The sequence below is a fragment of the Schistocerca serialis genome, chromosome 2 (genome assembly GCF_023864345.2).
Source record: "Schistocerca serialis cubense isolate TAMUIC-IGC-003099 chromosome 2, iqSchSeri2.2, whole genome shotgun sequence".
NCBI lineage: Eukaryota > Metazoa > Arthropoda > Insecta > Orthoptera > Acrididae > Schistocerca > Schistocerca serialis.
In genome coordinates, this window is record NC_064639.1 from 492,745,389 (window position 1) to 492,889,567 (window position 144,179).

Below are 144,179 nucleotides of genomic sequence, written 5' to 3' on the forward strand. Positions count from 1 at the left end.
TCTAAGTCTTTCCTTTCGTATGTTATTTCCTTCTTCAGAATGTAGTAAATTTAAGATTATTTTTCCTCCCTTTCAAAAACCGTACTTTGCGTTACTCGTGTTATTTTCGTTTTTTTAATTAATAATCTATTTATATAAAAATAGTACTCAAATCTGAAAATTTTCTAATTTGTAGTTGCAAACGACTATCTGTAGCTACCAAGGTGGTGGATCACTCCGTAGTGTTAACAAATAAGTACGCGTCGAAAGCTTTTTCCAGGTCGACAAATCCTACGAACGTTTCTTTATCTTCCTTTAGTCTTATTTCCATTATGAACCACAGCGTCAGAACTTCCTCTCTGGTATCTTTACCTTTCCTGAGGCAAAAATGATCGTCATCTAACACATCTTCAATTTTTTTCCATTTTTCTGTATATTATTCTCGTCAGCAGCTAGGAAGCGTGAGCTGTTGAGCTTGTTGTGGGACAATTCTCGCACTTGTCATCTCTTGATGTCATCGAAATCGTCCGTCCCCGGTAGCTGAGTGGTTAGTGCAGCAGACTGTCTATCCTAAGGGCCCGTGTTCGATTCCCGGCAGGGTCGGAGATTTTCTCCGCTCAGGGACTGGGTGTTGTCCTAATCATAATTATTTCATCCCCACCGACGCGCAAGACGCCGCAGTGGCGTCAAATCGAAAGACTTGCAGCAGTCGAGCGGTCTACCCGACGGGAGGCCTTCGTCACACGACATTATTATTATTATTATTATTATTATCATCGAAATCGTGTGGATGATATGTTTCGGAAGGTTAGATGGTATACCGCCAGACTCATACATTCTGTGCACCAACGAGAATAGTCAGTTTGTTGCCACTACCCTCAAATTATTCTAGAAATTCTGATGGGATGTTAATCATACTTTCTGCCTTACTTTTCTCAAATCTTCCAAAACACTCTTCAATTATGATTCTAATACTGGGTCCCCACCCTCTTCTATATCGACTCCTGTTTCTTCTTCTAACATCAGACAAGTCTTCCCCCTCACCAAGGCTTTCATTGTACTCTTTCCACCTGTCCGCTCTCTCCTCTGCATTTAACAATGGAATTCCCGTTGCACTTTTAATATTACCACCCTTTCTTTATAATTTCACCGAGGATTGTTTTGAATTTTCTGTATACGGAGCCAACCCTACCAACAATCATTTATTTTTCCAATTTTTCACATTTTTGATGCAGCCTTTTTGCCTTAGCTTCCTTGAACTTCCTATTTATTTCATTCTTAAGGGATTTCTATTTTCGTATACCCGAATACCCCTGATCATTTTTGTACTTCCTTGTTTCATCGACGAACTGGAGTAATTCTTCTGTTACCCATGGTTTCTTCGCAGTTACCTAAGTAACATTATGTTGGTCTGTTTTTCTATTCTATAGAAGAATGATTTTACAGGAATTTTTCAGGATGCTACAAAATTTTGGTCTATCAGACAGAGACGTAACAACTATGCTGGCTGAACACGAACGCTGATGGAGGCTGCAGTACTGTACTGACATGGGAAACTCGCCATCGCACTCTCTTAATATTTAGTGGTGAGATGGTCTAATGGATAGCCCGTCAAACACCCAATACAGATCAAGCCTGAATACGGGAAGGTGTACTAAACTGGGAAAAAAGAAGCAAAATTGAAACAGTGAACAGTGTAAGCTAAAAATGTGCAGCATCGAACGAATTTGAACAATGCACGGTGTCAAGATTCTATGGTCACGGTTTTGGACAGCGAATGGGGAGATCCGTGTTCAAATCTCCCTCTTGCCTACTTTTTCTTCACAAAATTATGAACTGTCCGTCCGGTCATTTATTTTTCTGTACGCTGTATTTAAATCTGTGTCTGTGTCGTTGTGTAACGTGCTTTGGCAGCAGTGATTTGTAAGGAATGGACCTCCAGTTCACACCCATTTATTTGTTTTTTTCATTGATTTACTAGCGACGGTAATATATTCTTACCACATGGCTCATGGTCTATAACCAACGTATAGTATGACACCTCCAAAGACTACAGATGGAGAACAGACACATCCACAACCAGACAGAAAATTCATTATTTTGTGGAAAAAATGGGGTACGAGGGAGATTTGAACACGGGCCTCCCGCTTTCCAGCCAACTCCTTACCCACACAATCATGACGCCATAATTCTTGCAGTTCGCTCGATGTTGGACATCTTGAGCTTGGACCGTTCTCTGTTCTTATTTTTCTTCTTCTTCCTCTTTTTTTTTAGCAGTTCATCACAGCTTCTTCTTGTTTCCATGCTTGATCTTTCTTCAGATTTTGACGGGCCATTTTACCACTAAACCTGTAGGTGGTGCAATGGGTAGTTTCCCCTGTGACCAAGGACTGAGTCAGGGCCACAGCTACTAGCTACACTCCCACGTCCTCCGATTATCAAATAAAACCGAAAACTTAATCTAATGGAAGCCCTGGAAATCAACGGACGTCACTTCCACCACCTTTGAAATTATGCAAGTGTCGTACAAAGAAATATGCATAATGTAATACGTAGGAGTGCAGTATCGAAATTAAGAAACATAACTTTTCTGAACACCGAGTCCAGCTACATCGACCGTCTACGGCAAGATTTTGAAAATATCTGTATGGCATCGACTCTTCAAAGCTCTGTAGGCTGTTGTTTTCGTCTACAGCAATAACAGCTTCGCATTTGCAAGCCGTCAAAAGCGCTACCAAGTGTCAGAGATTTCCTTAAGTTGGCTGAACTGTAGGAGTGTCTTCGTAGGCAAAGAATAAATGTATTAAATGGTTCAAATGGCTCTGAGCACTATGGGACTTAACATCTATGGTCATCAGTCCTCTAGAACTCAGAAATACTTAAACCTAACTAACCTAAGGACATCACTGAACACCCAGGCATCACGAGGCAGAGAAAATACCTGACCCCGCAGGGAATCGAACCCGGGAACCCGGGCGCGGGAAGCGAGAACGCTACCGCACGACCACGAGCTGCGGACAATAAATGTATTAAAACTTCATGCATGATGCCCGAATTTTTCACGCATCTCAGTCTTTATAACATCAAATCTCCTGCATTATGTGTTCTCAGTCATGAGTGCTCTAATCGATCTCTATATCCACAATGTGCTTTTATATCATTCTGCTTTCCATAATTACGATGATTTTTGTAAGCCTCAGAAATAGTTATAATGTGTCAACATGTCCCAACGGGACGAATGAGATGTGTGTATCATCATGTCGTTAAACACGATAGAAAAAATTTTATTCTGCACCCTATATTTTTTTTGTAAAGCATTATGTGTTTTATGACATTCTGACCTGTTAAAGCGTGACATATATTGTACATTCACCACTATTTATGTATCTGACTTCTTGGATTCAACATAATATTTTACGTAAATTAAGAACTTGGCACCTCTGAGTTCCCACGCCAGATGGTGGTTAGTGTGGTATAACAAATTCTGTTATATTTGATGTCATGTTATTTGTAATTTTTCTTTTCTACTAGTCCTGTAATCTGACACCTTATAATTTTACCTGTTGATTTTTACTCTTGCATGTTTTTTAAGTGTGCATTTCTTCGTTCCTTTTGCTATGTGTTTTTAATGTAAAATTTTAAAATTTGAACTATTCAATTAATTATTTACAAGTGCACATTTGATATTTTGTGGTAATCTCCTGCCAAATAGAGTAATGTTAAGTCTTCACGTGACACATGTCACGTAGAGGGCGTTCCAAGCCCCTATCACACCGAGGTCTGCTGTATAGGTGAATGTGAACACGGGCTTCAGTTAATGTGATCGTTTCATATCTTCTGTTACTGCTAATAACTGGACACCAGTGCCTACGAGCTTTAATTTGTACGTTAAATGTATGTTCTTACCAACAGTTGGTTTATACTCAGGTGTATTTGTGGACATTTGTTTCTTATTCACTGATAGCTGTGTAAAAAATTTTGACTTCCAACACTAAAGATGATCATTATGTGATCGAAAATCGATTTGACTGTTAATAAATCATCAAAATTACGGCCAAGCTTACCTTCCTTCTAATTTTATTAATCCAATGGTCGTTGTGAACATAGAACTCCATGGAGTCGCCAATCAACTGTTTTGATTTGCTAATTGTGTAGTTATATACCACTGTTTGTATTGTTTATGTCAACTAGTTTGCTTCATCTTTGTGCCTGTATACCAGTAGGTGTCTTTCTATGCCTCAATTTGTGTGGTATATGAGTAGTATTGTTCATTCTTCGCTAGGTATCGTATGATCTGTTACTGTTATGAAGATCAGTGTTTTTGTTATATGTATAGTTGGTCTCTTTATTTACGTTTCTACAAGTAGCAAGATGACGGTATATGACGTAGACCGGTAGCAATAATAAATGAATACTATACGGCTCTGTGTCACGCACTTTTCTAAACATGTTACTGCTGCTGATAAGCGCCTGAAGGAGACGTTTAGACGCTACTTGTTTAAGTTCCGAGAGGACAGGATGCATAAGGCGCGGAGGTGCTCCGAAGGTAGGATATGAGTGCAGTGGTGCAGCAGTGTTCCTGGATTGGTGATTAATACTTGTCGCAATTGGGCTATCCTATTAATCCATGTGTTCCGCTGGTCTCCAAGGAGAGGAAAATGTGTGGGAAATGGATGCATGTTCTGAAAGGTAGGGGGAAGGTGACTCTGAGCTCATGTCTTCTTAGGATTTGAGGGTAAAGAATTTAGGAGAGGCGGAGTTCCATGCAATGTTGGCATATATTAGTATAGAGTGGACGAGTGTATTATAGGTGTGGCTAATGGCTGAAAGATGTACACACGAGATGCGGCGTATTAGAAATTTCAGCAGCTTTAATCGGACACGGGTTTTGTATTGTATTTTATGTTGGTATAAATTCCATGCTACTTATCTGTCAAGTTGTATTCCTAAATGCCTTGATGACTTAGTAAGAAGAATGTTTCGGCTCTAAGTGGAGAGAAGGAAATCTGAATCAAAGAAGGTCGTTTGATTTTTCTGTGGATTTAATTTTCCTTGTATTATACCATTCGAAAGTAAAGGTTAAGTGTGTTACTGGATCGGCGGTGTCACCAGAGTGTTCTAGGAGGAAGAACAGGTTGTGGTGAGTGTATGTTATGAATGTCTGCAATGTACAGGATACGCGTGCTTCTCTTCAAACGATACTGGAACTGGATGTACACTGAAGCGCCAAAGAAACTGGTGTAGGCATGCGTATTCAGATAGAGAGATAAGTAAACAGAAGAATACGGCTGCAGTCGGCAGCGCCTATATAAGGCAGCAAGTGTCTGGCGCAGTTGTTAGAACGCTTACTGCTGCTACAATAGCGCGTCATCAAGATTTATGTGAGTTTCAATGTGGTGCTATAGTCGGCGCACGACCGATGGGACGCAGCATCTCCGAGGTAGCGACGCAATGGGGATTTTCTCTTACGAACATTTCACGAGCGTACCGTGAATGTCAGGAATCCGGTAAAACATCAAATCTCCGACATAGCTGAGGCTGGAAAATGATCCTGCAAGAACGGAACCAACGACGACTTAAGAGAATCGTTCAACTAGACAAAAGTGCAACCCTTCGCAAATTGCTGCAGATTTCCATGCGGGGCCATCAACAAGAGTCAGCGTGCGAACCATTCAACAAAACATCATAGATATGGGCTTTCGGTGCAGAAGGCCCATTCGTGTACCGTTGATGACCGCACGACACAACGCTTTACGCCTCGCCTGGGCCCGTCAACACCGACATTGGACTGTTGATGACTGGGAACAAGTTGCCTGATCTGACGAGTCTCGTTTCGAATTGTATCGAGCGGATGGACGTTCACGGGTATGGAGACAACCTCTTGAACCCATGGACCCTGCATGTCAGCATGGGACATTTCAAGCTGGTGGAGGCTCTTAAATGGTGTGGGGAATGTGCAGTAGTTGGAGTGCTATGGGACCCCTGATACTTCTAGATACGACTCTGATAGGTGACACGTACGGAAGCATCTCGTCTGATCACCCACATCCATTCATTCCCATGGTGCATTGCGAGGAAGTTGGACAATTCCAGCAGGACAATGCGATACCCCTCACATCTATGATGGCTACAGAGTGGCTCCAGGAACGCTCTTGTGAATTTAAAGACTTCCTCCGGCCACCAAACTCCCCAGGCACCAACATTATTGAGAGTATCTTGGATGATTTGCAACGTGGTGTTCAGAAGAGATCTCCACCCCCTCGTTCTCTTACGGTTTCAAGGACAGCCCTGCAGGATTCATGGTGTCAGTTCCCTCCAGCACTACTTCAGACTTTAGTTGACTCCATGACACGTCGTGTTGCGGCAATTCTGCTCTCTCGCGTGGGCCAGACATGATGTTAGGCGGGTGTACCAGTTTCTTTGTCTCTTCAGTGTATGTGGGTTTTGGTGTTGGTGTTTCTTCCAACCGTTCTAAGCCACCTAATTCTTAGCACTTATAACGACATGTGCCACGATGTTGCAGCTGTCGACGACGGGCAGCCCCGCTGTGGACGTGCAGCACTTCCTGTACGGCAGCGCCAGCGAGGAGGTGCACCGGCGGCAGCTGGCCGGCCTGCTGACGTTGTTCCACGGCGAGCTGCAGAGCACGCTGCGCGCCCTCGGTCTGGCCGCCGAAGCGGACGCCTACCCGCTGGACGAGTTTCTCGAGGACATGGAACGAACCGCTCCAGTCGGTCTCTTATACAGCACCTTCAGCGTCGTTTTCCTCTCTTCAGGGCCCCTGGCATCAGAAATCAACAAGTTTTTAAACGATAATAAGTACTCGGGACAACTTTTTGCGAAGGCCTATACAAACCCGTACTCTCTCTCCTTTCTCAAATACCTGACACCCTTGTTCGAAACGAAAGGGTTGCTGTGACGAGAGGCGGAGATTGTTTTTCCCTGTTTTACTATAATGTCAGCTCAGATATAAATTCTCAAACTTCTTTCACATCTCTGTCTAAACTTTAGGTCTGTAGACTTCTTTTCTGTTCTACCTGCCCCTCCCTAGGCGAGATGTTTGAAGCACCCCTGTGCACTGTTGCTCGGCTCAGAATCCTATTTTGAATCCTGGTGATGAAAGCACTTTTCACCAGCAGCAGTATTTTGCCGGCAAGGCGAAGGGAGATGGTGGCGTTAAATTCCTGATCCCCAAATCTATTGCCGACCTCCTCCGTTTGATGCAAGGAGTGAGGACAAGCGACACTGCTGATGGTGATCCATCTGTCAGACAGGTTCGTTAAGCTGCTTGAGACCAGTAGGCTGTGTCCCAGCACGGGGTTTCTTCTTTCTCTTTCTCTCGCCACCGTACAATACGAACACGATACGTCAACAAAGCAAATGAAGGAACTAACATGGGCATGTGCCCATGTGCAGCCACACTTCAGTAGCAACGAGGGTGCATAGGTGTCTCACATCGCAAGCAGGAAGAGTGATCGCTGAAAATGCCTACGTGGGCAGCTGGAGCAGCTTAGAGTTAACGTCACGAAATTTAGTGACGATGAGAAGGAGCAAGAAATGACGTGACGGTACGTACGGGGAAAATATTAAAAGTAGATTGAGTGGCCTGTGTACAAATTACTGCAGGACCGGAAATCCTCACCGGATGAGATTCACTCATCTGCTACGAAGAAGAAGAAGCAAAACGCACACAATAGATATTCTACTGACCATTTGGATGATCGTCTTATGAGGCAGCAATTTCTGAGACATTATGGTCAACATAGTCAGTACCTTATCGGACACAACTGGACTACAGTGCTAACAAAGAATAATTGTTCTTGCTATGGGATTTAGTTTTAAAAGTACCCAGAATAAAATAGTTATCGTCTGCTAACGATACCACACAGATTCAGAAAAGGAAAGAGCTGGTCAATAGATAATTGAGGGGAAGTGCCAAGTATCACATTTACCACGAGAATCGAAATGCAGTGTATTCCACTTCATATGTAAATTATCTGAATCCAAAAAACTGAGAAGCTGTGATACCACAGAACTATGTTGCCCAAATTATCACTCAAAAAAAATTATAGTGACCAATTAGAAACTAAACACTTTATTAAAAACGTCCTAAGGGCCATAGCAGGAAACTGACTGATTATAAGGCCTAATAAAAAAGTTTTGTTTAAAGCACCTTTATATGGAAGCAATTAGTTTTATTTGTGACCATACAAGAGCAGACACAAAGCTTCAATATTTTAACTGACAGTACTGTAGTCAACAAAAACCATTTAAATTTTATTTCAAATTTTTATGAGATCATACCAAAATTAAATTTAAGAAAAATATGTACAGTATTGACATCTCTCTCTTACAGAACTCCATTCCATACAGCTGTAATATTTTAACTATAGTACAGGAGTCAACAAAAAGCATTTCACATTTCTTTTAATTTTTCATAAATCCTAAGAACACTAAATTCAAGAAAAAAGAATCATTCGGTATTGACTCCTATTTCTTAAAGAATTCAGTTCTTGGGATCGGATGTTGCAAAGGTTTACTATAAAACTGGCTCTACTTTTGAGGAAGAAATTGGAACGTTGTCAACAGATAGATATTTATGTTTGGCAAATGACAAACATGGATGCTCTTTCGAATGAAATACGCCATGGTGTGTATCCTCCGTCATCCTTCCTCTTTAGAATACCTTGATATTTTTCCATTCTTCTGTTCAGAATAAGATCTTTTTATGGTTTTGTTGTAATGAATGAGTATGAGAGACTCTGATCATACTGCATGTGGAGAAATACTCAACAATACGGTATATGTATCTCTTGAGGTACAGCGGCCTTGCTTGCATTTCTAAAATTCCCTATAAAGATAAAATCTCTGTCGCTGCTAAAAAAGGCCGTGTCCACTCACTAAAAACCTGTAAGGCTGACTGGAGGACACCTTGACGCATGGTCTTTGGAACTCCATTGGGAATCACTGCTTGCCACAAGGTCGGTGCATCATCTACCAGTGAGTGAAATAGTTTCTCCTGAATTTAAGTTTTGGAACAAGTTTCGGGACGCGCAACAAAGTACTGAGAACACAATTGCACCGAAAACACGTTTTATGAATAAAATAGCTCTTAGGACGTTTTCCATTTCCACTCTTCAATTGTTTTGCCATCTAGAGTATTTTCCTGCAGAACTGTTGTGTGTAAAGCGGTCCACTTGGAACAATGCCTGACGGTATCTTGCTCCGTCCTCGCCTCCATGTTTCTCACGCGTAAACACTACGTTGCTGCCACCACGAACAGGTCTTCAGCTCGCTTTGGTGGGTAATCCACATCCATCACAGTCGCCTCCACTCATCAAAGACTTAAGACACAGCTTGCACATACCGCAAGGGAAGGGAGCAATGTGCATCGGGAAGAAAACTCTTTGCTACTAGGTGGCTCAACATAACCTTCGGCATGGCCAACCGTGTCATAAGACTCTTCCTTCTTCTGTCCCTTGCGTAAATCGTCGTTATCATCATCATCATTTACCTTTTCACATTCGCTGCAACATAAAGGTATCCTCTAGGCTTCCCCACACTTAATGGTCTGGAGGTGTACTTGTAGCTAATTCTGTATATCCTAAGATCGTAAACTCGTCTTCCATTGCGTCCACCTACCAGCTTTTTCTTGTCTTTTAGAATGCAGAGAGAAGCCCCTTCCCCATACTTGCCGTTCATTCGTGTACCATCGATTTAATTTTCTTTGCTTCCTTAATTATGTTTTTCTCTTCAGTCTGTTGCCTCACCACTTTGTTTTCCTATTCCTCTTAATAATACCCAATAGGCATCTAGCCGTTTCTCGTTAAGCAACCATTGGTTTTTCAACTGTTTTAGCATTATAAATCCATGTTTCCCTGTTATATCTCAAAACTGATACTACACACTGCATATTTTCCGTTTTAATTTTGAAAACACTTAACAAAAGAAATTCAGTTCATTTTTACTTCTCGATTTATTTCTTTTCCTGCCAATTCCGTTGGTGCCTTTAACTTGGATAGTTACAAAAACTTGTCAATTACTTTTTTCTTTTAATTCTCTGTTGGACATTTCTCTCTCCCATGTACTCATTGAAGTTTTTTTAATAAAATTCATTGTCAGACCAACTTGTACACTCTCTGCATTAAGTCTTTGCATTCGATTTCAAGTTTCTATGTACTTGATGTAAGAATTACAGTGTTATAAGCAAAACAAAGGTAGGTTAGTTATGTTCGGTTGAACTGTATTACTTACTTGTTCATCCAAGTTAAAGATCTGAAAACTTCGTTTAATATCGCAGAGAACAATTTTGGTGGAATATGTTTCCCTAATCCCAGATTTCAATCTGAATTTCCTATTATTCTGACAGATTCTGATGGAAGCTGTAGTGATGACGTATAAATTCTTCAGCGTGCTAAAATAAATGTATTCAATTCCATATTGCACAGTCTAGCGGTCCTACCCTCTGTGCCCAAGTACCGAAATCTACAAAGCCAACGATCCAAATTCCTGCACATTAAAACAGTGACTATCTTTTTGAGATTTACGTGAATTATAGTCATTCTCTTCAATGTCAAACTAACTTTAATGTTACCCCTCTGTCAATTAAATGATTAGTATTGTGCAATTAGCTAATACTAATTAATCACTCACTAATCAGAATACACGATCACCTTCACAAAGTAGTTTTCAAGGACCACTTTGTTGTAATTATAGACAAGTATTATATTTAATTACTTTGAATTTTAAAAGAATTAATAGATGATAGCTATCTTCTATACACATTATCTGATCAGTCGCTCCTAAATGGTTACAGTGTACCTAGACTGTGATCTAGCCACATACTGGTAATCAGCATCCGAAGACGCAAAGACACAGTATAGATTGGTGGTTAATCATTTCCTACCTGCTTATCCTTGTTCTTCCGAAGTGTAGTTTGTGTCATTACAGTACTCATAGTTAAGACAGAGGCAGGTACTTGCGATTACTATAATTATTTAATTATTACTCTTGGTGTCGAAGCTGATATAGTGAATTGACCAAAGATCATATTTTTGGTTAGTTAATAATGTGCACATTTACCACTGCTTTTACTAGTTTCCACTGGTGCTGTACTGAAATAATGCAAGACCACTGTCTCTGTTATAGAGTCTCACTAAATCATTAATTGGTGTGTCTGTTATCTGAATAAGTGGTTGCATGGAAATATTGCTCCTTACTTAACTAGAAGAGACCAGAGGCATTTTTCTGCTGCTTGGCTGAAGACCTTTAATATCCATATGATTCTGATACAAAGCATGTGAGATTATTTCCTTAACAATGCACACAGTTGCATTAAATCTGCAGCAGTCTTAATAATCACTTATTTTAGAGATAACTAAGCAATCCTTCAAGTTCTTTACATATACAAACAACTAAGAAAAGTAAAAAGATTTTCTGGACGTTTTTTAGTAATTAACGAACATTTTCAGCATGATTTATATTCTTCAGGCTTGCTAAAAGGTATTCTCTCACCTTCTCACATACTATGACCCATATAATTAATGAATCAGACTTGCCTTTTTGTAGCCGTGACCGACGAAACAAATACTCAAATAAGGTGGTCGCTCTTAACAGTGAATTCATATAATAATGACCAGGAAAGAGAAAACAGGTTATCTATCGTCTTGGAGTACCATTACATGCATTTATAATCCTCTCCTGTGTGTGATGTAGACAGTTTATTGCAGCCTTGCAAATAATATTCAGAGCAGAAAATCTCCACGATACCTCAGCTCTAATATTATTCTTGTCTCAGTTGTAGATTAGCCATATTTTTAGGACAATGCAAGCTACAATACATTTCAGCAGAAAAAATTAACTTCAGGCACGAAATAAAATCGTAGAGAACGCCTCAGTCTTTTACTGAGATGATACAACTCAGTACATACCACTTTCGCTGTGCTCAGGCTATTAATGGCTCACAGTTCATTACTTTCCATTACGATCACACTTACTAGATCTTACGTCATTGACAGCATGATGCATACTGTGTCTTTGTCTCTCTATGTTCTCTGGTGCACACGTTACCTTTCGCACATTCCATGTCAGCAGTACTTCGGCACATTAGAGATGCTTAAAAATCGGTATTATTTGGTGTGAGTGTGTACATTAATCTGTACATTATAATTTTCTTTCATTTGTCGGTATACAGTTTTTACTGTTACAGTGCAATACTTAAAGAATTCACATCACACGGTATGTTCCAATTAAAACATTTGTCCAATTTACACAAGAACCACAAAAGGGCGTATCGTTTAACAGTTTTAATGGAAAATTTGTGTATATCCGTCAGAAAATGTTGATACTTGAGATTTCGCCGAAACTGAGTGGAAAGCTTTCTTTCAAAATGTACCAGTTCCAATTAAAAAAGGAATTCACACTCATTGCCCAATACTGCAATTTTGCTCACAACCAGGAAGTTCCCACTGTTGTGTATCCAGTCATAACCTAGCTTGTTTCATTGCTTCATTAAAATCAACTGTTGTTTTTTATGATTGCTAACGATTACAATTTTCTTATTATTTTGTAAATCCTCTCTCGTGAAATAGACTAATTAGAACACTACTCCAAGTTGCTGGAAATGATGTCCTCTATGGATGTCCTGGGAACCGTTTTACACGCGACTTTCGTATTAATTTTACACCAAGTTTAACCATTACTACGGAAACTCTATCATCCTCTGGTGCCTTTCCTGTCTTCATACCTCAAATAACTCTATACTTCTCATCTGGCATTACTTCCAAAACGTTCTCATTACTAACGATTTGTGAACTCTTCGTTCTCTAGACTTTTACTAAAATTTTAAATGAAATTTTGGAATGCTTGAGCAGATATTATTAACTTTCAATAAACATCTGTCTTTTGTAACTTTTTTTTCTTTTTATTCACCTTAAATAGCTGAACCAGGTCCTACCAGTAGCTTCAGTAGGTCCTACAATTAACTGATAAAGAGATTTGCATTTCAGACATTTGTACCAACAGGCTAGTCATACTGATTTGATAGAATGAAGAATGCTTACCACTGCCATTAATGTGTGTGTACTTAGTTTGTACTTAAAAATAAGTTCCATATCATTCAATAATTCAAATTGTAACAAAAGTAGGATGTGTACTCCTCATTCTCTCCTGCACTCTTATTTCCTACATCAACAACCCAACTCACAGTAACAGCATATTTCAGTGATGTCTCTAACTACCTCAGCTACAATGCACGTTTGAATACAGTCCCTGCTAAAGTACAGTTAATTTTTCCCAGTACTTTCATAAGAAACGATATGCAGCTGACAAATATAGTTAATGAGAAAATTATATGAAAGTCGATCCTAGAACGGTCTCCAGATCAAAGGAGTGTCAGTCATCTCCTTTGTAACAAACCGGTATATTGGTTGTAAGAACGATCCTTCTTAGACCTTATTCTGCATTATGGGGGGGGGGGGGGGGGGGGGGAGGGGGGGGGCGGTTTTGTCGTCTGTAGGTGATGCAAGCATGACAGGCTTGTTGTCAAATCATTTGACAATGGTAATTTGCCCAATTGCCTTACACACACTGGTCAATAGCACTATGACCTTTTTCTTACCATTTCAGCATCTGCAAGGGGCCCACTTTTTTGGAACACTGCTTACTTGGATAACATTCATCTACTTGAAGGCCTTCAAGTAACCTTTCCGAAGCAAAAAAAGTCCATGTACACCTTGAATCCTTGAGGCAGTGATATGGTATGTCTCATTATCATTTTCCCACCAATATGGAGGTGATCACAGCCCTCTATGGTGGTGTGATCGTTTCTTACATACACAAAAATGTCGAAAGGCAACCGACACAGAGAGGCAGAAAAGTTCTTGAGACCACATGGGTTTAGTTTACCGACCACATATTGATTTGTTCGTCAGTGTAAACACTTTCTGTCTTTGAATTATGATACAGCCAGCCCTAATTGTCTGCAGCAGAGAACGAATCTTTGAAAATTATCTATGTTTATATCTTCTGCTGCCACAGTTTCATCTACCGTTATTTTTAGTGAGTTCCGTATTGAGGAGAAGCTGTTTCTTGACGTATTTTCGGTAACTTTAGTTGTACTAGTGGCACCCGCCCCGTACTTATGTATTCTGGGATACCCTTAGTATCGCACTGTGTAGTGATTCGAGAATTTCTGCGTAAATTCTAGAACCACTCGGCCTTCTACGGTCTCGAACACACGATATTTTAGATATGAGTGTGAGAAAGTGGAATCCTACCTACTGCGCGTCACATATTTGAGTGTGCAGGTTGTAAATGAGTCTCGAGCAGAATGTAGACATTGCGGTCGAACTGCACCGACAAGTACTTGTCGGTCGATGCATGGAAGTTTAGTGATAGTGGACAGAAGAACCATGGAGTGTTTATGCTACTCTGTTCTAATTGTGTTTGACCATTGTTGTAGTAACGTGAATAGTTGAAAGAGAACCATTAAAAACTTCTGTCTTAGCCTTGGCGAAGGGAAGACAAGTATTCTGTTTCCTGTTGAGAATGGACATGGTTTTTAAGCCAACTTTCTCTCGTATGTAACTTAATTTGTTTCTAATGCTTGGAGACACGGGAGGCTTACACAACAATATTTATTTATGTGAAGTGTGGAATTTGTAAAATGTCAGACGTTCAAATATAAGTCGTTAATTGAAGCGAATGAAACTTGGTATGTCTTCTTATTTTTATAAGTAGAAGGCGTCTTAAGAAATTCCTGTACCTAGCAGCATACTTCAGAGACGAAGTGAAAGACAGTTTGCAGCGGCAGGCCAGCCAACAGGGAAGTTTGGCCAAACATCTCAAGTAAGTCGTCTCGTAAAAGAAGCGGAAATAAGCATACATATTTCAACACTTTAAGTCGACCAACCATTAGAACTGCGATAGACGCACCAAAAGATATTCGCATTTCTTGTGATGCAGTATTTAAAGATTTTCCTTTGCGACCGATTCGAACATGAGCAAATGAGCTCAGACATAGTAAAGGTAATATACGATGGTGTTAGGAAATATTTATGTTGTTCCATTTCTTTCCCTTGCCACACAGAAGCATCAAATTGTAGACTGGACGGAAGAGGCTCAAAAACATCCGTATGATTCCACTTTTCGAACACTTGAATCACTATCCTCTTCAGGTTCACTCGACATTTGTTGTCCAACGCTATTCACAGGTGGAGTAAGCGTCACATCACAGTCATCTTTGCTTGACCAGCCTTCTGCATCGGAGATACCACTGTCAATTCGCCAAGGTTCTTCCAGCTTTTTCAGTATTTCTTCAGTAGCTACTGAAACAAAATTATGAAAATATTACTAAGTCAGAACACAAATTGTTAATGAAAAGTAACTCAAATTGTTACGAGTACTTAAGGAATAAATGCACCCATACAGTCCCATTATCTCATATATGACAAATAATTTCCTGTTAATAAAAAACATGCAAATTTGGTACATACTATTCAAACGCCTTATATAATAAGTCTCCATTATTTTCCAAACATATTTATATGAAATTATAGGCAATATACACTGAAGTGCGAAAGACTCTGGTATAAGAATGCGTTTCCAAATACAGATATACGTAAACAGGCAGAATACGGCGCTGAGGTCGGCAACGCCTGTATATGACGACAAGTGTCTGGCGCAGTTGACAGATCGGTTAGTGCTGCTACAATGGCAGGTTATCAAGATTTACGTGAGTTTGATTTAGACTTATCTACGCCCTCGGACACGGAAAAGGAGACCCATCTCTCGTAATTTTAGCTATGGAGCCCAAGCGATATGTGGCTTACGATGGCTGTGTTGGAAGTTCACATAAGAGGTTCTAACATTGCAATCGGATGTAGCCTGGGAGAGGTGTGAGTAATGTGTGCTCAGATTTATGAATTCTGCTGGAACAGCCAATTAAAAGAGGAGGATGGCGTAAAGTGTAAACGGGAACGCGGGAGCACGGGGGGAGTGATTTCATGACCTTGTGTACTGGTATTTAACTTGAAGTCCACAGCAAATTGTAATAAACAAGGTCTAATAGTGACTACTGTTTTAGTCAGTAGTTTGATGAAACTTCCTATTTCATCAGCTTGTGAGTAACAGCACCCACCTTTCACATATTCTGGTGCCACCCCTGTTCGGTAAATGAAGTATATTAAGTTATTCGTTGTGTGACACCTGTAGTCTGAGGGAAGTAATCTCATTATCGCTCACCATATATTTTTGCATGCTTTTATTATGTCACGTTTTAATATTTTTCTTGTTATGCCTATATGATTTTTTAATTTAATTAGAACTACTTAGTCCTAAGAATACCACGATGTGTAATGATAATCACACACTTAAAACATTTTATACAAGTATATATTGCATAATGGAAATTCAAATATTGAATGCATTTGTTCTTGTCACTTTTTGTATTTTTGTATGCAATTTTCTGTATTTGAGATCAGAGGATTGCTCGTAAATAAAATGAAACCGGAAATCAATAAAGAAAATTTGCGATCTTGGCGTAAGATTTTTATCTACACGTGGCTCACCAGTAAGGTCACCTGATACAGCTCTTAACGACATCCACAGTGATATGTCGATGTCTCGACAGTGACTTCACATCAAATCGACGTGTACCACAGTTTATCTAATTTCTCTAATTCCCTCTGTTTTGTGATTGTAGCATGTTGACCATATTTGCTCAGAAATGCCTAAAGTAAGAAATAGATTACAGCAGAGCCAGCCGCGGGCAAGCGCGGATGTTTTGCCTTGCAAATCACAACACAGCCTTCTCACTTTGCGAATTAAGTCAACCAGGCGAGCAGTGGAAATAAAATAAACGTCATGTGACTAGGGCCTCCCGTCGGGTAGACAGTTCGCCGGGTGCAAGTCTTTCGATTTGACGCCACTTCGGCGACTTGCACGTCGATGGGGATGAAATAATGATCAGGACAACACAACACCCAGTCCCAGAGCAGAGAAAGTCTCCGATGCAAGCGGGAATCGAATCCTGGCCCTTAGGATTGACATTCTATCTCGCTGACCACTCAAAATCACGGAAAATCTAAATCTGGATGGCGTGTTTGAACCGTCGTCCTCCAGAATGCGAGTCCAGAGTGCTAACCACCGCGCCACCTCACTCGGTTTCACAGGTTATGGGAGTAACCATTGGCTAGTACCTGTTGGATGCACCCAGTGTAGCTTAGACAGTCATTCAGCACCAGATACAGAATCATTATCAGCGGTACGTTTCACTTGTAAAGGCTACGGGCAGTTAGCTAAGCAATGCTGCTGCTGGCCGGGAGACCCCATCCGGCGAAGTTCAGCCGCCGAGTGCAAGTCTTATTTCAATCGACGCCACATTGGGGTAACTTGCGTGCCGGTGATGGGGATGAAAATCATGATGAGGACAACACAGCACCCAGTCCACGAGCGGAGAAAATATCGAAGACGACCGGGAATCGAACCAGGGCCCGCTGCATGAGAGGCAAGCACGTTACCACTCAACTAAGTAGGCGGACAAGGTTAATGTTTGGACTTAAGAGTCAGGTTAATATATTTTATTTTGTGTGTCTTAACGATTATTGGTGTTTCAAAGCGAGTTCCGGGAACGACGAGCTTTCTGCAGAGTCAGAGACGCAAGGCGTGTCAGAACTGGAGGCAGTTCGCAAATGTTATCGAAAATATAAGGGGTTAGTCCACAGGTATACGAATGAGAATAGCGTCACATGTTTTGGGGAAGAGTGGGCCATGGTAACGAAGAAGCATGCAGAGTTGGCAGAAGAATTTTGAGACAAAATAAGGTGAGCAATGAGTGTACTTAAGAGTTGTGACAGAACACTGCGATATATGGGATGATCATACGAGAGGCTCAGTAGAGAGTGCTTGACACATTTTAAGAGGATTGCCTACAGAGATGTCAAGAAGAGTATAGACATCGAGCCACACAGCTGTCGGATTAGCTAGATCACGAAGACATTGGCATGACAACTAGATTGCACATAAGACAGATAGTCTTTTCAAGCAATATTAGTTGTTATAAGTGAGGACAAACGGGGCATGTGAGGAGTCTCGGTACAGTGGGAGTAACGGAAGAGGTCACAGTTGATTCAGAGGTAGAGGACCTGGAAAGAACCAGATGTTAAACGTCACAGGGAACCGGAGGTCCACATAGGGTCATTGCCAGTAAGATCAAATGCTACAAAGGGTATGCAGAAGTGGACTTTACAATCAGAAGAATAACAGGAAAGAGGAATTGAAAGGTATGGTTGGACACAGGGATGCATGTGTTGTTTGTCAGTGAGGATCTTGTGGAACATAAGCAATAGAACCCGTCATTTTATATAGAGTGCAAGTGGGAGTGGGAGATAATGGTGTCACGTTGCAGAGATCGGCAAAGCACTCCGTCTTTAGGCCATGAGTGGCCTACTGGTACCATCCGACCGCCGTGTCATTCTCAGAGGAGGATGCGGATAGGAGGGGCGTGGGGTCAGCACACCGCCGGTCGTCATGATGGTATTCTTGACCGAAGCCGCTACTATTCGGTCGAGTAGCTCCTAAATGGGCATCACGAGGCTGAGTGTACCCTGAAAAATGGCAACAGCGCATGGTGGCCTGGATGGTCACCCATCCAAGCGCCGACCACGCACGGCTTAACTTCGGTGATCTGACGGGAACCGGTGTAATCACTGCGGCAAGGCCGTTGCCTGCGGCGATTGGTGCACATGAAATTCTGCCTGGGTATGATTCAATTAAAACAATGTGTAGAGCTTGTGCCATGCATAAGTGAGGACTATGACATGATTCTGGGGATGGATTTCTTGTATCAGCATTGTGTCAAAATAGTTCTCCAACAGCATATGGTGGAGCCTGACTGCAAAACTTTTCAGTTGCGTGGCACGGCTACCGGTGTAGCAATGCCACGGGCCGAGTCTATCACGGATGACAAACCATTTAAGCTGCGAACAATCACGCTAAGGTTCGATTCACATAATTTTATACCTAAAGGTAGCAGGAAATCGCTTTGTGTTATTGCGAGTCCAGCTTACCAGTAGGTATTTTGTGTGTGGCAGAAACTTTGGAAGTAAATCAAGTACTGGATCAGGCAGGTTCCTTAGTGAAGAGAAGTGTAGTACACGTACAAGAGAAATATAATGAAAAAATTGTACGTGTATTTGTGGATAATTTCAGAATCGAGGATTTACAGTTAACGTAGTGGCTGTTGACGTCTAATGTTTATATCCTAGAGGAGGAAGAGTGGAATTTGAGGGGTGTCGGATACAGACATTTCCAAAACGCCATTGAAACTGCATTATGAGGGGAGGTACGTCACCTAAATCGGAGTGATCGGGAATTGATGGAAGAATTACTTTTGGAATTTAGGGATTTGTTCTCCCCAGTGACACATATTACACGGCACTGAATACCAGCAAGTGATGAATGACCGGTTCACCACAAATCATTCAGATTCTGGAAAAATTTATCGATCGGCAGCTGAAGGAAGGTACTATTGCGGAGGATAATAGGTCATGGGGCGCTGGAATTGTTAGTATGCTCATGAAGTTAGCAGATGGATTACAGAAGCATAGGTGTTGCGATTATCAGCATCTGGATGCTAAGACTATAATGGAAGCCAATCCTTTCTTGAGTGTTATGGAAACCATAGAACATTTGGGCCATTGCAAGTATTTTTCAACGATGCAATTAAGCAGAGGCTACCATCAGATAGAAGTCGCTCTGGAATATAGACCCAAAACAGCATCACAGGCTGCGACATGGTAGCGAATAAAACCGTTACCCGAATATAGAATAAATTTCCTTTACTTTACGTGTATGGTCACAAATTTTTTGTCATCAGACCACCGGTTTCGGTCTACAATGACCATCTACAGATCTGTTTTATTAAAACGTGTCCTAATGTACTGGAGTCATAGTGGCATTTGTGGTTCAAAATGTTTCAAATGGCTCTGAGCACTATGGGACTTAACATCTATGGTCACTAGTTCCCTAGAACTTAGAACTACTTAAACCTAACTAACCTAAGGACATCACACAACACCCAGTCATCACGAGGCAGAGAAAATCCCTGACCCCGTCGGGAATCGAACCCGGGAACCCGGGCGCGGGAAGCGAGAACGCTACCGCACGACCACGAGCTGCGGACATGGCATTTGTGACCATAGACGTAAAGTAAAGGAAAGTTAGCCGGTCGCTGTGGCCGAGCGGTTCTAGGCGCTTCAGTCCAGCACCGCGCTGCTACTACTGTCTCAGGTTCGAATCCTGCCTCGGGCATGGGTGTGTGTGATGTCCTTAGGTTAATTAGGTTTAAGTAGTTCTAAGTCTAGGGGACTGATGACATCAGATGTTGAGTCCCGTAGTGCTTAGAAACATTTGAATCATTAAAGGAAATTTATTCCAAATCAGAATCTTTGTCATTTTGGGATCACTATCAACACAGGAGGATTCTTTCGGACTAAAGAATGCACCTCAAATGTTTCAAAAATTGTTAGACGGAGTTCTCAGAGGATTGAAACCATGTAAATACTTGATGTACCCTGATGATATAGTCACCCATGCAAATCATATGGTACCGCACTCGAGGGAAGTGTTCCTGCGAGCGAGTGAAGAAAAGTGTAATTTTGTGCCATAGGAGTTGGCATGCCTTAGTCACATGATTAGTCAGAATGAGGTTAAGACAGACCCTGAGATTGATAAAGCTGTATGTGAATTTTCCATGCCTGGGTGAGAGAAGGAAATACAGTCACTCTTTGGCTTTGCAAATTATTAGTGGATTTATAAAGGGATTTTCATGTCTTGCAAGACTGGCTATGTAGTTACTGAAGAAAGGTTCAAAATGTCTTAGGCCATAAGGTCAGACGGCTGTCGATGTACCTTTGGAAAACTGAAAGAAGCTTTCACGTCAAGTCTGATCTGTTTCCAGATTATAGTAAGGAATTTATTGTCACACGTTGTGTACAATCATTCACTTTTTGTGTGTTGCCACAAGAAATAGAGGTCCTTGAGCACCCAGAAGCCCATGCATCAAGGCAAATGGACCCAGCAGAGTGGAAGTACTCCTCGACGGACAAAGAGACGCTGATCACACTATATTGTATCACCTACTTCACGTGTAATCTATACAGGAAAAAGTTTCGATTGATAACAGGTCACGCAGTGTTGAAATGATAACTGGCGTTGAAGGACCCATTTAGTAGGTTGACACGATGGGCGGCATAACTGACTGAGTTTGGTTTTGAGGTCGTACGTAAACCAGAATAGAAGCTTTGGAAAGCAGACGGCTTAAATAAGAAAGTAGCAGTGTTGCAAGTAGGTGGTAATGACGTTAAGGAACATTAGACAGCGCAGAAGTCGGATGACGAGTGTAGGCAGTGCAGTAAACAACCACAGTATTGTATGCAGTATGGGTTGCTTGGGAGAACCAGTCCTGACAAAACTCTACTATCTGGTGAGCAAGATGTATGAGACAGGCGAAATACCCTCAGACTTCAAGATGAATATAATAATTCCAATCCCAAAGAAAGCAGGTGTTGACAGATGTGAAAATTACCGAACTATCAGTTTAATAAGTCACGGCTGCAAAATACTAACGCCAATTCCTTACAGACGAAATGGAAAAACTGGTAGAAGCCGACCTCGGGGAAGATCAGTTTAGATTCCGCAGAATTGTTGGAACACGTGAGGCAATACTGACCCTACGACTTATCTTAGAAAATAGATTAAGGAAAGGCAAACCTACGTTTCTAGCATTTGTAGACTTAGAGAAAGCTTTCGACAATGTTGACTGGTATACTCTCTTTCAAATTCTAAAGATGTCAGGGGTAAAATACAGGGAACGAAAGGCTATTTACAGTTTGTACAGAAACCAGATGGCAGTTATAAGAGTCGAGGGGCGTGAAAGGGAAGCAGCGGTTGGGAAGGGAGTGAGACAGGGTTGTAGCCTGTCCCCGATGTTATTCAATCTGTATATTGAGCAACAAGTAAGGGAAACAAAAGAAAAATTCGGAGAAGGAATTAAAATCCATGGAGAAGAAATAAAAACGTTGAGGTTCGCCGATGACATTGTAATTCTGTCAGACACAGCAAAGGATTTGGAAGAGCAGTTGAACGGAATGGACAGTGTCTTGAAAGGAGGGTATAAGGTGAACATCAACAAAAGCAAAACATGGATAATGGAATGTAATCGATTTAAGTCGGGTGATGCTGAGGGAATTAGATTAGGAAATAAGACACTTAAAGTGGTAAAGGGGTTTTGCTATTTGGGGAGCAAAATAACTGATGATGGTCGAAGCAGAGAGGATATAAAATGTAGACTGGCAATGGCAAGGAAAGCGTTTCTGAAGAAGAGAAATTTGTTAACATCGAGTATAGATTTAAGTGTCAGGAAGTCGTTTCTGAAGGTATTTGTATGGAGTGTAGCCGTGTATGGAAGTGAAATATGGACGATAACTAGTTTGGACAAGAAGAGAATAGAAGCTTTTGAAATGTGGTGCTACAGAAGAATGCTGAAGATTAGATCGGTAGATCACATAACTAATGCGGAGGTATTGAACAGAATTGGGGGGAAGAGGAGTTTGTGGCACAACTTGACAAGAAGAAGGGACTGGTTGGTAGGACATGTTCTGAGGCATCAAGGGATCACAAATTTAGCATTGGAGGGCAGCGTGGAGGGTAAAAATCGTAGAGGGAGACCAAGAGATGAATACACTAAGCAGATTCAGAAGGATGTAGGTTGCAGTAAGTACTGGGAGATGAAGAAGCTTTCACAGAGTAGCATGGAGAGCTGCATCAAACCAGTCTCAGGTCTGAAGACAACAACAACAACGTGGATTGCTCTGCAGAGAAAACAAGTTGGGACCGCGAGTAGTACCAGCGAAACCGAGGAATAGAGAACAACAGGAGACACATGATCATGTGTTAACAAATCATGCCGAATATAGGGCTACCGAAAAGAGAGTTGAGGAGAAATGTTGGTTTGACCACAGGAAGCTGGACCTGAACCTGTAGGTGCAGAACTGCATACAGTATGTACAGAGAGTGGATTTGTTTCGAACAAGGATACCATTACCAGATTACCTGAAGAATTAGCACCGTCTGAATTTCTTAGGACAACAAAGCACCACCAGGCAATAAGTAGGCACTCATAACTGTAGATCGTTTTTCGAGATATCTGCAAATGGTCGTAATGCCAAACCAGCAGGCAGCGATAGTGGCACAACTGCTAGTATACAATTGGATACTGGTTTTTGACGGACGTGAAAGATAGTAAGGGATCAAGAAACCAACTTTATGTCAGATTTTTTCAGGGAATTGTGTAATGTCTTATTTGTAAAGAAGTTGAGGACGAGTTCTCTACATCCTCAAGCTAATGGGTGAACGGGAAGAGTGCATAGAATTATAAGATAGATGCTAGGACACTATGTGGACGCACACCATACCAACTGTGATATCCGTTTAAGGCATGTGTCTTCAGCGTATAACTTGTAGCAGCACACCAGTACAGTATTGTCACCGTATGAGGTAGAACGTGACCATAAAATGCCGTTGTCGTCCGACGTGTTGAAAACCAAGAAGAGGAAAACAGGAGAAACGTTTAAGGAATTTGCGATGGTGATGAGAGAAATATGGAACATGATGAATAAGGCGTACACACGGACAGTGGTAAAGCAAAAGAGAGCAGATTGCTGCGTAGCAAGAATGCTGCATTAGAGGATAGGCCAATGGGTAACGCTGTCTGCTTCATACATTCCAGAGAGAAAGACGAAGAAATTTTTTTACGAAGCATCAAGGGTCATATCAATTTGTGGAACGTCAAGATTCAGTTGTTGACGACAATTTTGCACAAGGGACGTTTGAAACCTTTCGGAGGTAATCCGGATGTTATCTCAGGAACCGGAGATCCTGAGTGGAAAAGGAAAGTGGAAAATAAGGTGCAGATTAGCGATGGGAAGGTTGTAGGGGAATGAGCGATAGTAAGCCCGTGTGGGTCAAGACCTAAGGGATAGATAAGAACAGATTTATTTCCCTGATTTAGCATAATCTTTAGTAGAGATGAAATGAACTGTTGCGGGGCAGTAGGGGACTTCAGGGGAGCAAAAGATAATAGATATACCAGTGCTCCGGTGAGATACGCCAGGGAACAAGATGATGGAGGTCATAACTGGGCTACTGGTCGTCATTGGAGTGGAAGCATAGAATAATTGTGGGATCACCACCTGGAAGGGAAGTGCTCTTCGCAAAGCAAAAAGATGTGTTGATCACCGGTCATTGCTGTGTGATCTAAGTGGTGTTTAATGCATGGAAGAAGCAGAATGAAGTGGGACGACTAGAGGAAGTGTTCCGTAACTTTCGGAAGGTGCAGAGAAACGCGGAGTACTTAAAAGGTTTTATGGGTTATGTAGGAGAATACGTGGGACTTACGAGAAGTTGTTGCATGAGATGACGCAGGTTCTGGGGACTATATCACATACGAGAAGGAGGAGAGATGGATCGATGTGGAAGGTCAACTTCCAAAAACTATATTTGGGACAGCGGATGAAGAGGACATTAGCAAGGTGAAGGACACAGTGAAAGTAATGAAAAAACAGGTAATAGGAAACAAGCAGCGCGTGGTGGCATACCACGCAAATGGCGAATTTGGAGAAAGGTGTGTTGAACAATAGTCAGTACGCCAGCTGACTGGGTAAGTGATGAGCTATGCAAAAACTGGGGAAGACTAGAGAACCAAATTCAAGTAGAAATGTTGGACGAGGATGTAGTGCTAACAAGGTGGTTACAGTCCTTAGAGAATAGTGTGGGGGAGCACAAAAAGAGGTAGCAGTTGCGGGAAGCTATGCAGCAAGCTGTGCGAGACCAGGTAGGAGTGTACTTGTCAGCTCAACAGTACCTGGAGGGGCTTCAGAAAGCGCAAAAAAGAGTAACCTCCAACTTCTTGGTACCTAATCATAAAAATGTACCGTTTTATGTTAATCTAGCAGTAGTGGAAGTAAGCAGAGATGGGGCAAAAGTGTACGTTTCCAGTATCAGGGAACAGGCACAGTACTAACGTTATGTATCCTGTTAAGTGGGGGGATGCTGAAAAAGTTTTTCGGAGTAAAGGTTGTAATGGTTCTTTATTTACGTGACCATTACGAAACTCCAACCCCAGTTCTCGATACCAGTAATATCGAACAACTTTTCTGCGAAGTAATACACATATTTTTGTGATAATATTCACATTTGGTTTTATTAATGTATAGGTACTCCGATGTATCGATATATTACAGTGATATGGTTCTTGTGTGTATTCATTTCTGTGAGACTGTCATAATCTTTGACATACTTGTAACCGTTTTGGCGTGAATGCGCACAGAGCAGTCTTTGTTTGACTTTGCAGAAGTTATGTTCTTTTCGCTTTGTAAAAGAACAGTCAAGTCTTGTGTTTGGTTAAAGTGGAAATTAAATATATGAAGACTGATACAAAACTGTTTTCTTGATGATGCGACAATTAAGAAGAAGTATATGTGAATTTCCAGGAAGTTTATTAAAATGTGCATCGTGAACACCAAGTCAAAGCTATTTCTACCATGCCATTGTTCTGATCTGGGATTGTTTGATCATTAAGAACTTCCTGAAAAACGCATTTGTTAGGTCTTCAAATATTGCTGAAATACAGACCCGGATCTTCTAGCAGTCAAAGTGGAATCATCCTAAAATCAACAAGATGAGCCATAACGACTTCGACGAAATCTACGTGGGAACCCATTCAAGATAAGTGCCAAATTAATGACTTTCTTACAGTGAACTCATAATTTAGATTCTGACGATACCATCCACAGTCAATAGTTTTGTTGTCTGACCGATAAAGCGAACATATGCTGCATGACCAACATTATTAATCTGATTTCTAATCTACTTTGCAAGTGGTGGTATTGTTAGAAGGTACAATGGTTGTTACTGGTTGTGGAATACGAGAACTGACATACGTAAATGGAAGAAGCGGACTTACAGGAGTTACATGGCAGAGAGAATACGTTTAGTTCACACAGAGCAGTGACAGAAGTTGTATGTAAACAGATATGCCATTGCGTACCGTATTTGTATCATACAACAAGCATCTGTGAGGAGTAAATGTATGGATACGGCCTTTTGGGCAAAGCGCTACGTGTTTTTAAATGTTTAGCAATGACAAACGTTTATAATGTGGGAGTTTTACCCACTTGACATCTTGTGCATGAGGTTCAGCGTAAAAGGAAGATGTTTCAGACCTGAAGATGACAGCTCAGACTGTTGAAACCGGTTGTCTTGAATAAAAAATATCTTGTCCAATCTTGACTTTTGAATGGTTTTTAACAGTTTAAACAGATCATCTTTCAACGCTCCCGTAATGATAAAATACAATCAACTGTATGGGCCAGAGGAACTAACGGAGGTGTTATCGGACTATGTTAAACCAGGTGTTGGGTTCAAATGGCTCTCAGCACTATGGGACTTAACATCTATGGTCATCAGTCCCCTAGAACTTAGAACTACTTAAACCTAACTAACCTAAGGACATCACACACATTCATGCCCGAGGCAGGATCGAACCTGCGACCGTAGCAGTCTCGTGGTTCCGGACTGCGCGCCTAGAACCACTAGACCACCGCGGCCGGCACACACAAATATTGTCACACGCTTGTGCAGCGGGCGCTGATGAGCATTACGACATCCCTTTGTAAATATGTGAGACATTCGCCTCGTATCTTTTGTCATCATTTGTTCTTTGTAACCCTTCTTGCTCGCTTGCTTAACATGCAAGTGGCAATGATTTAGCTTTTAAGAAGCTGAATAATAATAGATAAATCTATACCTTTGTCTATGCTTCATTTTAAGAGTATGGTTGCTAACTCTTGTTACTAACGACAACAATATTTCTATGTTTCAATGTGACTGAAGTTGGAAATTTATGACATGCTCATTTACGCGCTATTAAGTGCAAATTTGCACAAACCAGAAGCGTCGAACCTTTGGAATCTAAATTTATATCACCTAGTCTGACCTATAATATTCCACGTAATACAAAATTATTTGTTGCATCATGTTTAATACACACACGGTCCATAGTCACCAGACTTATCTGCCAGCCAACGATCTTTTGGAATCTGATTAGCAGCACATCTGGTAATGAAACGACAAAATAGATATTTCGCAGTAGAAATTATCAAGTATCTACATAACTTAATTTCACTTTGATTTATGTATCTGATTTCTACAGTGGTCACTATGACTCTTCCCAACTTCCAAATATTTAAGAATTTGGAGAATTATACAACACCTAACTTTTTCGGATTCTGCTCTTTCCTCTTTTTATTCAGATGAAGTTGATGATAAGAATGTGCTGATGCTGATGTCAGAGAAATTGCTGCTCTTACCGACAGTGATCTTCTACTCATATTTGGTCTGTTTCTTGAAATAATCCCCTGTAGCAGCACCACCGCTTAGGATAGGGAAAGTTTGATTTGTGCGATATTCTGAGCAAAAGTTACAGCCAGGTGTGGGCCCGATTGCAGTGAGTTACGCATACCAGGAGTTGCGAAGCAAATAGACGCCACAGGGGCGTAGAATGCCGGAGAAGGCACACACAGCAGTTTGCATGGCGCATGGCGCAGACAGAAGGGGCCCACTGGCCAGGCTAGCGAGTTATGTGTATGTAACATGAAATGGCGCACTTGGCAAAACAGAGGCACACAGCTGAGTATAAATAGGTGCTGTTTTCTAATGAGATTCATTCAAGTGTGGCAGCTACCCTGGACGGCGGGGTGTGTCACACCACTGGGAAACATGCAGCAACAGATGGGGCACCAGCATTCCAGTTCACGGCGGGTCTATGGTTTGATCCCCTAAGGCCAACACGGGGTCCGTAGTCAGCCAGCCAGCAAGCAGCAGGCCACTCCACGGCTCACTACCGTGGGCAGGCACCCTAGCTTCCAACACACGTCGGAGGCATCCCGACGCGAGGGCCGCAGTTTCAGGCGCCGGATTGCGAGCACTCGTTGTTGCTGTGATCCAAGCCACACTGGTGAAAGAACACGGCGCGGACTATCTTGCAGCTGTCAGCGGGTGGCTCGGCGGCAACGAGGGAGGGGACAGCTGTGTCAGCAGTGACGCAGACCGTTGAGCCAACTCCCGGCATCCTGACAACGATGCAACTTCGCTGGTGTACAAGGCTGGCTCGACACAGCATTGCATTACACAGGCTGCTGGGTTGCTTCCTCAGCATTGCGGTGCCCTTTGACACAGACCAAGAGGAACGAGGGCACTGTAGCTAAAAAACAATAAATCATTTGGAAAGTTCTCGCTGAGTTTTAATACAGCACCTTCTGGCACCCATCCACTATGTTTGGTGTCTTCCCACTACATTTGGTCATCCTGATACATTCGATGGCAGAAGTCGCCATTACACCCCCAAGGGAGATGCTTTCGATCTGATTGAGCTGACTCTGCTGTCTATTCTTTGTGGTTAGTGGGTCTGTCTTGCCCACCACCACTTGTGTTCATGGCTTGTGTTCATGGAATCATACCACACACACACACACACACACACACACACACACACACATATATATATATATATATATATATATATATATATATATATATATATATATATATATATATATATTATGAAGACAGCTTTTTGTGACCTGCTATATTCGGACTCTGTTGTACCACACAATGGTGCAAACTGTTGCTTGCATGCTATGATTATATACCGTGTTACACGCTATCCACTGCGTTAATCCTTTTCTTAGCTTGTCCACCTAACTGATACCCCATGTGGTAGACTGTTGTTTTATTTACTGTGTGGCTGTAAGTGTGATTGAATCGCCCAAACTAGTCACTGATCGTTAGTTTTGTCCATTCCCAGTCACACCCTGCATACCTCAGTAAACCAATTATGAGATCAATTATTTTACTACAAATTTGACATTTGTTTGCGTAATGAATGTATTAAATTCGTTCCAGATATTGCCACCAGATCCCCGGCTCTGAGAGAATAAATGTGAATTACAAAATAAATGGAAACCCTGATGGTCATGCAAATGATTTCAGATCACCCAAGCCATTGCTAGTCCTAGGCAAATCATACCCCCCCGGCAGCCCTCCCCCACCCCCCACCACCCCAGACGCTGAGGCGTCCTTACACTTTGAATGTGGAGACTGATACTGGCCAAAGTTCTGACTGAAAATAGGAATGCTATGTGTAGGAAAGCATAAAGCCGTTTATGACGTGTTCCCTGATTACTCTCCTCCATTGCATTATTTGTTGTGCTATTAATTGTGGTCCCACCACATACTGTGCTGACAGATGTGGTACTGTTAAATGTTATGATGTCAACTTCAGTAATTTGATTACTGGGAGCGATCAGTGTAATGTTAAGCCGGTCTATTAATCAGAGAACGTTAAGTGTTCACCCTCACATATGAGCTTACAACCTCCCAAAGGCTGTTTCCTACAAAAGCGAAGTAAAATCGTTGTATCACCCGCACACTACGACTATTTTGTGGCTCTCTGCATAGGATCTTTGTCGGGTACTGCGGCTTTTGTGAAGCAGGCAGATATAGATGATGTAATAATGATGTAATGCTGTTTTCTGCAGGATCACCGTTTCACAACATGAATTCATTTGCCGCCACTCTGCCTGAAGGCGTTATGTAAACTTCATCCCCTCCATGATTCCCTATCACACCCCCCCTCCCTCGCTGCGCAGACCCGCCTAGCAACGTGATGATCTCTACTATAAAAGCAGGTTGACACAAATCTGGTTGTGATTTTCACAGGAGCAAATAATAGAATAAGATCTTATTCTGTTATTTGCTCCTGTGAACCTGAACGCGCTATGCAGGCCTTGGAGTCACTCATGTCCATCTAGAAAGTATTTACTGAGGTTAACGAAGGCGATGTTGGGCTTATGTACTCGACGATGCTCCTTAGCTACACTGTCTAAAGGATAGTCCTAAGAAATACCAAAGTAGGATCAGCCTGAAGATGCCTAAATAAGGTGAAACGCGTAGTTGATAATTAAAAAAACTAAAATTGCAACCAAGACTGTTTTTCAGCTAATAATACTGAACACTGGTTTGTTGATTCATGCCACAGATGGACTGGAAGAATTTCAACATCTGAAAGTTATTGAAATGCATCCAAATGGTCGCTTCGTTTCATACGATTTTCAGGGAAACTGCTGCTGATATGCAACATGTTACGTTTCATTTCAGGATCTAATGAGTAGGCGATTATGTATTACACGTTTAGTTGTTATACAGTGCTAACGTACTAGAATGACAAATATTATAACAGATTTTGATGACCATGTTGTTTGAGAATCGTCTTTCTGAGAAAAAATTGTACCTGTGGTCTTCAGAAAACTGCGGCAGCTGTTCTCGCCATCCGAACGCTTCGCCAATACTAGCTGTGGAGTAACGACGCAACGTCGTCAAGACTTTTACTAACATTTATCTCATGTACAAGGTTGTTCAAAATCGGTGACAATATTTATCCTTCGCTGATATTTGAACACATTGGACAATATAGCGTAGCCAAAGGAAACTGACTGTTTTCTGCAGCATCACCGTTTCACAACATGAATTCATTTTCCGCCGCTCTGCCTCAACGCGTTACGTAAACTTCACCCCTCCATGATCCCCTATCGCTCCCCCCCCCCCCCCCACCCTCGCTGCGCACATCCGCTAGCATCGTGATTACCTCCACTATAAAAGCAGCAGCTCGTTTATCGGGGCATCAGAATAATACTGGCCTGCTCTAGCGCAAGAGACCTCCTGCAAAACGCGAAAAATCTGAAACTCAAATTTGCTGCCGACATTTCTTACTTACATCTAAAGGTTAGTAGTATATGATGAAACACTTCTTAATTATATATTTACTACAACAAAATAGAACGTTTTCTTAGTGCGCTTTGTCTCTTCCTGCACTGATGTGTGAATAGCACGATCGGAAAAACTCCCCTATATGACTCGCGAAGGAATATTTTATCCTTGACAGTTTCGGCGAAAACGCGATAGGGGAAATAATTTTTGTGTCACTAACAATGCGATCATGGCCAGACGCTTTGTGAGAGATTGTGTGGTGGGTAATCGCTTAATAAGCATCTATATTATATCCTACGTGTCGTTTTAGATTCGTTTTACCTTATAAATAATCTGTAACTTATATTAGACACATGACCACCGAATTTGGAAGGTTTTAAGCATATTTAACTAAGATAACAGCCGGCCGGTGTGGCAGAGCGGTTCTAGGCGCTTCAGTCTGGAACCGCGCGACTGCAACGGTCGCAGGTTTTGATGACCATGTTGTTTGAGAATCGTCTTTCTGAGAAAAAATTGTACCTGTGGTCTTCAGAAAACTGCGGCAGCTGTTCTTGCCCTCTGAACGCTTCGCCACCACTAGCTGTGGAGTAACGACGCAACGTCGTCAAGACTTTTACTAACATTTATCTCATGTACAACGGTCGCAGGTTCGAATCCTGCCTCGGGCATGGATTTGTGTGATGTCCTTAGGTTAGTTAGGTTTAAGTAGTTCTAAGTTCTAGTGGCTGATAACCTCAGATGTTAAGTCCCATAGTGCTCAGAGCCATTTGAACCAATTGAACTAAGATAACATATTCCAATGTATGAGAAATAGCTCGTCTAAAATAAAGCGTTTTAGATGCTTTATCAGTCAATGATTTACTCAGAGAGATGCAGGATTTAATTATTGAGCACTGTTCAGATGATACAGCAGCATCTTTTCTGTCAAATTTATACTCTAAAATAGGTCTATAATCGAAACACTACCTGTATAAAGGAAATACTGTAAGTGTTTACTTTTGCAGGAAACATTAGTAAAATGAAGTACTCTGTAATCATTATAATGTTTCACAACGTGGCGACTGTGAAGTTAGATGGAGAGGCATTTGACAACAGTACTTAACTGCTTGCTCGATTGCACATGACATCCAAATTTAAGTGAGGGTATAATGTTTGGCATGGTCATTAGCGAGGGCAGTATCCAGATTTCAATCGTTATTCCAGACAGTGCTGGTAGTTCTCAAGGGCGCACCATGAATGATTTTAGCGATCTGAAAATACATTCATATGTCCGCATAAATGAGACTGTGATATACTTATTACGAGATAATTTGTCAAAGTTAAATTTGGTTACGTCACCCTGGGAAAGATGATTCCAAAGGTGAATAGCAGTAATGGCCAGTAACTTTGGTCAGGGAGCTTTCCACCATCTAAAATTTGAAAATATATTTCGTTTTAAAATCCAGTTTTATACATTTAAAATAACACAGGGCGTTTCAAAGAAAGTCATGTATTCCAACATCAGGTGGTAGGTTACTGCAGTGACATGCCCGGAAGCCAATTCCCGTTGAGAGATAGGTCGTCTTGTGACTAATATTAAGTAATGTTCGGTGGTGCAGGCTCTCTTACTGTTGCAGTTGATTTCACATGTTTGAATAGTTGTGATTTTCAGGACATTGTTAGAGGCGCTGATGTGAGCCAAAACAGTGCAGCAATCTGCTGCATCAGTCAATTGATGTTACACTGCAGATGCGTTACGTTAGCTGAACGACTTTGTTCTGTGCAGTTCGCACATACCGTACTGTAAACAGTTCAGTGGAGCACATTTGTTTTGTAAATAAAAACGTCTTTTCTTGGTGTACCGTAATTTATTTCTCCCAGACGCGTTGCGCCTTTTTTTACTCTAAGACATCTTTATGGGATCGAGAGCGATACAGTTTTGTATTGATGTTGTTATTTTTACATTATCAAACAGTTCCCGTCGCGTTTTTATGTAAATAAGTAATTACTTAAGTTTGTTGGCATTGCGTTTCCTTCCATGTAGTCTGGAGATGGCACTGTGTAGGTGCGTGTCTGTGTGTGTGGGTGAGTGCTGGTTGGCTGGCGTGGGGGAGGGCGGGGGGGAGGATGGGGGGAGGGGGGAAAGGCTGGGTGATTTGAGTTGTAGAGTGTTGAATATGAATATAATAGCTGTTAGAGAGTGTGGTTGAAAGCTTTGGTGGTCAGCTTATTTGAGTTTTGGTTTAAATGTTGTTTGGAGGGGTTTATGGACAAGTGAGTGAAAAGGTGTTGGGCAGTATTATTATTACTATTATGATAACAATCCTTTTTTGGAGTGTTATTCTATTGTTTTATCTGCTTGTGTATACAATGAATTATTTTTCATCTGTGCTTGATCGTTCAGCAAAGAACTGAAGAAGCCTTAGAGTAGAAAAAAGGTGAAATAAATTGAGTGCAGTAACAAAAGGCAGTTCTTTTTACAAAATAAATAATTCTGGGGTTGCTGCGGAGGATGGCTACGCCAACAAACTTGTTAGTTCAGTGGAGGACTTTTATTTCTCGAAGTAAATGGAATAAGGGGTAATCTGATATAGGTTAGCTGATGTCCCTAATCGCGAGGTCCGTGAACTGTATGCCGGATGACTTCTAGAACGCGCCAGGCTATTGGCAGAAATGTACAGCAGGTTATTCCAGAGACTTGCACACAGTGGGTCATTCGCACCATGGACAATGGGCCATGCTAAGCCCCCCAGATTACGGACGCCAGTGACGAAGGAGCAGGTATTTCCGTATGTAGGAGGTAATCCTCGAGCAAGTGTGCGAAGAACGGTAGCTGCTGTACTGACAGCCACACCACTGCATGGTCTGGTCTGCACGAGCATGTGCTTTATCCCTGTCGTATGCACTGCGTCCAATACCTCCGGCCACCTGATCACAGTTTTGGCAGTGCCTTCTACAGCCGATTGCTGAAGATCCACAGTTTAAAGCCTGCATTTTATTTACAGATAAGGACAGTTTCACAAGATATGTTATAGTAATTAGGCAGATACAAAGCCTAGAGCAATCGTAGAGATGAGGTATCACGTTCGATTCAGTATCAATGTACGGGCAGGAATTGTCGGTGACAGGCTGATAGGACCATACAATTTACCAAATGCACTGAGGTGACAAAGACAAGGGACAGCGATTTGCACATATAGCCGGCCGGAGTGGCCGAGTGGTTCTAGGAGCTGCAGTCTGGAACTGCGCGACCGCTACGGTCGCAGGTTCGAATCCTGCCTCGGGCATGGATGCGTGTGGTGTCCTTAAGTTAGTTAGGTTTAACTAGTTCTAAGTTCTACGGGACTGATGACCTCAGAAGTTAAGTCCCATAGTGCTCAGAGCCATTTGAACCATTTGAACAGGACTAAGACTAACTCAGCGCAAGAAAGCTGGTATTGACGAATACACAGTTCAAGAATCACAAGAGGACGAGGTATACTTAGAAAAGACAGGGAGATACGGGAGGATTTCAGTTAGAATACATCTTGGTCACCTAGAGATTCTGAAGTCAGATACTGGATTGTAAGGTGTACCCAGGAGCAGATATAGACTCAGTGATGAAGAGTAGGCTGAAGTTTAAGAAAGTAGGCAGGAAAAATCAGTGCCCAAAGAAGCGGGATATGAAACTAGTGAGGAGTGAGGATATACGCTTGAATTTCTCTAGGTACTGCAATAGGGAATAGCTCAGTAGGCAGTTCAGTTGAAGAGGAATGGATATCTCTATACAGCACAATCACAGGAGCGTAAAAGAAGGTACAAAGAAGGTAACTGAGAAGAAACCATTGGTAAAACAAGGAACACTGCAGCTGATCGATGAAAGAAGGAAGTACAAAAACGAGCAGAGAAATTCAGAAATACAGAATACAGGTCACTTAGGAATGATATAAATAGGAGGTGTGGGAAAGCTAAGGCAAAATGGCTGCAGGAAAAATGTGAAAAGATCCAAAAAGAAATTATTGTCGAAAGCACTGACTCAGCATATCGAAAAATCGAAAGAATCTTCGGTGGAATGAAACGCATTGGTGGTTTCATTAAGAGTGCAATGGAAATTTCACTGTTAGATGCGGAGGAGAGGGAACATAGGTGGAGAGAGTACGCAGAGGGCCTCTAAGAGAGGTGTGACACGTCTGACGTTGCTGTTGATAATGGAGGCAATATTGAAGATAATGAAGGCACTTTTATAGGATTTGTCGGCCTGGAAAAAGCGTTCGATAATTTAAAATGGTGAAAGACGTTCGAAGTTCTGAGAAATATCAGGGTTAACTGTAGGGAAAGGCGGTTAATATATTATATGTACAAAAACCAAATGATAACAGTAAGAGTGGGAGAGGAAGAACGAAGTGCTGGAATTGAACCTATACATCGAAGAAGCAATGACGGAAATAAAGTGTTGAAGAGTGGGACTGAAATTTAGGTGTAGCATTTCAGTGATAAGATTCGGTGAAGACATTGCTATACTCTGTGCAAGTTACGAAGAATTGCAGGTCCTGCTAAATGGAATGAAGAGTTTAATGAGTACAGCATATGCACTGAGAGTAAATCGACGATAGATGGAAGTAATGAAAAGTATCAGAAAAGAGAACAGCGTGAAACCTAACATCAGGATTGGTGATGGCGAAGTAAATGAATTTAAGTAATTCTGCTACCCAAGAAGCAAAACAACTATTGATGGTCGGAGCAAAGAGGACATAAAAAAGAGGCTATCACCGGCAAATAGGGTATTCTTGGCCAAGATAAGTCTAATAGTATCAAACATAGATCTTGATTTGAGGAAGAAGGTTCTGATAATGTACGTTTTGGGCACAGCTTGGTACAGCAGGGAAACATGGACTGTGAGAAAACTAGAAAAGAAGAGAATCGAAGTATCTGTGATGCTGTATTAGAGAAGAATGTTGAAAATTATGAGGACTGATAATGGAAAATACTGACAAGAAAAGGAGACAGGCTGGTAGAACATCCCTTAAAACATTACGGAATAATTTCCATGGTACTAGAGGGAGCTGTAGAGGGTAAAAACTGTAGAAGAAGACAGAGACTGGATACATCAAGTAAATAATTGAGGATGTCGGTTGCAAGTACTACTTTGAGATGAGAGTCTGGTACAGGAGAGGAATTCTTGGCGGCCGCATCAAACAAGTCAGGAGATTGATGTCTCAAGAGAAAAAAATATCTATAATTTACGAAGTTTCAGGTAGTAGTTAAAGTCGAAGGCTTTTCCATCCGTCGACCCCGTGGACATAACATGAGGCACTCGGCGTCCGCGATGGCATGTTCCTATTGTCTGTGAGTGGCCGATGTTGGTTACTGCCTGTCGTACCTAACACCATGTCAAGTACCGACGGGATGCTGCACTCAGTTGCGCCGGTACCTCTTACCACTCCTAACGCTTGTGACGCTTTCAGTGGCAGATGTCGGAGTTCCTCGATAATTATTTCCTCATGTTGCTTGCGGACCATGATGTCTTTTCTTGATTTTCCTTCAACTTTAACAGTTCTTGCACTTCTGCTCTGTCGCAACTCAGTGCAAGGGATGCCTGTCGGGTCCATTCTCCGCAATCTTTTCCTCTTCGCTGACTTTGCGTTCTATCTCATTTATTTTCTGTTTGATTGCTGGAGTTCCTTCATCTGTTTCGCTACTTTCGTAATTGTTGCTCTTTGAGTCTCTAATGCATCTGAAACTTTTCTTATTAAATTCTGTCCCTTTCGTCTGGAAATCCTCGTTGGATTTTTGGGGTTCTTTTATGTCTTTAGTATTCTGATCAACGTGTTTCTGTGTCACCTCAGTAAACGTATGTAACGCCGCCTCTATCCGCCTAGCAAATTCCTCTTATGACATTTGGTGCGTCCTGTTGTGTTGGCAGAAGTGCCAACACCGTGTTATTAGTGGGGGCCGAAATGCACGCGGTTTTGCTCACGCAGGCTGGCGTGAGGAGGGAGGACTATACTGACGTGAGATCTGGAACATGACAAGGAATTAGAATTCAGAAAGCGGACGGAATTAGTTTGATACTTAACTTTAATCCATTAATGATAAACGTCGCTCTTGACGGTACTTGACTCACAATATTATCTCTTCAGAATACATTCGTAGTAACTGAATATGGCGCCTTGCTAGGTCGTAGCAAATGACGTAGCTGAAGGCTATGCTAAACTGTCGTCTCTGCAAATGAGGGCGTATGCAGTCAGTGAACCATCGCCAGCAAAGTCGGCTGTACAACTGGGGCGAGTGCTAGGGAGTCTCTCTAGACTAGACCTGCCGTGTGGCGGCGCTCGGTCTGCAATCACTGATAGTGGCGGCACGCGGGTCCGACGTATACTAACGGACCGCGGCCGATTTAAAGGCTACCACCTAGCAAGTGTGGAGTCTGGCGGTGACACCACACTTGCTATCTCTTTTCTCGTCTCGTTCTTTCTGTAACGTCGTAGTCGGCTGCGATTATCCGTAGTATGCTCACTGTGTTCTCGGCTCCGCATGTTACTCCTCCCACTGGAGAAATCATCACCGTTGGTTGGGGAAAAATGTGTTTCCATGCCCTGTGTGTTTTCTACAATACCGCCTATCTCGTCACTCTCATCATTCATTGTCGCTGCCTGATCCCGCTTGTATGCAACAGGGTACCTTTCACATTACTACTGTATTCCCCTTGAAACTGCTCCCCATTTATAGTCCTACCTGCAGTTTCGCCTGCTTCTTCATGAACCAAAGCTCTGACTGTTCCCATATTTCATGAGTATCTCGTCTGGCTTCTAGTACTCATTCGCTAAAAGATCCGATGCACCTGCCTGCTCGCATACAGTGCAGTGCGCAGGAATACTCAATCGATTTATTACTGACATTGAAGAAGAAATACGAGAGAAGATGTGGACGGCACCCACAAGACGCCAGGAAAAAATTTACACAATAATGAAAAGCGATGCACTATTAACTAATGTAAAATGTACGCCCAAAAATTTAAACATATTCATTAACAATTGCTTGCTCTTGTTCGTAATTCACCTGAGTATTCCATTCATATATTTATTTATTTGTGATTGAGACAAAATTGTATCTGATTGTGAATCGAGGAAAGCAAGGTCCAATCCCGTACCCTGACAGAAAGAAATGGCAGGGACGTCGATTTATGCCAAAAGCCGGGGGAGCTGTGAACACGATCACTTCATCCTGAATCTATTACCCCACGTCATATAAAATGATACGTTACTCACATGAAGGTAATAAGCTGTTTGAAAAAAATTTATTGCCGCACATATCAGCGTCATTCGACAAGTTCCAGGACTTGTCAGGGACCTCTTCCATTGATTGTGGCATTTCAGTACAATAATTTACCTTAATGATTTCTGAATGAGGTAAAATAATATTTATTCAAACCATATGCAAAAATCACTCAGGACTTAAAAAATGTGGAGTTTATAAAACAATTTGAGAATGAATTTACATAATTAGAGCAGAACAATGATGAGAAAATGAGTAGTCGTTAGGGTCACCCTCAGCGTCATACTCGAAAATGACGACTAAGTTGGTACCCAGACACATAAAGGACACATTTTACGTTTTCAACAGTGGTTGCAGCCGGCCGGAGTGGCCAAGCGGTTCTAGGCACTACAGTCTGGAACCGCGCGACCGCTGCGGTTGCAGGTTCGAATCCTGCCTCGGGCATGGATGTGTGTGATGTCCTTAGATTAGTTAGGTTTAAGTAGTTCTAAGTTCTAGGGGACTGATGACCTCAGCAGTTGAGTCCCATAGTGCTCAGACCCATTTTAGCCAACAGTGGTTGCAAATCTATGTAATTACACAAAATAGGCACGAATTCGAACAGAAACACACAACAAAACAATAAATATAGGACGCATCACAAAGTAGCGTGAATAGGAGGCTGAGTTCCAAAGACTCAGTTCGCTTACGAAATAAAACATGAATGCTTACGCAAATAATCCCTTTTGAAGCAAGAATCAGGTCGCACAAAAACTTGCATACCCATGCATGAAGCGCGTAGTTCAAACCAGAGAAACAAAAAGATAGAAACCAGAAGCAAACTTCTCTAGCCCTTCCCCCTTTCCGAAGGTGGGGGTGTGCACTGCAAATGCGATCTTACCCCAACCGCGATGCGCCGAACTGCGGCTGGCACTAATTCTTCCTGAGCTGAGCTGATGTGACTGCGAATGCCGGATCTCATCATAGTTTTGATTACAGGCTGACGATGCGCGTATGTTCAAAGTAAGACTTCAAAGACTTGGCGGGGGGCTGAAGTCAAGAAAAACACGTACAAACGCAGAGTCCATAGTACCATCACCAAGTAGAAGTTCGAATCAGAATACCCATACAAATCCCAATAACGACTCCGACTGCCTGTCTCTGCTTTTGGTAGGTTTCCTTCAAACCTCGGAGAGGCATCTCGCACAATCTGTTCAAGCCTGTAGCAGGAAAGGCCTAAATGCTCTTCCATTATTGATCTGGAAGTCCGTTTCTTGGCCCCCACCATAATGTCAAAATGTGACCGCGAATGAGATACGCGTATATGGAAACGCGAGACTAGTTTCGGCCTGTTCCCACGTACTGACCTGTTCATCGGTAATTCTCGGAACCCTGCTGGGTGTTTGCACAGCGTTGATGATGAAGATGTTTGCTTTGTGGGGCGCTCTACTGCGCGGTCATCAGCGCCCGTACAAGGTCCCAATTATTAAACAGTTCATTTTGTTTTCACAGTCCAATCTAGTCGCTCTCACAAATTATGATGGTGATGATGACATGATGAGGACGACACAAACACCCAGCCGCCGGGCAGAGAAAATCCTCAATCTGGCCGGCAATCGAACCCGGGACCCCGTGAACCAGAGAAGGACCCGCGAGCCTCTAGACCACGAGCTGCGGACTTTGCACAGCGTTCCCATGGGATGAGAAATATGCCGACACAGCAGTGGCTACTGCCGACAGCAGGATAGCTGCATGTGGTCACCTGAGAGCTCCACCCAAAGGTTACTAACAAGCAGAGTTCTCACGCGTTCCATCAATGGTTTCCTGTTCTGCTATAGCGGACACCACTCTTCCATTCTGCAGCTCATTGTCTGAGAACAAACACTGACTGTCCGCGCGGTCTGCTAGCGTACGAGCTGTAGGAGCTATCTTCTGAGTGACTGCCAGCTCTTCCAAACCCTGTGAAATTTCCTCCTGTTTTCACCCGATGGAAAAGGAGTTCACCTGGCCAAGACCAGATGCAGTGGGAAACAGAGCTACTACTCAAATGAAATGTTGGATTAGGTACAGAGAGGTGGTTAACCTACTACTGTTACAAGCTACCACTAACCACTCATACGAGTATAATCAGCGTGCTATATCAGTCAAAAGCTGACAACTAAAAACTGAATTTGGAAGTAAATGAAGCAAGAGAGTCTCGTACGCAAATAGGGCAAAATGTGAGGAGAAAGACCTAAAACAAGCCACCGACTCATTTTTTTATTTATGTGCTCATCTGCCTCATCTGCTTCTCAGAAAATATTTCCTTCATTTCTTTAGTGTGGAATCCGAGGATTTTTGCAACAGATTGATTGGCAATACTGTTCCCTAACTTTATATCGTTACATCGTCTTCATTTCTGTTTAATATCTACGGCTGACATCATTTACACTTTGATCTATGCACTTTAGTCGTTGCCATTTTCTAGATATTTTTCCATTGCTCATATACTCCTCATCCTTTCACTATTGTAAGAAATATATGATTTGTGATCTTACTGCTCCCTTTGGCTGTCAGGATGTGCCCTAACACCACGTCTCAAACGAATTATGTCTTTTCCTCTACTCAATTCCCAGAGTCGAGGTCTGACAGCCATGTACTGCCACACTCCAAACTTATACTTCAACAAATCATCCCCCGTTTTATCATAGCTTTGTCCATTCCACTTAACGAACAGGTGCAGTTACTGTGCCACATGGTTTTCATAAACATTTCTTGCAAGCACTACTAGGTACACTTGATTGTTGCAAAAATTTTGTATTGATTTATCGCATGACGGTCATAATACATATAATTTTCTTATCAAATTCCGAATAAGTTAAGATTCACTGAAGAAGGGGAAGGTGCATTGCGGCATAGGTACATGAACGTGTTTGATGTCTATTTGGTTATGGGTAGAGATTTTGCAGGGAAACTATGGTAACTTTCTGTTTAATGTCATTAATGGCATCTCACAAAGCGTCTCATATGCTATGCATCACAAGTCTTTCCCAACAGTTTTACGCAGATGGTCATTAGTCTTGTGACAACGGCGTTGCCGCAGTAGGTACACCGGTTCCCGTCATATCACCGAGGTTAAGCTCTGTCAGGCATGGCCGGAACTTGGATGGATGACCATCCGGGCCGCCTTGCGATGTTGCCATTTTTCGGGGTGCACTCAGCCTCGTGATGCCAACTGAGGAGCTACTCGACCGAACAGTAGCGGCTACGGTCTGAGAAAACCGTCATAACGACTGGGAGAGCGGTGTGCTGACCACACGCCCCTCCTATCCGCATCCTCAGCTGAGGATGACACGGCGGTCGAATGGTCCCGATGGGCCACTTGTGGCCTGAAGAAGGGGTGCTTCATTAGTCTTGTACCAACTTTGAGCTGAATGAAACCTTATTACACTCCATAAAGAGTTGTCTGGCATGGTAAGGTCCGGGCTTGATAAGTGGCCACTTCAGTGGGTTGCAGATGTTGACAAATCACACCCAATCCAGTGATTCTGAAATTTTTCGTAAAGGGACTCAGGCACCTGAAGGCAAACGTATGCTGCTACTCTGTACTACTGTAATCAAGAATGATATACGATGCCCTTCTTTTGGAGCTGAGGTATTAGCCATGTCTGCAACATGTGCAAAGACAAATTTCCCATCACAAATCTTTCGAAAAATTATGGTCCAAAAAGGTATCGTGACGGCATTTTGGCCCAATTATGACATGGGGAGTGTTCCCTTCTAACCTTTTCGTGTAATGATAATTTCCCTTAGATCAGAAAACTACTTTCCTCATTTGTGATCTACAATATATCGCACATTTATAATCAGAGAATAACAGTCATAAGTGAGGGGCCCCAATTAGCAACAGCGCCACCAAGGTCTTCATATTACTGCTTGAGAAAGTTATCAAATCGTTCACAGACGCTATTTCATATCATTTCGTGTACATAAATCACACATTGTTGAACACAGTATTTGAAATTCAGCTCTTCTTTTGTCACATGAATCACATTGTGATAGCTCAACTATTGAACTTTTTTCTAGATTGAAGTGTGATATTTCATCAATATGAAGAACAGTGTTAAAATACTAATTATAGCCATTTCGTTTCTCACGAAAGATACCTTTCTGGCTCTGCACACAACCCTGGCTAGTTAAAACTGAGACACACACGCCGCGCCGGCCGCGGTGGTCTAGCGGTTCTAGGCGCTCAGTCCGGAACCGCGCGACTGCTACGATCGCAGGTTCGAATCCTGCCTCGGACATGGATGTGTGTGATGTCCTTAGGTTAGTTAGGTTTAAGTCGTTCTAAGTTCTAGGGGACTGATGACCACAGATGTTAAGTCCCATAGTGCTCAGAGCAATTTGAACCATTTTTTGAACACACACGCTGCTAAATGCTTCTCAACAGTGTACCTGTGTCTTCTCATATCAGCCAGCAGCTATGGCATGTCAACGGAATCACTGCAATACTCAATCGAAACAATGTAAAACAGATACCTTCCACCACCTTCAAAGTAGGCATATGAATAAAACAGCTGTACAGCTGTATATTTTCCAATAGTATATATATATATATATATATATATATATATATATATATATATATGTGTGTGTGTGTGTGTGTGTGTGTGTGTGTGTGTGTGTGTGTGTGTGCCTCATTATGATTATATGATTATCTACGTAGGCTGTGATACAATGTTGTATTCTGTCTACAGAACTGGTTCAGAGACGAGCTAACATCATGGAGTCATCAACTGATACCCGAGTTCCTCCACCTTCATGGATAAATCACGATTTCATACAATCTGCCTTGAAGAATGCAGAACGAAAGAAAATTACCATCGATTCCATGAATGTCCAGTACGCAAATGCTGAAGGGCTGGGCTATTCAAGCTTGATGTTCAGACTAACTGTCTTTCAGAGATATGAAGACAATGAAGAGACACAGAAGAAAACCCTAATAGTGAAAACACTTCTTGAATCTGGTGGATTTAAGGACATAGTAGAAAAATTAGATATATTCAAGACCGAGGTAGAGATGTTGCATGATATGATGCCACAGATCCATGAGAAATTGTCAGCGCTGGAGAAAGAGGAGTTCCGGCCGCTGGCAGCCAAGTGCTACCAATGGGGTCGGCAGCCCGTGACTTCTCGTGTTGGAGGATCTGTCAGCGGCTGGCTTCAAACTGACTCAGGCTGGCCAACCACTAAACCTCAAACACTGTGCGGTCATGCTGCGGGCATACGCCCGGCTGCATGCTGCTTCAGTCTATGTGCCCAGCAAACAGCCCCATTACAAGGACAAATATAGTTTAAACCTGTTCACGGTTGAAACTTCTTTGCAGCATCTGGCATCTCTAGCCACAAAGTACATAAATGGGTTAGCAAATCAGCTTGAAAAATGTCCTGGCTACGAACAATATTCAGAAAGATACAGGACATTTGCCAACCGCTTTATCGATGTTAAATATGAAAGGATGGAGAAGATGAAGAAGCAAACAAAACTTCCAGTTCTGACTCACGGTGACTGCTGGAAGAACAACATGATGTTTAAGTACATGAATGAAGAAGTTTCAGAAGTACGGTTGGTTGACTTTCAGGTGAGAATGAACTTTTCTTGTTCAATAATATAACTCTTCATTTAATATTTTTGTTCAGTAATATAACTGCTCATCTAACAAACAATATTTTGTAATTTATTCGTAAAAGTGTCTGGGAAGAACACAACATAAAACACTTGGTTTGAAGTTTTGGCGAACATTGTTGTAGTATAGTAACTTACTCGATATGCAATTGCCTACATGCATAGAGTTAATCCAGTGAGTTCAGTATTTTCTAGATTGTTGGATATAAGGTCCGCCAGTTACGAAAAACACCGTTTTTTCAAAGTTCCCAAACATTTTTCAACACCTATGTGTCATCGTCAGTGGGTTTCTGTTTTATTTAATCTGTAATGTGAACATTTTTACTAAGTGATTACAAAATTACGGAAATATTTAATTCAAACAACTATTTGTTTCTGTTAGTTAACACCTTTACATTAGGTTTGCATGGTTTTGCAGGACCACTTGCGTATTATTTCGTACTGGTAGCTTGTCAACTGCAACCGAACGATGTTGATGAGAGATTTTGTTAGGAGTTAACCTATCATTTTATGCTTTAAGACGTAATTTAGTTTGTCGTGATATTTCGCGCAAATATTCGTTTTATTACGTTTTTGTATGGAAAGCCCTTTTTCCTCAGCATTCTGGTGAGGTGCTCTGAAGCACACGTAAATGTAACTCATATTTCCAGAAAATTTGGTCGCAAAAAGAACTTTACACTTCACCAAAACAGACTGTAATTGAAGTTATTGTGTATCCCAGCTCAGTCAGCGTTCATTTGTTCAGCGGTGAGTCTGGTGCCAAATTTCAATTTTGTTTGCATTTTTCATAAATAATCTTTCTGTCTACTCGTTTCAGGATACATCATCTTCTTATATGAGATGAAATGTTATCATAATTAATGAAATTGCATTCCGTATTCAAAACGGCAGCTTCAAACAATACCGCTAATTACAGTTCCGCTGCGATCATACTCTCCGCAATTGCTAAATCAGAAGTAAGCAAGCTCATAGTACACGTAATGTTCCACATTATATCCACAGAGTTTATGTATCACGAGGCAGAGATAATCTCTCTCTCTCTCTCTCTCTCTCTCTCTCTCTCTTGCAGTCCTAATGAGTCTTTGATCCATATAGACTACTTGCGCAATTACGCACAAACATTTGCGTCAAAAGAGAAAAAGTAACAGAAAATGTGTGATACTAAAATGCCATTCTTGGAAGCAACAAATTTAAATGTCAATTAAATTTGGTTGCTACCATTTTAAAAGTTGTCGAATATTTTTAATTCAATGAGAATGAATAAATATTAACAGTGGTCATTTGAAAATAGACTAAAATTTGGTACCTTAACCGTTTGTACAGAATTTCTCTATATTAAGTTTAGGGTAGCATGGGTTTACAGAAAACTACCTCATTTGGTACAAGGTTGCTGACTTTCACATGTGGAGAGGCTAATATCTCACTCTACCACACTACCATGGAAGATCACACAAAATTCATGTCTGCCTATTAGGGAGCTGCATTGCAGAGTAAAACCCCAGAATACAGTCCTCAACATTAACCTATTCGCGTTATATGGTTAAAATGGATATTACAATTTTGAAAATTACATACAGAAAAGAGGAAAGTGAAATAGCATGTACAGATCACCTTGAATGTTTTAAAACGTTAAACTAATTTCGTTTGGTAAAGTGGTTGAATGTTCAGATTCCTAATTGGCTTGAATAGACGGATTCGACGAAGCTTGATGGAGCTGGATGGTGTTCGACGTCCGATGGATGAATGGATGCTGGAGGCTGAGTGGAACTTTTGGAGGTTGATGTAGGACGAATGATGCAGGTACCAAGAACCAGGTTGTAGGAAAATGGGATGATCTCGAACCTCACGGCATCAAAGGAGACCAATAGGATATGAAACTGTTTTAAACAATGTATCAGTCGGAGATCTTTGTCTTAGATACTGCGAACGAATGGGGTAGTATCAGATTTCTCCATCGGATCCTTCATGAATTCAAGAGTTTCGGAAGAGATATGGCCCACGTCAGTGATCACTTCATAGCAATGGATTTTATGTATTTTTAAATAAGTGTTACCAAAGTAAATCACTGCTTATGATCATTTCATTGCAAACGGGTGTTCTTCGGCTGTATGAAGTTGGTAGATCATCCAATAACTTTTCTAACTTATACCAATAACTCGACATATACTAATTTTTCATATGAGCCGATATTCAAGAAAGATAATTCTTCATTTTAGGAGTCCTTCTCTCTATGCATCAATATCACATTATAATCCTTTATAAAAAAATTTTTTATTTCAAAATAAATATTCTACTGGGAAATGCTTCCGACGAAGACTATACATCTCCTTGCATTCTTATCACTTTTATTTTTTCATCATACATTTTTCACTTAAACTCCTATGCCTTATCAATTTCATTTCGGACCACGTCCGAATCTGAATTCACTTTAGAGCAGATAGATACATTAATTCCTTTGACGCTCGTGATCATCTTTAATCAAATAAATCACACAAACATATAAGGGATTTCATATTCCTGAAAGTAAAATTAATTAGGATCGGGAACCATCAAATCAATCTCAATCTACACCTTATATGCCAATCAAATTTCAACTCTACTAATTCGCAAGAATGTAGCAAAATTAACTGCTCATTATCGATGATTCCTGCATTTCCTAAAATTTCCCCATCATTATAAATCACAATATCTCCTTCGAGTAAGTTCAGTCAATTTAAGTACATGCAGGAATCTGTATGGATAAAACACATAGCACATCCTAAATCAAAACATAAATAATTAAAATTCAGGATCACACAGCCTTACAAATATATATAAACACTCTTTCTAAAAATAATTGACTTGGTCGTCACTAAAAATAATTAATTAGTTACTTATTAGATAAACCTATCATTACTTCTCTAAAGTACTCACTATGTTGTAGATAGTCTCTTACTAGTAACCCTGGTCTCACTACAAGTGCGTCATAGTCCAACGCCAAACATAATTACTATAAATTTAATTATAGTCCATGAATCGTCACTATGTAATTCCTAATTACTATGAATTTAATCATCATAGCCCTTTTCAGAGGGTTAATCCGTTCACATGACATTTTTTTTAATATCCTGATGCCGATACAGTCATCTGATTCGTAGAATTTCTAGATACGCCAATAAATACGTACCAGGGTTTGGAATCGTCACAATTACCAATGGTCTAGTCTGTAATAATTGCCACTCCTTACTCTTTCTGGAAAGTAATGAAGATCACGGGTGTGCTCGCAGCAAAACTTTTCGCCGATCCTGAATCTGCATCCGTTTGAGTTTTCTGTAATAAACTTCTTTGCAGGTCCTGGCCTTCTCGGTGAGATTAACCACAGCTTGTCTAATTTTCTCTTCCCAAGGTATGTCTGTATGTTCTGCCTTTGGAATTTTATCTGTCCGTAAATTTCTTTCCTTTCATCCAAACATCAGGTCATCAGGCGTGAAATTGGTTGAGTCGTGAAGCAAATTGTTCATAATTTCCTCTTCTGCAGGTTTCTTAAGACGCCAGGGAACCGGATATAAGCTGTGACAGTATGTCCTATGTAGCATATCGTCAATACGACAGACATATCTTTTAATAATTTCCGGTGAATGATACAATTGGAGGCTTGATAACTGTTGCTACTATTCATCAGTGAGGTGAGTACATTACTTTAGTTTCTCGATTACTTGATCAGAAAGTGCAGATGCTTTAATTGTGTTCAGGAAAAACAATTTCTGCGTTCGTTTTTTGTGATGATGAAGCTTCTGCGGGCTGCATGGTAATACCGCTCATGTACTCCAATAAAGCACCGTCGATCCAAAATTTCGCTTTCCCCGCTGAGAAGTCGGTGCCTCTGTCTCTCTCTTGTATGTTACTAATGCCCAGGATACCATCAACATCAATTTTTCAACAATAAGGGACGTGCATGTAATTGTTTCATTTCCCAATTTCAAATCTTGAATCGTGCTTAAGGATCGTATAATTCTGCAGTTCTCCACTGGAAAATTAGTAGTTTTTCTTTTCGCGACAGCTTTTCGAAAAAGGCGCTCGATATCACCTTAGCCGAATTTCCCGTTTTTAAAGCTACAGTGATTGACATCCTTCGATTGCAAAAAGGATTCGTGACACTGGAACGGGAGGATTAAGGATGTCACACAAGCATCCTCACATAATTACTCCGATAATTCCTTTCCATCGGTGTATCGTAGCGCCAGCAACTGCAGGTCGTAGACCTCGTTAGATCCCCGAACGCGTCACTGGGACCCGAGGCAGTCACGATTAGTTTGTTGGACGTGATTCACTGCCACTACTTGCGTCGTCTGTTACCTCCGTCATTATTGGTGTCTATATGGTGTCACCACCAGACACCACACTTGCTAGGTGGTAGCCTTTAAATCGGCCGCGGTCCGTTAGTATACGTCGGAGAAGCGTGTCGCCACTACCAGTGATTGCAGACCGAGCGCCGCCACACGGCAGGTCTAGTCTAGAGAGAATCCCTAGCACTCGCCCCAGTTGTACAGCCGACTTTGCTAGCGATGGTTCACTGACTACTTACGCTCTCATTTGCAGAGACGACAGTTTAGCATAGCCTTCAGCTACGTCATTTGCTACGACCTAGCAAGGCGCCATATTCTTCAAGAATGTACTCTGCAAAGATAAGATTAAAGTTAAGTATCAAACTAATTACGTCGACTTTCTGAATTCTAATTCCTTGTCATGTTCCAGACCTCACGTTAGTATAGTTCTTCCCTCCTCACGCCAGCCAGCGTGAGCTAAAACGCGTGCATTTCGGCCTCCAATAGTAACAAGGTGTTGGCTCTTCTGCCAACACAACAGTCTACATGTACCAATCTCCTGGTGTGGTGCAGACTGCGGCTGATTCTGTCTTTGCTGTTGCCGGAAGGTATTGTTCTAAAACTGCCTAGTTGACAGTTGGTGGTTGCTAGGTTGGACTGGATTATACCTCCGATCGTCTCTATTAAATTTGTTTCGGGCCCGTCGGAAGTCACAACCATTTCACAACTATTGTTCAGATTACCATTTGGTACATTGCTTGGATTTGCTTTATCCATTTGGTTGGTTCTTTGCACATTATAACCATTTATGCGGCCAGTTGGTGAGTGATAGACATCAGTGTTCGCATTATTATACTCGTTATTCGATCTTGACGTGGACTTCATGTCTTCCTGCATCAGGTTGATCGAATTTAACACAAATACAAATTACTTCAAATTTTCGTCTGAAACATTAACTAGCTGATTTCTGACACAGGCCGATAATCTAGCTTTTAATATTCTCAATACATTCTGTTGTGTTAACACATTGTCCTAGTAGCGACAGTTATTAAGAAACTATTCGAAGTACTTTCTTAATGTCCCTTGCTTAAATGAGAATTGTTCAGGGTAAGATACTTGTTGATGCAACGGGTAGAATACTTCTTGATGCGACTTTTGTTGAGTTCCGCGCGACCAATATTTTACTGAGAATGTCGGTTCGTATTTATTGTAAGTCCGATAGATTCACATGCGTCGGTTGCCTATAGGGCACCGTCTTGAATACAACCTGATTCATAGCTTATCTTTTGTGAGTCAGTCCAGATCCTTGGCAAAGCTACCCTGAAGATTCGCACGAACACTACGGGATTTATGGTCCTCCTATAGGTATTAAATACCTGCAATTGCCGATACTCGAGCATTTTCTTTTCGATATTAGGTGTAGAATACATGTAATGGCCTGTAGCGTCTTCTTGTGGCCAGAATAGGGGGCTGTATTATGGCGAATACACGTTTTTTTCCGTAACTGGATGCGTCGCCTATACTTTGTTGTCGTGGGGCTTGATATATCTTGCGCTACTGTTCACAGCCACTTGAAGCTATTCGAGCTTTCCTTTGGTCATATTAATAGATTTCTCGACTTGTTCCTTCTAATCCTTTCTTAAAGAAATTCATCCTGGCATAAGGATGAGACAGCAGATTTTACACTATCTGTTATTGCCTGATTCAGTTGCTGTTCCCTCACCTTTGCCCAGTTCTCGATCTCCACCTCTTAAGTACCTCAAAATTTACGCTACTGGCTATTAAAATTGCTACACCAAGATAAAATGCAGATGAGAAACGGGTATACATTGGACAAATGTATTATACTACAACTGGCATGTGATTACATTTTCAAGCAATTTGAGTGCATAGATCCTGAGAAATCAGTACCCACAACAACCACCTCTGGCCGTAATAACGACCTTGATACGCCTGGGCATTCAGTCAAACAGAGCTTGGATGGCATGTACAGGTACAGCTGCCCATGGAGCTTCAATACGATACCACAGTTCTTCAAGAGTAATTACTGGCGTATTGTGACGAGCGAGTTGCTCGGCCACCGTTGACCAGACGTTTTCAATTGGTGAGAGATCTGGAGAATGTGCTGGTCAGCGCATCAGTCGAACATTTTCTGTATCCAGAAAGGCCCGTGCAGGACCTGCAACATGCGATCGTGCATTATCCTGCTGAAATGTAGGGTTTCGCAGGGATCGAAGAAGGGTACAGCCACGGGTCGTAACACATCTTAAATGTGACGTACACGGTTCAAAGTGACGTCAATGCGAACAAGAGGTGACCGAGACGTGTAACCAATGGCACCCCATACCATCACGCCGGGTGATACGTCAGTATGGCGATGACGAATATACGCTTCCAATGGGCGTTCACCGCGATGTCGCAAAACACGGTTGCGACCATCATGATGCTGTAAACAGAACCTGGATTCATCCGAAAAAATGACGTTTTGCCATTCGTGCACCCAGGTTCGTCTTTGAGTACAACATCGCAGGCGCTCCTGTCTGTGATGCAGCGTCAAGGGTAGCCGCAGCCATAGTCTCCGAGCCGATAGTCCATCTACTGCAAACGTCGTCGAACTGTTGGTGCAGATGATTGTGGTCTTGCAAACGTCCCCATCTGTTGACTCAGGGATCGAGACGTGGCTGCACGATCCGTTACAGCCATGCAGATAAGATGCCTGTCATCTCGACTGCTAGTGATACGAGGCCGTTGGGATTCAGCACGGCTTTCTGTATTACCCTCCTGAACCCACCGATTCCATTTTCTGCTAACAGTCATTGGATATCGACCAAGCGAGCAGCAATGTCGCGATCCGATAAACCGCAATCTCGATGGGCTACAATCCGACCTTTATCATAGTCGGAAACGTTATGGGACGTATTTCTCCTCCTTACACGAGGCATCATAAAACGTTTCACCAGGCAACGTCGGTCAACTGTTGTTTGTGTATGAGAAATCGGTTGGAAACTTTCCTCATGTCAGCACGTTGTATGTGTCGCCACCGGCGCCAACCTTGTGTGAACGCTCTGAAGAGCTAATCATTTGCATACCACAGTATCTTCCTGTCGGTTAAATTTCGCGTTTGTAGGACGTCATCACCGCGGTGTAGCAAGTTTAATGACCAGTAGTGTACTTTTTGATTTCACCTTCCTGTTCTGAGGAAACATCTTTCACTGTTTTTCTGAGGTTAGCCACCGTTTCTTCTACATAATTCTGTCGATTCATAATTTCATTGAGACAATCACCTATCATTTCGATCTCTATCGGAAATTTGTCTTGAGCCTGTCGCAACTCTAATAACTCTTTCGACATGGCCTCATGCTTTCCGATAAGATCAGGATCTTTTCTTGCATATAGTTCTGATTCTGCACGATATGTGGTATTAAGTCAACCTGTGTCTGGATTTCAGACTGTGCCTGCGGCATGTGATCGACTATAGTTTTCATATCTTTTTGCGCTTGTACCATGGTCGACTGTGCCTGCACTATACAAGACATATTAAGAAATAGCATACTAAGCTTTTGCATTATTGGAGTGAAGGGATCAATCGCAGGTGCCGGGCATTTAGCTAGATCCTGCACAGCAGCTGACTGCATTTAGCTTCCTTGTTCCGCTCGCATTTTAAACTGCGCGAATGAATACCATGAGATGTTGCCAACTGTTTCGTAAACTTTACTTTTCTCATTAACACACACAATAAACTTAGTCACTATTTCACACGCACTTAAAATCTAGTAGCACTTCACAAACTACCGCTACAGAAATTTGTCTGCAGAATGATGGCGAAAATGGAAAAGTATCTTTTACATAGAAGAGCATGAGGGTCCTTGCCACTTCTGCTCACTACAAGACTCAAGTTGATAGCATAAACGACGATGAAAGGTAACTGGTTAGACGTCTTGCCTTCATATTCATCTTCCGTCAAATTTCTGGTCTGTAATTCGCATGTGTCGGACCTGCGTAATCTGTAGTACTCGTTCCGTTGTGGTATGGATTAATTTTGTATTTGACGTAACGAATTCCTCTTTTGCAGAAAAATTTTTCTTGCTCTTTTATATCGTCTCTCTTTCGACCGACGTTAGTTATTTTGCAGTCCAATAGTGTTACTTTGCTGCCTCAATAGCTAAACTCATTTACCGTTTATGGTGTCTCATTCGCTGATCTAATTCCCACTGCATCGTTTGAATTTATTCGACAACACTCCACTATTTTAGTTCCACTTTTATAAACTTGCAGCTTATAATCTCTTCCCAATACGCTATTCATTCCGTTAACTTCTCTCTAAGTGATTAGCCATCTCTGACAGAATGTCATTGGCCAACCACCAAGTTCTTTTTTCTTCTCCCTGGACTTTAATTACCATCCAAACTCCTTCTTAGCTTCTTCCACATGTCGCTCAGTTTACAGATGGAATAACATTGGGGATAGGCTAGAACCCTGTGTGACGCCCATCCGAACTTTTGTTTGGTTTTACAGCTCTAATATGTTTCCTGTGCAAATTGTACTAACTCCATTCTCCCTGTGTTTCAGTCCACATAGTCAAAAGCTTTCTCCAAATCTGCAAGTGATATAATGGTAGGTCTTCCTTTATTCAATCTATCTTCAAAGATAATCTGTAGTGTCAGCACTGCCTCGTGTGCTCCGGCAGTTCTTGGGAACCCAAATTGATCTACCCTAAAGTCAGCCTCTACCAGTTCATTCTTTCTACTGTAAATACTTCTCGCCAGTATTTCGCAACCACGACTTATAAAACTGATAGCCGGCAACTACAGTTTTTTTGTATTACGTTCTTCTTGCAATCTGAGGGTATTTCCACTGTCTCCCACATATAGCACACAAAAAGGAATGGTTTTCGGACTGGCGCTTCCAAGCGTATCAGCAGTTCTGACGGAATGTCATCTACTTCAGGGGCCTTGTTCCGAGTTAGGTCTCTCAGTACTTTGTCAAATTCTTCTCGGAGTCTCATACCTCACATCACATCTTCACCTACTACCTTTTCCCTTTGTGCATAATTGCCCTCATTTCCAATACTTAGACCCTCTACATATTCCATGCGTCTTTCAACTTTCGCTTCTTTGCTTAGCACTGATTTCCCATACAAGCTTTTAATACAAATACAAGTTTCTCTTCTTTCTCAAAAGGTATTTTTAATATTTTGGTAGGTGTTCACTACCTTTCACCTCATTGTACATGGTTCTATAGACTTGCGTTTGTCCTATAGCCCTTCCTGCTTAGCCATTTTGCATTTTCTGTGATCTTACTTTTAGTCGCATCCATACCCTTTCGTCTGCTTAATTTCCATTTCTTTTTTTTTTTTTTTTTTTTTTTTACATTTCTCCTTTCATCGGTTACTTTTTGTAAAAATGGGATACGCAAGGATTTTTTATTTATCTTTACATATTTGGTTCTCTGCTGCCTTCCCTATTTCATCTCTCAAAGCTACCCTACTGTGTTCCTTTCTCCTATTCAGTCGGTCTTTGTCCTATGTTCACTTCTAAACGCTCATCAAACGCTGGTTGTTTCAACTTATCATGGTCCCACGTCCTGAATTTCCTATCCTTCTGCAAATTATTTAGTTTTAATCTATAATTGGTAACCAGGTAATTATGGTCAGAGACTACATCTGCCGCTTGAAATGTTCACTGTTTATAATCTGGTTCTGAAATATCTGTCTTAGCAACAAATAATCTGATTGTGTAAGGTGGCTACAATTTTGAACCTTACAAGCACTCATCCACATACTTTGCCGTGATCTACAACCACATTATGTATTATTTGATAGGTAGCACATCATATATGTGAATATATAAAGGAGACTGACAATGTCACTTACGTCTTGTAAATAATTGTTAACGCTTATTGCATGAAAGATGACGGAGTGGCATTATAATAAAAACAGCGTAATGAATGATTGCCTATACTAGTAGAGGTTCGGACGACAGTGGAAATGAAATGTCAGACGGAACTCCTGGGTGGAAGACCCACACAGGTGTGTTGGTCCCGCTTAAACGCAGGAAATAACAAGACGGACATTGTAGCACCTAAGTGCTGGAGTACAATAGAGTCGCGACTGGCCGGTTGGATTATACTTTGGAAGGATTATACTTCGGAAGCTACGAAAATCTTGGACGCAGGAGAGAGGAATGAAGAAGCGACACCTCGGAAACCACACAGGCTGAGTTATTTCCAACGATTTTTAGTCAGAAGTGTACCATTTTACGATTATAGGTTTTTCCTCACAAACTTTCCAAGCTGGACGACAAAAGGATAAAATATGGTTGGTCAACGTTTGGAAGAATCTGTAGAGAGTGAGAATATTCCATGGTTTTGGGAATATGATTCGTTTTTGGAATTACGATGGTGGGGAGCCGAGCCTTGCTGGGAAGCTAGCAGTGGAGAGAAGAGGTCTTCCATTGTGAGCGTCCGTGTGTGACGGTCACACGATATCAGCTTTTGTTGGTACAGACGGACTTACTGTCTTTGCTCTCAGGAGAGTTTATAGTTAGAACAGTTAGGCACTGTACTGTTGCGAACGTATACGATTCTGGACTTCGCCTCCGGGATGGAAGTCGTCATTGAGTACGCAGCGCTCAGTAATTGAGAGCACTTCCACTGCCTATACATACGTTGAGACGTTATCTGAACTCCGTCCTTGTGGCTGGGAGTTCGAGTTTCTCGTCTGTAGAACACTCAGAGGAGAATACAGTATTAGAGTATATTAGTCAGAGGACCGCCTTCTGCCGTCCTAGTGTCTGAAAGAGTTTATTTGTGGTTAGAATTCTTCCATCGTCGAGGTCGAGTACGAGGACCATCACTTCGACGCACCGGACGCAGTACATTCGGTGATATCGCAAATTGCTTCGGCTTATTAGGGCTATAAAAACTAAACAGCTGTGATCACGTTAGTTTATTTCCACTGAAGTCCCTCACCACCATCTTTGAGAGTAGTCTCTTCTAGTGTTTGGTAAGTAGATGATGTTAGTCATTTCGCGTTATTGATATTAGACTGCGCAGTCATAATAAGGGGCAGATCTGAGCAATTGATTGGTAATTTTACTTGGGAAATGTAAACTGTGTAATATAAAGGTTTTTCTAATCTACAACAAATTTATAAGCAGGAACAACGTTTATCATTCACTAGGATTAGTTGCGTATATCATTCATTTATGTTTAGATGGTAATTTATAGAATTCAGAGATTCTAAGATCTGCTTCAGGGGGTGTTCATACAGGGCCGAATCTTCATTTTTAGCGTTTCAAAAAATGGCTCAAATGGCTCTGAGCACTATGGGACTTAACTGCTGAGGTCATCAGTCCCCTAGAACTTAGAACTACTTATACCTAACTAACCTAAGGACATCACACACATCCATGCCCGAGGCAGGATTCGAACCTGCGACCGTAGCGGTCGCGCGGTTCCTGACTGTAGCGCCTAGAACCGCTCGGCCAGTCCAGCTGGCTTTTAGCGTTTATTATTCTCTGTTGCGCACATTCATTTTACACCCGCCTGGAGTAGTATCATGGATTTGAAATCTTCCAGTGCCGCCAAGCCTCTTCCAAGTATACAAACTTCTATGATAATTTTTAAGCCCAGTATTAGCGATGAATAAGTTATGCTGTTCTCAAAACTCTACTATGTGGCTTCCACTTTCATGCTTTTCCCCCATTCCTTGTCATACTATTTTTCCTTCTCTTCCTGTTCCTATTATCGAATTCCAGTCTCCCTTCATATTCACATTTTCGGTCCCTAGACTATCTGAATAATGTCTCTTATCTCATCTTACATTCTTTCATTCTCTTCATATTCGGAGCTAGGTGGCACATAAACCTGTACTACTGTGGTGGGCGCTGGATTCATGCTTGTCTCAGCAACGATATACGTTCACTATGTTGTCCATAGAACGTTATTCGCATCCCTCTTTTCTCATTCATTATCTTTTCGCTATAGAATGTAATTGATGGCTATGCAAGATTCTCCAATAAATTTTCACAGCCCTATAATGAACGTGTTGGCAATGCGTTCGTCTTTCAGGATGTTAATGCACTAGCACACTACATCCGTCTCGTGATTACCTTCCTCTATAAGGCAGAAATAAATTAAATGGAGAGGCCTTCAATACCTGTTAATAGCAACCCAAAACCTGAGTCCAGCTGAAACTTGCAGTGCTCCATCATAAGTACCCTTTTCACACATTTGACGACAAAGGTAGAACTACTGTAAAAGAAATCAGCAGGCTTGCTCAGCAGCATTTCGGCAGACAACTTCTAGACTGCATGACAAGGAGGCTCCAAGCATGTTATGTACATTGCATAGGGTGAAGCAACACAGGGGGAATGCTACTAAGTACCAGATTTAGGTTTCTAAAGTGTGCAGAAATGTACGTTATTTGGTTATCGTCTTGTTTTTAATGTTCAGTAAAGTTGGGTTGTGGGTTCGAAGTTTAAAGGGACCAAACTGCATGGTCATCGGTCCCTTGTTCCATTGCACCAAGTCCATGGGTTAAAATTGGAAATATACGACGAGAGACACCACAGGAGTTCGAGAGGGACAAAAGAAACACCAGGGACAACAGAAGACAAGAAGAGCACAGACATACAAGAAACAGGCAGAAGAGCTTATAACAGTAGAGCAGATGACTCGGGCTGGCTGATCATGAGGGTAAAAAAGGATGAGCCAGCCACTCTGCAACATATTAAAATCTCTAACCTAAAATGACGAGAATAGAAAGCACGGGCAGACAAACAACAGGAAATAAAACTTAAGCTGAAGAATAAAAACCAGCGTCACGTATAAAATGTAGAACCAAGTTAGCTGTGGAGGTATCGTCTCCTAAAATAGAAGGAAGGGAGTCAGGGAGATTAAAATTACTTCTTAGAGCGGCGAGATGTCTCCTAAAACAGAAGGAGATTCCATCTTAGAGCGGCGAGGTTTGGACAGTCCACCAAAAGGTGGGCCACTGTCAAACGTGAGCCACAGCGACAACATGGTGGCCCGCACGCCAGAGAAGATGGCCATGCGTCAGCCAAGTGTGACCGAATCGAAAGCGGCAGAGGACCACAGATCCCTGCGAGAAGCCTGCAGAGAAGACTATCACTCATTTGTGCTCTCCTTGACGGCGTGGAGTTTATTGGGCGTAACTAAGCTGCGCCATTCGGCATCCCAAATCCCGAGAACTTTGCGGCGTAACACCGATCGGAGGTCAGGTTCAGATATGCCAATCTCCAGAAGCGGCTTACCAGTGGCCTGTTTGGCCAGGCTGTCAACAAGCTCAATTTCCGGGATTCTGATATGCCCCAGGGTCCATAGAAAGACTACTGATCGACCTGATCATTCGAGAGCATAAACCGACTCCTGGATGGAAACTACCAGAGGATGGCGTGGGTAGCAGTGATCAATGGCCTGTAAATCACTCAGCGAATCACTGCATACCATGTAGGACACACTGGGGCAAGAACGAATATGTTCAAGGGCACGAGAGATGCCCACCAGCTCGGCAGTGAAGACACTGCAGCTATCCGGCAAAGAGCACTGTTCGACATGGGCCGAGTGAGCATAAGCAGCGTCGACGCGGCCATCATCCAGGGAGCCGTCAGTATAGATGACTTCAGAACCCTGAGATTTGTCAAGGATGGATAAGAAGTGACTGCAGAGTGCCTCAGGAGGAACAGAGTCCTTACGAAAGCGCGATAGGTTCAGCCGTAGTTCCGGCCGAGGCATACACAATGGAGGCATTTGTTTATGGACCCGCATGAGACGCTGGAAAGATAAGGACTCGAGTTCCAACAGTAGTGAACGAACACATACAGCGATCGTTATTCCTGACTGGGGCCGCTGTTCCGGAAGATGAACCACAGTGCTCGGGAACAAAAGATGGTAATTCGGATGCTGAGGACAGCTATGGATGTGCACTGCATAGTGGGCGAGCAGTTGGCGGCGCCTGATGTGCAATGGAGGGTCTCCAGCCTCCACCAGGGGACTGGCCACTGGACTCGTTTGAAAAGCGCCCGACGCTACACGGACCCTGCAGTGGTGCACAGGATCAAGCAGCTTTAATGCCGAGGGTGCTGACGAACCATACACTACACTCCCATAGTCGAGTCATGACTGAACTAGGGCTTTGTAGAGCCGCAGCAATTTAGAGCGATCTGCCCCCAAAGTGGTGTTGCTCAGGTAGCGGAGGGTGTTAAGATGCCGCCAGCACTTTCGCTTAAGCTGACGAATGTGGGGGAGCCATGTTAGTCGGGCGTCGAAAACCAGTCCTAAAAAGGGATACGTTTCGACTACCCATAGTAGATGTCTATTAAGAAAAATGGCAGCGTAAGGGTGGAGAGTCCGTCGCCGACAGAAGTGCAGAACGCAGGTCTTGTCGGCAAAGAAGTGAAACCTGCAGTCGAGAGTCCATGACTGCACTTTCTGAATGGCTCCCCGTAGTCGGTGTTCAGCAACACCAACGGTTGAGGAACTGAAATAAAGGTATAAATCGTCAGTGTATAAGGAGGGCTGCTGCTAGGCTACTTATAGCGACCAAAAACAGTGGAAAGCTCAATACAGAGCCCTGTGGAACCCCGTTCTCTTGGATATGGGAGGAGCTAAAGGAGCCTCCTACTAGAACACCAAAGGTAGGGAGGGAGAGAAAGTTCCATATAAAAATCGGGAGGAAGCCACAGAGGCCCCACTCATCCAGTGTGGCAAGGACGTGGTGGTGCCAGGTCATGTCGTAGGCCGTCCATAACTCAAATAAGACGGCAACCAGATGTTGGCGCCTGGAAAATGCCATGTGGACTGCAGACTCAAGGCACACCAAATTATCTACATTGAGCGGCCTTGGTGGAAACCATCCTGGGATGGAGCCAGAAGGCCCTGAGACTCCAGGAGCCAACACAACCTCCAGATCACCATTCGTTCAAGAAGTTCACAGAGAATGTTGTTGAGGCTAATGGTGCGGTAGCTGTCCACCTCCAGTGGGTTCTTCCCAGCTTTCAAAACGGGGATTACGATGTTCCCCTCCATTGCGGTGGAACTCACCCTCAACCAAGATACAGTTGTAAAGGTCAAGGAGGCATCACTGGCAGTCCACTGAGAGGTGTTTGAGCATCTGACAGTGGATGCGAAACGCCCGGGAGCTGTATCTGGGAAAGTGGTTAGAGCACTTTGGAATTCCGAGTCACTGAACAGAACGTTGTACAATTCAGGCTGGCGCATGCGAAATGAAAGGCTCCGACGTTCCAAATGCTCTTTCAGGGAGCGGAAGGCTAGTAGGTAATTCGCAGAAGCGGAACTCCGCGCAAAATAATCTGCTAAGCGGTTTGAAATTGTGTCGGAGTCAATACAGACTGCTGCATTTAGTGAAAGCACAGGTATGCTGACAAGGGTCCGAGAGCCGTAGAGGCGCCTAATCTTGGCCCAAACCTGTGATGGAGAGGTACGGAGGCCAATGGTGGAGATATATCTTTCCCAGCACTCCTGATTGTGTTGGTGAATGATGCAGTGGGTCCTTGCACGGAGCCATTTACAGGCGATGAGGTGTTCCAATGAGGGATGCCGCTTGTGATGCTGGAGCGCCCGCCTGCGATCTTTAATCGCCTCAGCGATCTCAGGCGACCACCAAGGCACAGTCTTCAGCGGAGGGGACCCAGAAGAAAGGGACCCAGAAGAAAGGGAATGGCAGATTCTGCTGCAGAACTGAAGCCAGTGGTGACCGAGTGAACCACCGCATCAATGGCGTCATTAGAAAGAGGCCCAATACTGGCAGTGGAGGATGATGAGTCCCAATCAGATTTATTCATAGCCCATCTGCAGGGGCGACCAGAAAAGTGACGCTGTGGCAGTGACAAAAAGATTGGGAAGTGGTCACTACCACACAAGTCGTCATGCACACTCCATTGGATAGACGGTAAGAGGCTAGGGCTGCAGATCAAAAGGTTGATGGCTGAGTATGTGCCATGCGCCACACAGAAATATGTGAAGGCACCATCGTTTAAAAGGGAAAAGTCGAGCTGTGCCAATACATGCTCAATGATGCTGCCTCAGCCTGTTGCCTCTGATCCAACTCACAGAGGGTTATGAGCGTTGAACTCGCCCAGTAACAGAAAAGGTGGTGGCAACTGGGCTATCAGTGCAGCCAGGTCATGTTATCTGATGGAAGATAAGGACTTCAGACAATGACAGCCCGAGGCGTCCACACCTGAACAGCGTCAGCCTCTAAAGGTGTTGGTAGAGGGACAGACTCGCTGTGAAGGGAGTGAAGAACGTAGATGCATACACCACCAGATACCCTTTCGTAAGCTGTCCAGTTCCTATAATAACCCCGATGGCCACAGAGAGTGGGGGTTCACATTGCCAGAAACCAAGTTTCTTGTAGAGCAATGCAGTGGAAAGGGTGAAGGCTGAGAAGTTGTCGGAGCTCAGAAAGATGGTGGAAGAAACCGTTGCAGTTCCACTGGAGGATGACATTGTCCATGGCCGAGAAATACGTGAAGGGACTGGGGAGGCAGATTTCGCCGCTGGGTCACCTGCTGCCACCGATTGAGCACCTGAGCAAGTTCTATTGATTGTGTCTGAGGGACCAGCGAGATCTAGGTCCTCAGTGGACGCCAGAATCTCCACCCATCCTCAGATGCAGAGCTTGAAGGTTGCGGTGGGGTGGGTTCCACCTCAAGTTCATCGGCCTTAGAGGTCTTCCTCTTGGACTTCTCTCGCTCTCCTTGAGTTTCACTGCCTGGGAGGGCTTCACCGATTCAGTCTCTGGGATGGAGGAGGATCGTGAAGCTCTGCAAACAGCTGTTTGTGGGCAGTTATGCCACAGTAGGGCGTCATTCTTCCTGCTTGTGGAAACCCTGGAAGGGAGGGACCCAAGGGACCTCTCGCGAGGGAGAGGAGCCAAAGAAGTGGGATAGTTCTCCAGCTTAGATGCGGGGATGGATGTCCGTGATGGGTGAGAGGGTGTTGCTCCTGAGGTATGTGGTGCAGGAGCAACAGGGTGGGTAGTGCCTCCCATGGGCAAGGGGGCATATGGAGTTCTACAGCTCGGCGATCTGGCTGGTATTCGCTGAACTAATGGGGCTAGCATGGTTGTTGTAGTGGCGGCATATGAAGAAGTCATTTGCATGGGATGTAGTCGGTCATATTTCCTCTTAGCCTCAGTGTAGGTCAGTGGGTCCAGCGCCTTGTATTCCATAATTTTTCGCTCTTTCTGTAAGATCCCGCAGTCTGGCGCACAAGGTGAATGATGCTCTCCGCAGTTGACACAGATGGGAGGTGGGGCACATGGAGTATTGGGATGTGATAGGCGCCCGCAGTCTCGACATGTGAGGCTTGAAGTACAGAGGGAAGACATATGGCTGAACTTCCAGCACTTAAAGCACCACATCGGGGAATGGATATAGGGCTTGTCATCGAAGTGGTAGACCATCACCTTGATCTTCTGATTATCCTTTGGACTCTGATGAACGCACAGGACGAAATGAACACCATGACGCTCTAAATTGGCGCGCAGCTCGTCATCAGACTGCAAAAAAAGGTCCCTATGGAAAATAATACCCTGGACCATATTTAAACTCTTATGGGGTGTGATAGTAATGAAAACATCCCCAACCTGTCAGAAACAAGTAACCTTCGTGACTGGGCAGAGGTTGCCGTTTTTATCAATACTGACCCAGAGCGCTTCTTGGACAAGCCCTCAACCTCCCAAAACTTGTCCTCTAAATGCTGTACGAAGAACTGAGGCTTTGTTGACATGAAAGACGCCGCATCAGCTCTAGTACAAACTAGGAACTGGGGCGAATAACTGTCACTGCCATTCTGAGACTTATGCTCCTCCCACGGTGTTACCAGGGAGGGGAACGTTTTGGGATCATATTTCTGAGCGTTAAATTGAGCCTGAGAGCACTTAGAGATTGCTGGCTGCTGGCCACCAGCGAGAGATGGTGTACCACGCTTCATTGTGGGTCATTCGCCCTGATGCCACCCACTCTGACCAACTGCTGACCACCAGCGAGAAATGGTGTACCACGCTTCATTGTGGGTCATCCGCCCTGATGCCACCCACTCCAACCAAGGGCCTCCCCATGGACGCCACCCAGCCTCAACAAGGGCCACCTGGCGATATGGCCATTGCCAGGAGTCCCAATACCCCAGGGAGATAGGCATCTACTCCTTGGCATACGTAGGGAGTTAATGGCGCAGTGATCAGCAGAACGATCCCAGTGTTGTCAGGGGGCTACAACCAACAGGGTATATGGCGGCCTCACCACAATGGACTGGCTACCGTGCTGGATATTAGGTGCAAGGAAGTCCATGATCGTCGTCTCTGCAAAAACCAACACTGCACAGTGCATTGTGGAAATCGCACCCAGGATGGCATCCCCACCCATGAGATGGAGAATGAACAGGACAGCAATGCGACAATGAGAAAGCTAGCAAAAGGTCTCAATGCATGATGGACAGAATGCACCGTGTAAGGTGTCCTTACCCAATTGGCTCGCTCTTCAGAAGAATTTGGAAATATGAAGGTCAAACCCGCTATGGGACCAGCACATATAGGCCGAAACATTTGAGACTGCTTTTAGTCGCCTCTTACGACAGGCAGGAATACCGTGGGCCTATTCTAACCCCCGAACCCGCAGGGGGGGTGTAAAGTCGAACTTAACTTTTTCTTCAGTTACGTTCCCCCTTAAATGAAGTCAATAAAAATATGTAGATATTCAGATAGCGAGTAGTATAGTAGAACCTATGTCAGACCAGGACTAGTCTGCACTTAAATTACCTTGACAAGTGCATTTGGGCTAGAGATTTCATAGCTCTACTACCCATAATGACGCAAACCACACTTCCTTATCAATCACGTCACCACCATCATTTGACAAATTATGTCTTCCTACTCTATGACATTGTCACACTCGAAGAAGCCACACCTTGTTTCTTGGAACAGTGGCCGCCATTACAATGAAAAAACCAATCACAGTCTACTATTACTACAGCCATTAAAATGAATCAGCCAATGGGAATACAACCCCAGAGTAACCATTTTGACCAAGCTCAAAAGTACGTGAGCCATAACGCTAGGCAAATTGTTGCAACTTTGTTGTAACATTGGTAGCTACATTTTTTGCTACAACATGAGCTGATTCAGTTTTTGTTGCAACATGGTGCCATTTATTGCAATATTTACTTTAACACTGGCAAAGTATCAACCATGCATATGGGATAATGGAAGTCAAATATTGCACATACATACTATACGTTACTGGCGTTACGTTGCACTTTTAGTAACAGCTTCCTGTGTCTTATTAGCTGACACCTGCAGTAGCTGATACCTTCAGCATCGGACACACCCCATAGCTGCATGCCAGTGGTTGACACCCACTGCACACACACATGCACACACACACACACACACACACACACACACACACACACACACACACATGCAGATTGTCAGCTACTGGTGGAACAACCCTGTTTGAAGATCCAGGGAAAGACACACTGTCAAGCTGTGATATATACAGCGTCACATTACGTCACCTACTTTGCCATGTTCTGGTTTTAGAATACTACTTCAGTAATTAATACATATTTGAGTGTGTATTGTATGGCTTGCTTAGTACTTTATTTTCCACTTTGCATTAGGACAAGTTAGTATTATCATAAGAAGTTGACAAATATTTTGTACTGCATGATAAGGTTAACATCCTACCATACAATGTTTGACTGTCTGCGTTAGTGGGATGCACGTGTTTCTTATCTATATGAATGTTTATTACTACTGTTCAGTATGCTATTGCATAGAAGTACCACTTAGTTTTCATTGTGAAAGCTTGATGAGAAATATTTTGCAGAGCAACATTAAGTTAATACCCAGGCATGGAGTCACTATAACGTGTGCCTGTGTATGAAGCTGCGTAGTTAAAAGCCTAGAAACCATCTTTTCTTACCTACAAAATGTGTATTACTACTGTTCAGTGTGCTGTTTGGGAAAATGTATCAACAGCTCCACCTTCTCAGAGGTTTTTGTTAGAGGTTTGCATGTGGCGTTTATGCTCTCTCGAATTGCTTGCTGCCTGTAGTTCTACGAAAGTTCGGCAGATATTTGTACAGCCACCCCTTCTGTGTGTAGAAACTGCAGTCCACCTCCCTGACGCTCACTCGAGGGTATCATGCTCGAAAAGCCTGACCATCTAATTTAACTACTCGATCGCTGCTCAGTCACCCGCTGTAGGATCATCGTACGCGAATGTGACACTAAGAAGAGTGTGGAAGCGAAAATTAATTCGAAAGAATATACACAGAATGCGGAAGGTAATGGTCGTAGCAGTGATGAGCAGAGATTTTCAGTAGATACTGATGAACTAGTGATGTGAATTCGATACAAACAAGCTTCAGGCGGGAAACGGGGACTATGTGGAACAGCTTGTTTAGAATGCTACGTGTATAGTTATACACTAAGGAAACATCAAGGAAATGATGACGTAGGGAGGTGTCTCTGAAAAAGTTATTGGTTATGATAACAACGTTGAAAAAGAACTCATGACGTTTACAGAGCCATTCAAAGAAGCAACAAAAGTGATCGAAGGCGAGATTTATCCTACTTTCAGTTTGTATGGTAATGTTGCATAAACCCCTACTAACACAGTGCCTGAAGATACAAAGGCACGATTAAATTACTGCAGATTCAGTTTTCTTGTCTAAACGTACTCTGTTCCAGAAAATGAAAACTATACTTAATTGCAGAACGACTCTTTCACTGTCATTGGTATTTGACAGCACAGTTCAACTGTCGCATTATCGTCTATTAACTATAGATACTAAGAGCACCAAAAGTGCGCTATTACCGTCCCGTAGAGGGGAGAGTCGATTCGAACGTTGGCCTGAACAGAAGCATTCCTGTGGCCGCCCTTCAGATTATTAAAAATGATGTCTGTCTGTGCTAATAATGAGATGTTAAATGCTGTGCTTCAAATTTGTGTTGAAATATCTGTTCCAGATAGGCTAGAAGAAAATTATAGCATGACAGCTATCTTATCCTGTTTTTGTGATTTCTTCAAATGTTTATTTTGCGTAATTGAGAGAATGTGAGCTACATTCACCAGTCAAAAAAACCTATTCCCTGTTATTAAGTGTGTCTTGACTGTGGACCATGTCATGCACAATCAACTGATGTCGTTGACTAGCGCTGATCCCAATTGGATAGGTCGGCCTGGGTGGCCAAGCGGTTCTAGGCGCTACAGTCTGCAAACACGCGACCGCTACGGTCGCAGGTTCGAATCCTGCCCCGGGCATGGATGTGTGTGCTGTCCTTAGGTTAGTTACGTTTAAGTAGTTTTAAGTTCTAGGGGACTGATGACCTCAGAAGTTAAGTCCGATATTGCTCAGAGCCATTTGAACCAAATGGATAGTGGTTAGGACGACAATCCACTTGAGAGGAGGAAGCGTAACAGTAGTCTATTTCTCAGGCTATCTAATTCAATGAGAAGAATGATTTGTTTTGTAGCCTCAAAAGCAGCTAGCGGTAGGTATTTCAGTCTGCGGAAAACATTAATTTGGACAGACGGAGTAGACTTGACCTGAAGCGAGTAGACGATATCCTGTCAGTTCTTGTAATTACAACGGTAACAGAGAATAATTAGGGGACAATTCTAATATCTTATGTGGTAAAAGTCGCATATGTAATTTTGTATCAATAAAGGAGATAGTCTTATAAACAAAAGAGCAAGATGATTTTTCATTTCGAGACCGACCGTCATAACAAAAGTTTATTCTTAGTTTACCCGTCAAACCTTGTGTTTCCAAGTTTTTTAGATTGTTTGAAGCTGCTATTTTATCTTATTGACCATAATGATATCGCGTTTACACACTACTTTGCAGGAATACACTTTTACTGCATAACTAAATTGCTGCAAGTACAGTTATATCATCTAGTGGGAGTATGTCGGAAGCAACACTATCATGCATACACATACAGCAGCCAGCACACCAAACTGGGCTACCTCCGCCCTCCCCAAACCACAGAGCCTCGTTCAACCAGAGCCTGCCCCCTCTGAGTATTCATAGACGCCAAGTCTGACCGTAGTGTGCTAGAGTGAATTTGAGCGAGCAGACTGTACCATTTGCAGACTACTGGTTTTTGTTACTCATATAGACTATCTTCATCTATCGTATCAATAAAAAGAATTTGTTGGAGGTTGTCATTTTAATCATATTCCTATGCTAAATGCATTGCAAGCATGACAACATGTACGAATGAATGGAAATTTGATTAAAATATCGTTTTTCAACCATAAGATCTTATCAGTGCAAGTATAAGATATTATTAGTGCCAACATTATTGAGCTAATTCTTGTCGGCAAGTGCTGTGTAAGCTGTAATTTAGATAAGCAATAGTGTCCATAAGTGTTTTGCTTTTCTTTTCACTTCGAGTCACCTGTCTTTTCGCTATGTCAGATCAATCACTTCTTAAAAGCTTGTGCTCTGTCTCTCTCCCAATAGTTCTTCATTCTATCTGATCTCTTCTTTCTTTTCTCCTCTTAGTTTTGTCTTTGGTCATGGTCTTGCCTGTACCATTCTTAACATGACTTCGGTAATCTGGAGCTCTGTCAAATCCTTTCCCATTCCTTAAACCAATTGGGCTAGTCTATTTTTTTTTTTTTTTGTAAAAGAAGTCAATGATTTGTTTAGTCAGTCTGTCGGGATTCATTCGGAGTATGTGTCCATAGATATCGATCCTGCTTTTCCTCATGGTTTCCGTGAGTCTTTCCGACTTTGCATAGAGGGCTTTATTTCTACAGAAAACTTGTTTGCTACTTTGGAATTTGGGACCCATGATCTTCCTCTAAATTTTCCTCTCCTTGATTTCCAATTTCTCCCTTTGCCCTTCCCCCCCCCCCCCCCCCCCCCCCCTCATGGCAAGTGTCTCTGCTGCATAGAGTGCTTCCTGCTTAATTACTTTAATTACTATGTTACAACGCCTTATTTTGGTGTTCCAAGAAAGGGCTGTCTTATTGTATGTGTTTTTGGTTTTCTGGAAATCTATTTCCATTTTGGTCCTTCTTGCTTCCATTGCTTCCCCCTCATTCATTCCATTCTCCTAGATACTTGAAACTCCTAACCACCTAAATATTTTGAACTTTGTTATAGTACCATTTCTTATGTTATTTGATAAATTTAATATGTGATACAGAGACCAAACTACGCTTTTATACTCTATCCGTAGTTCTAATATAAATGCCATGAGTATTTTAATGAGTAATACAGACAATTTAGTTGTTGAAATAGTTAATTTGAGTGTCTGTTGTGCCTGCAAAGTGTGGTGCAGATACCAGACTTCGGTCAGCAACATGCACTGCTTAACCTACACCTTTTATCTGCAGCGGAAATACGAATGCCATGTGTACATTTTCTTAATTTATAGAACAGTTATAACAGTGGTATCACACATGTTTTGTCTTCGATGACTTGCATATTTTGAGAAATAATTTTATTTTGGGGTATAGTTCGAATTTTTATTCGAAATCAGAGATCTGTGACTATATCTACATATTACGATAATCGGCCATTATGTGTGTGTGAGAGTGGATGTGTGGTAGGATGAGTGGGTGAATGTTTGGTGGGTGGGTGGGTGTGTGAATGACATTGATAGGTGAGTGTACTGTATTCAGACATTTGCGAAAGTGCCAAGAGCATAAAGACTTGACCGATGAAGAGTGGGGTTACAAGCGCTTCTCGGATGAGAGCAGGTTGTTCGCATAGTGTTTCTGGATGAACACTCATATGGTGAGATGCGAGGACCATTGTCAAATGTGATAGTTTCTTGGTCCAGGTGTTAGGGCGTTGGAAGGCACTACACTTACTGGTAAACGTTATTGTGACGCTGTACTCCTTCCCTAGTAGCGTATTTTCATGGGTACATTCGATTCTTACCTCATTTTTGTGGATGACAGCACATGTTGAGGTGATTTTGGAACAAGAGGATAGTTGGCAGATGGACTAACTAACTCTTTTCCCTAAATAAATCCTACAGACCATGTGTCCGACAAGAATGTAGCAATCTAACCATGTGTGGGAGGCATTGGGGAGATGTATTGCAGCACATGGACATGTACCAACAAGCATCCATCACACCTGTTTCTGAAGGGGTCCGCCAAATCTATTGGTAAAGCAAATAGAAGAGCTTCAACATCAAGATAATCATCTATCAGCTGAAAACCACTCTGGTGGAACGCTGCACCACGCGAACTCCTTACCAACATCTTAGCCAGTATGGGAGTGGATCACAGAGCATGCGCTACTGCCTGTGATGACCACAAACCCTATTAAGAACCACGCCTCTCCCCTTTTCTAATATCCAGGGGCCATCAAAATTAGCGGTGATTTATTGGTTTTGACGAAAAGTCTCATTTCTGTTTGTCTCATTGTGTATCTCTTCCAGTTTCCTTCAGTACTGTATTGTAGTAGTCCAAGTTTCATCAAGCTATGTTACTTGGCAGTGACACATCATGAAAAAGTTACTGTCGCCCTTACATTTTGGACACCAGTGTAGCAGAATATAGTTGCAACTAAGCCATGAGGTCACGGAAAGAAGTGACAGATACACAACGAGCAATTTTCTGTCACAACCTAAAATGTATCCATCTACAACTACAGTCACACTTTGCTGATTAGTGTAAAAGGTAGGCGATGAGATACTTTTTACACTACCACTTACAATAAACTGTATTTTTCGTACAATTCAGGGGCACATCGCAGTTATCATAGAATTCATTTGCACTGTTATTTTCCACAGAAGCTGTCGCAAAACAGCTCAGCGGCCATGGTGTGGTGGTTCCACAACCAATCCACCTGTCAGGAAACATGCTATTCAACACCGCTTCAACGGCACGCGAGCTATGTGCCGGACATCCATCATGTTGGAAGTAAATCGCCATTCTGTCACGCAGTGAAACATCTTGTAGTAACATCGGTAGAGCATTATGTAGGAAATCAGCATGCATTGCACCATTTAGATTGCCATCGATAAACTGGGGGCCAATTATCCTTCCTCCCATAATGCCGCGCCACACGTTAACCCGCCAAGGTCGCTGATGTTCCACTTGTCGCAGCCATCGTGGATTTTCCGTTGCCCAATAGTGCATATTATGCCGGTTTACGTTACCGCTGTTGGTGAATGACGCTTCGACGCTAAATAGAACGCGTGCAAAAAATATGTCATCGTCCCGTAATTTCACTTGTCCCCAGTGACAGAACTGTATACGACGTTCAAAGTCGTCGCCATGAAATTCCTGGTGCACAGACATATGGTACGGGTGCAATCGACGTTGATGTAGCATTCTCAATATCAACGTTTTTGAAACTCCCGATTCTCGTGGAATTTTTATTCTACTGATGTGCGGATTAGCCGCGACAGCAGCTAAAACACCTACTTGGGCATCATCATTTATTGCAGGTCGTGGCTGACGTTTCACATGTGGCTGAACACTTTCTGTTTTCTTAAATAACATAAATATCCGGTGAACGGTCCGGACACTTCAATGATGTCGTCCTGGATACCGAGCAGCATACGTAGCACACGCCCGTTGGGCATTTTGATCACAGTAGTCGTACATCAACACGATATCGACCCTTCCCGCAATTGGTAAACGGTCCATTTTAACACGGGTAATGTATCACGAAGCAAATATCGTCCGCACTGACGGAATGTTCCGTGATACCACGTACTTACACGTTTGTGACTTACTGCGGACGGCCGGTGTGGCCGAGCACTGACGGAATGTTCCGTGATACCACGTACTTGCACGTTAGTGACTTACTGCGGACGGCCGGTGTGGCCGAGCGGTTCTAGGCGTTACAGTCAGGAACCGCGCGACCGCTACGGTCGCAGGTTGGAATCCTGCTTCGGGCATGGATGTGTGTGATGCCCTTAGGTTAGTTACGTTTAAGTAGTTCTAAGTTCTAGGGGACTGATGACCTTAAAAGTTAAGTCCCATAGTGCTCAGAACCATTTGAACCATTTGAACTCTTACTGCGCCATCTATCACAGATGGAAAAAAGTGGTCCAACTAAAACATTCAGATTTCTTTACGTACTACGCGATTATGTAATAAAAAATGGGTGTTCCTATTTTAATAAAGCAGTTGATAACCGTTTGACATATTTCAGTGCCATCTAGCGGGCCAACCATACGACATCTGGTTTCTTCCTTCAAGCTAGACGAGCTTCGTTCTTTGTAGTTTTTTCGTTTGATGATTATTTCATGAGATATTTGGCCCGGTCACTATGAATTGACCACCCTGTATATCACTCGATAAGATCTCTGGAAGCGAATTCCATCATACAGGTTGGAGTAGCGGCATGATACACAGTTATAATACGTCATAAAATTGCGTCACGACCTCTGCAGGGGAAGGGGAACGGAAAGTACGTTAGTTCTGCGGTGAATGACGAAATAGTTTTCAGACTTCACGACAAATGACTCGGGGTACACTTGCTAGTAGTCTGTATCCACTCCATGTTTCTTCTTCCAGACCTGACACATTCTTCTGTTTGGCAGGGCAGAACGCTAGGTTACCACTAACACTCTACATCTACATCTACATTTATACTCCGCAAACCGCCCAACGGTGTGTGGTGGAGGGCACTTTACGTGCCAGTGTCATTACCTCCCTTTCCTGTTCCAGTGGCGTATGGTTCGCGGGAAGAACGACTACCGGAAAGCCTCCGTGCGCGCTCGAATCTCTCTAATTTTGTATTCGTGATCTCTTCGGCAGGTATAAGTAGGAGGAAGCAATATATTCGATACCTCATACAGAAACGCACCCTCTCGAAACCTGGACAGCAAGCTACACCGCGGTGAAGAGCGCCCCTCTTGCCAAGTCTGCCACTTGAGTTTGCTAAACATCTCCGTAACGCTATCACGCTTACCAAATAACCCTGTGACGAAAGGCGCCGCTCTTCTTTGGCTATTCTCTATCTCCTCTCTCAACCCGACCTGGTACGGATTCCACACTGATGAGCAATACTCCAGTGTAACTACTCCCTCTTTCACTTGTTTGGCTATAAACTGGCTACGAGGTGCTCAGTGATCTTCCACGGCTCTTCATTTGAAATCAGCTATCACTGTTTGATATTAATAATTTACATTAGCTGAAGTTGAAACGTAGTTCGAAAACTTCTACTCTCTGTACTTGTGAAAGTCGACGCACTCCGTAGAAATTTACCTAATAGCTGACTGTTTGGTGGCATTACAGTGTTCATCAGTAACCAGCCCGGCCTCGGACCTGCTGTACTTCCTGTACTCGAGCGCCAGCGAAAACGTCCACCGGCACCACATGGAGGACCTGCTGCGCGAGTACCACAGCACGCTGGTAGGCCTGCTGCGGCGTCTGGGACTGGAACAGCAGGCAGAGGCCTACACCTTCGAGGAGCTCAAGAAGGACATGGACCACTGCTTAGTAATCGGTGTTTTCTTTAGTTCCTTGAGTGGAATAGTCCTCACTTCCGAGAAACACGGTGCAGAGTATGCAAAAGCACTCAACGATCAAGAGAACTTGGATGACGCTGTCTATAAGTCATTTAGAAATCCGTATACATTGTCCTACTTGAAATACCTTGCACCACTTTTCGTTAACAAAGGAATTTTATGATCATATTGAAAACTCTTGGTCTCTTTTTAAATGCATAGGATCTAATCGTCGACATCTCTGAAAGAGATGCCATAAGAAATAATCGTCGAATCATCGTCACTTACAAAAGGAAGCTTCATTAGCGACCAGCACAATTCGCTAACATATCTGAACGACGTAATTACAGTACGTCACCGCTAGTAAACTTTGCTAAGATGTGTGTGTATCCGATTTACATTCTCTCGAAGCATATACGTGACAGATCGTTTCCTATAGTTCATACTTAACAAGTGACTTCCAATTTTCGTAGGATAAACTGAAACTAGTGTATATCTGCACTGCTTCACGACGACCTTGATCGTTTCTACGTACAATAAAACTAAAACAAGTAAAAGATGGTTAATAGAAATAATTTATTTGGATTGTATTCATAGCATGTATCTTCACTGCTTCCTGAAGATATTCATGTTTTCTACTTACAACACAATTAACACTAATAAACGTGTACTAATAGAAATATTTAGTGCGGATTGTACTTACAGAAATGTAACGAAAGCTTGATCCTTTTGTTATCCCATTTTTAAACAAATGTCAATAGAGGTGAGCGTTTCGACCGAAACACTTACATGGATACACAGTGTATGTGAGGTCAACTGACAAACCTCAGATGTTACTGAGACCAGTCTGCTGAGTGGTACGACGTACGGAAGGTTTGGGCTCCGTTAGTAAACAGTTTCCTTTCGCGAGAGACTGAAAGAAACCATCGGCACAATATTTCTTGCACATATCATTGTGGCTATCTTAGAGTATGATCTAGCAATAATTAGTATCCATGAAACTGTCCAACTTTAGGTGGCATCGACACATTACACCTTCTATATTTGGATGATACTTGATGTACAGTACAGGTTTTTGTATATTGCTCCAGTTTTCGGTGTGATTTTCGCATCACAGTTCTACCTCGTACAAAAGATAAAAGGCTGAATCTCCCCTTTTACATGCATGGGGAGAGCCTTATTCACAAATATACATAGTGGAAATTATTAAAAATTTGATACAGCGGATAAAGTATAAATGAATCACAAATGTTGTTCGAGTATTTGTAATAGTCGATGGTTCGGTACTAAACGGTTTGTCATGACCATGCATGTAATTTTCTGAACAGCTATTTTCTGTTATCACTTCTTCAGGACAACAGAACAGAAAATTCAATATGTTCCCAAGAGTATTGCAATGGTAGCATGCGAATGTCCACTGGGGATTCTTGCATTATTGCATTCTTTTTGGTCAGTTTGGTAATCTGCCACTCTGTGAAGGACTTCCCAGGGGAGGGAACACAAGTAATATGTGAGTAGTTTGTGATTGGTAGTAATATTAATGTATCGTATCCCCAAACACAATACTTACACTATCATCAAATTCCTTCACAACGTGAGTCTGGCGTTGGTAGGCTTCTACCAGGGATGTTCAATAAGCGATGCAACACACTTTTTTCTGCAAGAAAATTGTTCTTATTCAGGATTCCAATACACCATTCATTACCCATTGTTTTGGTTACAAAACCCTATTCTTAAGTACAATCTCTTTCAATGCAACAGCCTTACTCCACCCTACTGGTGGGAGGGGGGGGGGGGCGGGGGGCACCATTCCCGGGTGGTACCACTCTACTGTTCGACGTCAGAGTCGACATTTTGCTACCTCAATAAGCTCCCCATCATCCACCTACTGCTTCCTGTGGAGTGTATCCCGCATCGGGCCAAAGAGATCCAAGACGAAAGGTGCGAGATCTGGGCTGCAGCCACACGACTTTCAGCACCCCGACTGTTGGACGAATGTGTCAGAACTACCAGCAGAGACGTCCGGTTGAGCAGCGAGGTGATTGACTGTAATCCATCAATTATGTCGTCTTAGAGTATCTGTGAATTCCAACACTGAAGGAGTCAGTGGCCACTGGCACGCAGAAGATCAGATACAACTGCGCGAACTTTAATTCACCAGCAGCCGTGTAACTGAGCTGTTATTTTATTTAATTTTGACTACCACTTTCAGCATTCCGCTAAGCCATCATAAGGCACCATATGCATCGCTAAAAAACAAGCGATATTGTCTTACAGTGCCATATATTCCGGGACGTCGTGAATTCAACACCGCATCTCAAGTGCTTCATTCGGAGACCTGATTGGAATCAAGTATCAAGTACCTGGAAGAGACTTGGTGTGATATATATATATATATATATATATATATATATATATATATATATATATATATATATATATAGGGTGGTCAGAAAATCTGTGAAATGCTTGTAGGGATGTTACAGAGCAGGTTGTACTGAGACATAAATGTTAAGAAAGAAATTCGATACGTTGCTCCGTTTCCGAGTTATTTAGCATTGAAGTTAGCCAATCGGGGCGTCGCGCTCTCACATTCAAGCGGCCTGCCTGGGGCGGTGTTGCCCAACAAGTGCTTCGACTCGTTACCTGAAACTTGAATTTACGTGCGCGATGCCCCGATTGTCTAACTTCAATGCTAAATATCTCGGAAACGGAGCAGCGTATCGAATTTCTTTCTTAACATTTATGTCTCAGTACAACCTGCCCTGTAACATCTCTACAAGCGTTTCACACATTTTCTGTCCACCCTATATATATATATATATATATATATATATATATATATATATATATATATATAGGGTGGACAGAAAATGTGTGAAACGCTTGTAGAGATGTTACAGGGCAGGTATATATATATATATATATAACACAGAGATACCATATTCCGAACTCCGAAACACATTTACAGAGGCAGATTTTGCTTTGCTCTTACAAGTAATCTACTGCTTATGAACTCCAGAGTACAACTGAAATCATACCCACTGCGTTCATTTTGTAGCATCAGCAGCCTATGAGATGAGAATTGGTAGATATAGTGTGTGGGAATGGAGATGATAGCAATGCGAGTGCAGAGGCTCATGGCCGAAAATTAAGGAAATATGAAACGGGTAACCTGAAATAACAAGAAACTATTAAGAGTTCAAAAAGAAGAATCCATCAACGTTTGAGTGAAAAAAGGGAAAAGAATACAACAGAAGACAAATGGGTACATCTGAAAGACAAAAAAAAAGTGAAGGCAGAGGAGGATCAAATAGGAAAAAGAGGTTTCGTATTAGAACTTCTCCTATAAAACAAAAGATATTGAATTTAACTCACAAAAGTAGAAAATATAAAAATGTAGTAAGTGACCTAAGTGAAAGAATACAAATGTCTGAAATAAAAGATTGACAGAAACTGGCTGACAAGAATGGCTAAAGGTTGAACACAAGGCTGTAGAGGAATGTATGTTTAGATGAAAGATAGATGACACCTATAGGAGAATTAAAGAAATCTTTAGAGAAAAGAGAAGCACCTGTATAAAATAATACCTTAGGCAGCAAGCCAATACTAAACAAAGAAGATGAAGTTGAAAGATGGAACCACTGTACAGAAGCAACGAACTTGAAGACAATGCTATAGAAAGAGAAAAGGAAGTAGTTGAAAGTGAGGTGGGAAGAATTTGATTTACCACTGAAAATCTCAAGTATAAACCACGCTCCGGGAATTGATATTGTTATGATCTGTAACAAAACTACATTGACACATGCTACCCGCCCAAGTGTAAACATATTCTTCCTGACTGTCAGGAGGTGGATCTCATTTGTACATGTATACCGTGATCCGCATGTCAGAAGTTCTCTGTGATCTTTACAGACGACTGTTTCTTCTAATTGTTATGTCATTCAGTCTGAGTTCAGTGGTAGTGCATGGCTTCAGTCAGCATGGATCCAAAGGATTATCCACGAGCCTCTGCACTGCCATAACTAACATCTTCATTCCCACACAGTATATCTTCCTAATCTCATCTCACTCTACTGCTGGTGCTACAAAATAAATTCAATGGATATTGGTATGATTTCGCTAATAGCCCACTTCTACTCTTGACACCATCATTGTTGGTATGCATACCATCTCTTCAGCAAATGTGCATGTGGTAACAGTAATTACTGCCATGACAGGTGGAGGTCAAAAAGAGAGAATTCTCAAAGTTTCTACAATTCAATTCAAGAAATAAAACATCAGAACATTAGTGGTTGCTGTCATGTCATGTCGAAAGTTCCAAGAGGCCTTTCGCGAATGAGGCCGCTGTACACAGATAAGTTCCAACGCTATAAAACTGTAGCGAAATACAGGACGATCTGCAGAGGATCGACTCTTGGTGCAAGAAGCGGAAATTGACCCTGACTGCAAACAAATGCGATAACACGAACAGAAAAATTTCAGAACAATCACTGGAAGCAATTACTTCCATAAATACCTGATGGTGTGCGTACAGAGCAATTTGAAATGGAACTCTCCAGTAAAATTCCTTGCCGAAATAGTTACACTGGTTCCCGTCAGATCACTGAAGTTAAGCACTGTCGGGCTGGGCTAGCACTTGGATGGGTGACCATCTGGTCTTCCGAGCGCTGTTGGCAAGTAGGGTGTTATCAGCCCTTTTAAGGCAAACTGAGGAGCTACTTGCTTGATAAGTATCGGCTCCGGTCTCGTAAACTGACGTATGGCTGGGAGAGCGGTGTGCTGACTACATGCCCCTCCACATCCATATCCACTCTGTGGGCTGAGGATGATGCGGCTACCGGTCGGTACCGTTGAGCCTTCCAAGGCCTGTTCGGACGGAGTTTAGAGAAATAAAATTAATCCCAAGAAAGCCGATGCCGGCCTAATATTCACTGGACGAATCCACAGGAAAGGCAATCTACCAACAAAGAAAGTAGCTTACAAAATCAAAGGCCAATACGTGAATGTTGTTCGTTAGTCTGGGGTATGTGTCAGATAGGGTTGATAGAGGAAATGGAAAAGATCCAAAGAAGGGCAACACCTTTCATTTCAGGATCACTTAGTAAGTGCGAAAACACCACGGAGATGCTCAGCAAACTCCAGTGGCAAACACTGCAAGGGATGTGCTCTGCATCATGGTATGGTCCACTGCTAAGGTTCCGAGAGTGTATATTCATAGTAGAGTCAACCAACATATAAGTTGCACCTATGTACATGTCTCAAAAGAACATGAGGATAAAATCAGAGAGATATGAGCCCCACACAGAGGCAGACCAGTGATTGTTCTTCCTGCAAACCATATATGATTGGTACACGAAAAATGGGAAGTGATACTGGTACACAAAGTAGCCTCAGTCACACAGCGTAAGGTTGTTTGCGGCGTGTAGATAAAGATGTAGAAATATCATAGAGATAGGTAAAAAGCTAACAGAGTCATCTCATATTAGTTCAGATAACAACATTTCTAACTGCATACATCAAACTATGTCCCTCCCCCCCCCCTCCCCTCCCACCTACATACCATCTTAACCAAGCTACAGTTACGCTCCTAAATTCAACAACTGAATGACTCCAAAACTACTGACTAACTCCTTTTATGCTTCATGACATGGCTCATAACATGGATCATAATAAATAAAATCGAAGATAACAATATCTGCAAAATATGTGTGAAATTAATAATTATTGTAACACTGTCATTTGTTTACATCAGCAATAGATTATTTTGGATCATAGTGTTACCTATAATATTTCTTTATCCACCACATCATAGACGCTATATTTACTATCAGTGTTATACATAATCTAATCTTTCAGGATTGATTATCTGTAAAACACTATCCATGTTAAACACCTGACGAGTCGCATGATCTCACGCCTTGCTAAGCACCTTTTATCCTCACATAAGATAAAAGTGTAAAACAATGGTTAACATCCTGAAACTCCGTCAAATTTTAATTCTTCATTATACAGAAATATAAATATGTAATACTCTCTAAAGCATATCAAGATTATTAATAGCAGGTATATGTATATACAGCAAAGATGGACCAGGAAGCACATATCAAAATCATTAACAGTAAGTACATATATATAAGAAACCTGGACCAAGAAGCACACAGCAGGAACATCAAAGCATCAAATCATAGATAACTATTCGGTACATAACTAAGTAAATCAAGCAGCTAAGGGAAAAAGACATCATTATTACACCATTAACTTCAAGTCACGATAATACTTATCATAAAAACACTAAGACAATACTTATCATAAAAACATTATCAGCTCACTCACATGTGTGATCACCAATGGACAACTACATATACATTGACAGTCTGACAGTCCGCAGCTGGTGGTCGTGCGATAGCGTCCTCGCTTCCCGCGCCCGGGTTCCCGGGTTCGATTCCCGGCTGGGTCAGGGATTTTATCTGCCTCGTGATGACTGGGTGTTGTGTGATGTCCTTAGGTTAGTTAGGTTTAAGTAGTTTTAAGTTCTAGGGGACTGATGACCATAGATGTTAAGTCCCATAGTGCTCAGAGCCATTTGAACCATTTGACAGTCTGACATTTTGATCTATCTTCCTTTTTTATTAAAAAATCACAACATGAAATTCAACATGAATGTCAACAAACGGTCAAACATAGTCAACTTAACTATTGAGAATACTCGCAAAACGTCACCATTACTCATTATGTCATAACATACATATTTACATATCTTTACATTGTCTTTCATTTATAAAATCATCATGTACGGCACTTGCCTTACTTCAAACTGGAGGTGGTTTTGCTATTTATTAATACTCATCTTCTAGTGCTCCTCATATTATGGTCTCCATAATCTACATACTGGCTGGTGGTGGAGAACTTTCAAGTCATGCAAAAATTCATATAATCTCATAATGCGACCTCAACTGAAATGAAAAAAATTAAATTATCATGTGATACTGATGGCCAGGAGGCTCCATCCAGGAAAGCTCGGTCGCTAAGTTGTGAGTTGTATTTCAGGTGACACCGTATTGGATGACCTGCGTGCTGGTGATGATGAGATGATGATGAAGACAACACAACACCCCGTCCACTAGCGGAAAAATCTACACAGTAGGCAAACACATAACCACTCATCTAAGCAGGCGGATCCTCAACTGAAAAATCATACATCATTAGCCTCTTTTCATTCAAGGTGGGTAAAAATCAAATTTCCATTACAGTCGAAATGGGACAATATGTCACTTCATCAAGAGAGACTACCCATTCCCTATCTTGTTTCCCTAAAGCTACTGTTATACCTACGACCCGCCACAAATTCCTCTCTAGTGACAACCTCTTCATCTCAGAGTAGCCCTTACAATCTACGTCCTCAATTATTTGGTATATGTATTCAAAACTCTGTTTTCTTCTACAGTTTTACATTCTACAGTTCCCTTTAGTACCATGTAAGTCATACCCTGATGTCTTAACAGATCTACCATCATCTTGTCCCTTCTCCTTGTCTGTGTTTTCGACATATAGTAACTTTGACGTTTGGGAGATTACCCACGTGAACCGTTTCACATGTCAAGACATGACAGTGAGCAGAACGCCTGGAGCAACCACGAAAACGCTGTGCCAAGATACAAAGACACATTTGATTACGAACACTTCCTCACTGTGCGAAAGTTCAATGTTTTCCGATCTTTCACTAACAAAATTCATCCTATCACGTGACCTGTTCAGTCTATGTATGCGTTACCAGCAAATTGACCCCCTGAACACGAGCTAGAATTCATGCTTGAATACCTAGAAAATGAACCAGCAGTCGGAATGTGATCAGTTATAAGAGACTGTCAATCAAAAGAGGGCTTACCAGGAATTATTAACCAAAGCAGGATAGAATCAAACACAGTATAATCATGTTGAACAACTTTGAGCAATCGGAATTCTCAAGTCCAGTACAGTATTTCGAGGACATGATATGGTGGAACGAATACCTGTATCATCTGCTCAGTCCACCCGAGTTAATTAGAATTTGCCTCACGAAATTACCTACCATTTTAAGACAAAAACGAATTTTTGAGCCTATTGCAAGAGTTGGAATTAAACAACGACCATGTTCTAACAGGAAAATCAGCTAATCATAAGTCTGGTAATTATGATTGCTCATATTCACTACATGACGATAGCAATAAGCGTAGATCATATAATAAATTTCATGGTAAAAAGAATAAAAAACACGATCAAAGACATCATCCTTAAGATACACAAGTCTGGTACCAAGACAACTAAACAGGCAGGAGCAGTTTCAGAAGCCACGATTCGAATTCTTTTTCCGGAAATACACATCGTTTTGAAAACAGTCATAAATATAACAAAAATAAAGGTCGTGGACATTCAAGTACTCAGCAACGTAGTCGGTCAGGTCAAAACGACACCTGGCATAACATTGAAATTCTGGCAACAGTAAATATCAGAATACCAGTCAGGAGAACAAGTCTATATGACAGAACCTGGTACGTCGTTACGACGACGGCAGGTAGAAATAGTCGAACTTAGATCACTGGCACCTAATGACAGACAGCGACAGGGCAAAAATAATAAACAATGACTCTAACTCCTAGCAGCTGAAGGGAAATGACAGCGAACAGATGACTCTGCTGCCGTAACTATTAACGTTATTCAGTTCAAAGATATTAGGGACATTCTGCTCAAGGAAAACGAATTTGAACCAAAACAAATTGTACACCCTGTGATCAATATTTGCATTACTAATAGTAATTTTTCCGCAGTTTTGGACTCAGGTAGCACAGTATGTATTATCAGCGAGTCAGCATATAATAAATTTACAAAAACAATACTTTGCCTGACACTACGATTTAGGAAAATTAAAAATACAAGATTCCATTTCGGGAAAACTGTTGATGTTAAACATGAGACCTTTCTTGAATTTACTTCTCCGGGACACAGTTTTGCTGTGAAATTCCTCGTTGTGCCATTGCTCTCTACTCAAATAATTTTAGGTGTAAATTTCTTTAATCATTACAAAGCAGTAATGAACTTTAATGATGCAGAAATTAATCTAACAATTTTGGAACAACATGCAGCTTTAAAATTTGAAGATTTGTTAATTTCACAAGAAAAAGAGACCAACCACCAATGTTTCCTATACAATGGTTCTTTACCGCGCTCAACCAATTCTATTGACAGTAGAACAGCTCATCATTGTACAAACAACGACAGTTATGATCAGGTTATCAATTTAATCACATTAATCCAGCAAATGATACAAGAAGCAGAGAACTGTGATGAAGAAAACGAGAAAGAACATAGCGAAATTTTACAAGAAAATGCAGTAGGTTTACACAATCAAAGGATTTCAATACCAGTTTCAGCTCAGAGAGCACAACAAATTCTGTGTAAGACCTTATATAATACCGATTCATTACCGATAGATGATGAAGGCTGACAAACAGTCGATGTTAGAAAACGGTGTTATTTAGCCACCTGTCAGCTCCTACAACAACCCATTGCATGTCGTTGAAAAAAGAGATGGTTCAATAATGTTGGCCTCGGACTCGCATTAGATCAGTACTATCATTCTTCTGGAAACAAACAGACAACAGACACTTAACGAATTGCTGCAAAAATTTCTATGGCATACAAGATTCCCCCCCTTCATGAACCATAGACTTTGCCGTTGGTGGGGAGGTTTGCATGTCTCAGCGATAGCGAAACAGATAGCCGTACCGTAAGTGCAACCACAACGGAAGGGTATCTGTTGAGAGGCCAGACAAACGTGTGTTTCCTGAAGAGGAGCAGCAGCCTTTTCAGTAGTTCCGGGGGAACAGTCTGGATGACTGACTGATCTGGCCGTGTAGCACTAACCAAAACGGCCTTCCTTTGCTGGTACTGCGAACGGCTGAAAGCAAGGGGAAACTACAGCCGTAATTTTTCCTGAGGGTATGCAGCTTTACTGTATGATTAAATGATGATGGCATCCTCTTGGGTAAAATATTCCAGAGGTAAAATAGTCCCCCATTCGGATCTCCGGGCGGGGACTACTCAAGAGAACGTCGTTATAAGGAGAAAGAAAACTGGCGTCCTACGGATCGGAGCGTGGAATGTCAGATCCCTTAATCGGGCAGGTAGGTTAGAAAATTTAAAAAGGGAAATGGATAGGTGAAAGTTAGATATAGTGGGAATTAGCGAAGTTCGGTGGCAGGAGAAAGAAGACCTTTGGTCAGGTGCATACAGGGTTATAAATACAAAATCAAACAGGGGTAATGCACGAGCAGGTTTAATAATGAATAAAAAATAGGAGTGCGGGTAAGGTACTGCAAACAGCGTAGTGAAAGCATTATTGTGGCCAAGATAGACACGAACCCCACACCTACTACAGTAGTACAAGTTTATACGCCTTACTGCAGATGACGAAAAAATTGAAGAAATGTATGAGGAGACAAAAGAAATCATTCAGATAGTGAAGGGAGACAAAAATTTAATAGTCATGGGTGACTGGAACTCGATAGTAGGAAAAGGAATAGAAGGAAACGTAGTAGGTGAATATTGATTGGGGTTAAGAAATGAATGAGGAAGCTGTCTGGTAGACTTTTGCACAGAGCATAACTTAGTCATAGCTAACACTTGGATCAAGAATAACAAAAGAAGGTTGTATACATGGAAGAAGCCTGGAGATACTGACAGGTTTCAGATAGATTATATAATGGTAAGACATAGTTATAGGAACCAGGTTTTAAACTGTAAGACATTTCCAGGGGCATATGTGGACTCTGACCAAAATCTATTGGTTACGAACTGTAGATTAAAACTGAAGAAACTGCAAAAAGGTGGGAATTTAAGGAGATGGGACCTGGATAAACTGAAAGAACCAGAGGTTGTACAGAGTTTCAGGGAGAGCATAAGGGAACAATTGACAGGAATTGGGGAAAGAAATACAGTAGAAGAAGAATGGGTAGCTTTAAGGGATGAAGTAGTGAAGGCAGCAGAGGATCAAGTAGGTAAAAAGATGAGGGCTAGTAGAAATCCTTGGGTGGCAGAACAAATATTGAATTTAACTGATCAAAGGAGAAAATATAAAATGCAGTAAATGAAGCAGGGAAAAAGGAATACAAATGTCTCAAAAATGAGATTGGCAGGAAGTGCAAAATGGCTAAACAGGCATGGCTAGAGGACAAATGCAAGGATGTAGAGGCTTATTTCACTAGGGGTAAGATAGATACTGCCAATAGGAAAATTAAGAGACCTTTGGAGAAAAGAGAACCACTTCTATGAATATCAAGAGCTCAGTTGGAAACCCAGTTTTAAGCAAAGAAGGGAAAGCAGAAAGGTGGAGGGAGTACATAGGGGGTCTATACAATGGCGATGTACTTGAGGGCAACATTATGGAAATGGAAGAGATATGATACTGCGTGAAGAGTTTGACAGAGCACTGAAAGACCTAAGACGAAACAAGGCCCCAGGAGTAGACAACATTCCATTAGAACAACTGACGAAACTCTGCTATCTGGTGAGCAGGATGTATGAGACACGCGAAATGCCCTAAGGCTTCAAAAAGAATATAATAATTCCAATCCAGAAGAAAGTAGGGGTTGACAGATGTGAAAATTACCGAACTATCAGTTTAATAAGTCGTGGCTGCCAAATACTAACGCGAATTCCTTACAGACGGATGGAAAAACTGGTAGAAGCCGACCTCGGGGAAGATCAGTTTGGATTCCGTAGAAATATTGGAACACGTGAGGCAATACTGACCCTATGACTTATCTTAGAAAATAGATTAAGAAAAGGCAGACCTACGTTTCTAGCATTTGTAGACTTAGAGAAACCTTTTGACAATGTTGATTGGAATACCCTCTTTCAAATTCTGAAGGTGGCTGGGGTAAAGTACAGGGAGCGAAAGGCTATTTACAGTTTGTACAGAAACCAGATGGCAGTTATAAGAGTCGAAGGACATGAAAGGGAAGCCGTGGTTGGGGAGGGAGTGAGACAGGGTTGTTATTCAATCTGTATATTGAGCAAGCAGTAAAGCAAACAAAAAAGATATTCGGAGTAGGTATTAAAATTCATGGAGAAGAAATAAAAATTTTAAGGTTCGTCGATGACATTGTAATTCTGTCAGAGACAGCGAAGGACTTGGAAGAGCAGTTGAACGGAATCGACAGTGTCTTGAACGGAGGATATAAGATGAAATCAACAAAAGCAAAATGAGGATAATGGAATGTAGCTGAGTTAACTCGGGTGACGCTGAGGGAATTAGATTAGGGAATGAGACACTTAAGGTAGTAAAGGAGTTTTGCTATTTGGGGAACAAAGTAACTGATGATGGTCGAAGAGAGGATATAAAATGTAGACTGGCAATGGCAAGCAAAGCGTTTCTGAAGAAGAGAAATTTGTTAACTTCGAGTACAGATTTAAGTGTCAGTAAGTCGTTTCTGAGAGTATTTGTCTGGAGTGAAACCATGTATGGAAGTGAAACATGGACGATAAATAGTTCGGACAAGAAGAGAATAGTAGTTTTCGAAATGTGGTGCTACAGAAGAATGCTGAAGATTAGATGGGTAGATCACATAAATAATGAGGAGGTATTGAATAGAACTGGGGAGAAGAGGAACTTGTGGCACAGCTTGACTAAAATAAGGGATCAGTTGGTAGGGTATGTTCTGAGGCATCAAGGGATTACCAATTTAGTATTGGAGGGCAGCGTGGAGGGTAAAAATCATAGAGGGTGATCAAGAGATGAATACACTAAGCAGATTTAGAAGGGTGTAGGCTGCAGTAAGTACTGGGAGATGAGCTTGCACAGGATAGAGTAGCACGGAGAACTGCATCAAACCAGTCTCAGGACTGAAGACCATAACAACAACAATAACAAGTACTGTCACAGCCTTTGTACGCTTTGGGACTTGTTACCAGTTCTGTAATTTGCCTTTTGGTTCAAACATTTCATTAACAGCATTTATTCGTGTATTAAGCACTATTCTTCCAGACAACTAAGAAGACATCATCCTCTACGTCGATGATATTGTGCTAGCAGAACTAACTTGAAAAATTTGTTGCACATTTTTAAAGATTCAGGTTTGACAGTAAACTTAGAAAAATCACGTTTTTGTAAGAAGAGTGTAAAATTTTAGGCCATATCATTTCACTAGAAGGTATTGCCACTGGACCGAAATAATAGAAGCAATCAGAGAAATCCTACCAGCTTAGACTAAATGGCAAATCAGAAGCTTTTTAGGAGTAATAAATATTTACCATAGATTTTTTTAAATTGAAAATTTTGACTCCACCACCATTATGTTGTCTAACAGGCAGAAACACTATTTGGCACTGAACCGATAAATCACAATTAGATTTCGATATGCTGAAAGGGAGACTGCTCACGGCACCTATTTTAGCTCATCCTGGTCTCTCAAAAGGATTTCTACTCTTCAGACTCTTCCAAATATCGGACTTCTAGTTCATATATCCCAAAAGCGCACTGAGAATGCAGTCTTTGTCCAAAAGATTATTGTATTTGCCAGTAGAGTGTTAAGAAAATCAGAAAGGAATTACCCAGTCACCAACTTAGAAGTCTTGTCTGGGTGTTTACGAATTTCAGTTACTAAATGGCTCTGAGCACTATAGGACTTATCATCTATGGTCATCAGTCCACTAGAACTTAGAACTACTTAAACCTAACTAACCTAAGGATAAGGACATCACACAACACCCAGTCATCACGAGGCAGAGAAAATCCTTGATCCCGCCGGGAATCGAACCCGGGAACCCGGGCATGGGAAGCGAGAGCGCTACCGCACGACCACGAGCTGCGGACTTCAGTTACTATTTAATTGGCAAGCACACAGAAGTTTATTCAGACCACAAAGCCAAAAGCAGTTTAACCATGGAAGTTAAACCATGAAAGATTACGTCGATGGGAACTGACACTGCCGGAATAAAATTTCACTATCAGTTATATTTCAGGAAAAAACATCATTTTCGATGCTTTATCTCATCCTTCAACTGGTTTAGCTGAAAATAACAGAGATACTTTACAGGACTCAAATTTTAGATTATTTTGTCTACAATAGGTAGTTTTCGAAATTCTTATCTCAAATTCATTACCTGATACAACAGAAGATATCTTAAATGAGCTTCATCATGACTCAACGTCTTTGCCACTACTTTTGTTATAGAGTCGACAGCCGCTAGACAAAATCAAAGAACTGGTACAGTTTCTTCACACCAGAAAATTATGGCACAAAGATATCATACAAGTAGCTGAAACAAATATTACAAATACATCTGAAAAACGCTGGAAATCTCATAACGTCAAGGCAGAAGTCAGGAAATTCCACGTATGACAAAAAGTTTTGGTCAAACGTCATCCACTATCAAGTAAAGGTAAGTCTCTTAGTCAGAAATTCTTCCTTCTCTACAACGAACCCTACAGAATTAAAAGAAAAGCGCGCGATAATGCAATCGAAGTTGAAATACGACATATGCGGAAATCCAAAGGAATGCACCACATATCACACATAAAGCCTCTGGCCCGAAATAGTAGAGGCGATCAGAGCAATCCCAGCAGTTAATACTAAATGGAAAATCAGAGGCTTTTTAGGAGTGGTAAATTTTTTTCATAGATTATTTAAATTGAAAAATTGGACTTCGCCACGCTTTGGGACTTCTTACCAGTTCTGTAAGTTGCTATGTTCGCAATACCTGATACTGAAGATATTGACGTGTATGGAATTTTATGTAACTCATTTGGCATAAAATGAAATTTTGTTTCCTACTAAGTTGGTACGTGATAAAAAAGTATATTGAGAGGACTGGACGTAATTCCATAAAGTATGTAACGTTCCAGTGCTAAACATTAGTCAAGTTTCTTGGTTTTTGGTGAAGAATAGAAGTATTATTATAAGTGTTATTCTTAATAAGCGTGTAACGATGTAGTGTTTCTTATCTGCCAGTATTTGAAGACTAAGTGGAGACTAAGCGTTGTACTGAAAAAGTAATGAAGTTTTATCAGGTATGGGGTTATTTGTGCACTGAAGCCATTGGTGCTATATTGTGATGATGATGTATGATGAAGTTAATGATGAGTAGTACGATGATATATGTCGATACTTGAGGTAATAACGAATAGGAACAGGTTAGGGAATCTGTTTTCTGTTGACGCTTGTTGTTGGAAGAATGATTCATTTAGAAAGTTGCGAGCTAAGAAGTGAGTAATGTTGACGTCATATGAAATGCTAGCTATGTTTGAATGATATGAAATGAGTTACACACTCTATATGAAAATTTTTATTTGAGCACCTGAAAGAGTTGATTTGTGAGATAGTAAAATGTTACATGGAATGCGGTTTGCCACTTAGTTCTTTTTACTTACCAGCAGTACTACATTTCTTATGAATGATGTAGGATTTGGGATGGACATCATTAAAGCAAAGGCGTTTTTCGTTGTGGAGGAATTTTTTCACGAAATTCCAATCACCAACTTTCTCCTTCAAATGCGAAATTATTTTGTTGACGCCTACCTACATAGGGAGAAACGATCATCATAGGAAAATAAGGGAAATGAGAGCTCATACGGAAAGATATTGGTGTTCGTTCTTTCCGCGCGATATACACGATTGGAATAATAGAGGATTGTTGAGGTGGTTCGATGAACCCTCTTCCAGCCACTTAGATATGATTTGTAGAGTATCCATGTAGATACGTGCATGACAGCAGCATTTCTTGGAAATTTTCTTTAGATACTTTTGTAAACTTAAAAATAGTTTCACCACTTTGTACCAAACCTTAACCTTTCCTGTTCACCAGATCTCTTGGAAGTTCATGATGAGAAATTTTACTGAAAAAAGTTTACATTCTGAAAGATCATTCGGAGAGACTGACTCAAAACTATGAGAAATGAGAGACGAAACCTGTCACAAAGAGAAAAGACCAAAATTCTAATAATTACTGACAGTATTTATCAGCAAACACTTTTAACTTAGTATATAGGACGTATTTAGTATAAGGAATACCGCGGTACACATGGATGCGGGCGAATTTCATTGACATTGACAAATACTTGACCAATTGATGTCACCTACACATGATGGATCAACAGAGACTGGATATTTATCTGCGGATTGTTTCAGGATGAGTGGAAATTTCATGTCACTAGAGCAAAGCATCGCATGTAACAAGTGTGGAATAGTCGACTTACGGCAGTAACAGCAGTATCTCTGAATTTGTATACCTTTGATTCAGTTTTAGAGCGGAGAATAGACGAGTGTTGGACTTGGCGTAAGCTAGCGGAAATATTAGTTAGTGCATACTGGAGGTGGAGTTTGCTGAAGAAAATTATTACGAATTAAGAATGTGATGAAAGGACATACAGATGCAGCACTTAATAAATAGATTAGTGTTTTCATTTTGACTAAGAAGGGTTCCTTTTTAGCATGAGAAGATCGTCCCAATCTTTCTCCCTGGAGTTAGTTTTACTTAGGCATATTTTAGGAACTGCGATTTGCTCATGCTGTGCTGTTGTTGTTGATTATGCTGTAAGTTTTCAGATGAGATTGTTTACATATTTTGTTGGTTGTTTCATTTCCCATCTCACGTTTCCATGGTGCAAATTCTAAGCATTTACTTTGTAATTCAGATTTTTAATGGGCCAGTGAACGGTGTGTATTTCATAGTGTTGCTAGGTAATTTCAGTGTTTCAGTTTTTTTGGGCAGTGCGTAGTTTGATTTTGATGGTGGTTTTTGAGAGTAACATTTTTGATTTCTTTTCTTTCACAGTGAACGCTGGTTAGTTTTGTCTATATGAAAAGGTGTGCACTGAGACACACTATTCACAATATCAATTCCAGTCCAACCTGTTCGTATGAGAGAACAGTATATACAGTTTTGAGTAAAAAAAAGCAATCAAAAACTTAGTGCTTATGGATTAGCTAAAGACCGAGTCGGCGCAAATAACTTTGAACGTCTTTCACACATATACGTCGAGTGAAATATTGTATCACTCTTGCACCCACAATATGGAGATATGGGAACTCTACCTAAGGAAAACAATGTAGACATCCTAGACAGGATTTGTCTTTAAAATGGAAATTACTTTGCAGATCAGTCAGTTGCATCTGTTCACACACATGCTTTCAACTGCAACGGCAAACGATTTCGAAAACAGATGTAAGATTGACAGTGTCATCAAAAAGTTTAGGAAGCTATCCTTGTAATTATATCAAGGTCAGAATGAATTCTCCAACCCTCATGTTTTATTTAAGTGAGATTGGGAAACTCGACTGCGCTTGACAGACTTTGTCCCTTTCAAACAGCAATTTTCTTCTTAAATGCATCCCCCGAATCATAAATAATTTGTGTCTCACCTTGCAATGTCTTACTGTGAGTGGTGTGCAGTCAAGTTCACTTAAAATACGAGGTCTGCAATCCATTCTGGATGTTCTAATTTTCGTTTCTGCACTCCTTTTTCCTTCATAACTCTCACCAATAGTGGATTCGAAATACAAAATTCTTCCCAGGTACGCTTATTAACTTAACCAACTTAGGCCTACTTTGTAGTAACATATAAAGTCTCGATACGCTACGTTACATTCCATCAAAAACTGTTGCGGCTGACAGTGGAATAACGTGTGCAGCTTCAGAAATTTTGCTGTTTGTACAAATAATTTCTTCACGGGCTCCATGCCTGCAGAGTCGGCATAAAATTCTTGTTCATTTAAAGAATAATAAATCCCATCTACCAATTGTTGTAATTTTTTGCTCTTTCGTCGGCAACTACAGCTTTCAATTCTTTCTGCACGTTACTGTAATGTCATTCCATATAAAATCTGCAATCCACGGCGATAATGCAATGCATGGTAGATATTGAGAATTCTCGTTTCTCTTCTGCCGTTCCCATTCATTTTTAGAAGTCGGTGTCGCCAAACCGCTAGACTGTCTCTTTCGGTGCAAACAGCCACTGAGTCTGCGAACATCCTCTATACCGTGAAAAACAGCGAAGGTTAAACAGCAGTGACAGCACGTTTCTACCGAATAGAAGATAGATGTGTCGAACGGAAAATGCCACACCGCAATACTCAACGAAATGTCACACAGTGGAGCACCGAGCAAAGCCAAGGCAGGCCGAGTCAACGCACACGTGTGGTCTATACACCTGGGTCGAAGGGTTTATGAGGTGTATTTATATCTAGAATCTTACATAAGATTCGAGCTCTTAAGTAAGCAGCTTCTCAGCTCCGCAACACCGGCGGATATGTCCATTCCTTCGTAGTTATTTCGTTCTGGGTTGCAAATTCATATAAGGTCTGTGGTTATTTCAATGGCTTAAAAAACTAACTGCAACTCTGCATAATGTTTATTGTTACTAGCCGCCAAATCGTACCACCTTCCATAAAAACTACAGTAGGAGTCTTAAAATGTTCTATTTTAAATATATAAGTAAAACAAAATGAAATAAATGATCTTGTGTGTTTTGGATATAAATAGCATTTAAAAGAAACGCTCAGCAAAAAATTTACTATTTATTTTTGGCACTTTTCTAAGGCTGTGAAAATGGCGCGATTTAGGCTACTAGTTTCCTCGGTTTCCTAAAATGCATCGCAGGTTGCCGGAATCGCTCTCATTCCTAACACAAAATTTCACAGAATATGGAACGCAAAATAACGTTAAAAATATTCTAAATGCTACATTATTGTTATCGAAAGCTGGAAAATATATATATCATTGTTCAGTTTCAGAGATTAATTCACACACAGAACTCAAACTGAAAGGTCATTTCTCGTTTTAAATACCACCACAGCCCGTTTTCTGCATATTCTGCACTTTACCATATCCTCCACAACACTTCCTTCAGGAGAGAAAAAACAGTGTCCAAGAGCGAATGACATTTTCGTTGCTTTTCTGCTTCATCCTGTTGGGGTTCGAGGATCACAAACTGCTATCAACACTTACTTTGCGATTTGAAGAGAGTTTTTCTGCCCGGTCTCTTGTATTCTTATAACGGCTTGAAGTCAACAGTTAATCTTTCTGACCACGTTTCTTTGGTCATTTTCCTTATTTGTTAACCAGTTTGAGTTAAGACAAGATTTCTGGTATGGCTAACTTGTAGTGGTTGTGGTACTTTTTATTTGCTGGGTTGTAGAGGCCACTCCAGCTTCTTGACGCCCATTCTCAACATTGGCGTTTGGAAGAGGTAGGCGTATTGGCATCTCTTCAGGATTCTCTAGGTAGCTTTTCGGTGAATGGGTAATGGATGACACAAAATCAACTTCGAAAACCACGTTTCTGTCTACGGATCCGTTTCCAGTGGCTCTGAAACCAGTCATTGCACTGCTTAAGGTCACTGCTCGGCTGTACGCTTCGGAAAGTAGAGAAAAATCCTTGAACTCAGTCACAGCTGACTCATTATGCTAGAGTACAGATTCATTGAGCCCATCAGATATTGTCAGTAATGCGAACTAAGTATTTTGAGTACTGTATTTTCAGTTTCTATCGCCAGGATCCTGATCCAAGATCTGTATCCGAAGTAAGTAAAGAGGCTTTACTACTGAAACGTAATATGAGGGAACGTTAAGACATGGATTTCATTGGATATGTAGTATTTCTTTTTTACAATTGCACTGGTAGGTTTGTATTGTGATAGTCTGTAATCCTTAGATAGCAGATAAAAATAAATATTCCAGTTTCTTTTTTCGAAATATGTTGTCGCACTTCTCACGTTATCTGCCAGGAGCATATAGATACTACCTGTGAACGAAAGAGTGAGTGAATAGTCTAATTAAAACCATCCAGCTTGTACACTCTTTCACTTCTGTAATCATGCAGGAAGAATTCTACGCCTATTGCTGCAATGCGAATTACTCTTGTACAATAGCTTTTCAGTTTACCTACACAGTCAATAGATGTCGTGGTGCACCTCTTTCTGAAACAAATGCTATAATCGATTCGGCGTGAGTGCAGTGTTTTCCGATTCACTACAGATTCCTTAAGTCACCAGCAACACTGAACAAAAATCGCCAAGAATCTAGATAATGAAATGAAAGTTAAGTTTACTCGCATCCTATTTTATCAATTCAGTTAACTAGCAGACATTCGTTATTTACATTTTCTCGTATTTTAACAACTACTTCCTCTTCACCTACATCATTTACGATATCTGACACAAATAACATTCCGTTTGTGTGCTGCGAGAAATTATCTGCATTTCATGGGATACGAAAAACACACTATTTGTGACCGAAATTCGCGAGAAAGTAGGCCATACATCCGTGCAAAAGTATTACACTACACTTGCCTGCTTAAATGCAGATATTTTATGAGCACACATGATGTTAAAAATATTCATATTACTGTAATATATTATTCTGTGAGATACTTATCAATATTAAAAAATATAAAGATTCCTCCTTCTTACATATTCAGCAACTGATTTCTTCTCAAAATTTTACATTTAAATCCCGGTCAGGCAGCACGCAGGTCATTTATTCCATTAATATTAGGCTTCTACATCTGATATTTTTACTAATCAGTCTGGTAACTCCGAATATCATTCTTACATTGAATACATTATTACTCTCAGTAAAGCACTTCATGGGACCGATGAGCTCGCATTTTGATACCCTCCCTCCAAACAACCAACCTAAACCACTCACAGCAGTTTTAATCGCAGTGTTTGGTGATTTCAACTATTATTACTTTTATATGTTTTATTCCACATGTCAAACGGAGGGTCATGAATTTTTACTATCGTTAGTGAGTATTTTTCCATTTAATGGAAATCATGCCAACAGGCAACATGTTTTAATGGAGAAGGTGTGACACGTCACATTCACATTCATACTACCATTCATACTTGGTGTAGTCTTAACCACCTTTTCCCTAATAGAACAGCGTTGAACTCTATTCTTTAAGCCTTCAGTTCTCTCCACACAAAACCAATCGCTAATAGCATTTTAATTATTTCTTTCACAACTTAACCACGTAAATCGCTTCCTCTTGGCTCTTCACATAGCTCATGAATCGTTTCTTCCGTTTCCTCTCCATAATACAACGATCCACTCCACATAACTTAGATAATAACTAAATTAATAGCACAGCTCCCTCGCTCAATGACAGTTACCTTCTACCCTCCTAACAATACTTCCAAATTCTGTCACGCCGCACTATAGTACATGCCTCAATGGACTCATGAAATTGAAATATTTCCTTCACCTAAAATGGACCTACATAATTACTTACTGATGTTGTCAACTATCAACAAGAATTTTTTCTGTTACCCCTTTTCCTTTCATGAATCTTCATAGTTTCCAAAAACCAGATCTCCACCAAAAAATCCTCCTCCTTAAATTTTTCTGCTTTCTATATATCTAAATAAAGTTCTTTAGTATTTCAGCTATTACTTTATTCCTTTCCATTACTTCTTAGGACAACTGTAAAGGATATAGAATTCACTCTGCCAAAAAATGTTTTGAAATTCATCCTTTATTACTATTTAGGGTAAGAAAATCGCTATCCGCTAGTAAAGTGGACAACTGTGGAGGATATAGAATTCACTCTGCCAAAAAATGTTTTGAAATTCATCCTTTATTACTATTTAGGGTAAGAAAATCGCTATCCGCTATTAAAGCTAAAAATAAGCAACACAGTACAAAAATTAAACCTATTGTAAAATAATATTGATCATACCCACTGTAAACGTTTTCTACATCTAAGCTCTGTCTTCCACTTTACTTTAGCATGTCTCTTTCCACATTCTGGAAAGGCAACAATCTCATTGCCTTAACTTCGTTCCTTCCAGCTCCCCACATTCAAGATACTCATTTCAACAGACAATTAAAACGTTTACATGCACCAACATGGATATACCCAGTGAAAAATATTTACTTGAAGAATGTGTATATTTGTTTGGCATATATTGTTTCCACTGATAGATCCCACACCCTTGATTATTGAACAATGCTTCTTCGAGAAATTTGAATTTATACTTCATAATTCATTCTTCTTGTACTTCTAACATTCTTCTTAATTGCTCTCTAATATTTAAAGGTTAAGAATATGGATATTTATAAAACTTTATTTTCACTTTCAGGTTTAGCTCGCCTTTATACCCTGGGATAATTTCAGGCCTTGCTGAAAAAACCTTTCACATTGGGTTTGAACTTCTTCCAGTTGCAGTAGCTGTATTGGTTTTAAGTTTTTACATAGCTCAAACCTGATTGACAATTAGTCATCTATAGTTACATCATTATAGTCTATTCTTCTTTCCTATTTGCTAAATAAATCTGCTGACTGGATTCTACTGTAGTGGTCTGCCATATATTTTTCTCTGTATTCTCCCCTTACAAATCCACTTGATTTCCGAAAAATCTACTTTTCTTCGATTCCTCTCATAACACATACTCATTTTCCATACATCCAATAAAGGCATTTACCTGATTTCCGTAAGACACTCAATTATCACCAAAATTTTCATTGTTCATCATCCTGTTACATACATTGTTTGCTGGAAATTCGTTCCTTGTTAACCCTCTCCCTTACCACCTCATTGTTAACTCAAGTCACCTCTTGCAAACTCATATCTTTTACAAGTAAGATAATCGCCTCCCCATGCTTATTCATTATTTCCCAACATGTGCTGTCCATTTAACATTTATCACTTCCAGCGTAGATAACTAATGTCAACTCTGTGTCACTGACACGTTCACTTAGCAATGGTTCCGCTACGTCTGGCTGCTCCTTTAACTGTTCTTAACTCTACCCATTCTTGACATCTTACTACACTGTATTGGTTGTAGGATTGTGAGCAGAACTGGTTCCTGTCTCAGGTAGAATCTCACTAATTCTCACACCTCCGATAGCAACAGGTTGTCTCCAAGGCCTATTAGTGTCTCTTGGCACATTTCTTAATTCCTCCTCCCAATATTGCTATCACCATGATTAATATTATAACTCTGGTTTTGATACCCATCACATCTATTATGGCAAAATCTATTGCTTTCTCTCGTATTTTGTTAGTATTTTGCTGGTTGTGTACCATCCATCCATAATTGGCTTAATGGGTACATCCTTCCAGACTGTTCTCCTTTGACCATGTACTCATTTTATGATCACTCTGTTCTCCCTTATTACTATAACTATGCCTCGACTAATTTAAATAATCAGGTTAAGAACTATTCCAATTTATTCCTATGAACTTTTCTCTAGCGACTGTGCTTATCCTAGTGACAGGCAAGTAAATCATGTTGGTTCATAAATACTTTCAGATAAATTTTTTGCTTGAGTGAGTTGGCGTTCCATGAAATTCATGCTACCTCCCCGAATCATTCTGTAAACGCCTGGACGCAGCAATTGCAACCATAGTCTCTTTGGTGCACCTTCGGACCAAAATTTAGAATTAATTCTCTTTCATACCTCTCGTATGACTCCAGAATATATTTAACATTCGCCACTGCAAAGCACTTCCCTCTAAATAATTTATCACAATATACGTCTCTCATCATCAGAAAAATTATGGCGTAACTTCTTCTCTTCTGGCACAAAGGTCGGAAATTTCTGGCTTAAGCCTCTACCCATTTCAAACCTATATTCTTCCCAAAATAGATTCTCACTAACACTCACTTCTGCTTCAGAAAGAGCACTACTTCTAAAACTTAATCTTCTTTGATTTCCCATTAAACATCCCATGTAATTTTCAAAATAGTTCCGAGTTGTGTAATCCTGTCTCATAACAGGTTCTCATTTTCCCAAACACGTAAAAAGGCGAGCTCCCATCGTTACTCTGAACGTTCTTCTCCTTGCTACTCCTCCCAGAAAAATCCACACTTGTCACACACACACTATCCACGGATAAATCACAATTTGTCAACTTCCTTACTGCCGAGTTCTATCTACCACGTCAAAGATGTTGCAAGGTTTGCTTGAACTCTTCTTGACCTTTCTGCAATTCTATAGCTAGCCATCTATCAATTTTTTGTTCTTTTCCTCCACTTTTTCTGTCAAATCCCATTTTACATCATCTAATAACACATTATTACTTGCTAACGAACGAGGAAAAAGCCTCATCTTAATCACTGCCAGTAGCCACTTTGTTGAAATTGAAATGTCGCTCACAGATACAGAAATTAACTTAATTAAATAAAATGAATATTTCTGAGGTTATTTTCATTCTGTTAAAAATATTTACAACCGGAATCTGATTTGTTTCTAAGATCTAAAAACAGCTTGCTAACAATACGTTACTTTTTACTTATGGTGATTTCCGCTTGTTTCTCGCCTACATCGGGAAATATCTTTAGTTAAAGACCAGTGATGATGCTTTACCTCAGTAAACCGAAACGCGTCTGGACAAATAAACAGGCACTTTCTTGTAGCTGCAACGGCAGACCGAAAATACCCTTATGAACTGGAAAGCAACTACGGACAATACTACCACGTAAATTAAAAATTAATGTATTCAATTCCGCCAAAACTTAAACATAATTGGCATGCTACTTGAAAAATATGAGTTTTGTGTTGATACTTTGAGTGTCTCAAAGTTAAGAAAAGAAACAAACGTTGGGGTTTGCGAACTTGAAAATTACTGCAGTCTCTACCGAAGGCCCATAAATACACCAATAATGTTTATCCTCCAACACAACACTCAATCACTAAGATCAGTACAGTCACATACAAAAAGAATTCTAATTTTTCGACGAGCGCCTTACCTTATGCCGTAGATGCTTGCTGTAGTCTCTCTCACAAAATCGGTCATTAGTTAATCTCCACCAGACAGTACCTCTCTTTCTCTGCCAACAACCACGTTATCTGGGTCTTTCTATAATTCTCAGTACAGCTTCATTCAAAGTGTCTTTGTCTCCTCTTGTTATCACCTTCTCTTACATACAGGCCACTCACGGCAGTATGGTATCCTCTAAACCTTCCTGCCTAAGACAAGTAATAACATAAAAGTTTCTGTTTTCGTCACCAGATTGCAAACTGCTCTATTATTCTTACTGATTCGTGTAGTACGAAACACGTCTTTTCTTCCAAGGGTAGCCAAAAACGCACGCATCGGACTTCGTCCGTATGGCGAACGAAGTATTTTGAGTACCGTATTTTCAGTTTTGATGGCCAGGATAATGAGCCAGCACGTGTATCCGAAGTTAGTAGAGAGTTTTCGCTGACTGGATATATGGTATTTCTTTTTCACCATTGCAGTGGCGTGATGGTTTGTAATCCTGACAAAGGAGATTAAAAATAAATATTCCAATTCTTTGAAAATGTGTTGTTGCACTTCCCGCGTTACACCCTGAGAGGCAAACGACATACGAAAGAGTAACTGAATAGGTCTAATCGATACCATCTAGGTACTTTACACTTTGTTATCATACAAGAAGAATGTTACGCCAACAGCTACAACGTGAATTCATTTTGTGCAAATTTGCCGCCTCGAGAAAAACTGCCTATCTGAAACTGCGACATTTCTTTTGTGCGAAAATCTAATGTTGAACAAAGAGCCTTCCGTCAGAATCTGTAGTTTAGTTACCGATCGAGTGATAGTAATTGGCCCTGGCAGAAAAAAATCGGTGAATTGAATGGAATTATATCGCATTTGTTGGAATACTCATTACATTTCCATGATTGCGTACCCGAACCTACTCGCGTTGCTATAGAAATATATAGCTTGCAAAACTTACGATTCGGAAGAGAAACTTCCTGTACCAATGGTTGGACATTCCATAAACGCATTTCTGGAATGGAATTCACGCAATAGAAGGATATACTACAAAACGCTTTGTTCTGAAAGTAGATTGTATCGAGAAAAAAGTACGTTTTTGTCCGAAGGAACGAAATCTCTCGTTTCTGCTGTAAAATCGTTGCTCGCTAGGAAAAAGCTGTAAGTGTGTGGAATCTTGAAGTACAGATAAAACTGCAGATAACATGGAAGCTTAATTGCTTGTAATTATAGCCTCGATAGCTGTTGAAATACCAGACTGTATTGTAATATGCAGATAGATAGTGTTTTTTTTCGAGTCGTGCGCTTATCGGTCGAAGATTGCAGTCGTTCTCTTGCGTGTTGTCCTTTTTATAGATCTACATCCGGCTTTGTGTCGATGTTATTAACAGACTGTGGTTTCAAGTATTATCTCTTCTGTACTGAAGTCACAGAGAGCAGTTTATCGCTTATCTTTCACTTACCTTGATTATTGCTGTGGCATCTGTTATACAAGGCGGTCATTGACGAAGATAAAACTATAACAGTGACAGACAGTAAGTATTGGGGGTCAAATCGGCAGTTATGTAACTACCACATGACAGGTATGCATTAGATTCACAGTTAATGCACACTTTTTTTCAGTATTACTCATTCACTAGCTCAGAAATAAACTGCTCAAAAAAGCGTCATCTTCATGATTCGCGTAGCCCATTTTGATCGTTTTGGTCGAAAACTGCATTGTCAACTCTCCTTAGAGCACAGTGAATCGCTACGGATAGTCACCTGTGTAGTGGAGGTGGAAGTAAAGCTATATTCTCACTGCAGTTCAGCAGGCCGCGCCGTGGCTCAGATCGTTAAGGGGACAACGCGAGCTGTGCCCACTGTCTGACAAGGGGACCTTCCGGTCGCATAAATTCAGTTCGGATTGAGACTTCGCAGGTTAGCAGTATACCTGAAGGGTGTCCACTCATGCAAGTCTTGAAGCGGACTATTCAGAAAACTCAGAGAAAAAGGGCTCTAAAGTTTTAAACGTAGCTCTTACACACCTCACGTACGGGTCATAAGTGGAAACCCAGCATGTAAGTAAAGTGACTCAAACAGTAATGTGCTAGACTGTCATGTAGCTGATCTGGGTTCGGTCTCTCCTACCTGCCGGTAAGGTATCATTTCTTAATTGTTTTAAAAAGTATAAAAACTGTTAAATAAAGTTAATGAAATAAACAAATATCAATTAAATGTTAAATAATTTTACTTTGGTTATACAATGGCTGTCACTGTTACTTAAAATGTGAATTACACTCATCAGTATTTTAGTTTTAATAAGTTGAGTAATTTCCAACGCAGTTTTAATGGAGGTGAATTAATTACCACTGTCACAAAATTCTGGGTAGAGTTTCAATTATATAAAATTCTTTACAACATGTTCATTTGTCAATTTTGTATTTTATATGTAAGCACCAAAATGATAATTGTCACAAAAACATTGAAAACAAAAAAATACTTTGGCATCTTGCACAATATATGCGGGAAAATTGTTTCCAGGAACCATGGTTTTTTAAAAGATCTGTTGAGAAACTTACTTTGTTGACATTCCTGAAAACTTCTCTTTCATCAGAAAGCCTGAAAGCATACTACGCATATAGGATCCCTCCCTTAAAATCTGGCGATGGCAGCTGATGATCGATTCTTGATCGTATTTCTATACAGTCTTCACGAGAGTTTATTTCTCTGTTATTTGTAATATGATGAGCGCAATTTTGTATCCACTTTATCGGATTTTTTACTTGTCTATGAAATTATACGTCACATGCTTGAACAGGCGGCGTACAATGCGAAGGAATTACTTTAATTGAGAATTTTGATGATTTCTCGTCATCCTGAAAGATTTCGTCGTATAATTCAAGCTTTGCTTGACCACTCCAAGAGTCAATAACTAACAGAAACAGTTCTTGACCCACATAAAACTTCAAACACCTGTTGACAACGTCAGTATACGGATCTGTCATTAGCACCCCAGATTTGAAAGACGTTGCTACAATGTCTTTATAATTTTGCTCATATTCTTTTAATGTTTCTTGAACTCATGGAACGAAGGTATCGCTGGCCTCTCGCTATGAAACAAACAATTGAGGTAGGACGTTTCCAGACAAGAGTGAGAGAGCATATTGAGCGGTATATGAATGCGTCACTTTATAATCCTGCCGTACATCGACTGATACTCTCATCCTGGAAAGAAAAAAAGAACCGAAATTGAAGTATTTTGTCAGAAAATCGTAAAAATAGAGGAAAAAATGAACTTTTAAATACCCTGCAATAAATATCTGTCTGGTCAGTTTTGATAACAAAATCTTTGTTGAAACTCGGTATCAATTTTAAATGTCTGGGTTCGAAAAGTTACTGCAGCAGCTAAAGTTTCTTTGATTGTCGATATTTCTTTTCTTGAAAAAAGTCCTGTCGCTTTTCGCTGACGAATTACGTGCTTATTTTTTAATATATAAACCCAGCTGTCGGAAGCTTTAAATTCAAAATCTGTAGACTGTTGTGCTGTTGCTAAAAGCCACTGTTGTAAATGATGCCGTGTAGTCACCTGCTGATAATTCTCTCGGATTTCAACAAAACGATTATATGTCCAGGAACTGATTGCTGCCTACTTCTCAAATTGCCTCCTTTTTTATTTATACTTCCAATTGAGATAAATATTCCTTCCTCCTTAACCGGCTGCATCCTTTTTTGAAATGTTTGTAATTTCGATTTGGGATGAGCCTTTGCGATACAAACAACGCTAATGTTTTAGTTAAAAGAAAGACGGTCTACGTCATTTGTCTTCTTTTCTACTGGTTCATATTCGTACTTTTCGAAAGGTCGTGCCTTCACAGTTTTCATTTTCGTGAGCATCTTCACAGTCAGTCACAAGTACTTCTGCAGCCAACATGTCCGTAGTAAGTCTGTAATTTCTTCACCCATCAACATTGCTTCACGAGAAATTGTCGTTGAAGATTCCGATACAATCAAATTATTTGCAACATGCAAGCTTTCATAATAAACAACCGCATCTTTTAACATCACCTCCAACACCTCCCTGTACAATCAATCTGCAACTTCTGATACTTTTGCGATGTATTCATGACAGACATTTTTAATTCACTATATTTTAAAGATTCCGATAATATTTCACAGTACAGAACTCTCCAATCTCTGCGAAAGTCAGGAATGAACTGGCACTGTAGCAGGTAATGCCCGTCGCTCGATTAGTTCCGTGCCGGCCTTGACACTTCCTGACCATCTTCCTGTTTTTATGTACAGTAGGACAACAGCCATGCTCTTTTTCCACGAAGACACCGGTTCCTTGACTTTACGACGAGTATTTATAACCTTTCCGCATCTTATAATATAGTCCGGTTTTCTAATAACAAATAGTGACAGTAATTAACGCTTACGTTTACCTCCATTAAGAATGCATTTGAAGCCATTCAACTTTTTAAAAATGAAGTGTTCACGAGTGTAATTAGCATTTTAAGTAGCCTGCGACGGTCATTTCTTAAAGAAAAGAAAATTATGTATTATTTGATTGATAATACTTCATGTCATTATTATTATTTAAAAGTCTTTATAATTTTTAAAACAGTTAAGAAAACAAAATCGAGTGCAGAGATAAAATGGAACCCTGATAGGCCTGTGACGTTCTAGCATGCTACCGACATTCTTTTTTATAACGTGTCAAGTTGGTTTATTTGCCACCACAGAGTACAAAATAAACCACGTATTACGAAACTTTCTGTAATGCAAAACATACATGTAAACTAAACCGCGGCCAGAATATAACTGATTACAGTATTAATATTAAATCATTCATATATATTTCATTTTGTCTCTATGAATAATCTTAACGTCTCATGGCACGTGAAGGCTTCGGGCTCCTCTTTGCGATAATGACCGTTTCCCACGTGAAGACTCAGTCCGGTGAACGAGAATTCTCATAGCGCTCTAAGAACAACCGTCAGCTTATTGTCAATTGCCCTTCGAGCTACAGCTATAAAAATGTTTCCTCCGGCCTGGATTCGAACCGGCGACCTATGGATTTCTGCTTACAGAATCTCTAGGAGCTCACCTAAATTCTTCGAGTCTTTAGTGCGAGTTTTAATTCCTTTCTGAGTACTTTGTCATTTTCGTTCGTAATGACCAACGTGTGAAGGATGATATTTCGGGGTTCTGCTGAGGCCTTCATGGCTATCGTAACTTCCTCGGGGACAACGAAGTGCTCTTTCACCTGTATTCTGCAGTGCTCCTTCTGACTGCATATGAGGTGCGTATGGGCTACGCTTAAAACTGTCCTTTTTCTCGGAATTTTCTGGATAGTGCGCTTAAAGGTTTCTATAAGTGGACACCCTTGAGATACACTACCAACCTTCGAAGTCTCATCCCGAAATGGATTCCCGAGACCAGAAAGTCCTCTTGAGAGTGCCTCGAAGCTAACATTGTTCCGCATTGTCTTTATGAGGACAAAGAATTGTCAGCGTGGAAAAGCTACCTGTGATTTGGTATGCACCACAGCTACGTATTTCGAACATGCATACGCGACCATGAGACGCAAAACACTGAATACCTTTCTCACAGTGGTCGCCTGCGGCCGAAATCCCCACTTAACGACGGATACCTAGAAATTACGGCTTGTGGGTACCGCGAGGAGAGTGCAACAGAACTGTGCTTTGGTTTTTCGAGGGAAACTTGGAGGTGTCTGTAGGCCCAGGCTGTAGAAAACGTCTTCAAACGTTCAGATTGGCTTCTAGGAAACCATTACGTCAACAGCACATCCACTCCAACACTGTGGTACACGAAGAAGATGGACAAAGAAACACATGAAATCGAACCTGTGTCAGCTGCATCCAGTTCACTTCACTTGCAAGTTCAGAATTTGTTTGAAGCCTGATGATAGCCATAGAAGGAGTAAAGACAGCTAGGTAGCAATACGTCTCTCGGGCATGTAGTGGTACAGCTACAGAAGGGTGGTGGGTCAAACAACGTAGGTGCCGGTATTATGTGTGGATGTCGAACGCGTCTCTTCGCTGTAGATACGAATTTGGGGATAGTACTGAAGTGATCCAGTAAGCCCAAAAGTACAAGGTCCCGTTCGGCGGTGCGTTGGTTTTGAGGAATAAATCAAAAGAATGAGCGAACACAATCACAATATTCTACACTTGTAACACCGATATATAATTTTTTTGCCGAACTATATGTTAATAATTGTAATTTAAATACTTTTTTTAATAACTAAGAACATTGATTCGCTGTATGTGTAAATTTAGGTAGAAGTCTGCTGACATTTCATCGTATTTATTTGTGTCTTACTGAGAAACTTATAAGCTCTGGGAATAAGCCAAAGGAATTGCTATTTGCACCGACTAGCAACGATAATAGCACAGCTTCTGCGTTGTAAAATCTTTGGGTAGGGAGTTGTTGCACGGAGCGCGCGGAGAGAGAGAGAGAGAGAGAGACAGGTTCCAGCACTTTTAGTGTGTGGGAGAGTGGTGTTAACGCTATCGCAGTAGAGAGTACCATCTTCGGTGGCATCATGTACTTGCGACGGCCAGATGTCTAGTAACAGGAGTACGGACAGTGGACGGGCGGAAGAGGCTGTATTAATTACGATTGTCTGATCCTGTAATTGGCCGTGGGTCCAAAAGATGCTGCCGTCTTCAACAACAGCAGCAGTTCCAGCAACACAGTATCGTCGTCGGCTCCGAGTTTCGTCGTAAGTACAGCAGTGAAGTAAGACTGTTCATTGGTAGAAAGAATTTACGGCTAACCCAGCAGCACAAGTGAATGTGATTTGATTGATAAAATTTATTTAAATAATAATCGTTAAACTCAAAAAAGGGCTCAGTTGTTCAGACAATAATATGAATTTACGGCTAACCCAGCAGCACGAGTGAATGTGATTTGATTGATAAAATTTATTTAAATAATAATCGTTAAACCCAAAAAAGGGCTCAGTTGTTCAGACAATAATATGAATTTACGGCTAACCCAGCAGCACAACTGAATGTGATTTGATTGATAAAATTTATTTAAATAATAATCAGTTAAACTCAAAAAAAGGGCTGAGTTGTTCAGACAATAATATGAAATCCAGTTTGCAAAATAAGTAACTGCAAAGGAAAAAGTGCTTGCTTTTTTTCTAAATTTCTTTGATGACGTTATGTTGAGGTCACTGAAAGTCATTGCTCACATAACGAAGTTCAATACTAATATACAGTTTAAGTGCACAATTTCAAATCATTACTCGATTGCCATTTTCAAAATTTAATTCTAAACATAATGTTTTCTTTATCACTAAACATAATGTTTTCTTTATCACTACGTACTCACTTAGAATTACTGTCAAAAAAACGTGACAACTTTCAGTTGCCACGTCAGTGTTTAACGATGCATGTCTTTTCTTTCCCATCATCTTGTACAGGATTTTGGATGTAAATTGCTCCAGTGCGCTGGCCACCGTTAATTATTTCCTTTTCGTTCATTAGTGTAACTTTTGGATTCATGACCATCGTACCCCTTTTCTTTCCAGTGTTGCTCGTGAGTGAATGCACAAAATAACTTTCAGTTTTTATAGCCTTGTTCGGTTTAATTCCTGTTTATTGTTTAGTAGGCTTTTCCATCGGTTGTACACTTTCGTCCTACTTTTCGGTATTACTTCTTCAGGAGAGATATCTTTATCCAATCAGTAAAAATCCATTAGGCGTACACGTGATCCACGGTCATATTTTATATCGCAAGCAGGATAGGCCGATTAGTAAGGGGGAAGTTACACACTGAAGCGCCAGAGAAGCTGGTATAGGCATGCGTATTCAAATACAGAGATATGTAAACAGGCAGAATACGGTGCTGCGGTCTGCAACGCCAATATAAGACAACAAGTTCAAAAATGGTTCAAATAGCTCTGAGCGCTATGCGTCTTAACTTCTGAGGTCATCAGTCGCCTAGAACTTAGAACTAATTAAACCTAACTAACCTCAGGACACCACACTCATCTATGCCCGAGGCAGGATTCGAACCTGCGACCGTAGCGGTGTCTCGGTTCCAGACTGTAGCGCCTAGAACCGCACGGCTACTCCGGCCGCCAGACAACAAGAGTTGGCGCAGTTGTTACATCGGTTTCTGCTGCTACAATGTGAGGTTATCTAGATTTAAGTGGGTTTGAACGCGGTGTTACAGTCGGCGCGCGAGCGATGGGACATAGCATCTCCAAGGTAGCGGTAAAGTGGGGATTTTCCCGTACAACAATTTCACTAGTGTACCGTGAATGTAAGGAATCCGGTAAAACATCAAATCTCCGACATCGCTGCGGCCGGAAAAAAATCCTGCAAGAACGGGACCGACGACGAACGAAGAGAATCGTTCAACGTGACAGAAGTGCAACCCTTCCGCAAATTGCTGCATATTTCAATGCTGGGACATGAACAAGTGTCAGTGTGCGAGCCATTCAACGAAGCATCATGCATATGAGCTTTCTGAGCCAACGGCCCACTTGTGTACCCTTGACGACTGCATGACACAAAGGTCTACACCCCACTTGGGCCTGTCAACACCGAAATTGGGCTGTTGATGACGGGAAACATGTTGCCTGGTCGGCCGAGTCTCGGGTAAATTGTATCGAGCGAATGAACGTGTATGGAGACAACCTCATGGACCCCGCATATCAGCAGTAGACTGTTAAAGCTAGTGGAGGCACTGTAATGGTGTGGGGCGTGTGAAGTTGGAGTGATATGGGACGCTGATACCTCTAATACGAATCAGACAGATGGCACATATGTAAGCATCCTGTCTGATCACCTGCATCAATTGATGCCCATTTTGCATTCCGACGGACTTGGGCAATTCCAGCAGGACAATACGACACCACACAAGTCCAGAATTACTACAGAGTAGTTCCAGGAACACTCTTCTGACTTTAAACACTTCCGATGGTCACCAAACTCCCCAGACATGAACATTATTGCCGAGCATATTTTGGATGTCTTGCAACGTGCTGTTCAGAAGAGATCTTCACCCCCTCGTACTCTTACGGATTTGTAGATAGCCCTGCAGGATTCATGGTGTCAGTTCCCTCCATAACAACTTCAGACATTAGTTGAGTCCATGTCATATCGTGTTGCGGCACTTCTGCGTGCTCGTGGGGCCCTACACGACATTAGGCAGGTGTAGCAGTTTCTTTAGTTCCTCAGCGTACTACACTCAAGGAAATCTGGTTTCGCGGGACAGAGCGGATCAGGTTGTGGAAAGTGGCCAAGGTCAATTACTGTTAGTTGTACAACAACACACACGCACTTCATTCCTCAAACCAAAGGACGGTTTTCTCATTAAAACAACAAAGGTCACTTCACAGCTGAGGGCCCAAGAAACCTCTGCAGAAATGATTCCTTTTAAAACAGCAGGATTTAGAGTCACGCCGAAGGCCTTACTTAAGTAAAATTGAAATATCTTCTCGGCTAAAGGCCTAAATAATATTTCAGATCAGCTATGGAAATTCTTTAAAAGCCAAGCATATACAAATTTGGGCTAAGGCCACATTAAGTAAAATTTAAATTAATTCTTCGGCTGAAAGACTAATAAAAAAATTTTGCTTAATAAAAGAGAGGCTTTAAACATAAGCTTTTACACAGTACAACAGAAAAACATCTTAAGAAAACTTGAAGTATCTTGTTGGCTGAAGGTCCAAACAATTACTCACGAGTAATTAAAGACCACCATAAGGTAAACATTTACAGAGAACGGCTGAAGGCCGTTTCAAGAATTCAGCCTTACAGACAAGACTTTACAGATTAAAGTCACATATTCTAAACAAACGCGGCTGAAATCCTGGAAACAGAGCAACAAGAAATTTAAAATAGTTGTCATTATACTAAAACAGACAATATTAATACGCTGCTGAAGGTCTGGCACAGAACCTGCGTCCAAATAAAATGACAATCACAAACAACGCACATTGGTACTCAGAAGTGTTCGAAGGGTCGGCCTGGGGAGACCCTTACTACAGATTAGGTGTGACAGGCAGCCAAGCGTAGCACTAAACAATCGAGTGGCAACACGACCTCGGGATGGCTGAGGAACCAATCAACAGCTTAATCAGTTCCCTTCCACCCGACACACTCACTGCTCTATTTCAACCGACCGACTGACTACTCCAGTACACAGACAGCATTCATCTGCTCAGTGGAAATCACAGAAGTTACGCACGGTTCCACGTAAACACACTTGCACAAGAACCTGAACAATCCTAGAAGCAATCACTGCTGAACAACAAGGACGAATCAATTCGCCACACAGAACGTTTTCACAAGCGGTCGGTGACCAAATACACGTCGTCCGATGAGACGACCGACCGAATGACTAACCCAGGTCGTTCCCACTCAAGTTACTTGTGTCGCCAACGCTCGGGCGAGTCTTGGCTGTTCGAAGCTGACTACAGCTCCAACTCGACTCAACTCCATGTCCGTTCGGAACTCGGAGACACGGCGACCTGGCCACACTGGCTCGGACCCATCCATGCAGAGGTAACGCTTTCCCATTGGCCACGACATCTCTGCGCAAGGAAGGAACCGACCCACTTCCGGCGCGATGACCAATTGACAAGGCCCTGAAACGGTCAAAAGACAAAATACACGTCGCCCGATGAGACGGCCAACTGAACGACCATCCAACGGTCGTCCCGGTCCAATCTCCTTCCGTCAGACAGTTCATGTGTGTCGCCAGCTGTCGGCCAACACTGGCTGTCCGCACCTCACTGGCGCTCCTTCGCCGATTCACTGCTGCTGCGTCCCGACTTCACTGCTGCTGCGCCCTGACTGAGCTCCCAACTCCACTCCAGACTCACGACGATCCAGAAATACTATCGGCCCTCGAGAGATGGTACGACAGTGCACTTATCGATAAGCGCTGCTGCTGCCACTCACGGGCAAGTAAGCCACGAAGTTAGTGACGCCAATAAATGGAAAAAGAAAACGAGGCGGCAGTAACTTAAGAGAAGATGACAGCCAATAAACTGCATGAAAACGAGCCCCGAACGGCTCACTCAACCTTGGTACAGAGCGTACTTGTCGAAATCCTTATACAAATCCTTCGCAAAGCGGGAATAAGTCAAACACTTCAACGGTTCACTATACGGATGTATGGGGCCAGTTCTGATGCACTACTTTCGTAGAGAAAGTTGCGACTTCACTATGACGGTCCTCGGCCGGAGCGTACTAGAGCACTCGATAACTAGAGAAGAGCTCAGCAAGAACTGGGCTATAACTGGCAAGGACTGCAGTCGGGCAGTCCCATATCACGTGACTTTCGGTCAGGAGGCGTGGCCGTCGGGCGGTCAGCGGCTAGGTGGTGCCGGTCTCTGTCGGACATCTGCGGAACTTTCAGTGCCAGACGCTGTACACGGAACGATTGCACCATATGTGGTATTGACTGGCTACAATACCACATGTATAGCATCGGTACAGACCCTCCTACAGTCAGCGTTTAGACGGTGGGTTCGAGTTTCATCAGGAGTGCAGCACACCCACCTCAAAAGCGTCATCGCCCCGGAGGTATGAATTAAGTGAATGGACGGGGCTGCAGTGTCTCCTGACTTAAATCTGACTAAGAATGCCTGGAGCCAGCTGAAAATTTTAGAGCGTCGTAGCAGGAAGTCTCGTCACACACCGGATGGCCCCAGGAGAGAGGCCCAACGTAAGTAGACTGGCTTGAATGACAGCGTCTCCAACACCTTGCGGACAGCTAGCCGAGAAAGATATAAACATCGTACAGTACACGGGGAGGAGTAAAACGCTACTGAATGGTAGCAGATTTCAATGTCACAAATGTGTTAAGATGTATTCTTTCGAACTGGCAGCCATTATTTTCTGTATTGTTTTGTTTCTAGTTCGCAGTAAAGTTACTTGCTTCAAGAGTTTCATAAGGCTTAGTCTTTTTATTTTTATTTCCCTTAAACCTGAGTCTAGGTACGTTCATAGATATCCAGATGATGCAAAACATTTTCGCAGTTTAGCTGAAAATTTGGTTCAAATGGTTCAAATGGCTCTGAGCACTATGGGACTTAACTTCTGAGGTCATCAGTACCCTAGAACTTAGAACTACTTAAACCTAACAAACCTCAGCACATCACCTACATCCATGCCCGAGGCAGGATTCGAACCTGCGACCGTAGCGGTCGCGCGGTTCCAGACTGAAGCGCCTAGAACCGCTCGGCCACTTCGGCCGGCCGTTGAAAATTTCTAACTGATACAAATGAGTTGAAATGCTCAATAACAAAAGACAGATTTATGTGTAAATAATCTTGAGTCCTAAAGATACAGCTGATTATTTACAGTGAAAAAAAAAGTAGGTCACAAATATCATTAAAAACTGTACTCTCTGTTATGTATGCTACATGCAGCGTGCAAACATCTCGTCAGCGTGAAGTATACTGCAGTGCAATAGAGCAGATTATCGACTTTACGTTCTTAAACACGTAGGTAGATACACGTAACACATACAGGGTGCAACGGGTATAATTGCAGATATTTTTATGTGTGGTACGTTATTGTGTACTGACTTCAGTGTGTTGGTTGTTTCTTCTCTGTTTCGAACAGTCGCCGGACAAACACGTCACAAACTTTATGAGCTGATGTTTTCTGCACAGTCGTAACTGCATCACTATGTGGACTACGCCTGTCAGTGTAGACTACACCTCTTGCGTCCATGCAACCATACTTTAACATCTGGCCTGCCGCCCAAGGCAAAATAAGCATTAATGGCTTTCTCTTGCCACATGTACTTGGAGGCATTAACCAACATAAATACATAACGTTGTTCAGTACACTGTGCTCACTCGCCAATAAAAGTCTTCTTTGTTTTTCGGCCTCTTTCTTCCACAGCTGCACAGATACTAGCTGTATACACAGTGGAGCCAAAACATTATGACCAGCTGGTTAATAGCTTGTTGAGCCATCTGTTCTACATTTCGTTGCTAGGCTTGTGGAGTTACGTGGTAGCTGATATCTAAGCACTTGTCATGTAATTCCTGTAGATAATGGGGTAATTAAACTGCTGAAAGGCGAAGTAGCCGTCCTGGAAAACATCAAGCATGATGGGATGCAGGTGATTCGCAGCTGTCAACTTGTTTTTGGATTAGGACCACAGGCCCCGTGCAAGCGAAGGAGAATGTATCCCATAGTACAATACTGCTCCCACCAGCCTGTGTCCGTGGAATCCTGTACTTTCCGATCCGCCATTCACTTCGATGATGGCGTTTATGGAGATTACCATCGGCCTGGTGTAATAAGAATTGTGAGTCATCTACCCATGTGACAAGTTTCCATTAATCCGCTGTCCAATCCTGCTGATCCCGTGCTCACTGCAATCGTAACTGACGATGTCGTTTGGTCATCTTGGGAACAGATAGGGATCATCTACTACGGAGCCCATGCGATAATGTGGGCTGAATGCTCCGAAGCACTTGTACCTGTACGAGCGTTGTGCTTCTTCGCCAGGGATTCCACAGATCGCAGCCCGTCCTACGTTACAGACCAACCAATCCTCCGTACTCCATGTTCTGTGTAGGGTCCTAGACGTCCAACCATTTAGCGCCTAGTGGTAGTTTACTGCCCTTCTACAACTCACGAAAGCAGGCTCTGGAATATTCGACCAGATTCGCCGTCTTAGAGATACCCGTTCACGGGCTTCAGGTAATAATAATCTGCCCTTTCCCAAAGACTCCTATTTCAGTGGATTTATCTATTTCCGGCCCGTATCGTCGATAAAATGATTGCCCCATTCGTCTCTGCTCTGCTTATATAAATTCCTTATCCGTTAAATTCCCGCATCATCATCAGGCAACATCGTACCTCGCAAAAGGCAGTTGTCATAATGTATTGGTTTATCAGTGTAGGTTACACGCAATCTTTTGCAACTGTAATAAAAGTGTTATTGAGACTGGACGCGTTTCGCTTTATTCTAAAGCAGCTTCCGAAGCCGGGTAGTCTTTCGTCTTACACGCGTATGTGTTGAGTTTTTGCACACAGCACTTTCACTGTATTAAATATATTCACATTTCCGTGTTGGGAAGTATCTCCAATGGAGAGAGGACTGTGGTACTTCCCAATACAGAAATGTGGATATATATAACAAGTTTGTTTGTTTGGCCATCCTCCGCAGCAAGCACATAAACACTTGTTTTGTTAATAAAACTGCCGTTCCCTGCTGCTAGTTACTTTATTTTTCCAATACGCGTTTCGCCTTCTCCTGTTCTAAGGCATCATCAGCGGAATCTATAACGATACAGTTTTGTTAGTTTTAGATTATTAAACAGTTCACTTGGCGACTTTTTTGTAAAAAAAGCAAATCGTAAGTAATTACTTTTTTACAAAAAGTCGCGAAGTGAACTATTTAAGGCAGTTTATTTACAAAACAAGTGGATATATTTAATGCAGTGGAACTGCTGTGTGCAAAAATTCAGAACACACACGTGGAACCCCAAGAAGAAACATCAAGACATTTATTACAGTTGAAAAAAAGTTGGAAATTAACCTGTGCAACCAATAAAAGTATCTGCACACATACCCGTTACAATCTATGTGTTGCTATGCTTTGATGTTTTTGACTGGTATGTGTTTTTCAGGAACCAACTGCAAATAACTCAATTCCTCAGGTTCCGACCAAAATTTCGAGGGTTTTGTGTTGACTGTGACGTAAATACAGGAACTGGTTACCTGCCACTTAAATATTCACAACCAATCTTTACAATCCGTCTATGTCAAACAAAGTCGTTGCCTTGGAAATGAAGAAGGAAGGAAAATTATGATTTAATCGACATCGAGGTAACTGGATACAGGCGACAAGCTCGGTTTGGGGAAGGATGGAGAAAAAAATTGGCAATGTCCTTTTCAAAGAAATCTCAACTTCGTCTTAGTTGCTTAATCGATTTGGAGAAACCACGGAAAACATCAAGTTGGATATCTGGACGGGGAATTACACTTACACCTCGATGCTCTCGAAAGTAGCTACAGTGTCCTAACGTTGCACAACATCGCTCGGTGAGAATATTAATGATCATTGTACTGAAGTAACTATGAAGAATAGTATTTTCTTCACCAGTGCCGTGTTAGTGACACCCAGGCACAGGACCGTCTCATTCTTCATGTACTTCACAATTCTAATCACTTCCTGTGTTGTTGCTGATGGACGCTGTCTGCTCGTCTTTCTTCTTTCATAACTGATTGCTAGAATCTAATGCTGAATGTGGAAATACATTCCAGTACTGCTCTGCCTGTTGTTTCATCCCTTCTGGACTGAAATCACCAGATTCTTTATTTCGAGTTCTCAGTATCTTCGATACCTTGTTCGTATGATTCTCTGTGTCAACTGCGGCTCTTTCTCATGATTAGTTCTCGGCGTTACTACAGCCTGCTGTCTTCCTTTCCTTTTTCTCTGACACAAAGTCTGTGGCAAATATGATGACTACGGAGTCTAATGTCACAACAGATTTCTGTCAAACAGTAAACCTTACAAAACCCTTATCCGCACGGTGCGTGATTTAATGCAGTGTGCGCAGAGGCAACACACTGGACGTCCTTTCTGAAGGAAGGATGTTCAGATCTAAGTCCGCTGATTTCAAAGTAACTTATTTCGCTTACCTCTTAAGGCGAATACTTGACTGGTGCTTAAAAAGAAAGCAATCGAAGTTTGGTCCCACGAATTGGCAGACAATATTAACAGCCACAACAGACTATTAGCAGACGATAGCGTTATCTGTAAGGAGGTGCTATCTGTAAACAAATGGCAAATATTCAATTAGAACTTGATAAGATTTCAATGTGGTCCAAAGACTGGCAGTTCCTATTAAATGTTCAGAAATGTAAAACTGTGAGATCCAGAAAACGCAGAGATTTTCTGTCGTGCAACAATATGAGTCACAACTGGAATCAGTCAACTCATGCAAATACATCGCGTGTAACAATTTACAGGAGTATGAAATATAGTTATCCCTAAGGCTTAGTCGTAGTTAAGGCAGGTGGCAATCTTATTTCACTTACGGGATAGTGGAAAAAAATCCTGTGAGTCTGCAAAGGAGATTTGCTTACAAATCACTTGCGTGTACCATCTTTGAATGTCGCCCAAGTGTGTGCGATCTGAACGCAGACAAATATGGACGGCAAGGTACCTCACAGGTATGTTTGACTTACAGGAGAGTCTCACATAGATACCGAAAAAAGATGAATAGGTGCCAATTATCCCGCGAAAACTCACTTAGAAGGTTTCAAGAATCAGTATTAAGCGAAGAATATAGAATCACACTTTATCCCCCAATGTATCGCATTCGCAATGACCGTGAAGACAAGCGTACACTAATTACAACACGTACTCTAGACGCGATTAGCTGGAAGAACTCCTACCGCGTGGTGCCATGTTAAGAATCCTTTACCCTGCACTTCATAGCGCTTTGCGTACGTTGATATGCAATTTTTGCTCGTACGCTCTTACTAATGACGAAGTTGCCGACGGAACATAAAATCTTAGTTCTCCGTTATTCCTTTCTTCTTCACAAATTGACCAAACGAACGACTGAAAAAGACTTTTGGAGCGCAACAGGAAATATCAAACAAGATAATCATCGATATTAGAGAACTTAATGCGTGCAACAAACATGATAGATTTCCTAGTACCTAAGTAGCACAAATTCGGTGCCAATTATGTGGAATGTGTCTGCGTTTCGGCGACTCCTATTGCGTCTTTTCATTTTACTGCAACAGTATAACTTTATAGTACACAGCTGTAAAAGGTTCTCGTAACCTAACGAACTGGATATATTCCACATAACATAATATTGCGCATTCAGGGCAACAACAGGTTATCTTTTCGCAGAATACGCGATTAAAGCATGTTACAATGTTAGCTAAGTCATATCACCTGCGTTCATGCGATTATCTGTTTGTGATAAAACCAGACCATTAGCAGCTACGTAGCCTCGCTCTTGAGTTTGCGTGTAACCCCATTCCTATGTTGTAACTATAAAGTCACAGCGTTTTACGACAATAGTCAGCATTCGAAAGTGTTGACCCTTGGCGTAGTGAAGGCTCACCAAACAACAAGTAAATCTCCTCTCTCCTCAGGCGTAAGCGCATGGCCATCGTATATTTTTGCTTGTATCAGACACCAATGTCCGTCCTCTTCTGTCGCAACAACACACTTAATTGAGTCAGACTTCATGGATACTACGCTACGTGTTTGACACATTATTGCAGGCGGTCTCTCTGGTTTTCAGTGGGGTTCATCTACTTGGACTTTGGGGATCATTCAAGACGTGTAATTGCAGATCAACCTAGTTGCTGTCAGTAACCTCCACAAGTTGTGTAGCGAAGCTACTTCGAGTCGCTGCACTATTCTATCCGTGTACCGCTAATGACTTTACCGCCACGGTTATTTTGCGACGGGCATCTGAGGGGTATTAATATGTTGCTGCAATGCTTTTGGGATGTTCGTACTCGGGACTTCAAGAGTAAGTCTCTCCCTGATTTACTACGTTTGTCTTATAATATGACACTGCAGCTGGGTGAAACATGACTCTGCCCTTCTTCGCATCTTACCTAACTCATCAACGTAACGTATCTGGAGCGAGCCTCGGACCGACGAGGAATGCTCAAAAAACAGTCTACGTTTTCTTACTTAATTGTTCCGTGAATAAATTTCCTTTTATGAGGATTCTTTCACTGTTTCTTAGCCTTGCATATTCTTTAATAGAGGTTGCTCCGGAAGGATACTCCCAGATATACTAAAGTTGTGACTGTTTCCAGTGGTCATTCTCCTCCATCCGTGTAAGGGAACAATAATGGGATTTTCTATTTAACTTCAGTGCGTTACATTTATTTAGGTTCTACACGGACTGCCAGGCTTCATAAAATGCCGATCCTCCGTAGGTCTTCCACCACTCCACTACAGTTTCCTGTCGTTCTGATTTGTCTGTATTTTATGTAACAGCTCTGTGAACAGTTTCTTGGAACTTCTGACGCTATGCCTTTGATCACTTCTATATATATCGTGAATTTTATCGGCGCTTGGAGGACGACCGAATCTACATCCACATGCGGAAAGTGCTACCCGTTAATAACGGCTTACGAAAACATTACAAAATGTAGTACTGCGAACAGAATAGAAACTGACTATCCTGTTCAGCAGAACTGATGGTCATCCACTGAAACCGGTCAACATTTACAGTATTCTACGGTCTAATAATGGATTAAGGAAACTTTTCAACAATTGCTGGATTCTCACACATTTACAATGGATCAACACAAAAACACTAAGACATTTACGGTATGGTGCCTATGTAGTTCAGGAATTACTATTTTCAATGAATTTTCGAGTAACTGCGGAAAAGCGAAGAGCTCATACATTATAAAGAAACTACCAAGCAAATTTAACGTGTCTTCGCCACAGTAATGCTACATAAGACCACACTATGCAAACTAAGGTCTCCCTGTTCTGTTCGAAGCGTCTGTATACGCCACACAATAGGGAATTTGAGAGGAAGACGGTAGATTGTTCTGTGAAAGTGCAAGCAGGTAACACCGAGCGAACTTCAAAGACTATGTAGACAGTCGGGCGTCAGATCAAAATAACACATAAGTAGCCAGGTCGTTACGTTTTCTATTTTTCGTTCTTCAGCATATTTAATATTTAGTCGACAAAGCATCAGGAGAACTTAGCCCAAGAGAACTAAGGATTACTATATGTGAAAAGAAGTCGGAACGATATCTAAAGCGTTGCTAAACATCATCCTATTTTGTTGTAGCTACCACTCTTAATGACCGGGTCCCAAAATTTCTGTCAGTCAGCTCTATATTTATGAAAAAACTTGAGTAAATAGTTACTGTGGTGGACTCAAAATTGTAGGAATTACAGTAGAACCCATTTCCGTCTGTCGTCAAGTTCGTAAAGAACTATGTACACCGATGAGCCAAAACACTGTGACCAATGGTCAGGGGGCACGCTGCCACCGAGATGGGAGTCACCTGTGTTGTGGACTAGGGGCGTCCACTTCGATGAAAATCTCGCTGCCGCTAAAAAGGACTAATATAGGTGTCTTGGTAGGAAAGATTCGTGGGCTCTAGGACTGCACACACACACAATGAAATTAACACAGAATAAATAGTAAAATATCAGTATATTACTCAACGTTGGTAACGCTGGTTGCAGCAATTGTAGGATGAAGGTTTAGCCTATCTGTGCTACGCTGTCTACAGCTCCATGAACACAAACTAAAAACGTCCTCTGAACTAAAGTTGGAAAGAAACTAATCTTCTGTCTTGATGTACTATTTGAAGAACAGTTCCACACTAAAAGTACTCATTTCAATCTCTAGACAGGCGGCCTCGGCCACAACCCATAATTCTACTCACTGTTCTGTTTCTACTGAAGACTAGCCACAGTCTGTCTGTCGATCACTGTTTCTGTTTCACTCGACGACTTGAAGATCTGATGGCGTGACGAACGATCTGAAGGAACAACCTAGCAAGACCCGGACTAACTTACAACTCGCAACTGCCAAGTTCTGCTAATGCACGACTATTTACGAGCGCGCATCTTTTCCAGGAAGCGCTGCCGCTCCAGGGACGTGATTATGGCGAGCAGCATGACTGGTTACCGCGCAGCGATGTTGCTATTGTGCACGGACGTCTACGGTACTTCTGACTCCAACTGTCTCAGACTCTCCTTGTGTGGCATCTCAGGATACCACAAGCTGCATCTGTTCGTGATTGATCGCTTCCTTGGCAGCGGTGGCATTTTTCATAGGGATAACTGTCCGTGTGAAAAGACGAGATTGGTGCTACAGTAGTTCAGAATGTGGGAGCACGCTAGTGAGCTAACAATGATGTCTTGGCAACAAGTTTCGTCTGATGTAAACTCGACGACATCCGTGGCGCTGTCGTTAGCCAGATCCACGGCCATAAAACACTGGTTCAAATGGTTCAAATGGCACTGAGCACCGTGGGACTTAACATCTGAGGTCATCAGGGCCATCAGTCCCCTAGATTTAGAACTACTTAAACCTAACTAACCTAAGGACATCACCCACATCCATGCCCGAGGCAGGATTCAAAACTGCGACCGTTGCAGCAGCGCAGCTCCGGACTGTTGCGCCTAGAACCGCTAGGTCACATAGGCCGGCTAAAACACTGGTCCATAGTTTACGGGAACTGACTGACTTGTGTGTAGACATCTGGCGTGACTTTCCCCTGGACAACTCTGAAGGGCTTGTAGAGTGCATGCCAAACAGAATCCCTGTTGTATAGCGTTTCCAAAGATGTATCAAGTCTGTACTAACCAACTTGGCACATCAGTGTAAATTATAAATGAAAACAACGATCTTCTTCGTCTAAAAAATACACCCAATTGAACTGAAATGATTGCCTTATCAATTGAAATGCTACATGTCGACTTAGAATGACTGATATGTGTTCGGTATCAGACAGTAAACACGCAGTATTGCGCAAATATTACACCAGTGAGGCAACCTCTGGTGCACACTGATCGACTGAAAACAATCGACCTTGTGGTGTCACCGCCAGACACCACACTTGCTAGGTGGTAGCTTAAATCGGCCGCGGTCCATTTAGTACATGTCGGACCCGCGTGTCGCCACTGTGTGATCGCAGACCGAGCGCCACCACAAGGCAGGTCTCGAGATATGGACTAGCACTCGCCCCAGTTGTACGACGACTTTGCTAGCGACTACACAGACGAAGCCTTTCTCTCATTTGCCGAGAGACAGTTAGAATAGCCTTCAGCTAAGTCCATGGCTACGACCTAGCAAGGCGCCATTAGCCTTACATAGTTTGATAGTTATCGTATGAAATGTCTCATCAAGAACGTTGTAAACCAAAGGACTATATAAAAGTTAAGTATTCCCAAAGCAACGTACATTTCTTGCTACCATTCACTACTTATCCTGTTCCAGAATTCACGCCCGTCTGCGTTAGATAGCGTGCATTTCGGCCTCATCTATCTACAAGGTGTTGGCACATTTGCCAACACATCATTGGCGACGAGGGAAACGTGTTCTTTCTAATTGCTTACATTTACTTGTGTCATGGCTTCGCCACCATCTCCAGATGTACTGTCCGAATTTTATTGCTTGCAGAATCAGCAGACGCAGGCGTTATTGGATGCGCTTGGACAGCCATTCAAACCGATGCGGCAGCCGCCGCTTCACTGCTACCGCAGCCACAACTCGCAGCTGCACCGCCTTTTAGGCCCTACGACCCAGACGTGGAATCCTGGACGGAATGGTCATGCCAGTTTGGATTTCATCTCGCCGCCTACAGAATTCAAGGTAACGAACGGCAGCCTCATTTATTGTCGTGTGTAGGGGTGCAAACGTACTGTGTGATAGTGAAATTGTTTCCCCAACGCGACGTAGCAACTCTGTCGTACGAAGAAATTTTGTCGTCATTGGACGCCTATTTCAAAGAAACAGTTAATGTAGTTGCATAAAGGTATACTTTCTTTCGTACAAAACGTACGGCCAGTCAATCTAATAGGGAGTGGGTTGCAACTTTGCAAGGCCTTACTAGGGATTGTGCGTTTGAATGTGACTGTGGCCTTCCTTATTCAGATAAAATGGTACGTGATGCAATAGCACAGAACGTTTCTGATGTTCGTATACGGGAGCAGATTTTGAAACTAGTTAATCCCTCTCTTCAACAAGTGATAGACATATTGGATAGGCAAGACACACTTGACTGCGCTCAGGAATCTTTTGAAACTTCGCCAGCAGTGTGTAACATTAAACGGCCCGCCGGGCGCGCTGCGCGGCCCGGTAAACTGCCCTCGCACACGTCCGTGCAGCTGCCGCCACGCTATAAACCAGGTGTGCCGCGCCAGCACACAAATGCAGTGAAATCATGCCCGCGGTGTGCTACTAGACATTCGCGTGACAATTGCCTGTCACGCCAAGCTATTTGCTTTTTCTGTAATACGAAAGGACATGTTCAAAGTGTTTGCCAGAAAAAGCTCAGATCAGACACTCTTAATCATTCCAGGCCTTTGGCTTCGCGCCGGAATCGAACCAAGGACACTCAGGCTCGTGGACCTTCACCCATGGACATTCATGTAGTTCATTCCACTTCGTCCAGTGCCACTTTCTCTAACAGTGACTGTGTTCGTCCCACAAAAAGTGTGCATCGACGTCGCCGGAAATCACGTCAATTAGCAAGTGATTCTGTACAAGTGTCTGTTCAAATTGCACGAGACAGTCGCTCTTGTCGTCAGCAGGACAATAAACTTTTTGTAGATTTGGACTTTAATGGCAAGGTCATACCATTCCAGCTCGATACCGGAGCTGCAGTTTCATTGCTCAATCATGACACGTACAAACAACTGGGCAAACCTCCGTTGCGTGCCGCAAATGTTCAGTTAAAATGTTATTCAGGACAGCTTATCCCTGTGTTTGGACAGTGCACCCTTCTTGCAACATACAAGGGACAAACAAAACTTGTGTCATTTTGCGTTCTTCGTTCTTCTTCTGCAGTGAACTTGTTTGTTTAGATTTATTTCAGTTGTTTAACATGTCTATAGTAACTCAGGTCCTATCAGTGAATCAGACTGTGCCTTCAGACAGTGTTTCTCGTCTGTGTGAAGAATTTGCAGACATTTTTGCACCGAGCCTTGGTTGCGCTAGGAACTATGAAGCACATTTGGAACTGAAAGTAAACGCGCAACCGAAAAATTTCAGAGCGCGTAATGTTCCTCACGCATTGCGTGTTGAGGTCGCAAGAACATTACACGATTTAGCATCACAAGGTGTGAGTGAATGTGCGCAATGCCTCTTCCATTTCAGCTCCGCTTCATCGCTTACGCCGTACAGGGGTTCCATTTCTCTGGACGACGGAATGCGAACGCACCTTTCGCCAGTTGAAATCGGCGTTGCTTTCTAATACTTGCCTTACGCCATTCGATCCCCAGAAACCCCTTTTGTTGATGGTCGATGCATCGGATTTCGGGATCGGTGCTGTGCTTGCGCACAAAGTTGGCTCGCATGATCGCCCTATTGCCTTTGCGTCCAAATTGCTATCATCTGCTCAAAGAAATTATTCCCAGATAGAGAAAGAAGCTTTAGCTCTCGTGTTTGGTGTTACTAAGTTCCATGATTTCTTGTATGGTCGTCACTTTACCATCATCACAGACCACAAACCTTTGACGTCGCTTTTTCATCCGAACAAGCCTGTACCTCCGCGTACAGCGCAGAAATTCATTCGCTGGTATATTTTCCTCTCGCAGTACTGCTACGATATCTTGTATCGGTCCACTGCTAAGCACGAAAACGCCTATGCGTTGTCCCGTTTGCCTGTTGCTGAGGATCGAGCATTCGATTCTTCCGAACTTGCTTGCATGTTCATTGATTCGGAAACCGATGACGTGGTCGAATCGTTTCCGATTGATTTTCGTCGTGTAGCTACAGCCATAGCTGCTGACCCGGTCCTTGCTACCGTTTTGCGTTTTGTTGCTACGCAATGGCCTTTGTCAAAGTCTCTGATCGAGGATCCGTTGGTTCGCCGATTTCTTGCTCACAAGGAGAGACTTTTTGTTCGACGTGGTGTTTTGTTGTTGCGTTCTGATAATGATCAGTCCAGAGTCGTGGTCCCACGTTCGTTACAGTCCTCTGTCTTACGGCTTCTTCACCAAGGACATTGGGGTAAAGTGAGGATGAAACAACTTGCTCGTCAGCACTGTACTTGGTTCGGAATCGATGCTGCGATTACGAATATGTGTTCTTCTTGCATGGCGTGTGCCGAACAACAATCCGCACCACCGCAGAAAGTCTTTGCATGGCCAAAAGCCACTTCCCCTTGGCAACGCTTGCACATCGATTTTGCTGGTCCATTCTGGAATGCTCGATGGTTGGTTCTGGTAGATGCCTTCAGTAATTTTCCTTTTGTTGTCCGGATGTCTTCCACGACGTCCTCTGCCACCATCCAAGCGTTGTCTGCTATCTTTTGCATTGAAGGTCTTCCGCAGACTATTGTTTCCGACAATGGCCCACAATTCATGTCCGCAGAATTTCAGTCATTCTGCCAGGCCAATGGTATTCAACATCTGACATCCGCGCCGTTTTCGCCTCAGTCAAACGGTGCCGCTGAACGATTGGTCCGGACTTTCAAGTCACAGATGTTGAAGTTGAAAGAGTCGCATTCTCGGGAGGACGCGTTGTTGCTTTTTTTGTCATCGTATCGCTCTCAGCCCCGAGATGGTCGGTCGCCGGCTGAGTTGCTCCATGGTCGTCCTCATCGAACCTTGATGTCTTTGCTGCATCCACCGCAACAGGTTCCTGTGCAGCGGCAGACTTCTGCTTTTGCTCCAGGCGACGTTGTATTCTATCGCAACTATCGAGGTTCACGACGTTGGCTCGCAGGGTGCATTCTTCGCTGCCTCGGCCGCGCGATGTATTTGGTTTTGGGGGCCTCCGGTGAGGTGCATTGGCATCTCAATCAGCTGCGCCTCTGTCGTCGCATGGGTTCTGCCGCTCCCCGTCTGCTTTCAGCGACGGTACCGTCCGGTCAGCGCCCTGGGGACCCATCTACTGGCTCGCCTCATCCCCAGGTGTTACCGACGATGCCTTCCATTTTGCCCCATGGCGACGCGCCGCTGCCGCCTCCGCCGACGCCGCCTGTCCTCCAGCCAGCGCCGCCTGCGGTGGACGCCTCGCTGCAGCCGCCAAGCGCCTCCCTGGGTCACGCGCCGCCGATCGCTTCCCGTGACCAGCTGTCCTCCGCCGTGGAACTTTTGCCCGCTCTGGACCATATGACGTCATCGCGCGTCGGGTACCCCTACGCAATGGAGGTCGACCCTTCGGCCCCTCCTGTCCCTTTACAGGCGCATACACCGCATGTTGACGTGCACCCTGGACTAGGTTTTCAGGCGTTTCCTAGCTCCCCTCGGACCGAATGGCCGGGTGCGGGTGGCACAGCCTCGCCTGTTGTTAGGCTCCCCACCTCATCGCATACGTCAACATGGGGTCCTCCCCACGGCGGGCGGAAGCCTTCTAACACGACCGTTCGCCGATTTGCGGGGGCGGAATGTAGTGTCACCGCCAGACACCACATTTGCTAGGTGGTAGCTTAAATCGGCCGCGGTCCTTTTAGTACATGTCGGACCCGCGTGTCGCCACTGTGTGATCGCAGACCGAGCGCCACCACAAGGCAGGTCTCGAGATACGGACTAGCACTCGCCCCAGTTGTACGACGACATTGCTAGCGACTACACAGACGAAGCCTTTCTCTCATTTGCCGAGAGACAGTTAGAATAGCCTTCAGCTAAGTCCATGGCTACGACCTAGCAAGGCGCCATTAGCCTTACATAGTTTGATAGTTATCGTATGAAATGTCTCATCAAGAACGTTGTAAACCAAAGGACTATATAAAAGTTAAGTATTCCCAAAGCAACGTACTTTTCTTGCTACCATTCACTACTTATCCTGTTCCAGAATTCACACCCGTCTGCGTTAGATAGCGTGCATTTCGACCTCCTCTATCTACAAGGTGTTGGCACATTTGCCAACACATCAGACCTAATGGGAGAAATTGCTGGGTGTCCACATTTCTTCAGTATTCAACATGACGCACAGAATTTGATGCGAATATCTTCAGAAATACAGATACAGAAAAGCACCTGCTCCCCCCCCCCCCACAACCCCCCCACCACGGCTCTCCCCCCCCACGGAAATGAAATTGCAACAGCGGTGTTAAAGTAAAATGGAAATTTTGTGTAACGTGTACTGTGCTACAATGTACGGCATTCGATAAACTTGAGCTTAAACAAATTTTACGCATAAAATACAACACACAGTGTAATTACTTGTAAATCCTTATTAATTGCAAGTTTTCTGTTGAGGCACTGACATCCATAAGGCTCAAAGGACATATACAAAGCTCTGAGAAAAATATATGTTTCTAAAAATCAAATTTGTAGACTAACTCGTAGTGTCATAAGTCTTATTTGTTTTTTAATTAAGTCTCAACAGTCTATACTTCTATATTATGAAATATTAATTAATATTTAGGATTATGTTTGTTATTTATGTCAAATCACAGTATTTCCCTATATAGGCTAGTGAGAATACTGTGTTTCGACAGTTTTAAAGTACTAAGGTATGAAACTTCCTGGCAGATTAAAACTGTGTGCCCGACCGAGACTCGAAGTCGGGAAATTTGCCTTTCACAGGCAAGTGCTCTGCCATCGGAGCTACCGAAGCACGACTCACGCCCGGTCCTCACAGCTTTACTTCTGCCAGTATCTCGTCTCCTACCTTCCAAAGTTTACAGAAGCTCTCCTGCAAACTTGCAGAACTAGCACTCCTTTCTTTCAGGAGGCAGAGCACTTGCCCGCGAAAGGCAAAGGTCCCGAGTTCGAGTCTCCGACGGGAACACAGTCTTAATCTGCCAGGAACTTTCATATCAGCGCACACTCCACTGCAGAGTGAAAATCTCATTCTGGAGTACTAAGGTAGTTTAGAAACTGGAATCAGAACATAAAGAACAGATACTGGATGTAACACATACACAGTTATGGCCTACTACAACTCTTCACTGTCTTCGTTATCATCATTTTGATCAATCATAGCCACGCGGAGTGGCCGCGCAGTTTGAGACGTCGTGTCACGGATTGCGCTGCCCCTTTGCGGATGTTTGAGTCATCCCTCGTTCATGGGTGTGTGTCTTGTTCTTAGCATAAGATAGTTTAAGTAATATGTAAGTCTAGGGACCGATGTCCTAAGCAGTTTGATGCCTTAGGAATTCACACACATTTGAAAATTTTTTGATCAAGCATAGTCTGTGGCTTGGGAGTCAGAAAAACTGCCAATATACCTCTGAAGTATTACTATTATGTACATAATGCAGGTACTACATTGTGTTGGCAACCAAAGCGGAGCAACAATATTATGCTTTGTGTTGTGAGTCCATACGAAAATGACTATCACAGAAATCCTTGAGACAGATTTTCATGAATGTTCGTGTATTCATTGTGGATCAGTAATATACTCGTAGATAAAGCTGATTCGTCTTAAGATCCACAGATCTCAGGAACATGCATATACGCTACAATCTCAATATCGAGGACGATGTTGTCTAGGCGCTTACTGTTCTCAACGACTCAGTTCGTTACTTTGAAAATAGTTGGCACTGAGAATCTAGATGAGGCAAGAAATGTATGGCTAGTGCGAGAACACGGACACAAACTTCCAGTCACTGGAAGTGTACATTTAGGCAGAAATGATTTTCAGCAATCTGCTAATGGTGAACTTCATTTGCTTGTTTAGAACACTCAATATAATGGTCACCATCGACGAGATTCATATCCAACTAAACGTTAGGAGCCATTTAACAAATGGGGCAAAGTTTTTCACAGTGACGGCTGTTCGCTTTGATGATAACTGTGCTACGTGTTCAGTACCTGCTCGACTGCAACCATGATTAAAAACCTGAAGAAACGCCATTTACCTTATCCGCAACAATGATTACACTGCCCATAGTTGCTGGTTCCTGAGTGATAAAACTGACTGAGACTTCGGTACTTGTTACTGACTGTCCAGATCACATTCAGTCTTCAGAATGGTCAACATTAAAGGATATGACAGGGAGCTCATTTGAATCAAAAAAGTAATGTAGACATATGCCCTATTGTGAATGGTGTCCGAAATAGAACATATCTGATGTACTTTTGTTTTTGGACGAGAGCCGCACACGATGGGTCACTCATTCACAACCTCTTTAAGGTGGAGGACGTTCCTTTGGCTGTGCGAGCTGCGATGTACTTCCAGCATGACGAGAATTTTACCAGATATGAGACAGAACGTCCACCACTCTTATCCAATCACAAGATCGGGCGTGGTCACCAGGCATTACGCCATTAGGCCATTAGATTTTCGTTAATGGAGCTGGATGATTCCTGAGGCGTACAAACGATAGGTGAATAGGCTAGAAGAATTACTTTGTCACATCATGGACGCTGCCGCCCTCATTAGAGAACGCGCAGACACATACAGACAAGCAACACATGTCCTCGGAAGAGTTGTCAAATGCACTGAAGTTGACAGTGGAATATTTAAAAACTTGTTGTGAACTGTGCAACAGCTACAGCGCGAAATGTATAATAATGCTTAGAGTGTTAAAAACACTTATTTTTCAGTTGATACTTTGTAAAATTCATGTTGTAATGTCTGGTAACTGTTGTACAAAAAATAAATAACAATGTACATTAAATGTGTTCTATCTCGGAAACCATTTCGAGTAGGGCATATGTTCATATGAGGTGTTTTGCTTCAAATGATCGTTCCTGTCATATCCATGAATAGTGATCATTGCTGCTGGGACACCATGCATATCTTCCGTACCAGTAGCTAATTGTATTAACTCTTTCTTCCGTCTATCGGGAAATAAAAGTTTTTCATTCTGTCTCTAAGCTAATTACGTCTTTAAAAATGACACGTTCTAATTAGTATTACGGACAGTTTAAATGAAGAGAAACCTTATCAACAAAGATATGAATGTATTAAGAAAACCATGCAGTGTAAGCACACAGCACCGAGTGAAGCATTTGACAGTTTATATGTACAAAACCAAAAGGTGTACATTGCACTACTGACTTAAACGAGAACAAAAACACAGGAAGTATTACTGCCTCTTGGAAATATATTTGTAAGCGGTGTCGTGTGAAATCCGACATTCCGTAGAATGCGCAGGTAATGGATACAATGTCTAAAATCGAACGACAAAGAATGAAATGTTTAATATGTTATACATTGCCTAGGCAGTAGACTTTTCTACATCGGAGGCAAATAATGTAATACGCCTAATCCTGCCATTTTTGCATCCAGCACTGCGGTGGCGTTCGAATCTTTGCTTAATGATTGTGAAGAGAGCGTAGTGTTGTACGACTTTCAACCATCACGCCACGGATATCGTCATAATAGTTCTCCATCGTATAACATCCGCTGAAGTTCAACAGAAGCTCTCCCGTCATCCTTTCCCGTCGTTCTTTCATCACCATTCCGGAAGGAAGTGTAGCTCCAAGACAGGAATCACGCCATGCCGGCATGCGACGATAGTTCTGTGATGAATTATCTCAAGTAAGGGACAATGCTGCTAAAACTTGTGTTTTCATAAACCGAAACCAATTAAAAAATGTTAGTCAACGATGTGAAAAAAGCTAAGACGACCACGAAGAATTAACCACAGGATTATTGGCTGCTGAAACATAATGGTGTAACGATGGTCTAGAATGAGACTAAGTTGATCTATCCTGTTAAAGAAGGTACGAATGCTATTCAATTTTGCGTCGCAGCCTCCGAGTTATTGGACATACTTTAAAAAGCTCATTTGGCTATTGGTCATGGAGGGAGAGACAGAGTCTTGAAACAACTTTCATAGAAGTGTACGAACAACACCCGTTGTCCTATTGAGCTGTACATTCACCTTTGCGAGCCTTCCCAGGAAAAGCAAACCGCTGTCAAAGAATGTGTTTTCGGGATTCAGTTCCCTTTGTAAGATCGGTCTCATTGATTTTAAGCCCCATCCTGAAAGACAGCGCAAGAAATAATGATCCACCAAGACTATCTCAAAAAGTTTCTAATTCTCCATCTGAAATCAAAGATAGTGGAAGAAGTAGCCAACAACCTCATCGACATATGTACGTTGCTCTGTGCTCCAACAATTCTACAGTTCGAAAACGGCACGGAATTTGCAAACAATATGGTAAGCAGCCTAAAGGAGTATTGGTCCAAGGTAAGCAGCGGAACTAACAAAGTCAAGAGAGCGTCGAAAGAGCAGACCGAGACATTGAAAATCTGCTGTGTGTTTGAATGCGAGATGAAAAAACTAGCTGCTGGAATGACGGATTGCGGTGCGTCAAAGTTATGAGAAAAAGACCTTTTCGTTCTGGGACCATACGAAGCTCTATTCGGCTGAAAATGTAGAGTAGGTCTCTCGATGTGGTCCCTGCCTGGCAACGTTTTACAAGACGTAGAGACTGAGGAGGAACTGGAAAAAATAATAAAGAGCGTACAAACAACCAACAGCAGAAAGGAAGACGAGATGAATCAATGCAAGAGAAACAACCCTCTGCAGAAGCCGTAGATGAGAATCCACTCCATGACGGACGAAACCAAAATAGTGATGAAGCCGTGGTTATCAAAGAGCCTTCCATTTCTGTGGCTACCGAAAATCCTTCTTTCTCTGATATCTGTTGTATCTTCTTAAAGGAAACATGCGGTGCTCATACATGTCGAAAGTATGGCCCAAATGTGGACACTCCAAAAAACGATAACGGCAACGAAGTAGAAGGTTACGGGGTTAGCAAATTGCAGGCTGTTTGCTTCAGTATTAAGAAAGCTGCCCAAAGTCAAACGGAATCGATTCAGACAAAAAGAAATGCAAAGGGATTCTCGCAAAAATTTCCCCCTGTGTCTTTGGGTGCCACTGCGCGAGTTCCGTTTGCCTACGTCGTCAAAGGCCTGGGTGCCTCACGCAGTCTGTTGGCAGTTGTTATGAACAGGACGGACGATGACGTTTACCGACTTGGAACAGCAGAAGGAGTCTCGGAGCAGCTCTACGCAGTATCAGAATTCACCGTACGTCCAAAGAACTAAATGATAATTGAAGATGTTGCTGATCACGGAGTACCTCTCTGATCTGCAGGTACTTCTCAGTCCACAGGAAGGATTCGTCAGGTGTATGTGTAACACGAAATGCCAAAATATTGGGTGCCTTTGTGTGAAAAATAAAATTAATTACAATTCAAAATGTCACTCTAGGTTCCCCTGATGAAACAAGTACCTCATGCCAGTTCTGCTTTGTGTTTTAGCGGTAACAACATTCTGTTCGTATTCTTCTTCAAGTCGTGAAATTTATGTACAAGGTCAAATTACCAAAACTGTAAGCGTTTTCTTGTGAAGAAGTTAAGTGACTACTAACCGTAACAAGTACTTCAGTTTCAGTTCTGCTTTTATTGTTTCTCCGTAAGAATATCATGTGCTTTATTCCGTAGTTTTGTTTCTTCAGTGTGAGATGCTTATTAATTAATAAAGGGTTCTCATCTAGTGCCCTTTTGACACTTTGTGTAAACGGTACTGGTCATTGCGTATAATGCCCATGAATTGCGTAGAATGCCCAAGAAAAGTAAATAACATTTTCACAAAAAACTTATATTTCTAAGAATCATTAGGCATTCTACACATTACCTAGGCATGCTATAGAACACCGGGATTAAACACAATGCCGGTAACGTATACATTTCTTGCTCACAACGGTCTCCAGAGGGAGACATGATTACATTTTAGTCTTGGAGGTGCCTGTGAGATCCCCCGGTGGCTATTGCCTACCACAGTGAAGGTTTCCAGTGGGAGGAGCCGTTCTCAGCCTTGTTTTGATAGGCCTGTCTTCCCCTAAATCTCCTAAATGGGTGGTGGTTGGGGCTAACTGGACTGATCTGCTAGGACGGTAAGTTCCCGTGACGGCTTGTGTTTGCCAACAGACATCGCAAAAAGCTTCTAAGAGTCCTCGCATTCTGCGGCACCTTACAGAAGGACTATAAATGAGAGCAGAAAACGGTCAATGAGCATGTCTACATACTGTTCCTGATTGGCTGAAAGGGCTAAATTTAAAATAGTTTCATGGAGTGTTGAGGGGCTCGTTTCGGATTCTGGAGTCAGTCATTCTCATTAACTAAAGAGGTTATTTTTCCGATGCGGAGGGCCTACGAACATCCAAAAGTGTGCTGCCCTGCAAGGGCGTCGAATTCTACTTAATCGAACTCTAGACGGTAAATTTCCTGATCCGTAATAATATTGAGCGTCTACGGGCGATACTGACAAGGGAGATTCCCAATCGCACCTGTCTCAGATTTAGTGGTAAACTGGATCAGTGGATCGTCCGTCAAAATCTGCACGCAGATCAAGCATGGAAACGGGAGAAGGCGTATTGAACTGTGAAAAGGTTGGTTCAAATGGCTCTGAGCACTATGGTCTATGGGACTTAACATCTGAGGTCACCTGTCCCCTAGAACTTAGAGCTACTTGAACCTAACTAACCTAAGGACATCACACACTTCAATGCCCGAGGCAGGATTCGAACCTGTGACCGTCGCGGTCGCGCGGTTCCAGACTGAAGCGCCTAGAACCGCTCGGCCACTCCGGCCGTCGAATTGTAAAAAGGAAGCAAAATAGAAAAAATGAACGGTCCTAGCCCAAGATGTGCATCGTCGAGCGAACTGCACGGACCCCGGCTTGGCGGTTATGTGATCACGGTGCTGGAATGCCAAGAGGAGATCTGTATTCAAATCTTCCTTGTACCAGTTTCCATTTTTTTCACAAAATTATAAAATTTCCGTCTGGTCACTGACGTGCCTATTCGCTGAATTCAGATTTGCGTGTGTGTGTCGCAGTGTAATGTCCTCTTGCAATAGCGAGATGTAAGAAAGGTACCTCCAGACATAGGGACCTCCTATTTGTTCTGTACAAGTACCACGTGTTATACTCTTGCGTTTCGTTTTGGAGATTTTGGCTCCTGAATTCCTTTGTCGCAACATAGTTCACACCCGTTTACTTGTTGTTTTCATTTTTATGAGGAGGCTAAGCGGCAACTCACTTGCTCGCACTATCAGATTTACGTATGATGGTAATATATTGTTACCGCTTGGCTCATACACACAGTGTAGAAGGAGAATGGACAGATCAATTACCGGACAGAAAGTTGTAATTCTGTAAACATAAAAAAAAAGAATGGGCACAAGGGAGTTGAATACAGATCTCCCCTTCGCAGTCCAAAAACGTGACGACACAGCCACCACGCCGTGGCTCTTGCAGTTCGCCCAATGTTCACATCTTAAGCTTGGACCGCTCACTGTTCCTAGTTCGTTTCTATTTTGCTTCTTTTTCCACAGTTCAGTACACCTTCTTCCTGTTTTCATGCATGATCTGTGTCCAGATTTTGACGGGCTATCCACTGGGCATTTTACCACTGAATCTGGGGGGAGTGGGTTGCGATGGGGAGTTTCCTTTGTCAGAGGCTGCGCAGTAATATTGAGTACATCAGAAACTTTTGAGATATATTGCACTGTCCGAAAATATTGTGCCATCTGCAGGTGGACAGTACTGACAAAATCCTTGTTGGTCTGTGACATGCTACAAGCTCTACATAGTTCTTTGTTTACTGTTCGTTGTTATTGTGTTTAAAATGAGTTCATAACAACACGATAGAGCATTATTATTAAAGGATATGGAAAGTTATAAATCATTGCCGGCATTGTGAGATATTTCAGGAAAAGAGTACCAAGAGAAAAATGTTAAGAATGAATCGTATGATTTGTTGCTCACACAATGTAGCGAATGGCCACGAAGGACGATGGTTTAAAGAGAAATAATTGATGCAGAGTTGTGTATAAAACTACAGTACGTATAAATATTTATGCGTGTGTCTATACGTTGCCTACCCGAATATATTGCAGGACACATTTTACTTACAACGTCCGCACTACTTTAAGATGAAACTACACTTGTCAGTTCTGAAGCCTTCGAAAGACGTTGCACTTACAAGGCAGTACAGTGTAACAGATACGTGCTGCCTCGATGAAGTTCCCTCTTAGCTAAATTTTGTTTTGTGGCCATGACGGTGTGGGCGACAGCAGTAATTTATATAGGGAGGAGATAGGCAAGGCTCTGAAATTGCCATTTTATATATAACTCAGGTGGTAAGTTTGTAGGTGCCATGCCACAAGAACTAAATTTCACAGATGACACAAAAAATTTGTTATACCCTAGAGAATTGATAACATCCATTCAACATTTGTTATAGGTACATTACTTTAATACTTAAAACAGCAATTGCTAACGTCATATTACTGTCTCTTCGCGACCGGTCAAGTAATGCAACATTTTGTTAACGGGAAGGTTTCGGGGAATCACATCAAATCACTTCCATAAATGTACAAGTAATGAATATAGACTACATATGCCACATTCCAAGTGCTGGGAAGGGGGGAAGAGGGGGGAGGGGCTGTCGGAAAATGCCTATGGATGGATACTTCTGTGTAAGGTAACAACGGTTTCCAGTACTCTATCAAATGTTGGACCATGAACAGGTATACACAAAGTCATTATAATTTATTTATTTATTTATTAATTTATTTTTTTTTTGTGCGTCAGCTCTGATGCCGCTTAAACAAATTTTTCGTCAACCATCGTTTCGGACTTGTTCCAAAGTAGAGCAATTATAATAGCAGCAGTGTTTGTCGTCGACATTCCGATCGTATTACTGAGCAGCCTATACAGAACTTCAATGTTATTGCACAAGGTCGCACAATGTTATTCATCGTCGAGAGGGCGCTTTAGGCTCTTTCCAGTTCATCTCGGCGTGTGTAAAAAGAGGCCTCAGAACAGAGCGTGTAACCATTAGCTACCTGGGAGTGCTGCTGGATGAAGGAAACGTAATTGTCTAGGGTTTATAAATACCAATAAATTTCATTTGTTTCCATGCAAATTTGAGCGTGGTGTTTTTGTAAAACTATTTCGCTATTGACTTTCAACAGTATTCCCGTTTTGTTGTGATGGTGGTTATAAGAGGGAGTGCTAGTAACCAGTAGCAGTGCACGCATTCCATTCCAGTTGTAAGAGGTATGCGCTGCCTGCGATATAGAATCGCTGACCAGAGATCTGTGTTGACTGAGTACGAACTGTGTAGCTGTAGCAGTTAGTTGTTGCTAGTCGCTAGTCTGAGGTTTTCTGCGGTTGTCTGCAGTCTGCTCTGGTCGGGAGTCCGGAGCCTGAATATTATTGTATAAGGTAAAAAGCAGCCTCGCGCATATCTAGTAATGTATTTGAACTGTCATCCAAATGTTTCAAAAAATGTCTTAATAATAATTTTTGTAATATAAAGTAATTTTTTAAAAGCATTCATTTCAATTGTAAAAATCAGTTGCTTCCTTTCACAAATCACAAATGTATAAGCCAGCACTGCACGGAGCTGTGCCGGAAAAATGTTAAGTAAGAGCAGATATATTCGCCGTTTTTATTGAGGTAAGAATTTTTGCTTTTTTATTCAGAATTATCTTACAGGGCCATGACGCAGTACTGCTGTCGTCCTAAAATTTACCAGGTTACTGAATTTATTCTGTTTATTTCGGTGTTTAGGAATTTTTCTGTTTTGAGCTTACATTAAATGAGAAAAGAATTTTGTGGGTACATTAAATGTGCATTTCTGCACGGAGATTATAAATGGGAACCAGTTTTGTTCTGAGGTTACACTAAATTAGAATTACAATCATTATTAATATTTAAATTATTTTAATTATTTCGTGTGGGGAGGTTACACTTGGCGACATCCTGCCAGGATCGTATTTCTTTGTTAATTTCTGAGAAGTAGTCATATATCTGCTCTTATTCACTTAAATGTAGTTTGCATCTGCCGCAACGCATTTACTAATTTCTCACTTTTTCTTTCACAGATCATCGGCAATTTATTGCTCTTTGTTGTAATTGTGTTTGTTCCATTTTTGCTTTGTCTTTGTTTCATTTTTGTGCTTAATTTTGATTTGTGAGAAAATGCCGCGAAAAACTGTTAACAGTACATCGCTATGTGCAATGAGTGAAATAGCGGACTCGAATAATTTGACCGATAATACTTGCGACACTCAGTGTAATAATGATAATCGCCTAATTACAGATAATCAGTGCCTGCCGATCACTAGTATTGAGTCAAATCCTAATGATGGGCAAATATAATTAATTATGTCCACAGTAAATTTAACAATTGATAACGCTGCAAGTTCCGATACAATAGACGCTGCTCAGTTTGACACACCCGGTTCGCAAAATTTGAATTGTGAACAGATAAATTTTTCTCACGAAGATGAACAATGTAGTCAAAATACGTCAGATTTATTTCATTCCGAGGTAGTGACCCACAGTGCACACCCGATTGGCAAACCTTTTCGAGAATCACAGAATGACCAAATGGTTACACAAAACGTGACAATTGCAGGTACGTTATCAAACAGCACAGAGAATAGAGTAGGTAATATTGGCATGGATAAAGTTATGGCATTATTGCTACAACTTAATGAGAATCTCAAACAACAACGTAATGAAGACAATGAAAAACAAGACAACAATTACAAACAACTAAATGAAAAACTAGACAGCAATTCCAAACAGCTTAGTGAACAGATTACAGCCGTTGCCGTGCAATGTCATGATACTAAAGAACAATTACGTGAGAAAATTAAGGCTTGTGCTAGGAGCAGTAGTGAAGAAATTAGATGTGAGGCTCAAGAATTAAGTAGTACACATGCAGGCAAGTACTTAGAGACGAAATTAGTGCAGTCGCTAAACAATGCTCTGAAAACGCAACACAGTTACGCGACGCGTTTAAATTAATGTCAGCAGAACTTTCGCGCACATTGGATACAAAAGTAGACGCGAAATTCGACCAACAGAACAGCCAAATTGACGAACGTTTTAATCACCACCTACAAAACAGTGAAACGCGTTACCGTAAATTTATACAGGAACAGAATAAAGTAAAGCGACAAGTCATGGAAACAATTACTGCACAGAGACAGGAAGATAAACGTAAATTGTTTACGAAAGCAAAAACATACGTAGACAACAATATTGCTACAGTATCAGACAAAATTAATACTATCAAACAGTTGAACACCGAATTGCATGATGTATGTGAAAAACGGTATCCCATTTGAGTCAATTGATGTTTCAAAGTACTGCACTGAAAAGGTGTTTGAATGTTGTGCAGGTGTGGTTAAATTTAGTGGAGCTAAGCTACTTACTGTTGTTATTTATAGATCCCCAGACTCCGATTTCACAACATTTTTGCTAAAGCTAGAGGAGGTTCTTGGTTCACTTTATAGGAAATACAAAAAGTTAGTTATATGTGGTGACTTCAATATTAATTGTATAAGTGATTGTGCAAGGAAAAGGATGCTGGTAGACTCCTTAATTCATATAATCTTATGCAAACCGTATTCTTTCCAACGAGAGTGCAAGGGAACAGTAGAACAACCATAGACAATATTTTTGTTCATTCGTCATTATTAGAAGGGCATTCTGTTAGCAAAAAGGTGAATGGCCTTTCAGGTCATGATGCACAAATTTTAAGTCTAAAAGATTTTTGTGCTGCAACACATGTTAAATATAGTTACCAACTTTTTAGCAAAGCTGATCCAGTTGCTGTACAGACTTTTGTAAACCTTATCAAGGAACAAGAGTGGCAAGATGTTTATAGTGCTGATACAGTAGACGATAAATATAATGCCTTCCTCAAAACTTTTCTCGTGCTCTTTGAAAGTTGCTTTCCGTTAGAACGCTCAAAACAGGGTACTAGCACAAACAGGCAGCCTGGGTGGCTGACTAAAGGGATAAGAATATCTTGTAGAACAAAGTGGCAATTATATCAAAACGTTAGAAACAGTCAAAATCTAAATGCAGCAGCCCATTACAAACAGTATTGTAAGGTGCTTAAAAAAGTCATTAGCAAGGCAAAAAGTATGTGGTATGCAGATAGAATAGCTAAGTCTCAGGATAAAATTAAAACCATATGGTCAGTCGTAAAGAAAGTGGCTGGTCTGAAGAGACAGGTCGAGCATATAGAATCAGTGCGTAGTGGGGATGTCCGTGTTATGGATAAGTCGCATATATGTACAGTACTTAATAATCACTTTCTGAATATAGCAGGTGAACTAAATAGAAACCTAGTCCCAACAGGGAATCATACAGCACTCTTAGAAAAAAGTGTTCCGAGACTGTTACCTGAAATGCTCCTCCATGATACTGACAAGAGGGAGATTGAGTTAATAATTAAATCACTAAAGACCAAGAACTCTCATGGATATGACGGGGTATCTAGCAGAACACTGAAGTATTGTTCCACGTATGTTAGCTCAGTACTTAGCCATATCTGTAACTTTTCCTTTAGGAGTGGTCGGTTTCCTGACCGATTAAAGTACTCGGTAGTGAAGCCACTTTATAAAAAGGGAGACAGGGATAATGTTGACAATTATAGACCTATTTCTATGCCATCGGTGTTTGCTAAAGTTATCGAGAGGGTTGTATATACAAGGTTACTGCAGCATTTAAATTCACATAATTTGCTGTCAAATGTACAGTTTGGTTTTAGAAATGGCTTAACAACTGAAAATGCTATAGTCTCTTTTCTCTGTGAGGTTTTGGACGGATTAAATAAAAGGTTGCGAACGTTGGGTGTTTTCTTTGATTTAACGAAGGCTTTTGACTGTGATCACCATAAAATTTTACTGCAGAAGTTGGAACATTATGGAGTAAGGGGAGTAGCTTACAATTGGTTCGCCTCCTACTTTAAGAACAGAAAACAGAAGGTAATCCTCCGCAATATTGAGAGTGGTAATGATGTTCAGTCCCAATGGGGCACTGTTAAATGGGGCGTTCCCCAAGGGTCGGTGCTGGGGCCACTGCTGTTTCTTATTTATGTAAATGATATGCCTTCTAGTATTAAAGGTGATTCAATAAAATTTCTGTTTGCTGATGACACCACCTTGGTAATGAAGGATCTTGTGTGTAATATTGAAACATTATCAAATAATGTAGTTCATGATATAAGTTCGTGTCTTGTGGAAAATAATTTGATGCTAAATCACAGTAAGACTCAGTTTTTACAGTTTCTAACCCACAATTCAACAAGAACTGACATTTTAATCAGACAGAATGGGCATGTTATAAGCGAGACGGAACAGTTCAAGTTCCTAGGCGTACGGATAGATAGCAAGCTGTTGTGGAAAGCCCATGTTCAGGATCTTGTTCAGAAACTAAATGCCGCTTTATTTACCATTAGAACAGTATCTGAAATAAGTGACATTTCAACACGAAAAGTAGTATACTTCGCATATTTTCATACGCTTATGTCCTATGGTATTATTTTTTGGGGTAATTCTTCTGATTCAAAAAGGGTATTTTTGGCTCAAAAACGGGCTGTTCGAGCTATGTATGGTGTAAGTTCGAAGACCTCTTGTCGACCCCTATTCAATAGTCTGGGAATTTTTACATTGCCCTCACAGTATGTATTTTCTTTAATGTCGTTTGTTGTTAGCAATATTAGCTTATTCCCAAGAGTTAGCGGCTTTCACTCAGTTAATACTAGGCAGAAATCAAATCTGCATGTGGAATGCACTTCCTTGACTCTTGTGCAGAAGGGAGTGCAGTATTCTGCTACATCCATTTTCAATAAGCTACCACAAGAACTCAAAAATCTTAGCAGTAGCCCAAACACTTTTAAGTCTAAACTGAAGAGTTTCCTCATGGCTCACTCCTTCTATTCTGTCGAGGAGTTCCTGGAAGAGCTAAAAAATTAAGCAAATTCCAGTGTTACATTCTTGATTTTCTTTATTTAAACTAACGACTTGTCGCCTGAATATGTTTCTTGTATTTCATTTTATCTGTTTCTACAATCGTGTTATAATTTCATGTATTGACTCGTTCCATGACCATGGAGACTTCTCCTAAATGTGGTCCCACGGAATAATAAATAAATAAATAATTAAATAAAAAATTGTTAGAGTGCTTTGTGAGTAGATGGTGGTTAGGTTACATAATAACTACTACAAGTAGATAATTAGTAAACAAATTCTGCTTGGCTTTGGAACAATATCTTACATCAGTGAAATTAAGTTATAAACTGTTCCCACATTGCTGTAGGAGGAATAACAAGTCACAACTAACCTATTATTAATCTTGTAAAACATTTTTTTTAATAAACTAGCCTTTTTTGAGTAGTGGACCCATTAATTTTATATTGTTGCGTAACATACATGATTGGTTTTTGTTGTGCATTTACATTCTTTGATCCTGCATGCTTACTTTATATTAAGTTCATATTACATTCATGTTATTACATTTACATTTACGTGTTCATTGATGCAACTACTAAACAGTTTGCTGTACAGGTCTAACGTGGATTATAAAACAACATATATCCATGAACTATTCTAGTTACTCCTACTTTTGTTTATATTCATTCGTAATATGATATAAACTGCAATCTTTAATTAATGCTCACGTGAGTAGTTGTGCATGTTTTACACATTTTTCGTTATGTATATTTTGTGTGTCTATGCTATGACAGTGTCGTCACTATCACTCGTATCATCATCAGTACTCGAGCTACTCGAACTATCTGTGTCGGTTTTTCTGTGCCTTCTGTGTTGATGAGCCTGTTTGTTTACGTCATGTCTGCTTTCGAGATGTTGTTGGGGATTGGGTTCAACTGTGTCAGTGTTTCTGGGTTCCTCGGTACATCGTATAGTGTTGTTTCCTTTATGTGTCCTATGTTATCACGTAAGTGCCTGTATCTAACGCATTTCAAAAGAAAGTGCTCGGGGGAAGTAGTTCGCCGCATGTGCAATGGTTGCTTTCTGAAAGCGACATGCGTTACAAGTGTGTGGGATAAGGGCGTAGTGTGTAGTCACAAAATGAACCATGCCTCGGTTGGCGCAACTGTAACCGCTCCTTGATATTGGGGAAAAATGCGTAGACTGAACCGCTCTTATCACTCTCGTCCCACTATTTATGCCGGGTATCCGCAAGCAAACTTTTTAGTTGTCGCCTATCTTCTATGTGCTGCCCATTGCCTGCAACACTCTCAGGTCTACCCATCTTCATCCAGTATGTTGCAGCCCGACATCTAGTGGTTACATCGATCGGATATATTCCAAGTGCCACATGCAGCGAATCTAACGATGTGCTGCCTACTACCCTCGCCTAACAGTGACCCTGTTCATGACGACAGCGAGTCTATGTACCCATGTTCTAGCTGCATAGCTCAACACCGATTCGAAAAGTGCACAGTGGTGCATTCTCATGTGTGTGAATGGTAGTCTGTACCGGTTGAATTTAATGTGGCTAGTTTGTTCGTTGAAGCTGTGTCGTTTGTCAGTGTATATTTGAGAGTGTCTCTGTAGTGATCCTTTAGGCACTATGTACGCCCTTTTTTGGACTTCTATGGATAATTTGTTTTGGTTGCACCATTGTTGTACTGTGGGTAGCATACTGCTAGCCACCTATTCCAACATTGCTCTTGTGTTGGCTGGTGTCACACCTAACAGGTTGTTAGCATACGCAACGATCCCATCTGAACGTTCGTCTCACTCGATTAAAATCAAGAGCGGTTCAGTTGTGGTACTCCATAAGATGGGTCTGCAGATAGAGCCTTGTGGACATCCTTTGGTAATCCTTTTTACTACCTCGCGGTTTCCCTCTTGCCACTCAGTCACTTTGTTCCTACAATAGTCTCGAACACTGTTGTACAGGGATCCAAGTACTTGTAGCTCTCGAATTCGTGCGAACTTTGCTGGCCACTGAAGATTATCAAAGGCGCCAGCAACGTCAAAAAGAATCGCAATTGCCTACTTCTGTAATGTCTGTTCTACGATTTGGAAAGCCCGATTAATCGCATCGTCAATAGATTTCTCCGCTTTAAAGCCAAATTGGTGCTGACTGAGGCCATGGATTTCCCTGTGAGTTTGAAGGCGCTTACGTATAAGCCTCTCAAAGACCAATGTATTTAACAAACAAATTGGTCGGTACGATTTTGGTACTGACGGATTCCTATTGCAGCTCTTTTAATAATTACAGTCTTGGCTGTTTTCCAGACTAGAGGCACCCGTCTCAGTCTCAGGGCGTCATTTATTAGATTAGTTAAATATGGGGCTATTTGCCGTGATACATGGCGCAATGCTACCGAGTAGATATGATCTAGTCCTGCTATTTACTTAGTTTCGTAGTCAACAATTGCTAGCGCTATCTCCTCTCGCACAAACTGGCAGGTGACGGTTTTTTGCAGTGTAATCCCTACGCATTGTCTCCCTAAGGTGTGTGTGTGCTTGTGTATTTGTTCGTGGATTGTCATCGGGGAGGAATTTGTGGAGTAGATATTGTGCTGTTTGTCTCCATCCCCATGTCATATTTCCGCCATCCTGCCTCAGCGTATCCAGGACAAGAGGGGACTTAATTTTCTTAGCTACAAGTTAGTATGGTATTCTCCATGTGCTCTGTGCATCCCATCATCAACTACTTTTAGTGATGTAAACAGCAGTCACGTTTCTATACACCACAGTCACATTTAAAATCATAGTTACACAAATTTCGCATGTGCATTTGTAAAGATGTCAGGTACTTCTTAACTAACCTTTTAGAAGAGCATAGAAATCAGATCTTCTATAGTCTAATTAAAAAAGGAAAAGACTCCTTGGAATGACGATTTACAAAACTTAGTAACAAAAATAAGGCAAATGTTTGAGGGATATGTGCTATCAAGGCATAATACCGTTGTATATTTCTTTACTAATGAGCTTCCTAATATTGATGACGAGGTCTTTAAGGATTGGAGGTGATGTCTCATGTTCACTTTGATAAGCGGAACGCTGACAGAACGTACTGATGTCAATTTGAATCACATACAGATATCACCTTCTTAGAAAGGGTTAGTAAAAGCTAGATGTATGCACACTGAACATTGCAGTTACAAAAACTTAGTGATTCACAACAATTCCAGTAACAATACGGTGTTTTTTTTTCATTGTAGTTTTAAGGCCTGGGCAACGGCCTTGCCGCAGTGGATACACTGGTTCCCGTGAGATCACCGAAGTTAAGCGCTGTCGGACGTGGCCGGCACTTGGATGGGTGACCCTCCAGTCGCCATGAGCTGTTGCCATTTTTCGGGGTATACTCAGCCTCGTGATGCCAATTGAGGTGCTACTCGACCCAATAGTAGCTGCTTCGGTCAAGAATACCTTCATAACGACCGGGAGAGCGATGTGCTGACCCCACGCCCCTCCTATCCGCATCCTCCTCAGAGGATGACACGGCGGTCGGATGGTCCCGGTAGGCCACTCGTGGCCTTAAGACAGAGTGCTATATATTTAAGGCCTGCTGTCGTATAGCTACGATGTACCTGAAGTGCACCCTTCAGTTCAGCTGAGTTTTGTTAGTTCCTTTTATCCATGCTGCACAACCATTTATGCTCACCACTGTTGTTTAAATACATGTCCATAGACATAAAAACTGCACTGGAAGAAGAGTAGTTTCACGTCTTGCAGCTGCTGATACTGTGATATATCAACGGTGCACTGCTGTCGTATATAACCAGTGCACTGCCAAGCTAGGGACGAAATGTTGGACGAAGAATCAGGGATTGGAAATCAGAAGTCTGATAAATTAGGTAACTGCTTTTGTAACTCGGTCAGCTCCCATAAATCTGGTAGATTGACTCCATCATGATCAGGGATCTTTTGACTATGAAAGGAAAAGAAATTAATGAAAAACACATATAATAATAATGCGCAACGAGAGAGAGATGGAAGGATTAACACCTTCTGCGGCTCACACTTCATGGTGTTGATCGATCGACGTACACAGCATGAATGACAAGCTCACCTCATGATGCTTGGGTACATGAAGAACGTTGGTGGGTGAGGGCTGGTGGTGGGGCTCTAATGGAAATACACTACATGAGTCAGGGGTGGGAGGCCGCCATTTTGGAACATAGGTTTTAGTAATGAGTAATTAAGATTAAGCTAAAGGCTTTCACTGGCCAGAAAGAGCAGTAAAGGTGGTGACATAAAGTTTCTGATTAAATTTCAAACTCCATCGCAGTCTCTCACAGAGTAAGGGGATGTGAGACTATTGATGCGTCTGTCTGATGTAGGCATTACGCTCAATAGAAACCTTGGTGGTCTTTCTAGAGGAGAAGGCCATGTGCCAAGTTCGGGTCGGGTTATCTTCTGCCCCCCTCCCCCTTTCACGAAGGCATACAAGAGAAATATTTCCCCTGCTGTACCACATCCAGGCTGGCTGGCATGTTGGCCCTCGTCGTTAATCGGCTGTGCGGATTCGATCCAGTGCCAGCGTGCCTGCCTGCATCCAGGAAGCAAAAAAAACATTTCGCATTTCTTTTTAAGTTTTTTATCAGGGGAATAACAAAATTAAAGTTATTGTTTGGATGAGTTGTTCCGAAGTTTACTGTAAAAATTAATGTGCTATTTTAACTAGTAGAACTGTAATTTAAAAAACCATTTCCCATTTCTTTTAAAGTTTTTTCAGGGGAATAGCAATATTAAGTTCATTGTTCGGATGAGTTGTTCCGAAGTATACTGTAAAATTTATGTGCTATTGGGGAAAAATGGCAGCATCGACAAGAGGTCTTTCTGTTTTGCAACTGATGGAAATGAGCTTTTGGCGTTATTGGCCGGGAGGCCTCTTACGGGGTAGGTCCGGCCGCCTTGGTGCAGGGCTTATTACATTCGACACCACATTGGGCGACCTGCGCGCCGGATGGGGATGAAATGATGACGAAGACAACACAACACCCAGTGCCTGAGCGGAGAAAATCCCCTACCCAGCCGGGAATCGATCCCGGGCCCGTAGGACGGCAATCCGTCACGCTGACCACTCAGCTATCGTGGCGGACTTTGCAACTGATAAACATGTGCTGGTCTTTCACATGAAGTACGGCATTTCATACATCTGCCGCGATCTTTACTCTTTTGTCTTTTGAATTCATTGGCTTTTTCCATTCTTCTGTTTCAGATGAAGAATATTTGTATAGCTAATGGAACCGGGCAATACTTCGTATATAAAAAATGTGTGTCGGATCTCCATGTACGTCCCAATCTGGGGTATCCTGGGAACTATTTAAGGACGCAGATTTCGAAAGGATAACGTACAAATGACCACTCAAAAACAAATTCTGATAGTAAATCACTGAATGTGTGACCGTGAGCCTACTGTTTCTGTAAATGAAACTTTCATTGGGAATCGAAGTTATTTAAAATGAATGGGTAAATAGGTTCGGATTGTCGTAATTTCCGTCTCTTTCTTATATGAGAAAGGAATAGATTATCAACGTGAGAAACGCTGCAGAACAAATTTAATTTGCAAACTGCAGAAGGACAAATATGAAAAAACCCGCGTAAAGACAAAGATGTCAAATTACATACATCAAATGGTCTGCTGCATAAGTACAAATATGAAAAACCCACGCAAAGACAAAGACGTCAAATTACCTACACCAAAGAGTCTGCAAGTGAAAAGTCGGAGACTGTTTGTGTGGGTGATAAGTTGCCACTGGACCTTTGGAATACGGAGTATGATCTACTAGATATGCGTGGATACTTGTTTCAATGACTTTCATTCGTATAGTTTGAATCTGCGAATGGGAAGCATTACCGAGTTTCCAACGATTCACATTGCGTTACAGTATTGTTGTTAGCCACGGACGTTCACCAAACGCCATCTAAACTGCATAATGAGGGATGTAAGCGTCAAAATGGTAGTGACAGAGAACGGATGGAACACTTACTTTTGGAGTTTAGGGAATTGCTTTTTCTAATACCGCTGTTGCCAGCTGTGTATATTACGCAGCACTGGATACCAACAGGAAATGAATCAACAGTTTACCGCAAACCATACAGAGCTACAAGGCACTAGCAGCCGATTCTGGAAGAATTTATCGACCAGCAGTGAAGGATGGAATTACTGAGGAGTGTTGCCGTAGCCAAAAAATCTGTGGATGGAACACGGAAGTATAGGTTTTGTTGCGATTATGGACATATGACATGGAAAAAGCGTTCGACAATGTAAAATAGTGCAAGATGTTCGAAATTCTGAGGGAAATAGGGGTACGCTCTATGGAGAGATCGATAATATACAATATGTACAAGACCCAAGAGGGAACAATAAGAGTGGACGATAAAGAACGAAGTGCTCGGATTAGAAAGAGTGTCAGACAGGGATGTAGTTTCTCAATCCTACTGTTCAATCTGTATATCGAAGAAGTAATGATGAAATAAAAGAAAGATTCAGGAGTAGGATTAAAATTCAAGGCGAAAGGATATCAATGATACGGTTTGCAGATGACATTCCTATCCTGAGTGAAAGTGAAGAAAATGTACAGTGTAGGGAAGCAGCCTACTCACGCTGTAGTAAATTCACATCAGTTTCCATTGTGTGCCAGCCAGTCTGCTGTAACTAGCTCTGACGTCATAAATGTTGCGCAATACCTTAAAATCAAGCAAATGACCTAAAACTTTTCTAGCAGGTCAGGAATAATACTAAATTAATGTGTGTTAAATATCAGTTCGATAACTTCAGCCGTTTTCGAGATTTGGACGTTTTTCTGAAAAAATCATTGGCGCAACAGAAAAGAGCTAGAGACTTCAAAATTTATATTTAGATTCATCTTTCATAATGATTTAATAAAAACAGTACTTTGGATTTCACAAATTAAGATTTTAGTGGAAATTCATGATTTTCTGGTTTTCATCTCAAAACTGAAGGAAGCAAGATAGATTAAGTAAGCTAATAAATAAGGCTAGGATGTTTAGATTTAAATAGGTTGGAGGTCCGCTATGACTATGAAGATGTGAAAAGTTTCTTTTGAATACCTATAAAATTATAGCGATAGCGGATCTCAAAAGGGCCAGTTCAGAGTTCATCTACTGCGTACAGTGTAATTTAATTAATTCTCTCGCCCAGAATATTTAACTTAGCCACGTCAAAATTTTATTATCAATACTTACCTGCGTGCTGAATGCACGTTTAAATTAAGAGCTTCTTCGGCCATCAGCAAAAGAAGCTATAAATTATTATGTAACTTGAAGTGGTGCGTTACTAGCCCAGCGGCTAGTCGAGAGAGCCGAAAAGATCAGGCGTTGCCTTCGCCGTCCGCACCGCGGCTTTATATATAAGGACGCTGCGCGAGGAAGGAAGGCCCCAGTTCTCTCCAGACGCTGAATGGCACGCCATCTGTGTCGGGAGCCGCATCGCATCAGTGTCACTGCTACAAACAGCATCGGGTGCCGTATTGAGTTACTAGAGATACGCGGAACCATGAAAACATTCCAAGTGAAGTGTTAATTCTGGGACGATTTTCATTATCTAGCTTCAGTTTGCGTATTGTCGTATTTTCACGTGCCGTCGCGGGACAGACATTCTACCAAATATTTAGCGTGGCGTTTGATGAAGTATTTTCATCAAATTATGGCGAGCATTCTTTTTAACATTTAATTCGGACATTTATAGTTGCATCAGCGCACTAGACTCTGAACTGCTCTGTTAGTTAGGTTGTAGGCGCTGGCGCTGAGCACTATGCGACTTAACTTCTGAGGTCATCAGTCGCCTAGAACTTAGAACTAATTAAATCTAACTAACCTAAGGACATCACACACATCCATGCCCGAGGCAGGATTCGAACCTGCGACCGTAGCGGTCGCTCGGCTCCGGACTGTAGCGCCTAGAACCGCACGGCCACTTCGGCCGGCCAAGGTTGTAGGGATACTTGTGTTTTTTTATCAGTGAATTTCAGAATATTCTCAACTATTTTGGAAAACCGTTTTTGATTAGAAATCCCGGACAATCTCCTAATTCCTCAGAGCTATAAGTTGCAGCTATAATTGTATCTCAAATGAAGTGGGCACTAGGATCTCTATTACTGGTTCCATGTTTTATTAAATCACTTTCTGGGTGCCAAAAAGTAATTAGAGAGCCAGTGTTGAGAACGGCAAAAGACAGCATTAACAACATTCAAAAAGCCAGAGACTGATTCAACTTGCAAGCATTTATGCAGTAGATTATTTAACAAACTCACTCGCCGCCCCACATATGGTGCATCGGCCGGGAATGTTACAACATTCAAACAAGGATACAACAACAGCAAATTTAACAAACTCACTCGCCGCCCCACATATGGTGCATCGGCCGGGAAATCAACTAAGTGAAAGTGATTTTTAACTATTCGGATTCGCGAGTGAAATGCGACACGCAGCTGAGTAATGTAACAGTGAATGTGTTACGTGTGCATGTGG

At 41.8% G+C, this 144,179-nt stretch overlaps 1 protein-coding gene across 1 annotated transcript; it reads left to right on the forward strand.

Moving 5' to 3' along the window:
• The first annotated feature begins 6,493 nt into the window (after nucleotides 1–6,493).
• LOC126456125 (uncharacterized) lies at nucleotides 6,494–77,401 on the forward strand. The gene is made up of 5 exons (XM_050091879.1): nucleotides 6,494–6,709; nucleotides 43,022–43,267; nucleotides 43,446–43,700; nucleotides 71,325–71,528; nucleotides 77,396–77,401. Exons 1-5 carry the CDS (start codon nucleotides 6,494–6,496, stop codon nucleotides 77,399–77,401), a joined length of 927 nt encoding a protein of 308 aa, XP_049947836.1.
• Nucleotides 77,402–144,179: the final 66,778 nt, after the last annotated feature.

What these genes read in the sequence shown, in the direction of transcription:
- LOC126456125 (XM_050091879.1), top strand. Translation starts at nt 6,494, where the DNA reads ATGTTGCAGCTGTCGACGACGGGCAGCCCCGCTGTGGACGTGCAGCAC. An exon ending in ACATGGAACGAACCGCTCCA is followed by an intron (nt 6,710 to 43,021) that starts GTCGGTCTCTTA and finishes ACTGTCTTTCAG; the next exon opens with AGATATGAAGACAATGAAGA. An exon ending in TACGGTTGGTTGACTTTCAG is followed by an intron (nt 43,701 to 71,324) that starts GTGAGAATGAAC and finishes GTGGCATTACAG; the next exon opens with TGTTCATCAGTAACCAGCCC.